Source organism: Thamnophis elegans, chromosome 1 (genome assembly GCF_009769535.1).
Source record: "Thamnophis elegans isolate rThaEle1 chromosome 1, rThaEle1.pri, whole genome shotgun sequence".
Taxonomy (NCBI): domain Eukaryota; kingdom Metazoa; phylum Chordata; class Lepidosauria; order Squamata; family Colubridae; genus Thamnophis; species Thamnophis elegans.
The window spans coordinates 26,846,963-26,952,724 of record NC_045541.1 but is presented as its reverse complement, the minus strand read 5'-3'; the positions used below and the strand labels follow the sequence as shown (position 1 = coordinate 26,952,724).

Genomic DNA, 105,762 nt, shown 5'->3' with positions numbered 1-105,762 from the left:
CCGCTTAGAGAGGCCTGAAGGCCTATGAAGCGGTATATAAGTCTACTGCTACTACTGCTACTGCTATTAATACTACATATTAAACTAAATGTATACTAACAAGATAGTATTTTGAAATGTCAAACCAGACTGGGGGGGAGAATCTGTTAATTTTTATGCTCAAAATTTAGTGTCGCTTAACTTTAAACATTGCAGGAAAAAAGATTACAAATCCAAGAAAGAAATAAAAAAGGAAGAATTATATGATATAATATTTAGGAAAATTTTAAATGTTCTAAAGTAACGACTTACATTCTTCAGATGGACATGAATGAGAAAAATTGGGGAAGGAAGTAAATACAACTTCATACTTCTGAGTTTAGGAACTTCTCAGGATTATGAAGTTAATCCTGAGAAGGATGGTTGTATCCACCAAGTCTCTTTCCAGTCTAGCGTAGACTACAAGTGTCTTAAGCCAATAATTTCCTGTTTGTTTTTCCCCCGTCTTTCCATTAATTCTGGAATAAATTTGCTGAACATCCTTATACCGGAGGAAAACCAAATTAACTATTTTATCTGTTCATCCAAGTACAGAAATTATTTATACAAATAATCGCAAGATCTCCTCGAAGCTACACCTCCTAGAAACATAGAAACGCTTTTACCTCTCTGCCCTTTTCGCAGCGATCACGTATTTCCGCTTTGTGCAGAAACTTAAGCCATCCCCCCAAACAAAGGAAACAAAGTCCCGTGCCTTCGGTTCCTATCTAAAAAACAGCACAGGGAACATTTCCTCCCCAGGACCAGGTCCATTACTCCGGGACCTCTACAAACAGAAAAGAACCGAAGCTGTTAGGATCTCAATTTGGACACGTCTATCCGGGAGGGAAAAAAAGTTTTAAAGTAAAGAAGTTCGGTTTCGGTGGATTGTTATGTAATGCTATTACCTTTATTTCCCCGGACTTTTAAAGAAATAAATCAGGCAACGGGCAGCAGTATGGTTTTACTTACACATAAAATGTACAGTAACAGAATAACAGAGTTGAAAGGACCTTGGAGTCAAATAGTCCAACCCACCCCCACCCCCCGCCCGAGCAGGCGACCCTAGTACACCATTTTTGACCATTCAGTAAGGGAGTAAATACTTTCCATGGTCTCACAGGTTTGATTCGATTCTACTCGGTCGATCCGACTCAATCCCTAGAAAATCCTTCCATTTAAATGTGAATCATCTGCATACGATTATGCTCGTAAACTTATCTAAACATCAAGCAATACTGAACCTGCGGCAACTGCTGTTCTAGGGTTTTTAAACGCCTTCTGTGTCAAGTCATTTTCGACTCCCAGCGACCACACAGACGCAATGCCTTAAGCAACTCTTTATTTTTTCCCGGTTGCCCTAAGATTATTTGTTTTAAGATTATGAAATTATTTCCTGCTCGCTTCACCAAGGCTTGCCTTGCCTTTCCACGTTCTTTGGGTTTTTTTCCTGTGCGTTTTATGCACACGGCATAAAAGTACAGCGGAGCTTGTCTGAAGGGGAAAAAAAGTCTTGCTCCTATGTGGGTAGGTAATAGGCGGCTTTCTCTACCTTCGCTAGAAATGGATGACACTTGTTCCTTTGGCACGGGGAAAGTTTAGAGGAGAAAGTTTCCCATCGGAAAGGTTCTTACACTAAAGTCCCTGCTAGTTGGCTGTTTAGCAACAGGTTGCTATGTAAGAAGGGAGAAGTGCTCTGCTTCATCCCTAAAAGCTTCTGGTCCTGCTTCCTTTTAAAGTTTCCATTCAGCCGTAATCAATGCCTAACAGGATCGCGTTCATTAAAGGAAGAAGAACTTGGTCACCGCGAGAAAAGTGCCGCAGGGTGTGTGTGTTGTGTGTATTCAGCACCTTTCCACGCGTATTAAAGTCTGCTCTAGGGGCAAGTTCTTCAACTCCTTGCACAAGCACGCGGGGACTGCAGCTCTCGGTTTTCCCAATCTCTGTAATGACATTTCTCTTCAGTTACCGGACTTTTTGTTAAATACACACTGGTCTCGGCTTAAGTCTTTTGAAGATGAACATTTAACAGGTGTCAGCATTTTCCCGCAGGAAGAACTAAGATATTAAAAAAAAACCCCAACCTTATTCTGTTTTTGCACACACACATCCCTCAGCAATGCCCCTTTCCTCAATGAAAACATAGAAGGAAAAATCAAAGGATGGAGGGACCTCAAGGGATCTTCTAGAGTAGTCCTTATACCATATATGTTTTTATAATTTTATATTTATTATTTCTCTTGTCATGTTATGTTTATATTAGAGATGGATAGACCTTCTGATAGCGGTATGCAATGTAATTTCATTTTAATGTACGTCGAGTGACAATAAAGTTATTCTAAGTTCTAAGTCTATTCCAGCCAAAGAGCCACCCGTTCCACTTTGGATGGAGCACCCAACCACAGGCCTGAGGAGAGGGGGGTGCAGCTGGTACTTTGGTTCCCCGGGGCTCATGGAGCTCAAAGGGGGCCCATGAAGGGGAAAATGTTTAATTTTTTTAATTTTTAAAAGAAAAAACAATATTGATATATACTTCATACCCTATACTTTGTGTGTATAGCAAAACCGCCTGCAGCCTTGTTTGACATAACCTTTATTGAATTGGAAACTCAGTGAACAGTTATTTATGTCATTTATTGCATTTTAATTCCATGACTTATTTATTTAAGTTTGCAAGTTTAGTCTCATTTCGTTTATGAATATAGTTTCATTTCATTTCAGTGTATGAATGGGGATGAAATGTCATCTCAAAAACCTGGATCTCAAAAAACGCTGTGCTTTGTGTATATTATTATTAGAATTATAGAGGCTGAAAAATAGTTTGCAAATTAGATAAACAGTTTGAATAAGGGTATTATTAAATTGTATAAAATGTGATTAACAGTGAAAAATTATGATTAAGTAATTTGATAAATGCTTGAAAGATCATGATTGATACTAGAAGTGCATATTGAAATATTGAATAATGAAAAAAGAAAGGATTGAGTCTTTGAATATTAGAATGATAGGGGAAGAGGAAAAAAAGGGGGGGCTAAAATAGAGGTAGAAATCAGAGGAGGGAAATAGGAAAAACAGATGTTAAGATTGAAGGAAATGATATTAAGTTACTCTTTTATAAAATGTTAGAAGGTTGCTTTTACAATGTTAAATGTATAAGCCATTATATTCTTGCCTAAAATGTGTAATAAGTACTGGGCATTTGCTAAACACAAAATGTGTTCAGTAAGCAGGACAAGATAATCTTTGTTATTACAGGCACCTACGTACAAGTTAGATGGGAAGCCATCTGCTCAGACAAAAGGCACCAGAAAAACCAAATAAGAGATCGGGGCCTCTCAAGAAAATGTCAGCTTGACCCTTTACAGTATGGGATGATGAAAGAAATGATGTAAATGAATGACCAGGAAGGGTTGGGACTTTCTGAGGAATAGAGTGTATAAAATGTATTGTTTGAATGCTGTTCTTTGCTTTCCTTGTACTCAATGTACTTGGGAGGAGACTTGGAGGCCACCTTTGCAAACACTTTTTATTTTTCTGTAAATAAACCTTTTTGAATTGTGAACCAGACTTGTCTCTGTGTTGTGAGGATTTAATAATTGGGTTTTTATCTCACAAGATGATACAATATACGGTAGAACTATGAGAAGATTTAGAATTACGTGTTAGTAAAACTAAAAATGAAAATAAAATGCAATTACTAGGAATAATACTGGTATTGAAGTGTATGACACCCAGGAATCAAAACCATTCACGCAAGGGGATGTTTAAAAATAATTTAAAAAAAAACTTTTAAGAAAAAATATGCTGTATATTGTAAATGTATAATGATGGCATTATTGATTTATCTGTCCATGTGTAGATGAAGGGTGGGGGCATACTAGTCTTGTTCCAGCACTTAATAATCCTCTTGGCGGCCCTGCCCAACTACGCCACCCACCACTTTCCAACCAGCTCTTCCAGCTGACCCGCTGGGGATGAAGGTCCCGTCAAACGAGACAAAAACGGGCAGCTTTTATCAACGCGGCCGCCAGCAGCCACCTCTCTCTCCCTCTCTCCACCCGAGGGAGACGAGGGCGTCTCGGGCGGGCAAAGCAATGAGGGAAGCCAGCAGGCAAGGCCGCCCAGCGCTGTGGCAGAAGGTGGAAGGGCAGAGAGCGAGAGAGAGACTACCGTAGGCGGCCGGGGTGCTGACTTTTTTCCCGGCTATCGCGAGAGGCGCCGCTAGGAGGGAAGGGAGGGGAAAGGCGAGAGAGAGAGGCAGGTGAGGGGAAGAAGCGCAGCCGGAGTCTGAGAAGGGTTTGCGCCGCCCGCAGCGGCTGCCTCGGTGGAGGGACGTCCTCGGCCGCCCTCATGGCGGGTGCGGGGGCTGGAGGGGGCGCCCAGGAGAAGCGGGCCACTGCGGCGCGCCTCAAAGCGGCCCTCGGCGCCGCCGCCGCCGCCGAGGAGAGCGAGGCTGCCGGAGAACTCCAAGCGCTCCTGGAGCGGGTCTTGGGTCCCCTGACGGGCAGCGGCGACGACGCCGAGGCGGTGTCCGAGGCGCTGGGGTGGTGCCGCTGCTTGCTGGCGGGCGGCGAGCCGTGGGACAGCTTCGTGCAGGCGGTGAGGGCCTACGACCCGGCCACGCTCTGCGGCCTGGTGTGGACGGCCAACTTCGTGGCCTACCGCTGCCGGACTTGTGGCATCTCGCCTTGCATGAGCCTTTGCGCCGAGTGCTTTCACCAGGGCGAGCACGCCGGGCACGACTACAACATGTTCCGCAGCCAGGCGGGGGGGGGCCTGCGACTGCGGCGACGGCAACGTAATGCGGGAAGCCGGGTGAGTATCGCGAGTGGAAACGTCCCTCTCCCCCCACCCACCCCCCACCCGCGTCTTGCGAATGGGAGGATCCCGGGAGGGGGGGGGACTCCAGCCAAGTGTGTGGGGTTTACACGAGCCCCGAATGCCTCCCTTCCTCCTCTCTCTCCCTTCCTTTTTCTCCCAAGTGTCTTTGAAGGAAGCACACGTGCAAAATAAATAAATAAATAATAATAACAACCGAGTATGACAGGGCTGTGATCCGGAGGAACAGGTGGATGTAAGCTTGGTACATAGAAGTAGCCACCTACTGCTTCATTGGGACTGTAGTAACTCATCTTTGTGGGCATCTGCTTTTAGGATTCGTTCTCCTAGTAGATAAGACAGGGTACTTTCGTGCCCATCTAGTACAGGTAGACTTCAGTGGAGGCCAAAGATTCTGTTGCTAAGTGAAACATTTGTTAAGTGAATTTTGCTCTCATTTTACGAACTTTCTTGTCACAGTTGTTAAGGGAATCACTGCAGTTGTTATATTAGTAACACAGTTGTTAAGTGAATCTGGTTTTCCCATTGACTTTTATTTATTTATTTATTTACTTACTTACTTACTTACTTACTTATTTTGTCACTCATGTACAAGATAACAGGAATACGAATAAATATGAATAAGAACACAGGAAATGGGTACAAATAAATGGGAATAGAAGGACAGGGACGTTAGGCACAATAGTGTGCTTATGTACGCTCCTACTCACCTCTTAGGAATGCGGTGAGATCAACAGTACAGTTCAAGGTTAAAGCTGACAGTGGGGGATTGAGAACTTTGCTTTTCAGAAGGTCACAATTACCCCGGGACACTACAATGGTCATAAATGTAAATTGGTTCCCAAGTGTCTGAATTTTGATCACATGACCACGGGGATGTTGCAATGGCTGTAAGGGTGAAAAATGGTCATAAGTCACTTTTTTCAGTGCTGTTGTAACTCTGAATGGTCACTAAGTGAACTGTTGTAAGTCAAGGACTACCTGTACTTTTGTGTCCATTTACTATGTGTTGAATCAGGGATAGGCCCCTTGAAAAGGAGCACAACCATGTGTTCTCTGTAACATTATAAATATTACTCCCATCAGAATCTGATATATTGTGGCATATTTTTTGTAGGCATGATGAAGCGGGTTTAGAAGCCACAATAAATTTGTCTTTAAAGAAAACTTAACTCTTTACATTTGTTACAAAAACTGACTTACATTTGTTCCACAAACTACATTTGTTTGTGAGTTACAATCCTTACTTCAGCAAAAATTATTCTTAGAAAACATCAGTTCTTGTACATGGAAGTTAGGTACCAATATTTCTGTCAGCCAAATTCAAACTTTTGGGACATTTTTCTTGGTCCCTGGAGGCCTATAAGATTTTGCTGTTAAAAACTTTGTTTTTATCCATAAAAACAAAAGCACAAACATGATAGAAGGCAGAATAATGTGGCTCCATATTTCCTGATTTATGCCTTTATGTATGAGATTGCAAAATATACTATTAATAAAGTTCTCTCTTACTTTTTTTATTCTGTGTTTTTCCTGAAGTTAAAAAACATTGGCTGGACTGGCTACACCATGCTAGTGTATTAATTCATGGTTCTGTATAGTATATAAACCAGCAATTGTAGGGTTAAATATTTTATGTGAATTTGTTCAGTAATATCCTTCTTGCTAGCTACAAATCAGCAAGTTATAGAAGTTTCCATATAGTTTTTTATGTTTCCCCCAAAATGCCCATGACTATTACCCCATATACTCTTAACACCGATAAGAGATTAATTATAATTATGTCTTTAGTCTTTCCATATGAATGTTTATATTATTAGGAGGCTTTATAAAGTTATCAATAGAAGGTCTATGATAGGGCTCATTTTTGACATTTGAGAAATAGAGAAATCCCACCTACCAAATAACTCTTGTCTATAGTAGGAAATAGAGGAGACATGGGGCACACAGGCTATTGCACTGAAAACTTGTTTCTAATTTCTGTCCAGGCTTTGTCCCTAAATCCTGGAACAAAATAATATCCAAGCAAATTACCAAAACAAATTCCTCTCCAACCTGCTTTTATTTTGTTGCAAAACAAAATGGTATATATGTTTATCATACTTCTTGAAATGTATGTTGACTTCTGAATATGAATGATAGTGATGGGAGAAGGACCTTTGAAACATAGTTTAACTCAGGGGTAGTCAACTTTTTTATACCTACCTCCCACTTTTGTATCTCTTAGTACAAAAAGTTAGTAGTAAAAGTAGTAAACTTAGTTAGTAGTAAAATTTTCTAACCGCCCACTGGTTCCACAATAATGGTAATTTTATGAAAACCTAATGAAAATGTTTTTAAATATTGCTATGAAATTTGTTTAAAAAGTCAATTAAATTAAAAGGAAAGTGCTTCAGTATCGGACAAAACCCCTACCGCCCACCATGAAAGCTGGAACACCCACTAGTGGGCGGTAGGGACCAGGTTGACTACCACTGGTTTAACTAATACAGTATAAAGAGTAATAGAGGGCCAATGGGATAAATTGAAGGATGTACTTGAAAAAGGTTAGAAAATATAGATTACCTTAAAGAATGGAGGAAATAGTTAAAATAGTGAGTTGGGAACAAGAAAGTAGCCTGAGAGAACAGCTTTATAAGAGACTTTATAAAATGATGCAGAGAACTGCAATGAAAGAGATGACACATGGGGCACATTTCCTTTTTGAAAGTAAATAATGCACCCAAATGTTGGGTAGATCTGTTGCAGGTGATGCTGGGATAATAGTAGATGCAAAGTTGCTATGAGGGCATATTTTCAGTTCAGTACTTTTTTGGCAGGATGAGATGATTGAATGCTGCCAAACTTTCCTATCACAGAGAAAGCATGTGATAGAGTCATCCTATCCTCTGCCTCCATGTCAGTAGTTTGATACATGAACTCTGAAGTACGCCAGTATGTAAACAAGTCTCAAGTGTTGACTACTCAGTGTGACAGACCATGCCCATTGTTATTAGTATGAATTTGGAGAGAGAAAGCAAAGATATCTGTGGGCCCTAGTCATTTTTATTTTCATGCACAAGCAGTTGCACATGACAGTAGACAAGCTGTTTATTTAAAACACTATTACATCTTATAATTTAGTGGTAATATAATAGTAGTCTTCAGATTTGTGGAAAAGCTTCACATCTTACTGTAAGTCATAAAGTGATTGCTTATAGTTTTGAATATTATAGGAACCCAGCAGTGGTGGGTTTCAAATTTTTTTAGAACCTCTTCTGTAGGTGTGGCCTACTTTGTGGGAGTGGCTTGCTGGCCATGTGACCGGGTGGGAGTGGCTTGCTGGCCATGTAACCGAGTGGGAGTGGCTTGGCAGTCATGTGACTGGGTAGGTGTGGCCAACAGCATAGTAGATTTGTGGAACCTCTTCTATAGAAGAGGTTAGAACTGAGATTGTAAGTAATAATTATGTTTATGACGTATTTCCAGTTAAAGTAAGTGAAATATATTGTAGCTTGTTATCTGACAACAATATCTGAAGAATCATGGAAGTTACAGCAGTATGATGAATCAATAAATATTTTGTCCTGTATTTTAGCACTTTGGGAAAACAAACTAAAAATTCTACTTGAAGACATTTTTCATATTTAGGAAAAGTTGCCACACAAAAATAAAAATTTGCTCAATGAGTGTCTCTGTGTATGTGTGCATGCTGTGCACCCACCCCCAAACCCATATTACATTTTCTCTCACTGCCCATAGTACAAATGTCTTTCCAAAGTTTTGGTCAAAAAGTCAGATACGATGTGGAGTGAGGTAGTGTTCTATAGATCATTGGCATTGACATATACGGTGATGATACCTTACTTTTGTTGTTCAGGGAAACTTTTTGAATGGGGTATTATTGAGTCAGGAAAATGAAAGTGGTAATGAAATTATTTTTCCATGTCTCTTTAAAGAAACAGGTTTATTCCACTGCTGATATTTATGAGAGTTAATAATTTCTTGGACATAATTAACTCAGCAAGTGTTGACTGCTATGCAATAGTTCTTTCTAATGTCTTACAAGGTGTTTTTTTTTTTTTTTACATTTTGGAAATGGGACTGGTTATTCCACTCCACTGACTGGAATTATTCCTAAGCAAGAATGTAAATAGTGAAGTGATGGTGTGGTAAAGATGAAAAACCAAACTTTCTTTTTGGAGACATGGGGATTCTGGAAAAGATTATGAAAGATTACAAAGTTGAATACTTTTTTACATGAAAATAAAATTTTATTGCATTCTAAAGTTATTGCATACCGTGTTTTCCCGAAAATAAGACAGAGTGTTATTTTCTTTTGATCCCTGAAATAAGCACTTGGCCTTATTTTTGGGGAGGTCTTATTTTTTAGGTGCAATAGGTGGCAAGTGTGGTCACTTCATGGCTGCTGCTGTGTTGCAATATTTTTGGGGAGGGCTTATTTTCTGGGAGAGCTTATTTTAGTGCATGTGCTCAAAAGCCTGATTGGGCTTATTATCTGGGGAGGTCTTATTTTGGGGAAAACAGAGTACTAATTTACACCAGCGATATTCTATGCCAATAAAGCTCCTTATTTGCTCTTTATGTCTGGAAAAAGAACATATACTAAACGTAAAATAAGTTTTGCTTTAAATTCTAAAATTGTACTCCAAAATGTTCTGTTTCCAAAACTTCAGGTAGAATCTGCCCACCTGTTTTGCTTAGGCTGGAAATGCTTCCTCTCAGGATGTTATGGGAAAGTGATCAGAAGCAGTCATTCTTTTTTATACTTTGTAGCTCAGAAATTCACTGTGTCAAACGCCTTATGGCAGCTCACAATCCAGGAAGTAGGATTTTCAGGAATTCAAAGGAGGTGGGTTTATTGCAATGAGCAAAGGGATGAGATTATAGAATCTTGAAAACTGTGTGTAGTGAGTGTAGCTAGTGAGTATATTAGGGCGATGCTTTTTATTGCCTTCTAACAACCTTGATTTAATGGGAAGAATGCTACTTGCTTATCTAAAACCACAAAAATGTCCATCTGCCCTTGTTTTGCTGTATTTTAGAAGCATACATTTCATTCTCAGGTCACAGAATTCCATCACAGCTGCCTCTCAAGGTTAAGATGGTTCTTCTGCTAATATTTTGGAAGGCAGTGACATTTACTTTTTTTCCATTGAGCTTTTAGCTGAAATATATTGTGGAAGGAAGGGCTGAAGAGAAGCAGGGTAGGGGTGCATGCACATGGCCCCATTCTTCAACTTTGAGCTTTATTATCTGCAATGCTTAATTACTGTGCACATTTGTAATCTTAGGTGCTTTTTAAGATCAACAGGGGATAACATGAAATGGAGAGACACATAGTCTTCAACTTACAGCTGTTTGGTTTACGACAGCTTCCTAAAATGTAAATTACGACCTAAATTTGAACTTATGACTGACACTCCATCCCCACAGTCATGTGATTGCAATTTGGGTACTTGGTAATGGGCTTGAATTTATGATCAGTTGCATCATCCCATGGCCATATAATCGCATAATCATTTGTGAATCCCCCCACCCCCAGTTTCCATCAGTAAATGCCACTGGTTAAGCTGGATTGACATTCACAGTGGTGTGACTCTACTTACAACCATGGTAAAAATGATCATAAAATAAGATCCATTTATGTAATGACTTGACTTATGAGTGCAATGACTCATAAGTCTGGGCCCAATTGTGATTGCCAGTTGAGTAAAATTTGTAGCATTTGTGAAAGAGAGGACAAACTCTGTTAGCGTTATCACCTACGCACCTAAAGAGAATGGTACAAGAAGTAGAGAACCAATCTATGTCCTCTCCTTACAAAGGGGAAGCTCATATGGTTTGCTTGCCATCTGCCTGTTTGGGAACCTACATGAACTCAAAAGTCGATTCAGGTAATGCCCATTTGGAGGGGGATGAATTTGAGGTGTTTGTAATTTGTGTACAAGATAGACAGGAAGGCTTGTAAGCTTTTTCCAGGTTTATTTGGGAAGTCATTATTGTGACATGAGCAGCTACATAAATGAAATAATGATGTGTACATACAGTACATATGATTTGTTCCTGGTAACTGCTCTTAATTTACTTACTTTGCAGACATGTCACATCCAGCAAACCTCTATCATTCAACACCATTTCCTCCTATTCAGCTTCCTGTAGTTAATATTGTTATGTCTGTTTGCTCCATAAATCACTGAGGGTACAAACTATTATCCCTGTGAAAATGTCATTCAATTCATTGGGATACTTTGGGATCATGCCAAAGGCTGGACTGAGTTCTGCTAAGATTGCTAAAAGTTGGCTCCCAACTCTTTCTCACATCCTTATACTGGTAGGAATTTTAGATTTCTCATTTGATTCATCAAAATAATTTCCTTTTTGTTTTTTGTTGTGGAGGGGCAAAAATCAAATAAGAACAATTCTTTGATAACAGTATTGAGACAGCTTTGGTTGCACTTGTGAATGCCCTGTGTTGGGTTCGAAGTGAGAGTAATGCTCTCCTTGATTTCTCAGCAATGTTTAATACATCAACCATGATGTCCTTTTGGAGCAGACAAGCAGTTAGGAATGAGGAAGCACTCACTTGTAATGGTTCTCCTCCTTCCTCTTGGATCAGCTCCAGTTTATGTTGTGTTGGTCTAGTTCTAGACGTTTGTTTTGTGTGGTGTTGCAGAGCTCTCTTCTTCTTTTTTGAACGCACATGAAGTTTCTAGGAGAGGTCACACAGGGTACAGAACATCAATTGCCAATTGCATGTCTCTGCACTGCTAAATAAAATGCCAACGTTTGATGTGGGCCTTATGTTCTACATTTTTTTTTCTGTTAATCTGTTTGATATAAAATATTTTTTGGAGAAAAGAAAAGCTAATGAAGTAAAACTAATTTTTATCTTGCTTGAGAAAATGGGTTAGTCTTCTTTCAGGAAGTAATTCCTTATTTGAAGCCACGGCACAGAAAAACACCTGTTCAGTGTTTGAATAATACCATTGAATTAGAAAGCGATCACTAGCTTTTCCTGGTGTGCTAGTATTTAAAAATGACTTTTCTATGATTTCATGCCAGTACAGAGATTGGCTTAAGTGTGGCATTAAAGTCCAGTGAATAATGATAGAATTAAAAGGGGCCATTGAAGCCATGGAGACCAATCCCCTTGCTCAGTGTAGAAAACGTACATACATACATATATACATACATACCCTGTTTCCCCAAAAATAAGACCTCCCTGGATAATAAGGCCAATTGGGCTTTTGAGCACAAGCCTTTCCCTGAAAATAAGCCCTCCCCAAAAATATTGCAACACAACTGCAGCCATGAGGTGACCACACTCGCCTTCTCCTGCAGCTCCAAAATAATAAGACTTCCCCGAAAATAAGGCAAAGTGCTTATTTCGGGGGTTAAAAGAAATAAGACCCTGTCGGGAAACACAGTACATACATACATACATACATCAATTATTTTTAGTTTAACCTGGCTAGAATCATTTTTGGAGTCAGACAGAAAATAGATACATTTGTTAATTGTGATAATTTAATTTTGAATAACTTTATTTACAGGTTCTGCAAAAGGCATCGAATAAAATCAAGCTCAGAAGTTCCATCTGTTCCAAAAGATTTGTTGATAATGTCAGAACTAGTTCTTCCGCAATTCATCTTCTGTCTTATTCAGTACTTAAGAGAAGGTTATAATGAGCCAGGTAAACCTAATATCAATATTTGTGCCTAATATCAATATTTTATGTCAGAAGTAAAAATTTTAACACTAGTAATAAATTGAATTGTGTTTTATTTGATTTGTATGGGTTGAAGTTTATATTCCTTTTTATTTTCAGGATCATTGAAAATATTGATATAGTCACTAACTGTTAACACCAACCTGATGGCTTCAAGTATCAATATTTTCTAGAAAAGTTTAGTTTCAAGTAATTTGTGATTTGCAAATGAATGGTGTTTTGCCAAAGTTTGAAGGAAATATGTATATTTTATGTTTTAAATGAATTTAATGTTGCAACATTCTGTAGACTCCCTTGAAGCAATTTCTCTTTCTGTCCTGTTTAAGCAACTCTTAATGTTTTTCTAAAGAACTGGAAGGAAAAAAGTGAATTCCATGTTTTTCAGATAGAAGAGAAGATGAGTTTGTATTCTCTGTTGTTTCGAAGAGTAATTCTAAAAAAACACATCACAACCAGTACACAGTGCCCTTCTTAATACAATTTGAATAGCAAGAGCCAAGCTATTATAAACACCAGATTACATTCAAGATAATGAATGGAGTGATGAGTGAAAGAAGGAAAAATACTTGGATAATTGAAAATTTCAAAAACTAAGAAAATGAGTCCTGCTGGGGTGCAAAAGTTATAAGAATAACCATAATCTTACACTAAACATAGGAGGAAAGCAAGTCAATTACTTAGTTAAAATAGTTTATTATTCTGTCACAATTTTCTTGGAACTTCTGTGTGAATACTGCATATCAGTATTACTTCAACTCAAATTCCTTGTGGCTTCTGTAAATGGCTTCCAGTAGATGATATGTGGACAAAACAGACTATTGAGATATCTCAGAAGTTGGAGGATAAATTCTCCAATGTTATTTTTTTGGCTTTGCCTTTTCAGAAAGGTCTGAACTAAGAAGGATATATGAATGATGAATGGTGGAAAACCACCAAGGTCCAAGGAACTAATAAGATCATTTTGCCTAACTATTCTTTGATATCAGACATCGACAAGATGAGCAAAATTAATTCTTTGTAGGAATCCAGCTTGTCCTACATCAAAATAATCTCTGTTATGCAAAACCACTTTGAGTGAAGTCACCAGTTCTAGTCACATAAAGACATTATGAAGTGTGGTTCAATTTCATTAGGGACATGCTGATCTTTGTACATTCCCGGGCTGAAATCCAGTTGCCATTTTATTCCTACCTCCCAATGCATACCAGCAGTCCATTGGCAAGAGCTATTTTACCATTTTGGCTCTGCTTCTTTATGCTTGCTAAACAGTTGGCCAGAACCTGCTCATCAACTCAGCCCTGCCTCCTTTGCCCATTAACTGTCAGCTTTGAAAGTTCACTTGCTGCTTCAGCCATGCATAGCCCAATAGAAACTGATTCGCTGAAGCATACAAGTGTTAAAAAAAATGGCAACATCTGTACTAATATTCAGAAAACTGACAGTAGTGACTGTGGTTACCAACTTAGATTGTGCATGCTTTGCTAAGAGGAACTGTGATCTTATACTGGTTACCCAAAAAGAAACATTTGAATATTAAATATATACCTAAAAATGAAATCTCATTAGGCTGGTAACTTACAAACCTTTTTACAGTAAGAGATTTCTTTTGAGGAAATTCTTGTTATTATGGTATAGGGTGCATGTACAGTCCAAGTTATGATTGTAAGAATGGTGTGTTCTATTTGGCAAAATAGAAGCCAATCTGTAGTTTTTAAGCAATTAAAACCATTTAACCAATTTTGTGCAAAATTCTTGCTTGGCTTCTTTCAGTTCTTGATTTGCCATCAGAAAAAGAACTTCACAAAGTTCTTCAGATGTTGGAACCCCACATTTCATTTCTGGAAGATCTGACAAAAATGGGAGGAGCAATGCGTTCAGTCCTTACTCAGGTTTTGACCAATCCGCAGTACTATAAAAGTCTTAGTTCTGGTGAGTTGTTGTTTTATTTTGCTTGAAGGAGCATTCATCATTAAACATGTTTTTATGCTTTAGGATCAGGATATCTGCTAAAAGAGAATATATGCTACATATTGCTTCTGTTCTTTTTCTTAGAGTAAATTGTTCCCCTATAACACTATATTGTTCTTCCTTTTGCTCAAACTAACAAGTTCAGGTTTAAAGGTCCATTAAGATAGAAGTAAAAGTAGTGATCTAGTTTCATACATTGCACAACTAAGCCATAAAGTTATTTCTTTTGTTTTGGCTTAAGAGTGTCAATGATCCACACATTGTGACTCTTAGACCAAGGCTTAGTGTGTAAAGTAATCTATTGTACTTTATTCAAGAAAGGATAAGCAAATCATGCCTTAATGCAATGTGAGAATGCAGCCAGCGAGCTAAGAACATGACAAGTACATATTAAGGGATGGAAATACAGAATCAACAGTGCCTCCCCTGAGGCAGTTCATTTTTACTCAGTTGAGCAGCAAGTGACAGGTTGCATGAAATCAATTTGATATTTTTACATATATGTCAGCCAACAATGACAATTCCGATTATATGTTTTTAAAAGGACTATCCTTAGAGTCCATCATGACAGGAGAATTTCGGTATTTCGCAAGCTTAGTTAGAACTTCCTCTTACATTTTATATGATTTATATAGTCTTTCCTGATTGTAAGAATGTTCTTTAACAGCATTCTTAGGGTTGGAAAAAAATAGCATTCCCAAAACCAAATTAAACAATTTTAAATAGAATTTGCATATTGATTTTAATTTCAAGAACCAAGTTTATAGTCTCCATTTTGGAATAATATCATGCAGAAATGTTCAACCTTTGATAAATTTGAAAAAATCACAATAATGGATGAGCTGTAGTCTGGTAGCTGGTTTTTAGTTCTGGTGTATTCACATGTCAGAGAGATCTTGACTCACTATGGCTGAATATGCTATCTACAGAGGAATAAAAATGTCTTGCTAACTAAGCATTGCAATGCTGGAAAATATAATATTTATGAATGGAAAGCATTATTTGAAGATAATGCACCAATCCCATCCCATAATTTCTGTAAAGTACTTGTGGACCATTTATTATAATGTCTGTTAGCCATTTTTTCTTTAGCCTATACCATCCTGTAAAGATGGGTCCTTTGAGTGAACTTGTATTTTTGAAATATATTTAAGGTGGTGGAGAAAATACATGTTCAAAGAAAAGCCATGAAAAATACCTTATAGCTTTGAAAGGTTCTGGACTGACATTTACTGAAGATAAGCTTGCATGTGGAATGCAGGATCAAGCAGCTGGAGCTAGCGCTTCAGTAGTTCAAGGTTTGTGTAAAAATACTTTTAATTGTAACTGTAAGAATTCCCATCTTTGATATGTTAACATATAGAACTTCTAAAGTGGCTTATGAAACGTACCTGAAACAGCACAAAGGCAGGGAGAAAAAAGTGTGTCAGAATCCTTATTCAATTTTTAAAATTGGGGAATATCTTCATTCTTAAATACCAATTTAAATTATGGGAAATATTAGGACCCCTTTCCAATAAGTTTAGAAAATACAGGATTTTGGATTACGAATCGTTATTGTGCTAAGATGACATTTCAATAGTACCGACATTTGTCTTCCATTCTAGAGATAGTAACAAATCATGGGTATCACTTAAAGATTTAGCATTTTCTAGCTAGATTTTAATTTCAGATTCTAAAGAGTTAATGTAGGTTTGTATGGAAGAAGAACTGTAGGTTTGTTTTTAAAATATTTTTCCAGTTTCATATGAATTACAAAGGATATTTTAATTTTTAATTTCACAAGGTTTTGCAGGTTCTACACCAGCTTCAGGGCAAGGTGACTCTTCAGATGAGGTGAGACTTTCAGAATAAAATAAAGTGTAATCTTGTGTGATGGAAATTAAGATACCATGAGCCTCATCGTATTTGTCTTTGCTAACGAATTTATTTAATAGGATTATTTATGCTGAAAATGCCTCCAGTAAGAAAATTGTTATTACTACTCTTGTTGAATTAATTTTGTCAACATTAGGAATCATAGTGTAGATCATGGTTGTCAAATTTTTTGATTTGCTCTTGGCTTTATTGAGTGAAGAATTGTCTTGGGCCACATAAATAATATATGATGTAGTTAATAAACATAAATTACAAACTTCCCTTATTTTTATAATTTTTATTATCTTATGGGGCCACATGCCTAGCTATTCAGAGCCACGGCTTGTATACCTCTGATGTTAAAAGTAACTTCTGAAAATAAGCTAGCTTAATATCATGTATGTTTACTTCTGTAAAACAGGTTTAATCAGTGTTGCTGAGAAAATGATACGCAAACTTCTAAATCTTTGTGATTTACTACATTTTGTCTACATTTGACATTTGTATTGTAAATCAGATTTATCTTGATATATGCAGTAAAGATAGGAGAGAAAAATGAAACCTGGCATAAATAAGTATTCAGTTTTCTAAACCAGGAATTTTTAGAACAAGAAAAAACCTTTAAGAAGAGATTGGACAACTATTTTTCTGATATGCTAAAAGATTTCCTGCTTGAATATGAGATTGGATTAGAAGACTTCCCAGGTCCTTCCAACTCTGTTATTCTGAATAGTTATTGGATTGGCTTCTTTCTGATTTCCTCTTTATCTATCTATCTATCTATCTATCTATCTATCTATCTATCTATCTATCTATCTATCTATCATCTATCTATATCTATCTATCTATCTATCTATCTATCTATCTATCTATCTATCTATCTATCTATCTATCATCCATCTATCTATCTATCTATCTATCTATCTATCTATCTATCTATCTATCTATCTATCTATCTGTAGTACAGAAATAAAAGGAGAAACATTGGGAAAGGGACTGCTGAAGCTTCAGTCTCTGTAGTTGTGGCCTGGAACTAGGCTTCTGGCTCAGGGTCAAGAAAGATTTAGCTGATGTAGTTTCTACATATGGAAGCAAACGGTGCCGCACGTTGCAACTATGTACAGAGATCACCTTATTTTATGTTTACATGAATGGTTAAGGACTTTTTAAACATACATAAATGGAGAGGGTTAGTATAATAAGCTGTATCCAGAATTAAAAATAAGACTGAAGGAAAAAGAAAAAAATAGCATCTTAAATATCAGATTTTATAATTTTATAAAATATTTTTCTATTATATGTTCCTACTTAATGTTATCTAAACTGAGAATAATATTATTTCAATGGAGAATCCACTCAATAAATGGATAATGTTAAGTTCTGAAAAGAGAGCCAAGATTTGGTTTTTTTTTTTAACTTTTCTAAGTATTTGTTTTCTTTTTTGCCTTTTTACTTTTCTAAGCCATAAGGCAGGATTCCACCTTATGAAAGGTCTTTAAATTTAAATATCTTCTTTCAGGCCTCTGTCTCTTGTCCAGGACAGAATATTTACTTCTATTTTCACTTATCTTGTTCTAGTCCTGAAGCTATTTGTCTTTCAAAGGTTTTATTTCTTATATCTTAATTATATAATAATAGTTAAACCATATATGCTTGAGAGCTAGCGTGTTCATTTTTTAACATAAATTAGTCCTCTTTTTGACCCTGTCAAAGAGCTAAATGAATACTTCTAAATCCTTGAGTAAAACTGAATGACTTTTAATTATGCTTGTACCATTGCAGCATTTTTGGAAATTTTCTCAGAGTCCATAAAAAATAGTTGCAGCTGCTATTCAGGCCTCTCAGAAACTATTTATATGAGTTACAACCAACAGTATTTTCCAAGGTGGTACTGTATACAGGCTCAGATATCCTATGTACTGCCTCTGAGATTGTTCTTTAAGCTCTAGTGTTGCATCCCATCCATCGTAGGAGCTTCTCAAGCAACCCTAATTTGTGGTGCTATTTTCCAAAACTAAGTAGATTTGTTGAAATGTCTATATGGCATGGGCGTGGGAAAATTGGGCAATTGACACTTAGTTGTCCCACAGTCTTAGGGGCAATAAAAGAAGTCAGTCCAGAGGAAGACTGGAGCCCTAATCAATATGGAGCAAGGGATTAGATTTAATTCTAACATCCATGACACCCTCATTTTTGTTTAAATAAATTACTTGATAAGAGGCTCCTAGGGTTGCATCTGCTTTATTTAACACCTTTTCTTAAAAAGAAATACTGAATACTTTGATCTCTTTAACTAAGGCAATATTGTATCTATCCATACACATTTTATGCCTTCCTTCAGGTCTTCCACTTTTCAGTATCTCAAGGTAAATTAAAATTAATATAATGAGAGCCAGTTGGGTCTAGTGGTTAAGGCATCAGATTAGAAACCAGGAGACTAAGTTTCAGTCCTGCCTTAAGCATACAAGCTGGCTGGGTGATTTGAGGTCAGTTTCTCTTTTTGAGCCCAACCTACTCAAAGGGTTGTTAGGAAAATAGGAAGAGGGGGAGTATTAGTTATGTTCCCTGCTTTATTTATTTAAAAGTGATGATGATGATGATGATGATGATGATGATGATGATGATGGAGAGATTAGACAGAGAGACATTCTTGACTTGATATCACGTTTAGGATGATGCTTGAATATGGATGGCTGATTTATATCACAAGAGAAAAAAATAATAAGAAAATGAAAGCCATGACTATAACATTGATTCACTATTGTATTGACATCCTATGAACATTGAGAATGCAATGTTTTTCAAGCAATTCTTTGATAGTGTTCTCCATTAGGGCACTTTTTTCAGAGTTTTGTATGGTAGCCATTTGTCTATCTCTGTAGAAGCAGTGTTTAAGATAAAATGTATTCCACCATTTTTCTCTTTTTGAAGATCAGCAATAATTTAAGCCATACTGAAGTTAGTTTATGCGCATCCCTTTGTAAGCAAGGTCTTTGCACAAAACTAAGACAGCATTTTGAACCAAACCTGAATGAATCAGAGAAGTATAATGCGCTATTAATCTTATTACACCTCAGTTTGCTGATTTGTTTCTCAACTGCTAATTGTAGTGGAGAAAAAGGAGGGCGATCAGAGTGATATAGGTGGCATATAAATTCAATTCAATTTAATTCAATAAATATAACAAACAGTTAGATATTTTAAATATGACCAAGGTCACAGCCTAGTTCATTTCATTTCCTATTGCTATCAGACCCAAATTAACCATTCCTGCCCCAGATAAGGCTACCCTACAATCTCATCTCAACATATAGAAGCCTCCTCACAACCTCCATTATTCCAGATCTGTTCTTTTTTCCTTTCCTTTTTCAAGTCAGGGGATTTTATCATATTCCTCTTAGCTTTTTTTCAAATTTGGTGGGTTTTTTTGCTGTTCTTTTAGAAATAGTTTGATATGGCAAAAATTCAGTCAACAAAACGTTTCCTATTTTATTGTTGGGATTGCTAAATTTCTGCAGGTCTGTTTATTATAAACAGTGAAACTAGTAAAAAAGCTATCTCTTCTTGGAAAATCACAATTCATACCCTCAAGTTCAGTTTTAGAACATGACTTTTTCTGATGCTATTTCAAGGTAGTTTTCAGCTATCGTTGAAGAAGTAAATGTTTCTAATCTCAGTAAACATTTTCAGGACCTTACCAGACTGAATTTATAGAAGAAACAAAATGAGGTATTTAGGCCCACAACAAGTTAGAAAATATTAGTTGAATAACAGGCTCTATTACACCCTAGCAGTACAGTATTGCTTATATTGTTATAATGCAGTGTATTGTGGGTTATTTTAATCTTTTTAATTAATGTACTATATTTCTAAAACATTGGACACAAAGAAATATCTGAAGTAAAAGTATACAATGTGAGGACCAGGAGTTGCATGCAAAACTTGAAAGCCTTGGATGTACACTCCCCACCCCCGCCAGGATTAATTTGGAAATTGCCACATCATTATAATTTTTAATATGACACAGGAGAGAAAAAAATTCTCCCCAGTGGGGCTGGACAGAATAGGGGACCCAAGGATATTGTTTATGGTGTTGAAAAATGCTTTTCTTAAGGGTTCCAGAGTAGGTAAAAAAGGATATAAGAAATTAATGTTTAACACCAATATACATGGATTATTTAATTTTGCAACTTTAGGATATAGGTCACTAAATTCTTTATTAATAAATGTTTGTATGATAAACAGAGAACTTTAAAATCCATATTCTTAGAGATTTTGTATATAAATGTAAATCCATACAGATACGATTTTAAATATTTAAAAATCAATTCTCTCTGATTTTTCTGCTCAGATGAAATTAAACGTAGGCTATTTAGTTCCAGGAAAATAATAAATCTGATGCCTTTATTTTCTTATGATATTGGTATATTTCAACTTTTGCTCCTATTTTTATATATCAGGAGTTTTTTTGCTCCTATTTTTATATATCAGTAATATCGATATTATATATAGTATATCAGCAGCCCACACCCTTTGGACATCATGGACCGGTTCCAAGGAGAGAGGTTTTTCCAGAGACCAGAGGGAGTGTGTTTTCGTGTACTGTCTGCATTCCATAGATGGGCATTCGTTTGTTCAAGGGGCCCAGTTTCTGGCACGCTGTGGCCCGATGCTGGTCAATAGACCAGGGGTTGGGGATCCCTGTAGTGTATCATATGAGAGAATCAGGGAGGAGGTGGTTTCAAGCAGTTACTGAAAACCTTACATTTCTAAAGTTAATGATTCTGCCTTTGATATTTATGTACTGAATTTATTTAAATGAATGTCAGTAGGTTTCTTTGAATAATTAGATTTTCCATCAATCTTCATGACAATGATTATTGTCATGAAGGGAAGATAATTACTTAATTGGATTTTAATTCAGCAGAATGCCATTATACTATTTCAATAGGTTGTCATTATATACAGTGGATATAAAATGCCTACGCACCCCATTTAAAATGCCAGATTTATTAGATGTAAAAAAATCAAACCAAGATAAATCACAACCTGACATTTTAACAGGAGTGTATAGACTTTTAATATCCATTGTACACTTCCAATTTGTTAATGGAAGAAATGTATTGCACTATATAATAATTAGGTATTGGAAAATGCTTCAGATATGAGAAAATACTTCAGATTCTTCTAACAGTACTTAAACTTTGAATGTTTCCAGTTGTTTTCTAATAATTGAGATCTTTTGCAAGTGTTTCTAATTGAGTGTGTTATAACCAAACAGTATTTCCTTTTAGACAAATATTCTTATGATTTTAGTAACTCTTATATAATACCCCTTATATTATTTCTCCATTTAATGGCAAATTCCTCATTGATTATGCTTTCCAATCTTAGCTTAGAGTTTTAGTAGTTCTTTAAAGACAGTTTATGTGGGGTAAGATCCCCAATTGATATAACCATAACAGAAGGACATCTAAACAGAAGGATATTTAAAAGAGACTATAAGAAGTTTTTTTTGATAAAGAATATACTTTTATGACCTATTTTCAATAAATAACATACTAATATTTAGCTTGAAACACTGGAAGTGTTTCTGAATAACTTAGGGCAGTAAAGTAATGTTCCTAGGGGGAGTCTATTTTCATGTCTCACCCAGCACAGTATAATAAATCTGATGTTAGATTTTTCTATTCATCCGTTTTCAATCTCTTTATCTTAGGAAGACCAGGATGGTAACCAAGGTGTGGGAAAGTGCAAGAGAGTAAAACTAAGTACCACCACCAAAGGTATATACAGTAAATTGTTTGTTGGATACTTTATAGTTTATAACCATGTTTTACTCTACTGGTAGTTTTGAGCTTCCATGGATGAAGGTGAGTGTGCTTTCAAGATCTGTAATGTATATGATATTATAGAAGCAAAAGTAAGTGCATATATGTGTGTGTGTTTGTATGTATGTGTAAACAGACAGACACAGACAGTCAGTCAGTCCGGTTATATATAGCCTGGGTTCAAGACCTGAAGTTTGCACAATGGGGTGAGCTTCCATTACTTGCCCCAGCTCCTGCGTACCTAGTGGCTTGAAAACATGCAAATGAGAATGGATAAATAGGTACCACTTGGGTGGAAAGTAACAGTGTTCCATGTGCCTTTGGCATGTAGCCATGCTGGCACATGACCAAGTAAGTAAGTAAATCTTTATTACGGTCAAAGATCAGAAATACACATTAGTTTTTACACTATGTTAAAAAATACTGACATTAAGATATAATTAAAAGATATTGACGTTAAAAAAGGAAAATAACATATGTTGTCAGATTGTTCAGGTCACTCCCTGGTTTACCTGGGTGCAACGCTGTTAAGTATAGGAGTAAATACAATGGTCCAAAGACTGTTAGAGATATGTCCAGATAATTGGTACAAGATGATAATTATACTTCTGTAGCCAATTTTTTTCTTATGGACATTGCAGCAGCACAGAACTTTGCAACTGCATACGTGGTAACCAGGTTAGTGTCCTGGAGGAGAAAGCCTAGATAAAAATTGTCTGCCCTACCTGGCAATCTCTCTAATAAGGGGAGAATATGTGCACATGACCAAGGAAATTGTCTTTGGACAACACTGGCTCCCTTGGCCAAGGATCAGAGAAGAGCACCATGCATGGTTAACAAGGAAACCTTTACCTTTATTTTACTTATTCATACACACACCCCTATACACACACTTTTGCCTCTATAGTATTTTACATATGAGCAATTTAGACTGACTAGAAGATTTAGTGTTCCTTATTTTATAGTTCTATGCATTTTCGAATCCCAAGAGGAAAAATGGCTTAGGCCATAGTTGGATAAGCAGCTGTCCATTAGCTGAATGTAACTTTTCTGTCCTATTGTATGCCCTCCATGACATCACTAAAATTCATCTTTTTTTTAAACAGAACTTTTTTTTTTCTTCCTTCGAATGTTACATCAGAAAACTGACTTTAAAACCCCCATATCTGGGAGGGGAGAACCATTAAAATTACTTTTTTGCCCCTCCACACTGTCTGCAGTCTGAAAAGAATTTTAAACTGCAGCCATCATTGGAAAAAGTTGTCTTTTGCTAGATTGCCTTAACAATTCTGTTCCATGCCTCCCAGACTCCTGCAGTCAATTGGCACACCAAGCTATTGCAAGAAATCATAGATCTGTCTATGTTTTTATGATCCACATATCATTCAGAACAGGAAATCTTCAACCTGAGACTATATGTGCCTCAGCATTCGTTCCCCTGCTGTTAAAATTTACAAATTATCCATTTTGTTTATTACTTAATTCTTGATAAAACAGAAATTCTACATCTTGAATAGGTATAATGTGCTTGTTTTAAGTTTGGCTATTCACTTCGGAAGGAAAAGTGAATAAAAGAGATAAATAGTTTCCTTTTGTCCAGTACATGTTATTGTATTGCCACTACACCTGTTAACACTGTCAGAGACCTTCCCACCCATCCCCCAAAGAAATACCTTACAGCTACGAAAACTCTTTCAATCCAGACCTTTCTCTTCCATTCTGACAATGAACAGAAACTTCTGGGGAGAGGAAAATATCAAGATGGTCCTCATGACTGTAATTGAAACTCTGCCTCTTGTACATTGTGAGCAATGTTGAGACTTATGTAAGAGAGGCGGGGTTTCAGTTATGAAGTTCCAACTGCGATCTTGACTTTTTTGACAGCCCTCTTCCCCCTTACAGATGCAGCTGTGTAGTACGTATTCAATGATTGAGTAGAGTCAGGAGCATTGGGCAGCCATATGAAATCTTCTAAAATATGGACTTTTCAAGAGATCTTGGTGTCTGTCTCAAAAATATCCAGATAAATTTTGTAATCTGTTCTCCATGAACCCTTCCATCTAGCTTTTATTCTCATTTTTCTACAGATCAGTCCATCATGGATGTTTTGAAGCATAAATGTTTTCTAGAAGAATTATTATTTTGGACAATAAAATACGAATTTCCTCAGAAAATGGTAACTTTCTTGCTCAACATGCTTCCAGATCAAGATTATAAGGTATTAGCATATTTCTTCTTTCTTTTGTCCTGACAATTTTACAGTGATTTGTGAAATCATTTGTAGTAGTCTAAGGCTGTTGTTAGAGGCAAATGTCCAACAATTTAACACAATATTCAGGATACTAAGAGAAAATAGTATAGAAAATAATATGGACTAAATTGCAGTAGTTTAAAATATCAAGATAGTGTTGAAAGAAGTCAGAAATGTTTTGAACAATGTTATGAGTTGGCTGGAAGTAAAAATATAATATCTCACTGGTAGATCTCTATTTCTATTTCCATTAAATATAATTATGAACCTCTTGATTTATTCAACCACTTCTACCAAAAATATCTTCTTTCAGGCCAGCTCTTGGAAGAATTAAAAAATAGTGTCATTCTCCCTGTAACCAGAAATATAGAATTTAACAGAGGACTAGCTGTGCAACCAAATACTATTGTACATCAGGAAGATTACAAATTAAGCAAATTAACCCAAATGTTTTGATGTAAAAATGAGCTTATTGGAAAAGATGGAATATGGGAAGCCTAAAGAAAGATAGTATCATACAGAATTTGTATAAAATCAGTACACTCAGCCTGATTTAACCAGTTACAGTATGCATCTCTTTGAGAAGAATTGTTTGGTTTGAAAACTTGTTTAAAATGTATTGTAGATAAGATGACCTAAGAGAAATTAACATGGGCCTCCTGGTTGGATGAATTGGGCAAGGCCCTCTTTGTGCCTCTTATTCTTCTAGAGCAGTAGTCTGCTTGTTTTATTAAATGTGAACCATAAATGAAAGTCCTCCTCCTTTTGGAAGGCTGATCGTTGCTTTGCCCAGTCAAGCCAACTGCTCCATTTCTGACATCATAAAAGAACCCTCCTTGTTATTGAATGATAAAAGCTTGATGAGTTTTTGCTAGTTATATGTGAGAGATTTTGGGGAAACAAGATAAGAATATTGTTTAATCAGACATGGCATGGGTTCTTTATAATGCATTAAGCTATGAAAAGAATGATTTACGTTTTCTGTGCTCGACTTCCATAATTAACGGGACTATAACTCTTAATACTCTAAATTCTAGGAATACTTACATTCACACATATATATATACAAAATTGTACGGACTTTGTCATTTTTTGGTAGCATTTAAAATGTAAGGCTGTACTCTCAATTGAAATAAGTGTGAAGAAAATTGCTGTATAGAAGTATCTTTATATGAGACTGCTTAACAATGTAACCTATTTTAATGTGTGTTTTAATTGATTATGTCATTAAGCTGGTGTTGATTCTTAGCAATAATATGGAGAGATCTTACTTAGAATAATTAATTAAAAATAAAGTAAAGTTGTTGCTTAGTAATTTCACATCTACTTTTTTGGCTCTTTAAAAAAAACATAATGCATTGTAATTTATTGGACCAGGAGCTATCTATTGGAAGTTCTGCTAGTCAGTTAACTGAACTCATTGAATTGTATTACTTCTTGTTTATTTGTAAAGCATATTTTATCTTTCTGCTCATTGTACAGTCCCACTACATTAATGTAATATAGGTGCCAAAATTTTAGGTGACAAAATATACCTAAAAATTGAGTTCAAATTACACATGGTTGGGCTTCTGGGAGAAATAATTTGGAGAGAGACTGAACAATTATATTCTCTATTATCTCTCCATTTTATCTAATTTAGTTTGATCAGAGGCTATTTTAAACCAATACTTGTGCATCCTGACACTTCATTACAGTTAATAAATTTAAACTTAATCTATATAAGATTAATGTTCTCTTGTTTTATCTATTTAATTTGTATTTACTGTATAAATTTGCCACAATTCCAAATGATCTTGGCTAGTGTAAAGCAAAAATGCAAAACAAAACAGAAAAAATAAAAAGGACACAAAGCTTATTTAAAAGGTAATTTAAGAAGATAAGAAGACAGGCACCCTTAATAATCAGTCAGCTCAGGCTAAAGTCTAAATGGAATAAAACTGATTTGTTTATGGAATATTAACAAAGTGGAGTCTGAGTATACTTATGAGTGAAAACACGCTGCTGTTTTGCCCACATCCAATATCCTTCCCAAAGAAGGGGGACTTTGAGCAGGACTCCTCTGGCTAATGATTGAATGAGTATATTTAGCTGGCAAGCATTGTCTGTTACAACCTTGTCTACGTTTTGTATGTTTCAGAAGCTTTGGCAACCAAATTAATTACTTTAATTTAGATGTAATTCTATGTTGGCATATTTTCCAGCTATGAGTTTGCTACATTTTGTGCTGCTAGTAACTCGTAAACCATCTTCAAAGACAGGACAATATACTGCATTTCATGTTTCAGCAAGTTTGGATGGGTGATGATCAAGATATGAATTACAAAAGCCAGGGCATTCTGGTCCACGTAGGGTCACAACTGGCATAGCAGCCAAAAGTGGGAAAGAGTCCTGGCCACTTTCTCCACCTGTTGGTGAGCAGATGTTGTGAATCCCAGTCAAGAACTGCTTCATTTAGGGATAACACAACCCTGTCTTTGTGATTACCAGGTCTACTATTATGTGCTCAGATGCTTATCAGCAGCTAGCAACTATCTCTTGGTAGGATTTAATCAAACTTATTTTGCCTCATCCAGATTCCTACAGCCTTCAGACTGATTCAAGACTTTCTTGATATTTCTGATTGGCGTGTCCTTATCCCAGACTGATGGCTGATTCTTTACAGTGATTTCATGTCGATGTTAAATGACATGAGGGAGAGCCCTGAGCCTTATGGAACTCAACATTGGATCTCCCATAGGCTTGAAAGTTCCCTTCCATATTCATCAGTCAAAACACTCAGATACAACCCCCCTCCCCCTATCAACAGAGACCCCAACTCCCAACCCTTTAAGGTGATCCAGAATTATTCCATAGTATATAGTATTGAATGCTGCCAAGAGATCTAATAGAACCAAGCAGGGTATATTCTTCCAGACTGTCTAATGCTGTTTTTGTGCCTGAATTCTGACTGAGTCTTCTAGGATGTTCTGTAACTTGTTCCATACCATCTTCTCAACAGCCTTTCCTTAAAAAGGCAAATGTTTCCTAGGGGGCAAGCATGATCCTTTCCTATAAAGAAGTGTTAATAACCTCCCAGATCTTCCCAAAGAGTGAATGCCTTTCTGAAAATCTTGCCAAGAAAAGTACAGTTTAGTCCAGATAGTTACTAGGAGTCAACATTGACAAAGGCAAAAAGGAAAAAACAACAGCAAAGCAGAAATAAACAGACAGACCCTGAACAAAACTGCAATCTACAAATTGCAATCTACAAATGTAATTAAGTGCAGAGGAGGAAGAGGTTTTTCTGCCTTGCAGGACTTTCTGTTACTGAGTAGTTAATGCTCCTTCACTGAGTGGCGATTAAAATATTCTTTGGGGAAAGGTTATATTTCTGTAAACAATTAGAATTGCAATTTGCAATGTGAGATTTGAGGGTCACTAGAAGAGCTTCCAGGGACACAGTGGCTCAGTGCCTAAGACACTAAGCTTATCAATCAGAAGGTCGGCAGTTCAGCAGTTTGAATCCCTAGCGTCACGTAACGGAGTGACGTAAGCTCCTGTTACTTGTCCCAGCTTCTGCCAACCTAGCAGTTTGAAAGCATGTAAAAATGCAAGTAGAAAAATAGGAACCACCTTTGGTGGAAAGATAATGCCTTCGACATTTAGTCATACTGGCCACATGACCATGGAGACGTCTTCGGACAGCGCTGGCTCTTCGGCTTTGAAACTGAGATGAGCACCGCCCCCTAGAGTCGGGAATGACTAGTACATATGTGCGAGGAGAACCTTTACCTTTAGAAGAGCTTCCACTGCGAACATCACTTTTAATTAGTTTAGGCAGGTTAAGAACCTTTCTGGACAAAGAATTTTGTTACTGGTATCCACTCTTTGGTAATCTTCTAACTAGATTACTGCAGTGGAGCTGTTCTTCAAAATGGTGCTAAAACTGAAGAAATTGAATCTGGAAAGAGGCTGGATATTTCAGCAAGGCAGCAATCTAAAACATTCCTTCAAGTCATTCATGAAGATCTTCCAGGAAAGAGAAGTAAAGGTTTTGGAAAAAGCCTCATAGTCCCCAGACTTGGAGCTTATTGAAGATTTATGTGGAGATCTCAAATACACAATGCATGTAAAGAGACCTAAGAATATTTTTGAGTAGAAGAATTCTGCAAAAAAGACTTGGGGGTGGGGGGGATAAACTCTAAGTGCAACAATAGACAGATTCTTAGCTGGCTATAGGAAAATTTGGAAATGTTTATTTCGCCAAAGGAGCTGCTACAAAATGCATATTAAAAGAGTTTCCAAATTAATACCTGTCATATTAATTATTTTCAATTTGTAATGAACCGCAAGCAAATAGTGAGCATGTACTGAAATTTGCAGAAATACGTTGCGTTTGATCTTATACTTTAGACAGTAAGGTTCCCACAAAGCAATCAAAATCAAAGGGTCAATGGGACTAAAGAGTTCATTTTATTACTACTACTTTTCATAATTCCGTCAATTAAATTAGTATTTAATTATTTTGATACATGTGTAATAAGTATAGGGAGGGGGATCAGTGAATAGTTGGAAAATTCGTGAAGGGATCAGTGAGATGAAGAGTTTGAGACTCCAAATATTGTAGTTGTGTCGTGTTTAGCTAAAAATTATCTGCAACATATATATAGAAACACTATATAAAGTATTTTTTAAATTTTATATTCTCCATACTAATATAATGGACAATTTGGCTCCCAATTTTGAGCAGTGATTTTTTTCCCACTTGTCCCTTACTTTTTAACAAATATATTTGACATTTTTAAAATTTATTTTTATTCATTAAATTTATATGCTTCTCATCTCACTATCAAGCAATATATTGTCTTTCTCTGACCACATGACCATGAGAGAATTAGATATCAAAGCTTCCTTTCCATGTAACAGGGTGGCCTTTGAGGTGAAGTTGACCCCTTTTCTTATGACTTTTTGAAAAGCTTGTCAGACCTGACTATTTTGAAGGTAGGAATTGAAGGATAGAATGAATTATAATGTGGTCTTCATTGAGAAATTGTGTTGTGGATATTGTATTTTGAGTTGTTATTGTTTTTATTATTGATGTTTGATTTTTATAAACCTCTCAAAATCAGCCAGATTGGTGTAAAATAATTGAAGCAATACATACAGTGCATACGTACTGTGACATATATGAAAAGAGCAAATTGTAGCACTAATATTTGTTTTATACATTACAGATTGCTTTTACTAAAACATTTGTGCAGCATTATGCTTTTATTATGAAAACACTGAAGAAAAGCCATGAATCTGATACCATGTCTAACAGAATCGTACACATTAGCGTCCAGCTATTCAGCAATGAGGAATTAGCACGCCAAGTGACAGAAGAATGCCAACTGCTTGATATTATGGTTACTGTCCTTCTATATATGATGGAGAGTTGCCTTATTAAAAGTGAGTTACAAGGTAAGTGTGTATCTTGCTTTATGATAATTTTTCTCATTTGAACAATGCTGTTCTAAATTGTTGGATTTTACTTCTAGTAAGTCCGTGCTAGGTGGAATTAAGGAAATAGAAATCCATCACTTGTTGAGGTCATCATGTTACTTTCAGAATATTTAAGAGACTTGGATACTGTTCTGTTCTAACATTTATACTTTCAATCAAATGGGTTCTGCCCCATGTGAAATGATCCAACTTCTCTAGTTAAACCTTTTAAGCAAGTAAAAAGGATTCTTTTCTAGTCCACTGCACAAATACATGGAGGCACAGCTTATTATCCCATTTCCTTTCTAAATCTTAAGCACCTGGTTACTCTGGTTTCTGTGAATAGGTTTCCCAAATAGCCTGGTAGTAGCTTTGCATCACCAAATTACGAAGATTTCCTTTGATGGGAAGGGATTTTCTTCTGTCGGAAGTCTGTTATGAGCTGCATAGGATTAAAAAAGATTATGGCTAAGTATGGCTGTAATCCAACCTCATTCTTTTTCATCATATACCTATAGCCCATGCCTTTTCACACCTGATGAAGTTGCAATACCAGAAGCAGAAGCACGTTTTACTGAAGTATTATCAATAGCAACTTCTGTCTCAGCATTGTCCACTTCACACTGTTTCAGATAGAAATATAGAAGGCCTATGGACTTTTTCAGATGTTGCTTTCAGCTATCTACCTCTTAGTATCACCAATCCTAATATAGCTTTTGGGGACCATTTCAAACATTCCTCTGATTGCTAGTATTTATTGGAGATGTCTGAATATTGGCCATCATCAAGCAAGGATAAGTCAAGTTTGGCCATCATTGAGCAAGGATAAGTCAGGTTTGGCCACGAACCCCTATGGATTACTCCCTCTTCTCCCATTTGAAGTAATGTTGGAAAAGATGCTATTCAATCCATCCCATTCATTGATTGGTTCAAAGAGAATTTGCTATTGGTGTACTATCAATACTAAAGTAGAATAACAGCATATTTTCTGTCTCCCTAGATATCCTTAATATATATCCCTTTATCTAACTATTGCATCTTTAACACATTGTTAACATTTGCTTTTACTTTTAGATGAGGAAAACAGTTTACATGTAGTTGTGAACTGTGGAGAAGCACTGTTAAAAAACAATACTTACTGGCCACTTGTCAGTGACTTTATTAATATCCTTTCACATCAAAGTGTGGCTAAGAAATTTTTAGAAGATCACAAGCTACTGGTAACATGGATGAACTTTGTGTCATTTTTTCAAGGTATGTGATATTTTCATTTCATTTCAAACACATTATTTTTGAATAGAGAAACGGTTTTACAGAACATTTTCAAACGTATATGGAGGGAGTTTATAATGATTATTTTTCAAAAGCTGTTACAAATATTGTAATTAATTGAAATTAATTAATTAATGAAGTTAATTGGCTTCTACAATTAGAACAGTATTCCAACTGTTGTAAGATCAGTTTGCATTGAACATGGGCTGTAAAAGGATTAAGCTTCAAATTTTTATTTTCTGCTGGCCATTTTCCTTGCTTTTAATGCTTATTCTCCACATATGTTTGACAACTAACTTTGTTGTTTAATGCATGCTTGAAACAGTTTTTTATAAATAGCTAGCAGCAAATTTATTGAACAGTGTGAAACATGCATTGTTATTCATAGCTAAAGTATACAATGTTGTCTCAATCTTTTAAGGCATGAATTTAAATAAAAGAGAACTTAATGAACATGTTGAGTTTGAATCCCAGACGTACTATGCTGCTTTTGCTGCCGAACTTGAGGCCTGTGCTCAACCAATGTGGGGCTTACTTTCACACTGCAAAATCAGGGTAAGTTGAGCTATGGTTCCCCCCTCCCTCTTGTGGATCTTTATGATTGGGGATGCAGTTGGGTCAAATCAAACATCAACCTGTGTTAAGTACTGAATCTTGTGATCTGTTGGGCCAATACACTATGTTATTCCAGTTGGCCTAAATATCTGATCAGAAAGAGCCATTCAGCCATAAGACACAACTATAAGAAATGCAAGCCAAGAAAAAAGAGAATATATATATTCTCTATATTCTCTAAAGAGAATATATATGTGTGAAGAACAAGTTTGCAGTTTTCCTGGAAAATGGATAACTGTTTCTTATTTTTCCTGAAATCTGTAACACTTTCTTGCTTTCTTCCTTGATTCTCCAATATTGGCATTGGGCTTTCCTTTAAATGCAAATCCTCTTTTTGTTCATGGAAGGAATTAAGAGAAGCAGATTGAGATTGAGATTGAGAGTTTATTTATATGCCGCCCTTTTCCCTGGGGGGACTCAGGGCGGCTTACAACTCGAAGCGGGGGGGGGGGAAACAAACATTTAACACGTAAAACAATACATAATTAAAAGCACAACATTCATACCATTCGGGTGGGTTACAGTCTTTAGCCCCAGGCCTGACGGGATAGCCAGATTTTAAGGGCTGTGCGGAAAGTCTGGAGGGTGGTGAGGGTACGAATCTCCACGGGGAGATCGTTCCATAGGGTCGGAGCTGCCACTGAGAAGGCTCTCCTCCGCGTAGTGTCCCCCCCACAACTTTTCATGCAAAGTCCCTCTCCCTATCTACAGTAGTGTAAAGAAGGTCCTTTTGGGGGCAACCTTTCCAACCACTGTTAAGTGAGAAGTAATAGCAAAAAAAACCCCACCTCTCTGTTTAATCTTCCCATGAGTGGAGCTCTGTAAATCCAAGGCACATTAGGGAAAACAAAAAAGAAACATGGAAGATGTAGCCCTCCTGCGTTTACCTTACTACGTCTTTGAAATGCTACAAGTCTTTGTTTTTTTCAGTCTGTGCAACATTTGTAATTCACTTCAGGAGACGCAAGAGTACACACGAAATGTTGTTAGATACTGCCTAGAAGCACTTCAGGATTGGTTTGATGCAATCAACTTTGTAGATGAGGTGGGTATATCCTGTATATTTAATTTGATATTTGAACGTCGTATCATACCATATAATATCATATAATTTTGGAATTACATGTAATGATGTTTTTCCCCTTTAGCCTACATTTCTTGCTTACCAGTTCACCTTTAATATTTTTTTGGCGCAATTCAGAATTTTCTGCCCTCACAAATATTTGAAGGTATAAATTCTTTGGGATGTGCTGAAATTGAGATGAGTTTTATCCTTGATATTCAATTAAAAATATAGACAATCAATATTTAGGTAAATCAGTAATATGGTTGTAATTAGAGTTGGTGGATTGCCTGTGAGGGAGCAGTTACACATTGCAAGCCATAGATCCTTTTGGAAGATGTTGTGACTTCTATTGCATGATTTGTAAAGGATCTTTGTTAATGAAATGACAAATACACTCGCAAAGCTCCCCCCCCAATTCTTACATGGCATTTATCCTTACTTGCCCACTATCAGATTTTCCCTTCAAATTCATTTTTATGTTACCAAGTACTTCAAAGACACATTTTATGAATTGAATGTTTCAGAAAACATCGATAAGGGGGGGACTCAGTTATCTTGATTTTCAGGGCAAAATTGAGTTCTGACTATGAATGTTTCCTCAAGTCCAGAAAACTATTGTCATAATCCCCAAGTTGAATTTCTTACTAATAGTCTAATGTCCTTTTTTTGCAGCCTACTCCTAATCAGGTTACGTTTCATCTCCCATTGCATCGCTACTATGCTATGTTTTTGAGTAAGGTAGGTAAATCATTTTTGCAGAGTAAAATTGGACATTCTACAAGTAGATTACATGAGGATAAAATATGCACTTACTTTATTTATAGGCTGTTAAATGTCAAGAGCTAGATTTAGATTCTCTTCTTCCAGACCAGGAGATGTTGATGAAACTAATGGTTCATCCACTTCAAATTCAGGTAAATGTTTTCTTATCTCAGCATACTATTATGTAAACTTTTGAGAGGTGCCAAATAGTGATCACTGATGAAATTTTATAGACAGAGTATTCAATTTGCCTAGGATTTACTGGAAGCAATTGATTTATATGAATGAAGGCGAATACATGTGTCCCAGCATAATGTTACAGGATCCAATCTGGATTGGTCATTGGGACCAGAGTTTTAGTCTTCCAAGCTTTCAGATTCGTAATGGAGCCCATCCTCAAGGAACTTCTCTCTAGCAGAGTGTGAGCTGTTCTATGTGGGGTACTACAACAGCCACTATAAATACCCCACACAGAACAGCTCACACTCCTTGGAAAACTAAATTGTTTAGTCTAAATTGCAATTGTTTTATAGCTGAATGTATGACTCTAGCTGTCCAACTTGAATGTATTTATCAAACTCTTGTCACTATGTCAAAGCATTTTGATTTTATTATGTTTCAATTTATATTTGTGTTCCTAAGGAGCACAGTAAAGAAAGACAAATTGCTAGATAATGGTAGTTTACAAGAAACAAAAGCAAGAGAAAACTTTCAAAGGAAATTAAATACAAGAAAAATAGGCAAGGTACTATCAGGACTACCATTTTATTTTATTGAATGTTTAAATTTATTCTAGGAGCTGAAGATGGCAATCATTGCACTAAAGCATAAAAAAGAAACTTAGATATGTTGCTACTTTCTTGAGATAGCATACATATGTGGTCCTAAAAAGAACAAATATTTTCATAGGTTTCAATCCTGATGGAGATCTGCTGCAAAAACTGTATAACTCAATATAAGAATGTATTTTCAGAAAATAAAAAAAACACACACAGTCAATAGATCACATGCTTATCTACAATTATAAAATATAATAATGTGGAAATTGTTTTCCTTTTCCCTCACATTTTGTAGGCAAGCCTTTCTGAAATTCATAGTAATATGTGGGTAAGGAACGGCCTGCAGATTAAAGGACAAGCCATGACATATGTGCAGTCTCACTTCTGTAATTCTATGATTGATCCTGACATTTATCTATTACAGGTAGGTCAACACTCTCTTTGACTCCATTGTTTAGTGTTAGTACATAATTGAATATGATAACTAACATATGTGTATGTGTGCTTTTTCTCCGAAGGTTTGTGCTTCTCGACTTGACCCCGATTATTTTATTTCCTCAGTTTTTGAAAGGTAAGATGCTATTATTTTGTATAAAAAAATAATCTACAAGTAGTCCTCATCTTACAACAGTTCATTTAGTGACCATTCAAATTTACAACGGCATTGAAAAAAGTGGCTTATGACCATTTTTCACACGACCATTGCAGCTTCCCCATGGTCACATGATCAAAATTTGGAGGCTTGGCAATGGACTCATAGTTATGATGGTTGCAGTGTCCCGGGGGGGGGTCATGTGATCAACTTTTGTGACCTCCTGACAAGCAAAGTCAATGGGGAAGCCAGCCACTTAATAATTGTGCTACTAACTGCAATGATTCACTTAACAACTATGGTTAGAAAGGTCATAAAATGAGACAAAATTAACTTAAAATGTCTCATGTAACAACATAAATTTTGGGCGCTATTGTGGTTGTAAGTCAAGGACTACCTGTATTTATTCTGCTTGTATACCAATAAACAAAAAAAAAGCCAATTTCCAACAAATGTACATCCAGTTAATATGTCCACAGTACACATTTTTAAAATTGCAAACTGTATAGATGTGAGGAAAAGAGAGAAACTAGACAAATTTGAAACATTCAAAATAGAGCCGCTCCCTAAACTTTACAACTACATTAAACCATCAAGTTGGCAGCTGAGTTGCAGTGGATATAAAGATTCCCATCACTGTGTTAGCATCACATGGTTCACGGTTAAAAAAAATGTTCTTAATTTTTTCTTCTAATCACTACCTCTCACAGAACTCTAGAGTTCCAGTGGAGAAATGCTGATTTACAGAAATAATTTCCCATTAAACCTTTCAAAAGAAAATAATTCATCTAGAGGCCTATTTAGAAAGGATATTTCTATAATACTGAAAATAATTATAACAATTTGGAAAGCTGTTTCCATTGAAAACACAACAAATGGGAACATCTCTGTCAGCCTTTCCACTATTTGGAAACATGACCCAGTGAACTAATCCTGCTTTACTCTTAAGGCTACCTTAACAGAATCTTGCAAGTCTGAAAGTACAAATCTTCCACTGACTCTTTTTACAGTTTCATAAGTTAGGGAGGATACTTAGGGAGTTTCTTTATCTGCCTGTTATACACCTGTGCCCACTCTATGGGCACAGGTTGTTCTCTATGCAACACCCCTCCCCCCCAGTCTATCACTTCTCATACACCTGTACATCTGCTGACATTCTTTTTCAGCCTTCTATTAAGGCGTCACCCTGTACTTAACTCCTACTTATTTTCAAACTTATGTAATCAGAAATCAGCTCATTCATTTTGGCAGCGGTTTGGAATTTGTTTACCAGATTAATTCTGGGATAACACAAAAATAATGTATCCAGGAATTTCCATTGTATGGAACTTTCCACAGTCAAAACAACAACCAATCCCATTCTCAAGAAGAAATTTCTTAAGTCAGAAACTTGTGTCATTGCATAATCTATGGTTGTAGCCATCTCATAAACATTCCTTCCAAATCCTCCCCTCACTAGAGTTTGGTAAGAGCTGAATGTTGGATCTTTATGCCTCTATAGGGTCTTCTGGATGTCAATCTTTGTCATTGATTCTTTCTCCCATATAGACTCTGTAGGTTGTTTAAAACCTAGTGGAGTTGACTACATTCCTACATAGGTTCGACATAGAGATATTTCTCACCACAATTGGGATGGGAAACTCTCACTAAGTCACTAAGATGGAAAATCACATGACTATGATGGACTTATATAATTTTCCATTTGGTCATTATGTAAATTACCATGTTAAATGAAATACTATGTTCCCACAATTTGCAATTTTATTTCCACATTCTCCATTAACTCTGCTTTCACAAGCTGATTAGGAATCATGCAAATGGCAATTACATGACTGTTGTAAATGTGCACTGGTTGTGAAATGCCCAAATGATGATTACATAACTAGGATGCTTTGACAGACATAAATGCAAAGATTTGTCACACTTCTTTTAACCACTGTAGTAATTTTGAGCAGTAACTAAACAAGACGGTGAGTAAGCGACAACTACCAGTATCTCAGACTTGGATGCCTCAAAACATCAAATGGTCAGAAAGTGTCTCTTAGTTTGGGAGAAAGAACGTATCCCAATGCACATGTTATTTTGACTGATAAGTTTCTTTAGCAATATAGCCAACTTCTTCTAGGCTGTTTTTTTTCTTGCTCAGCATACCTTTATAGAAGTTCCTCTCAAATTTCTTGCTCTTAGCAATGACAAAAAGCTAAAGAAAGATAATCGGCAAGAGTTTAGTTACTTGATTTTCTTGCCTTCATAGATGTTAGGATTATTTAGCCCATGCTTGCCCTATTCATAGCAAATTGGAAGAAGCCTTCAAGGTATGTCAGCCAAGTTCCATTTTCTGTAGAGTACAATGGCGGAAAATACAAGATAGGTCCAAGACATTTTAGAAAAAGGATAGCATAAAATGGATGCTGACCTTACAAATTAAGCTAATAATGTTGTTTGGGGCCTAATTCTTTATATAATGTCTAGAATATGTTATATGATAGCACGAGGGTATGATGGCAGGATTTTTTACAGCTTCATAACCCTCTCACGTTGTTAGTAAGAATAGATTTTTGGGTCTCATGAATTCAAAGGTTTCTTCAAACCCTTGCATTCTTACATTTCTGAATTTGTCTTTGTTTTCCTTTTTATCCCTATAGGTTCAAAGTGGTCGATCTCTTAACAATGGCTTCCCAACATCAGAATACAGTGCTAGATTCGGAGCATGAGAGGTCAATGTTAGAAGGCGCTTTAACCTTTCTTGTCATTCTTTTAAGTCTACGTTTACATTTAGGTGAACTTGGAGTCTTTTCTTCTATGCTTTAGTTTTTAGCAGCTTATTTATGCAAGTGTCCGTAACACAGACCTTAATGAATTTTAAATTATGGGGTAGGGGCAGATAACGTATAGTAACAACAGGTACAATCTATTTGGTAACAATTTATTTTCTTATTTTTTGCAACCTGGTTAAATATACATTGTTATTTTTTACAAATGATTGCTATAGTAAAGGCATAGTTAAGGAAGCCAACATGTAATTCTTAATTTGAGTGGCCCATTGTTATGTTTCATGGGGCTAGTTCCCAGGTAAATATGTGCAGCATTATTGTTTTGATCCTTAATCTTTTATTACCTATTCTAGTTAAAGACTTACAAAACTGGGGAATTGTAGAAAATTGCCTTATTCAAGCTTGGGCCCCAATGGGGGAACACCACAATAGAGGTGGTTGATGGATGAACAACAGATCCTACCTCCCCCAAACTTGCCCTTGCCCCATTTTTCATTGGATCGTAGTGATTGGCTTGTTTTAATTTAGTTTGTTATTATATTTATCTTCATCTTTCACGATTGTAAACTGCCCAGAGTTAACATTGGATAAGATGGGTGGTCAATACATTTTTATAAATAAATACTGCATCAAATCAGTTGTTTCATTTAGTTCAATGTTTTCAACAGTCTGTTAGGGATAAAGGCAGAAGTATTTCTTGACTTTGCTTGGACATCCTGGAAAAACAATCTGGTTCTCCTTATTTAGTTTGTTTTGTTATTGATTGAGACCTTTGAAGTCTCCAGGATGCCTGCAACAAAATAGCCAACTTTTCTTTCATCTCTGGAAGAGAAGATGTTAGTTTATTTTCTAGCTAGGCAGATGAATACTACCTGTTACTCCTGCCGTGCACAACCAGATAGCCAGATCCAACATTTCTTTCTGATTTGGCAATGGAGGAGCAGTCTACTCTCTAAACTTTAGCTAGATTGTAGGGCTAAAGTTAACATTAGGATTATTCTATCCCAACTCCAAACTACCAAAAAAAAAAAAAAAAAAAAAAAGCTTTGGCTTTTCTTGTCCTACTTATTTCCATAGAAGGGTGAAATCTAATGTCAGTTGGAAAAATGATCAGTAATGGCAAAATGGTTAGCGTTTGCTCTTTACGTGAGCTTTTTATTTTTCCTTGTCTTTATTAAGGAAACAGTTAATTTCTGATGATTTAACAAAATTCAAGCTTATGTTGGACCAAATGATCAAATGCATTTGCATCAGACTATTCTTATACTGTATATGCCACTGCATTCATAAAAGGTCTTTTGAAGTATTGACTCATGCAGGGATTTATTGTTAATAAGTAAAAGTTAATTGTTTAGATAGTTCAATCAAATTTTTATTATGGTCATGGAACCAGCATAATGAAGATGGGATAGAAACTATTTTTTAAAAAACTAAAATATATAAAAAGTTAACACGACATTTAAAAATACTGTAATTGTACATGTGATCCGTTTATTTATATTACTACCATCTAAAACATATGAATCTTGGCCAATAACAAAGAATGAACACATATAAAAAGCATCATAACAAAAGGAACAATAAATATAGTAGCTGAGATAAATCTAATCATCACAATCAATATACCTATGATACAGACTCAACTTCAAAGTCCCAAGCTTGGTAACAGTTGCTTTTTAAATATCTATTTTTTTAAAAAAAAAACTGTGTGTGAGGGATTTTTTAAAAGTCAATAATTATATAATGTATTAACTATACAATGCCTTAATAACTTGAAATTAAAATCTGGAGAAAATTTCCCACTAAGTAGCTTCTCCCCTCCCCCCCCTTTTAAATGTTGGTATCAGCTTGAGGAGAATGTTAATTTACGATGCATTTTATATATGTGTTATCCAGAAATAAGCCTATATGATTCAATGGGACTCAATATCTAATAAAGGTCTCTTACATAGAACTGGGCTTGTAATATCATACACGTGTATTATACTTGGATTTCTTCAATATACTTTAGGCCATTTGAACAGGTGTATCACTTAGTTAAAAAGTTGCATAGTAAACACAAATCTTTTATTTTTAGTTTTTGAGTATACTAATTTCCCTATCAATTTTTCCTAGGAATGACAGATGATGAGATTTTAAGAGCCGAAATGGTAGCTCAGCTCTGCATGAATGACAGAACTCATAGTTCTCTACTAGACCTTATATCCTTGTTATATGAAATTATTTGATTTATGATTTCAGGCATTCCGTTGCATTTTGCTTTCATTTATTTTACAAATAAAATTTTTGAATGTGTGCTGGCTATATCAAGTTAATCCTTATTTGTGGCTAAGCTTTACATACAAAAACCACATTAATCTTGGATTAAAGTTTAAATGTTTGTTGTATTACCAGGTTGGCAAAATGCTATCAGCAAGGCAAGTCTTTCTAGTTTTGATGTAAGAAATCTATCACACTTTATCTTCGCTTCTTTTACAATTTGTTTCTAAAGAAGTGACACAAGATTTAAAACTTGTTTATATTTTGGCATTTAGATAAAGTGCCTTGACTTCGTTGGGCTTTGAATTCTGTGTAGGGGTAGAGGGGACCAGGACAAATAAGCATATATCTTATGTAATTGATAGTTTGAAGCATAAATCTGTTTAAAAGTTATGCAATATATACAAAGAACCAGAAGAGTGTAGTATACCATTATTCTTCTAGCTATGTAAATTTGGCTATTTAAAGATGTACTACAAATTTAACTCCTGTAATCCTCAAAAGACTAAAATGTAAAATTAGAATGGGATTCTAATTTAAATGATCTAATAGAGACCTCTTGTGGTGAAATTCAGTATTTTCACAAGGTCATGTTGATAGGTTTTTCCTCCTAAACACATAAATACAATGTTTACAGGCAAACCTTGCTGCAGAAAATATCTTCTTAATGATTGCTATTGTCTTAACCAAATGATAACATTCCAGAAAATCCTAATCCTAAAAGTGGCATTATTCCTGGAAGTTTAAGTTTTGAATCAATGCTGTCGGCTGTGGCTGATTTTAAAGCCCCTATATTTGAGGCAGGGGGTTCCATGCAGCAAGGAATGTATACACCTAAAGGTAGGATAAAATGTATTAATGTACTGTACATTTGCAACTTATTTCAAGCAATCTACAAAGTTCAGAAATAATTCTATTTCATTTTTAACACCAGTTATATAGTTTTAATTGTACAGTATGTTTGAATGATATGTGCTTTTGCTTTCTTAATCACTTGATTTAAAGAAACAGTATGGTTACTTTCAATGTATAAAAAACAATATAATGGATAATAATGCTCAGTTTTAATATTGGGGAAGAAAGGTTGTGATAGTGGAGATTGTGAGGAAAAACAAAAGTGCATTCTGTCACTGATCTATCTATATAGTACATACATAGCTATATATTAAATTATCATAATTATATATTTAATATAGTTACATTATGAATTTGTGCACATTATGAATTATAAAATTACGATAATGAAATATTCATAATATAATAGTAAATATGTTCTGATTCTTTCTAACAGCTGAGATCTGGGATGAAGAATTTGACCCAGTCATGGTAATTCTCCGAACAGTTTATCGCAGAGATGTACAGTCTGCAATGGATAGATATACTGCATTGTAAGTGGAATATGTTCTGTGTCATAAAAAGGAAGACCGTTATATAACAGAAATAGGAAGCTGTTAACTGGAATTTCTCTCTCTGTCTCTTTGTGTCTCTCTCTGTCTTTCTCTGTCTGTCTGTCTGTCTGTCTGTCTGTCTCTCCCCCTTTTTCCCTCTCTCCCTCTGAATTAATTAATTTTCTGTTTAGGTGCCTTACAGAAAAATTTAAGGAGGAAAAAAAAACAGCTTTCCTTTAATATAGGCTTACCAATTAAAACTAGCCATCTTCAAGCTAATGGCTGAATTTTTAATTTATCTTTTAACACTGGTTTGTTGGCAGTAGTACTCTGTTTATTCAGGAAAATAGACACTTTGCATCAGAAATAGTAACAATAATTGTGGTTTTCTATATTATGTTAGTGCCCAATCTAGGTGAATTGCATGCAAGCTGCTTCTAAATATAATGGGATATTTCTTGTGTTTAAACCAAGTACCAGAGAAATAATCTGCGAATATATGCAAGACTCAGTATTGCATATTGAATCAATTGTGGCTGGAATATAGTCAAGAGAAAATCCATTGGTGTGGATAAACTCTAAAATCTGATCAATATTTATATATAGTTTCAATTTAGCCAGGGAAAACCTGCTTTATTTACAGATTATGACAAGTTATCCCTTTCCTTATTAGGGTGTTACATAGCAGTTGTATGTATACTTCTTGTATACTGCAAAAATATTATGAAATGTATGGTTCTGAGCTAGATTTGGTCTATGTTCTTATTTCTTTAGTTTTTAGAAATGATATGTCAAAATGATGTATCACCTGCCATATTTCACAAATATATAACCTTTTCATTTTTTAGTGAATTGAATAATGTGTTCCTTCAAGTGAAGTAAAATCAGATTGGAAATCAACCTTTTGAGTTTCTTCTTTCCTCAAGTCTTCTATTCCTTTTTTCCTCCAACTATTGTATCCTTAGCTTAAAAAGTGGTCCAAATTCAAGTGTATAGTTCTTCACTTTTACAGGTAAAGAATATTCAGTGTAGAATTTCTGTCTTTTGCAGTTTAAAACAGAGTGGAAAAGTCCATGGAAATCCTTGGCCTCCTTACAAGAAACGAACACATTTGCACTCAAGCTATAAAGGACTCATGAAACTCTTGCATTGCAAAACTTTACACATTGTACTGTTCACTCTACTCTACAAGGTACTATTGGAAAGGCTGGGATAAAGAATTTGAAACTAAAATTTACTTTCAACATTGTTTTAAGTTTTGCGTGAATTTTTGTTTTTAGTACACACAATATAATGCAGTACAAAACTTTTACAGGTTTTCCTCTTTTTTATTGTATTTCCAAAAGAAAAACTGAACACAAGTACATATATTTAAGCTTACTAGTATGCATGTACTTTTTCAGTTAGCTCTTTTAAAAAAATAATAATATTATGATGAAAGGATTTTTCCAGTTGTGGCTGAGGTTTCTTGTAACATTCATTCATATATTCAGTTATTGAATTCTGAATGGGAAGCTTTTATTCCCCTGAATTCTAAATTGAAAAAGTTTATAGAGAGTAAAAAAAAGTGTTTCTTTTTTTTGTCATAGATTTTAATGGATCATCAAAATTTGTCAGAACATGTCCTTTGCATGGTTTTATATTTGATTGAATTGGGACTAGAGAATTCTTCTGAGCAGGAATCTGATGAAGAAGTAAGTGCTAATTAAAGCATTTTAGATAGAAAACAAATGAGCTTTGCATTGAAACGGTGCAGTATTGTGTGCTTTTTTCAGATTTCTAGCTGCTCCATACCATTTTTCTCCAATTTTCCTTTCTTTTTATATTCTGCCATATTTTCTGCCTACTGAGTGAGACCTCACTGAAACGTTGCCAAGACAATCTCAATCTTACACAGGAAAAGACCCGAATACAACAAGACCAGCATATATATATATACACACACACACACACACACACACAAAGATACATAGATACATATACATTCTCCTGTTACAGCCATTGTATTCTGTTTTCTTCTGCCACTTTTGTTGATTATCCCCATTCAAGTCAACCTATATTCCCTATAGATTCTATATGCTATATTACCAAATTATTATGGGATAATTTTTAATCATTCCTACAAAATTGTGCAATTTGCAAAGATTGGGGCTACCGCACCTGCTAATATCTTGTATGTATGTATGTATGATATAATTTTAGTTCTATTTCTGCAACATGAGAAATCTCCAATATATACTAGTATATGCCTTTGTGGTGTATTTTATTTTTAGAGATTTATATGTTTCTCTCGTTGATTAAAGATAGATGGATTTAAAGGGTGAAGGTGAGCTCAAAGGAAAAGTAATATAACATGTCAGCTAAAAATGAGTATTTTAACCAAACTAATCTTGTGCAAATTATTTCTTCTCCACTTACCAAGCATAGTATAGGAATAGCAGTAAATCACAAACCTCTTTGAAGGATTACAAAGAACATGCATTGCTGACCTTGGTATATGGAAGTATGAATTCCATAGGATTGCTATCTTAATTTTTTTGGGGGGGGGGTTCCATTTGTGTATAATAGTAGATTAGGATTTCTTTTAAAAAAATAGTGTATTGAACATATTACAGTAATCTGGAATATATAAAATGCTAAGATATAATATTCACGATAAGATAAAAGAAGAATCCATGATAGTAGCATGACTCTTGAATGTAGTAAAGTATCATGTGCCCAGGTTTTCTGAGTACTTTGTAAAGCGAGATGATACACATTAGGGTCATGTAATCCATTTGAGGACTTCACTTGGTTAGCAATCCCAAGAGAAGCATCTCCTGGACAATTCTCAAAACTTTTGAAATAGCCACGATTAAACTTTAGGTGACATAACCACTCCAAGAATGTCTCTCCAAATGTTTTGCACAGCATGAATAAGTATAAGTATAAATTCTGCTTGATCTTGAACATACTTCCCCCCCCCCCAAAAAAAAAACCCCGATATTGTTCTATATTTTAGTGCTATGGCTAAATAGTGAACTAGGTATTTTTTTACATGCTGAAATTGATATTAATTTTTATATATTTACTATTTGTGCTAATTGAATCCTACAATGTTGATAATCGGTTTCATGTGTTACGGTTGATATACTAGGATTCCATGGGGGGCCATGAACGTTGCCATGATAGCTGGTTTCCAGGGAATAATTTGGTGTCGAACATGCGTCACTTTATTAACTATGTGCGGGTGCGAGTACCAGAGACAGCACCAGAGGTGAAAAGAGAACCGCCTGCAAGTACAAGCTCTGATGGCTTAGCAGCTTCTCAGGTAAAGTTGTAACTTCCATTTTTTTTTTCTTACTGTGCATAGGTTTTAATCTTTTTATAGTGAATTCAAGTAAGGTTTGTTTAAAATATATCTTTCTCTGTTACTGTTTACATATCTGGTATTTAGCAGTATGAGTCTAAAGGATTTTTAATAGCCTCCTTTTTCCTCCAACTTATCAGAACCCAAGGCGCTCTAAAGGACTCCAGAGAGAGGTAGATTTGTGTGTATTTTGTAAACCTAATACAATGTTGCTTTAACTACGCTGGCCCTAACATTAAGGCACTTCCATATTTATTTCAAAACACTGAGACTCAATAGCACTTGAAATATTCTTATGATTGTATTAAAAGATATATAATTGTAATCCTTTAGTTTGGTCCTAAATTCTATATGCGAGCTGCCAAAATAATAAGTAACCTGTTAATGGAATATATGCCAACTTGCTTTGTTTGAATATGTGTGAATTTTTGCTGGAAGTATTGCTAATATTTAATATTTTTGCTGTTTACGTTTCCCCTTTTCCCAGTTAACTTAGACTTCCAGTACTCAAATAATTTGAGTTGAAAAATTATTCATGTTCATGAACATATTATTTTATTTAAATGCTTTATAACTAATTCATAATTGGATTGCTACCTCTCAGATGGAAAAATTATGAAGCTATAATCTATTTTTCTTATGTAAAATGAACATGCATTCTTATATTTTATTCTTATATTTTATTAGAATTGATATTTTGATTTAAAAAACTACTAAATGGAAAGTAGGTTTTCTACTTTAGTTTTTCAAGAGTGGCAATAAGCTCATATTATTATGATATACACCCTCTTGTGAAATATATCATGTAGGGTAGAGTTTGATTCTTCGGATCATCACTAGAATTTTTCTTAAGCATTCCAAATATTTTGGAGTATTAAATGTGCAGTTGTTAGTGATTGCTTTTTAAGGAAGAAAAAAATGTTATATGTTGCTATATGTTTATGTTAGACCATAAATTGATAAAAATGTTAAACAATTAAAGAAGTTCTAGAATCTTACTTTGGATTTAAAAATAATCATAAATAATTTAACATACATTCTGGTACTTATATAAGAATAAACTGAGTTTATTATTTCCCAAAAATTCAGTTTGGAATATATTAGTATTCCATTGTTAATTTGGCTTAACTCATGCTTTTTATATTGCAACCTGCTGAAGTGAACTAACTTTATATTACCAGCATATCTTCATTTGAAATCATGGTTTGAAGTTGTCTGATGAATCTCATTTTGTAGTATTTGTGCCTTGTTGTTCCATCCCAACTTCATTTCTTTGCTTAATCTTAGTTGATTATTTCATTCTGTTCTTTTCCAACTGTGAAGGAGAAGGACATCTAGGAAAAAATACCCTACAAGACAGTTTAAGAACTTCTCATTCATAGTTCTCAGACTTCTCTGTCCCTCTTTACTTGGCCCATCACCAACTCTTTTCTTTCCCAGATCCTTTCTCACAAGTCTTTCCCTCTTCCTTCACAACACTTCCTCTGTTTTACAGGGAGCAACACTGAACACTTACCTTGGTATTTACCTCTGTCTCATAAAAGATACATGTTAAAAGTACATATTTCCTACATAACAATAGCAATAGCACTTAGACTTATATATCGCTTCAGAGGGCTTTTACAGCATTGTAAAAGCGGTTTACAGAGTTAGCATATTGACCCCAACAATCTGGGTCTCATTTTACCCACTTTGCAAGGATGGAAGGCAGAGTCAACCTTAAACCGGTGAGACTCGAACTAAAAAACTGCTGGCAGCTGGCAGTCAGCAGAAGTAGCCTGCAATGCTGCATTCTAACCACTGCACAATCACGGCTCTTATGGTAAACTAAAGAAGCTGTTCAACAGATTGAATAATTTGTTTTAAAGCCTACCAAGTCAACACTAAATCCTGTTTCTGCTCCAATCCTTATATGCATTCAGTATCAAGTTACAGTAAATAATTGTACTTCTAGTTCCCAACTGCTAACATTTTAGTACTGAAAGAAAACTAGAAATAGCAGAAAAGATGTGTTGGGGAGCATTTATTACATTTATTTATATACCTCCTCCTCAAGATTCTGAGTGGTTTACAAATTTTATCTATCTGTCTATCTCCCCTGTGAAACATTGAACACAAACCTGTCCATGCTGTCAAATCTAGGTTTTTTAAAAAAGCTCATCCAAAAATAGTAGCTGATTTTACTACTCCAATTCAAAGGCTCCTTTAGAAGTTATTTAGCAGCTATGCAGTGGCTAGAGAACTTTGAAATACCTTTCCAGTCCTGTAATTCTGTATAATGACCCAAATGTTGAATAGGATTTTACTTTCTTCAATAAACCATGTTTAACAATGCACACAAATGCAGCAAAAAGTTTTACACAATCAAAGCTTAGCGTGTGAATTAAATCAGTTGAAATGTAGAAAGTTTGCTCCAAAAGGGGAAGATGGGATAAAGAGCACTTGATCCTTCGCCTGATTGCATTACCTGGTGTAGCAGTGGAGACTTATATACACTTTAGCCTTACATAACATGTCATTCATTTAGGTTGTATTTGCATATAATGCTTAGCTAAATTTTTGAAATTTAATTTTGTTAAGTGTTGTTTAACTAGCTATTATGGCTTGATTCACACACACTGCTAAACTGTTACAAGTTAATTTCCATTCTATGCTAAATCAAGCACAAGCATACCACATTATGGTTCAACATTATATATGAACATTATATGTAAAGGTATGGGTGTAATATTACATTATCACAGTATTTTTCAATTGCCAATTTCACAGCATTTAAGATTAAACTGAAATAACAAATAAGAATCCTTTTGGTGTTGCTGCTAAAATGTTTTACAAAAAGTGGTTTTGGCATCTAATGCAGTGTTTATGTTTTCCTTTCAAGAATTCAGGGACCGCACAAGTGTTCAGTTTGGTTGCAGAGCGTCGAAAGAAATTTCAGGAGATAATTAACCGCAATACTACTGAAGCCAGTCAGGCTGTTCGACCAAAGTCTTCAATGAAATGGTCTGCTCCTGGTGCAACTCCCCAATTAACAACAGCTATTTTAGAAATCAAAGAAAGCATATTGTCTTTGCTTATTAAGCTTCACCATAAACTGTCAGGCAAGCAGAACTCCTACTATCCTCCTTGGTTGGATGATATGGATACTTTAATTCATCATGAAAACCCAAAATATTGTCATGGCGATGGAATGACTGCCATAGAAAGGATTTTATTAAAAGCTGCTTTTCAAAGTAGATTAAACAAACACATCATTGAAGAAATATGTAGAAGAGTAACTCCAACAGTGCCACCCAAAAAGATTAGTCCAGCAGAGAAGAAAACTTTAGACAAAGAAGAAAGGTAATTTTTAAAAAATGGTGACAATAGAAGCATGGTATTATTTTATTCTCAAACTGTTAATGTTGCCTTATTTTGAAACATTGCCTTATTTTGCGTTTGAAAACATATTCTAAAAAAGTGGTTTGTGGGTAAAAGGTTGTGGGTAATACAAGATGAAACTCAAATACTTTGGCCACCTAATGAGAAGGAAGGACTCACTAGAGAAGAGTCTAATGCTGGGAAAGACTGAGGGCAAAAGAAGAAGGGACGGCAGAGAATGAGGTGGCTGGATGGAGTCACTGAAGCAGTAGGCGTGATCTTAAATGGACTCTGGGGGGTGGTAGAGGACAGGAAAGCTGGAAGAACGTTGTCCATGGGGTCGCGATGGGTCGGACATGACTTCTCAACTAACAACAACAATACAAGCCAGGTTCTAATTTAAATTTTATTTTATTTTATTATTTTATTTTATTAATTATTTTATTTTATTAATTATTTTATTTTATTTATTATTTTATTTTACTTATTATTTTATTTATTTATTATTATTTTATTTTATTTATTATTTTATTTTATTAATTTGTTATTTTATTATTATTTTATTTTATTATTATTTTATTATTTTATTATTTTATTATTTTATTATATTATTATTTTATTTTATTATATTTATATTTTATTTAATACAGTACATGAGTATTAATACAGGGGGATGTGCTAGAGGGAAGAGTTAAATGTGTAATCAGTTTGGAGTCATTGCGCAGCCACAAGAGACCTAAGTCCGACCTCTCATGAATTCCATTGGCCCTTATCTAGTTCCAAATTAGCTTGGACCATTATTTCTCAGATTCTTGAGTACAGCTGGTGAGAACAAACTCTTAGTGTTTCTCCTATTCCTAATTATTTGGGTCTGGCAGTTTTGTAGTTTTGATTGACAGAATAAGATATAATGAAGCTAAAGTAAAAGAAAGACAAGAAATTCACCTCTACAATATATTTCAGTTAAAAATTAAATCCTACGTCTGTTCCGATTGCTAACCACATGACCATCAAGTAAAATGCAAGGATATCTAAAGGCACATGAATATCAGCAGAGACTGGCTCTTGGCTGTCAAGACTTGTGGAGCTAAATGTCTACCAAATTGGAACAGAAATAAATACATGATGAATGTGAAGTTGCTCAGGGTGCAGTGAGGAACTAGATGAATCAGAAAAAGACACATCTGGTTAAAATAGGCAAAGTACAAGAGCTTTTTAAGATGGTTGCCTGTGTATATCAACATATGGTAATAAATTATGACTATACAAGTAATGGGGTTGTACTAAAACCATTTTGGCAATTTTTCAATTGACAGAGAAATATCGTGTGTGAATTGGCCTTGAAAAAATATACAGGTGGCTTTCATGTAGTGACCAGTTGTTCAGCAACTGTTTGAATTTTTAATGGAGTTAAACAAATGGTATTTATAATCAGTTACCATCCTTATAATATACTCATGCCCATGGTCACGTGATTGCCATTTGCAACTGTCTTTGCTAGCTTCTTACAAAGTCAGTGTGGAAGCCAGCAGGAAGTTACACAGGGCGACCATGTGATGGCAGATTTGCTTAATGACAACAGCAAGACGTGCTAGAATCTCTGTGGTGTGTTGTGTTGCTTAGTGATAGAGGTTTGTGTCACAGTTGCCACTGTTAAGCGAGAACCATCTGTAATTGAAGTTAAGTGAATTAAAGTTAAGGAAAAGAAGGCCACTAGACTGTGAATATGTATAGATTCATATCAAAACATACGTTGCTGCCAAAACAAGTCTAAAATCCAGTCTCCCAAAAGGTCTTTATTAAATCTAGGTAACTTTAAAATACAAATTGGTGTTTGAAGGAATAGTTTTTGTATATGTTTGTGCCTTTGAGTCAGTCTTAGCTTCCAGTGACTGCATAGACAAGGTCCTGTAGTTTTCTTGGCAAGGTTTTTCAGAGGTAGTTTGCCTTCATCATATAGTTGAGAGAAAGGTCCTGGCCCAAAGTCACCCAGCTGGTTTTCTTTTGAAGATAGGACTAGAAGTCGGAATCTCCCAGTTTCTATCCCAATGCCTTTAACCATTGTACATAAACATATTTTTATTTTATTTTTGCCTGCCAAGAGAAACAGCATAACAGGACAAAGTTTAGTTGCTCTCACTTAAGGTGAGCTTCTCAAAGATGTATTCGCCCATGCCATTCTGGGGCAGCCCCAGGCGCTTCAAGTTGATACAATGGTCCCCCATGAGTTTGATGGCCTTTACTTGTTCCTCCAGGAATTCATTCTCCAGAAAGTCAGAGAGATGAAGTAGAAAGGGTCTACTTTCTCCGTTGCCAGCAAAGCCTGGTTGACCTCCTTCTCCAGCTGTAGGGCATGCGCCAATGCATCCAAACTGTTGCCCCATTCGTCTTTCTCTGGCTTCTTGATATCTTGCAACACAATATGTCCTCTTCGCTTGTTTTGGTACTTCAGAAACTTGTTGGCATGCTCTTTCTCCTCCTGAGATTGCTCCTTCAAGAACTTGGCCAGATGACTTAAAGCTACATCATCACGGTCAAAGTGATGGGCCATGGACAAGTAGACATAGCTAGCATAGAGTTCGATGTTCACCAAGTGGTTTACAGCAGCCTCGCATTCAGCATGGTAGTCCTGACGGATTTGAGAAGTCATCATGAAGTGGTGAGGAAGAGAAGGTTGTTCCTGAAGTTCAGAAGGTCAACGGGTGTGCTAACCATTGTACAAATCTGGCTCTCAAAGGAATAGTTTCTGATTAATTATTTGTTTACCTGTCTTTAGAAAGAAGTATAGAAGAGAATTGAATGTGCATATCCAGTGAGAACATCTAAAGATCTGTTAAAGAGTTTCCCCTTTCTCGGGAGTGAGGGTCATATGGCTGAGGCAAGAGGTCTTCTTTGTGGGAGCCCTCGCTCTTCAGCCTAGAAGTCTGTGAAGCTTATTCCCTTGTAATTTTGAGACAGCTTAATTTCAATGAACCTTCAACTCTAAATAAATTTTATTGGTATTCATCTTAGAGAATTATTATTATTACTGTTGTTTTTCATCAATTGGATTTGTTTCTGTTGTAGCTTTTATAATGTTTATATGCCGTAAGCCTTTCAGAATATATACTGAGTTCAGTGAGCTATGAAACTAGTAAATCAATCAATTTTTATCCTTTGTCTAGCAGCTTTCAGATGTATCAGTTGTTGCTGTGTTCTTTATCAGCAGCTATATGAAGAATTTTCCGTTGTAATGTAATTGTTATTTCAACAGAATATTCCCCCCCCCCCCCGAAATGCCACAGAGAAGAGCAGAGGAATTTTGTTGTTGTTGATCTATTGACTAGGTTAGGCCTTCACACAGTTATGCATACTTTTTTTAAAAAAGTGTAAATGGTATTTGGAGGGGGGACAGTTAGAATATTTCATAAACATGACACAAAGATCTAGCATAGCAATTTGAAAATTCATCCCTATAGAATGTATCAAGCATCTGCAACTCTGAAAATATATTCCAAGTAAAAATGAGTGCATATGTAAGACGCACTCAACTTTTCATACAGAATAGAACCTAAATTCCAAGTAAAAATGAGTCCATATGTAACATGTATTTCAAATCTTTATAAAAAGTGCAATCTAAATTTGTATAAAGTATTTTAGTGATGTCATGCTATGATTGCAATGTAATGCAATAAGTAGAAGAGGACCCAGTACATGAAAACTAGTTTACTGGAGCAAATTAACAGATGTAAAGATTTGTTAGTAAAAGATGTTGTGACATCTCCTCTGCACTTCCACCCCCAGATATATAAAAATTAAAATGATAATAAACAATAAATAAGGGATGAATTGGAGAAGAGTCTTTATACCAGAACTCTTAAGTATAATCCTATTGGATCTTTTTGACAGAGGATTCAAGGAACAGTCAGGTATAAACAGTCATGTTGCTGTGTTGCTACCATTACGGAGATGTATACTGTACCATAAAATTATGTCCCTCTGCTAGCTAAGTTCCCAGGAGGGTTGAAAGAGATGTGAGTTTTTCTGAAATATTTGAATTGGAAAAACTTCAAATGCAGATGGGCATGTTTTAAGTAACCATATTTGTCCCAGGATTCATAATTTGAAAAGTTTATAGTCAATATTACTTAATGTGCAAGAATAAATCTAGCCTACTGTCTGTGATTTGAACGTTGCATTCAAAGTAACCAAAAGCTTTTATATGAGGAGAAAAAAAGATTTTAAAGAGAATACTGAAAACAGTAGTGTGGTAGAATAATATGCAATTGCCATGTATTTTATTTTGGTAAATACTCACCTGGAAGGTAAACATCATACTATTTCGGTATAGACACATTTGCGTGGATTGGAATTTTTTCTCTGAAAAATTGAGTTTCCAGGACACAGAACCGTATTTCTGTTCGGAGGCATGTTGTACAGACATTCTTAGAAGACCTATGTCAATAGAAAACAGGTTGTGGCAATGTTGTGTTCTAAATCTTTTGCAGTATGTAAAATCATCGCACAGATATAAATATCTAGCATGACTTGCTTTGTTTCACTGAATATGAATCACAATAAAGTTCTATCTGTCAGTGCTGCCCGCAACTGCCATCTATCAGCCGGGGAGTTGAGCAGCTCAGCTATTGCTGTTGACGCTAGAAGAAAAACCGGGCAAAAAGAGGCTGGATGACCTATTTTCTAGCTTATTCATCTTAGGCAAACTTGGCATCGCCTGCAGAATTTGTTGCTATAGGAACTAAGGCACAGAAAAGGATTTTGCTGGGTTGCTTTGTAATACTTTCAGTCTTTCTGCGTGGACCCCCTTGGGGCATTGCGGAAAATTACCGACTTGTACTGATTCTGTCAGTTTGGTTCTGTCTCCTTATTAAGGGTCTCTATTTACAGTTAGCCCGTTTAACAAAGGCACAGCGAAGAGAGATATCTTGGGAAAACATGAGTTTGCCTCATATTCTTGATATAAGTTTCCTTTGAGAGATTACAATTTACTTATGTGCTGTAAACGTATTTAGTCCCCTTCCTGTGTAATACATCTCAATAGCATTATTCCGTATATGTGGGCACTTTTTTTAAAAAAAAATTATATACGATGTGTTCTTGTTTTATTCAATGTTTTATTTTAACGTATTCTATATTGTTTTGAATTATACAACACACACTTAAATAGTTGGAAGGCGCTTTTTAGATAATTAAACCTATCCCTCTCAGAGCAAGAATCCAAAATTAAACAGTCACAATAGATCCCCATCCAGTCTCTATTTTACACATCCAGAGGAGGAGAGTCCACTATATTGTGTCTTTTAGGATGAGATAACTTCGACAGTTTAAGGAGTTAAATGAGAGAGGCATGTTTAGCTTACAAAAGAGAAGACTAAATGTAAATAGGATAGTGATCTATAAGGAGCAAGAAAAATCATATAAGGATCTAAAGTGACATAAACACTTTATTCTTGTTGGAATTGAGAGCAGGAGAAGGCTCAAAAGATTGAAATGAAAAGAAAAGAAGAAAGAGAGAGAGAAAGAAAGAAAAGATACGAGTAGTAATAGTAGTAAGAAAAATTATTGATGGTAATAGCTGTTAATGGAACAGCTTGAATAGTAGAGAAGTAGACACACAGATGCAACATCACAGGTAAAAATGTTGAGGAACATAGGTGTCATGACCAGCTCTTGTGGCATTCTACTTGACCGCTCACTCCAGTTTGATAAGATACCATTGATTACTGCACTTGAATGCAGCTTCAATCCATTTATATATTCGTCTAATTGTGTGTCATTCAGCAGGTATGCAAATAGCTTGCTAATCAAAATACCATGTATTGATATATCTTGATCTGTTAGTCCTTGAGCTAGTCTATTATTTGGAGCTAAGAATATTTATAATTTTCAAGATTTCCCAGAAGTAATGTAAAAGTAATAAGAATTGTTTCTTAACTCTAACCAGTGAATATTTCTTGTAATGATGAAGAATTTCCCATTCTCTGGTTCTGTTCTAGACTGCTTCTGTCCTAGCAGGCTAGAAGAGAAAAGAAAAGTTGAGACATTGAAGTGACTTTGGGACATAAATGACCTTCAGATTTAGGGTGGGGGTGGGTGGGGAGAATAAGAATTTCTTCTTATATCAATCTATAGATCTTATAAATAATGTCAACAATTACTTTGTAATTACTCCCCTTCTTTTTATTTCATTAGACGACAAAAGGCCAGGGAACGACAACAGAAGCTTTTGGCTGAATTTGCATCAAGGCAGAAAAGTTTTATGGAAACTGCTATGGATGTTGGTGAGATTTGTATTCTGTTTGCATTATTCATTGTTCATTGTTCTTGATTTTGGGAAATGAAGTTAAAGGGCAAATGAGGAAGAATAGAACCTCTTTTATATTGAACGGAACAAAATAGTATCTTCTCTTTAGATTCCATTTTAGAACATCTAGGTAAGAGTAACTATGGAAATAATTGTTTACATTGAAAATGAGGTTCCCTACATATAGTGAAGATGAATCTCTGCTCTAAATATAAGCTATCCCAGTAGTTTTGTTTTCATGTTAAACATACATTGAAAAAAGGAATAGGTCCTTGAGCTATATTTGTTGTAGTATTTGCATCTGAAGCAGACAAAGATACTTCAGATTTAGCGTGGGCACATTCATTATTGCTCAGCTATTCCTTATAAGTACCACACCTTTCCTGAGATTTGCATGATATTTGCATGATGGACTCAGGTAAATATATCTTTGAATTAGATAGGTGACAGGATGTGTGATAATGAATCACCACTCAGGTTACATTTCTGTAATGCTTAAAACTTGTATTTTCCTGAGTCTTTCATTGTTCCTGTGGATGCCCAGGTACAGTAACTGAAGTGGTTAGCTTTAAATGTGTACAGGCAGCCCTCATGACCACAACTGAGACCAACATTTCTGTTGTTAAATATGAAATTTTTAAAGTGAGTTTTGCCCCATTTTATGATTTTTCTTGCTACATTTGTTAAGTGAATCACTGCAATTCTTACAATTAGTAGCACAGTAATTAAGTGAATCTGTCTTCCCCATTGACTATGCTTGCCAGAAGGTTGCAAAATGCGATCACATGACTCTGGGACACTGCAACCGTCATAAATGTGAGTCAGTTGTCAAGTATCCGAATTTAAATCATGCGACCAAGGGGATGCCGCATAAGTGTCAAAAACGATCATAAGTCACTTTTTTCAGTGATAATGTAACTAAATGAACTGTTGTAAGTTAAGTTATAACAGCGGCTGGGACCACAATTTCTGCCACTAAGCAATGTAGTCATAAAGCATTATGTCCCATGACCACATGTCTTAGAGATGGCAATCCCTGCAGTTCCTGTCATTGCTGTCATTAAGTGAGGAGTGAGGGTCATTAAGTGAGCACCTCCTTGCAACTTCTTGCCAGCTTCCAACAACCAATGTCGGTAGGGAAGCCAATAGGAAGCTGCAAGTCACAGAGAGCTTGCAAACTGGCCAGCAGGCAAGTAAGTGGCTACTGCTGGGGGTGAGAGAGAATGAAGAGGTATGTAGGACAGAACAGGGCTAAGGTGGGTGCTGCTAGGTGGGGGAGGGTGTGCAAGGATATACAAGGGACTGACACGGTGTGGGCAAATGCAACAAGGCTCAGGGATAGTGGGCAGGTAGGGGAGATGTATCCAAGCAACTTGCTACCTTCCTTGCCAGCTTCCCTAGTGACTTTGATTTGGAGCAGTTAGCAGGGAAGGTTGCAAATCACAATCACATGACTGTGGGATACTGCAGCTTTTGTAATAGCAAGCCAATTGCCAAGATCTCAATCACAAGACCACAGGATGCTGGAACCATGACAACTTTGAGGATCAGTCATTATCATTACTCCTTCCTCATGGTCAAAACTTCAAATGGTTGTGAATGAGTGGTTGTTAATCAAGGATTACTAAATTTATGTACTTATTAATTTTACATCTTTCATTCATAGCTCATGATGGTGTACATGCACCATCCTGTTTTTCTACATCACAATAAATCTATAAGATTGGTTAACCTTGAGATTGTGATGGTCCAAAATCATCCAGTTGAGTTTCTATGGCAGAGGGTGGACTAAGAAAGCAAAACTAATCTAAAAAAATAATTAATAGGGCTGGCAATATACAGTTTCTTCTAATTTCTTCTAAATGTAAACAACAGCACAAGCAAAATATTAGCTACAGACTGGCAATTGCCCAAGTAACTGCATGTCTCACTAATATAAAGTAGAAGAGGGTATTGTAGATAAGCAAAGAAACTCAATATGTTGCTCACAGCCTGGTCAGGCGTTACATTGCTTCCTATTTCTCCAGACAGATTTTACCAATGTATGGAAATTAGTTGAATTTGCAGGTGGTTTCCAGTAGTATGTACCCACCAGAAGGCTTTGCAAGTCCTGATTTGACAATTCAGAGAAGAAGCATTTTGATTAAAGCTGTTTTTGAAGGTTCTTCCAGCATGACTTGAAGCCTAACTCAGGATCACTTTTGAAATATCCATTCATCCATCCATTCTGTGTGGCCAGTCATCTCACACATATGACTCAGGGTGACTAATAGAAAATAAAAACACCAGGATTAAAACACCATAAAACCATAAATAGCAAATATGGGAGCCAAAATAAAAGCAATCATCACGAAGGTATGGGCTTAGCCATAGAAGCTGAACTCCAAGCTTAGAAACAAAACCAAGTTTGTAAGCCCTCATAGGAAGGTAGTAGGGTCAGGACAAATCTAATATCCAGATGAATGATGCTCAGAAGACAAGTGCCCCAACAAAAAGGTTTTCCTCCATTGACCTACCAGATGACACTTCCTAGCAGATGTGTCTTCTATCAGATCTTAGAGTATGGGTAGATGCAACTTGTGAGATATGGTCCTGAAAGTAATTCAGTCCCATGCCGTGAACAGTTTTATACTCACTAGCAACATCTTGAATTTAACCCAAAAACATACTGGCAACGCATGCACTTGGTCACATGCATTATGGAGCAGTGGTTTTCGAAGACAGCTGTATGGTCTTTTTAGAAAATTTCAATACATTAATGTATATTAGAAACTGAAGCTCCTGGCTATAAAATTGAATCCCTTCTTTCTTACTCCAGGCTATAGGAGAATCTGGGGAGAAATGTGTCACCTGTTTTGGATGCTCAGTGTAACTGTATCCCCCAGACTCCTGAAGCATAAGGTTTCCTCTACTGAAATGTCTCCCAATTGAACAAATTAGAAAATACAAAGCGCTAATGATAATGTCCTAATGATGATGAGTGTGTGAATCAATATTTTGCAGTAACCCTGAGCATTGTCTTAAAGGGCATACAGTCCTCGACTTACAAGAATTCATTTAGTGACCATTAGAAATTACAGTGGCACTGAAAACAGTGACATGATATTTTTCACACTTCACAACTATTGCAGCATCCCCCTGGTCACAGGTTCAACATTGAAGTGCTTGGTAACTGACTCATATTTACAAAGGTTGCAATATTATGTGATCACCTTTTGCAAGCAGAAGGTGCTTTTGTCTGACAAGCAAAGTCAATGGAGAAGCCAGATTTACTTAATAATCATGTTACAAACAATTGCAGTGATTCACTTAACAACTGTCGTAAGAAAACTGTCATAAAATGGGAGCTAAATTCACCTAATAACTGTCTTAGCAACATAAATGTTTGGCTCCATTGTGGTCATAAGTCCAGACTCCCTGTATTGTTGCTTTCTTTCAAACTATTTGAAACGAAAGGTTTTCCTTGAATTATATTTCCCTTTAATTATTTTAATTGAATTGTTTAAATCCTTATATTTTAGCTAATTTAATTTAATTTTTAAATCAATTTACGTAATATATTTATTTTTAAGATTCTTTTAAGCTAATGCCAAACAGAAGTGGTTAGGAGAATAAAATTGGCATCGAAAGGTGGTGGACATGTCTTTTTCAAGACTTCCTGATATTGTTTTTTTGTAAATGCTATAGTAACTACAAATCACCCTAGATCTGTGGGTAGAGCAGGAAAAGTTTTGCCTATAACTTCAAAAACCACATCTGGTAAAAGCCAATAAAGCTGGATGAGGAGCCTTATTCAAAATACAATGATTTCTTTTGCTTTTCCTTGGTTACTTTAGCTCTTTGGATAGAAAATTGATGAATTTTTATTATCTCAAATTGTTATAAGGCAAAATAGCATATACTTATTATAATAATACTAATGATAATTCACAGCTGGCTAGTTTTTGCTTTGCTGCCATGAATTATGTCTGTAGAGATGCCTGATGGAACAGCTGTTCTAAGGGAAAAATTGCATCATTTTGCATAAAATTATGACCTTCAAATCTGTCTGATTTGATCACATGTGATATATTCAAAAAACTCGGTAAAATTAATGTGTGGAGTTTAGTTTTCTGAGAATTCGTGAAGAATATATCCTTTAAACTGTACTGTAGGTAGAATTGGTGTTTTTTTAATCTCTCATTAATACTGCATTGTTCGGCACACTCAATTTCTGAAGTAACGCTTTTTGAAGAGTGGAAGGTGAGAAAGAGAGAAGCCACACGGCACAGTTTGAGAACATAAATAGCTTGCACTGGTCTTCTGAGAATACACATGCTACGTTAGGCCAACCAATCATTAGCATGCTGATTCTGGGAATCATCTGGATACAGCAGTTCCATAAGGGCAGTGCTGCTTCCTGTTACACATTGTAAACTCTCTTTTCCTTTTGGAATATTAACTGTTTTCATTGTTTAAGTGTAGGAGATATGAAAGCAGAAAACATTTTAAGTATCAAAGTTGAGGATCAGAAAGGTCTAAGTTTGTTCCATTAATCAGGGGCTGTTTTTTTTTTTTAAGAGAGAGAGAGTTCTCTTGATCTCCAAAACTGCAATGATTAGTAACTATTCTGTATATTTATTTTTTTATTTATTAGAATACCAGGTAGACCAGTGATGATGTATTGTGTATCTGGTGCTATGCAGCCAAAGAAGAGTAACTCTGGATTACTCTTCTCAAAATAGATCATTGAAAACAATTAATTGTTGTTAAGATTAATGCTATGAATTTTGTCTTGGAGTTTCTTCAGCTTATTAAGTAAATGTACACATGATCTTAAGTTTAGCTGAACACTTAAAAGATATTGGGCATTCATAGTGTTAATTTAAATACAGGAGTTGTATGGCTTAATTTTTTTTAAATGCATAGTGTAAAATGAGAATCAGTTTGGGCTAGTAGTTAAGGCACCAGGGTTATGTTGCACTGATGGCTTTTGTTGAATGGAGTTTACAAAATTTTTCTTTTATCCTGCTGGCCTCAGCCATCCACCTTTGAAAGTTCTATTCCGCCAGTGTCAGTACTTCAGCTCTGCTGTTCAAATGACTTTTGTTATTTTGTCCTTTGGGAAGATCACACAGTGGGCTCTTGCAAACATTGCCAGACTTTTATTAAGCAGGCTTACTGTAGTTAGTCATTCTGTTTGTTAGTCACTGTTGTGGCCCAACAGTGGCTGGCTGAGCTGTTGGTGGAATCTGACAGTGATGAACACTATGGGACTCAGATGGAGTCTGAGGAAGACTCTGGGGGGTGTTCCGAGTCAGAGCAGGGACTAGAGAGGCCTGTTGGCCACCAGGTGGCGTCTGAGTCAGGGAGCAGTGAGGAAGAACAGAGGGAGGCTGTCCCTATGCATAGGGCTGTGAGGAGGAGGGAGCAGCTTTGGAAAAAGGGTCACAGAAGGAAATAGGAACAGGTGGCTACTGATTGGCCCCTCCTGGAGAGCGTATAGGTGGGGGAATGGGAGGGAAATTTTGCAGGAAACAACAATTTACTGATCCAGCCGTAGAGAAAAATTGGGAGAATTTCGTGAATTCAAGCCTTGTTTCATAAAGATAGCTTTCTGGGCTCCCAGCCACGAGGTTGCTTATCTCCTTCCTTAGGAGTCTGCGTCCGTATATATTGTAGAGGTTTGGGACAGAACAGTCACTCTGTGAGTACAAATCCTAAGGGCAGCAGATCCCCAAAGTCACTAATAATGAGTCAGAATTATTTAGTTGAACTTTTGAGGATCTTCTCCAAGGTCATACTATCCAGGCTGTATCAGACAGTAGGATTGTTAACCCAGTGAATAAGCAAATAAGATGAAACGAAGTCCATGTCACATTTGAATTGTATTTTTCAGCGTAGACATTTGCATTCAGTTTTCATTTTAGCAATTCCCATGCTGGAATCTCACAATGTTGTGGTTGACCAAACTGAGCTGTGATTGGTTGACCACTCAAGCTCTGTGATAGAACTTAATAAGTCTAATATGTTGCAAAACTCAATAAATAAATTTTGTAACATTGCAGAACTAAAATACATAACAGGCTCCTAGACTGTTCTTTGGCAGAAGAGGCTGCCTGTTACAATCAAAAAAATTTAAAGCATGGAGATTTTGTGTAACATTGGTAAAATCTGACCAGAGAAAGGCATCCTCCAGGGCAAAAGCAATAAACTTCACGTAATGGTTTGAATTACAATTAATTTCCCCTACTATTACATTATGAGACTGTTGTTTGCTTACAGTCTTATTTCTCCATTCCTTAGAATCACCAGATGCTGATAATGCTATGGAGATTGCGACAGCAGAAGAGCATGTTTCTGAAGCTATCTATGATTGTGTTATTTGTGGCCAAAGTGGCCCTTCTACGGAAGAGCGACCAACAGGATTAGTTGTTCTCTTACAAGCTTCTTCAGGTATGGCTTAAAAATCAAACTATTGTGGCACCAACAGATGAATGAGATGAGGAATGCATTTGTTTGAGAATGAGAGGCAAAGGATATACCTCTTTACATGCAGAGAGATACATTATCCAATTTCTCACTTATTAGAGAACAGAAACTTTAGGTTAAATAAAATATGCCAGTGTCTATTTTGAAGAGTACAACATGTACTAACTTTTCCATTGGGAAATTCCATTTTCCATTGGGAATGAAGTGAAAGGCATTACTATAAACTGTTTGTTAAAATAAAATGTAACTTTTCCTTGATAATAACATTTGCTTGATAATATAATGCCAATACAAGAATTTTTGATTGAACAGTGCCAGTTATTTAGTCAGTTCTGTGACTCTTTTAAGTCACTTAGCCTGCACAGAGAGGATGCACTTTAATTCTGTTTTCTAATACGCTGTAAATATCTTCTATCTTTCTCCCTCTCCTCCCTCCCTCCCTCCCTCCCACTCCCTCTTCCCTTCTCTCTCTCTCTCTCTCTCTCTCTCTTTCTTTCTCTAGTTTTGGGGCAGTGCCGTAATACTACTGAGCCTAAGAAGTTACCAACAACCGAAAAGGAACAAATATATCCTAATGATACTTGTGCAGCAATATATGAAACACGCCTTGCAACTTTACAACAATTCTTTAAAGATGTACGTAGATTTTTGTAGCAGTATAGTGGAAGACTATTCCATTTATTTTTCTTGTAATGAAGTGTATTTAGAACTAATGCTTATGTTATAAAGTTTTGTAAAGATGATTTTGTTGAAGGAAATCTTGTCACACTCCTTTCCTGATTTGGACTCAGTCTGCTTCATTATGTTCTGCTCATATACTGAGTCTATGTTGAGACAAGCCAGTTTGGAAAAAGGTAACTGTGGTCTTAAAGTTAGAGGAACAAACATAAATAACCTGCACCAACCTTCCTTTAATAGATGAATTATCCTTCTTTAATAGATGAAAATGCAAAAAAACTGCAAATGAGCAGGAAGCTCTAGTAATGAAAGTCAAGGAATATATTGAAAAAGAGTACAACTAAATATAAAGACTCAACTAATGGCAGCAATGCAACAAACAGCCTTGGAACTGGTTAGAACAGTATTGACATAGAATGGTGGATAACATCAGCTGTTGGGCTCTGCTGTCAACATTAAAGGAATCAGTTGTCAAGAAATATACAACAGATTTACACTTGATTGGGCAGCCATAAAGGCTATGAACTATAGAATTGGAGAAGGGTCTTCAGAATACAATTGATAGGCAGGAATATAAATAAATGGATCATAGAACAAAACAATCTAGAATTCTCACTTAAGACACAAATGAAAAACTCGTCTATTTTGGATATATTATGCAAAAGCCCAGCCCCTGGAAAAGTTCTATAATGTTTGGTCTAAAGCAACAGACTAAGAGTTCAAGTCCCACCTTGGCTGTAAAAGGCAGCTGTGTGACCATGGGCCAGTCAACTTTCTCTCAGCCCAAATCACCTCACTGGGTTTTTTATTTTGATGTGGGGAAAATAGGAGGAGGAAGGTATGTTGGATATGTTCACTAGGTTGAGTTATTTGTAAAAACAAAGGGGGCATATAAACAAACAAATAAGTAATCACCACCAACAGAATGCATGGACTCAGCTACAGCAGCAGTGAATACACCATTGAGAGATTTAAAATACTAGATTCAGAACAGATTATCTTGAATACTATGGAGAAACAATTCTAAGAGTCAGTATGTCAACATTTACTCAAACTACATTAATTATTTCTGTAATAGAATCTCTTGTGGAATTTCTTCAAAAACTTGAAACTAATCTATGCATTAATATTTATGGGCTCAAATAATGGTGCTTTCTAGAAGATTAGTCACTAAAATAATCATAGCGAGAAAAAATAAATCTATTTTGGTTACCAGAAAAATGTATACCTCTGAAATCCTTTGAATTGTCTGCTGAAATGCTCTGAACAGTAAAAATAAATAAATCCTGTTGCTAATTTCCTTAACAGTACATATAATTATAGTAGTACATATAATTAAAATTATTATGGAAGGTTTCAAGAGATAATTTTAATGAGTTACAAATTTGTTTTAAAAATGTTAAATGAAGGCTTTAGCGTGTGCTATATTCCGAATGCAACCGCTATTAGTCAGTGCATATCATATAATGTTTTCTAGGCTAATTTCTATAGTAATAACAACTCTTACAACCGTAACATGTCTGGGCTTCCTGTGAGGGCATTTATGAGGAGAATTGTTGCTGGATGCTGGGTCTAGGTTGTCGAATCTTTCTAGTCTAGCAGAAGGCAAGATTGTTGAGATTACCCAAGTGACACCAGAAATCGGCAATCATGAGCAGATAACTTTGTGATCAATTTATGAGTTGAATGGCTAGGAATCTGGATTCCATCAAGCTCACTCTCATAATGCAGTCTTTTATGGACATTAAGCTCAACCGAGCCATGTTTGTTAATCACTTTTTTAGATTTCTTTCTTTTTTATTGTACTGGAAAGATTAAGACCTTTCAGACTGGCAAAGTATGAAAAAGAAAAAGAGAAAAAAGGAAAATAAAGAAGTAATATCCCCCTTTAGCCTAGCAAAGACATATCTGTATTTATCAGCTGAAGGACCTTCTCCTTAGGAAGTAAATGTAATTTTAAAAGTTTTGGAAATATGCATTTTTTTTTAAATTGTGCAGCAAAAGGGTGCTTGGAATGTGGAATGTGGGTTTTGGAAATTAACAACCTAATTTGGAATTATAGCTTTGAATTATTAGGAAAAAAATTCCTTGGGAAATGGCAATTGTTTATGATCTTTCTATGATAAGGGAACCTTGTATGTTGGATACTAGAGGGAGCTAGAGGATAAAGAAAAGAACGCAGCAGAAATCTGTAACATAAGTTTTTTTGTCTAAAAAAGTCTTGATAAGATAAACAGATGTACAGAGTATGTTGTAATGAAGTTGCAGAACAAGAATTAGTTGCAACGGATAATTTTCAAATTATTTTGAAGGAAGACTTAAATGTGATAAGCAATGGGAAAGAAATGGAAAAAGATATGGGCACACAAATGGAACTAATGGATAACTTACTCCTTGAAAGAGATGCACAATCATTGAACCAGGAAAGTGGCTTGGATAACTTTTTCTTACTGGAAAAAAAGAGCTCTGTTATTTCTTGAAGAACTTTGTTAGAGACAAAAAAAGGAGAATCTTTACTTACTGGATATACAAAAGAAATCTGTTACACGCTCTGAAAGATTTCTGGCTTTAAAAAAAGAAATGAAAACTAGCTTTGGGACTCATTTTGAAGTTAAAATAAGATTCTTAAAACAAAGGGAAGGAATACAAGGTTGGCTTATTCGAACAAGGCTAAAAGAGTAAAATCATTCTATGTGGTTGCTTTGCTGAACTTTTGTTGACAGAATGATTGACAAAGTGATTACTGAAGAGATGAGTTATAGGGCTGAAGAAAAAATATGTTGTATTTAGAAATGGTGACAAGCTTTTAAAATTGTCTACTAGGCTAAAGGGAGATGTTACTTCTTTATTTTCCTTTTTTCTCTTTTTCATGTTGCTTTGTATTGCACTCTTATTTTTTGCAGTTTGTATTTGTTTTTATTATTTTCATTCATAATACACTTATTTAGTAACTTCAGCAGTGATTTTTAGATTTAACAGTGCCTATGCCACTCTTGCTCATTATTAAAAAATGTGAATATTTTAATGAATTTGTGTCCTATAATTTTAAAGTAATGATTAATCCACATGCATCATTTTAAATGTTATGCTTTACTTTTTAGAGTTCTTGTCTGCAATCAGTATCGATTGGCTGGGAAGGAGGTGTATATGTGCAAACATGTGGCCATACATTACACATAGATTGTCATAAATCCTATATGGAATCGCTACGGGTAAGATAAAATGAAAATTTTCATTTATAATCTTTTATTTATTAAATACATTATTACAAGTTTCCAGTAGATATTGGTGGAACCTCAATGAACTTATAGGAACTTTTAAAATACAAGAAAGGAAATCCACATTTATAAACATTCTACAGTACTTTATCCAATTTATAAACAATATAGATTTCCTAAAAGATTCAGTAGTAATGTTTTGTAATATGAAAGTAAAAAAATACTCTCCACTGTAATTTATCCTCCAATTAATATGGCTAATTGCATTTTTAAAACATTTCTAAAGCTATGTATATGAAACACAAATTGTATATGAAGTTCAATAGGATGGAAAATATTCTTATTCATGCAAATTGTAACTCATTAAAATTAAGAAGAATGTAATGCAGGATAATTTATTTAGCTTGTAACTTGTATAACTTTTGTATAGAAATAATTGCAAACAAACAAACATAGGTAATAAAGCTTAATGTATTGCTGGTTTATTTAGTCCTGATGGTATGCTCTGGGCAAGTAGAAGAATCAGAAGACAAGCTAAATTGTCTCAATGTTCTTTAAAGTTAAGATTTTTTTTAAAAAAAATATGCACAAAGTATGCTGCTTATACAAGTCTTGTCAGCCTACTTTTACCTCATTTTAACAGAGTAATTTACTATAGAGTGTGGGAATGCAGTAAGCATAGTATATCTTGATAATTAAGTTTCAGTCCTGAGTCCTGCATTCTTCAATATTTTTATTAATAAATTAAATGAAGATATGAGGCAATGTTTATTAAATTTCAAAGGCACACGACTTTGGGAAAGATACCTTATATATATCTGGCTTGCTGCTTTTTAAAAATTATATTGGTATAGTGGTTAATTCCAAGTTAATATGAGGCAGCAATGTGTTGAAAATGCTGTTTTAGGTTGCAACAACAGAAGAAGAATTTCCTAGACACACTTTATTATTTCTTTATTAGGCCCAGGGGTGGGTTGCTGCCAGCATTACTGCCCGTTCGGCGCACAATTTTTTTTTGCTATTAATCAGATTATTAATTGTCTATTTCAGATTTTTTAAATTTCAAAGTAAACCTATCATCTTTCAGCAGTCTTCATTTCTTTTACTTTTAATCCCCACTTCCTTTGGAATTGTTAGTTATAAATGTTTCCGAAATTCACTTATTTTGTTGTTTCTTTTAGAATGATCAGGTTCTCCAGGGTTTTGCTGTGGACAAGGGAGAATTTACTTGTCCGCTGTGTAGGCAGTTCGCCAACAGCGTCCTTCCATGTTACCCTGGCAACAATGTAGAACGAAACCTTTGTCAGTGTCATAGTACCAAGAATATGCAGGAGCTCATCAAGGAGGTGGAAGAACTTCAAGAGCAGCTGGGAACTTTCCCAGTAAGCATCATTGTAAGGCAGAAAGATGCTTGTTAATTTGTCTTTCCATCTTCTTTCTCTTTTTTCCCTCATAATTCATCACCTGTTTGGTAAAATTAAAAAAGTCGAACATTGTTTACCATTTTCTCCATTAAATGTAAACATTTCAGGAAAATTAATTTCAAAAAGATAAATTCAATTATATCACCTTTAAAATAAAGTTATGATTATCTCAGCATTTTGCTGTTGAATTTTAATATAAGTAAATATTGATTATTAAATCCATGCTTTCCAGGTCCTTTCTCTAGGACTAAATCATATTTCAAGAAATGTAATAGTGTAAAAATGACTACATTTATGACTGAAAGCTATTTAAAATCTTCTAGTTTAGAATATTTATCTTTATGGATTATTCATTTTATCATAACTTTTATTCGTAGTTTTATATTTTGAAGCTTTATAATGACATTTAAAAATATACTTTCATTTATAAGCTTTAGGCTCCAATTAATCCAAATCTACTGGAAATAAATTACAGTTACATATTTTTGAGCAGCTATTACAATACTGATTAATATGGTCTGACTTTTTAGTTTTTTCTATTCCTTTTTACTTCATACTGCTTAGTTTTTAAAACAATATAGCCTATTTTTATATTTAAGTGAAGTTTGTTTTATATTCTATCATTTGTACTGATTTCAAAAACAATAATATAATAAAAATATTAATATATATTTAATCTTAATGAAAGCCTAGCATGTTGAAAGTGTTTGTTTTAAAACATCTCTGTCAATGAACTGCAGCAAATACTTTATTGAATAGCTGAAAGTTTGTTGAACATCTCTATGTTAAGAACATCTCTATGTTAAGATGTAATGTAATGTTATATAGTTCTATTTAATATTTCATTGCCTTATATTTTCAGAACTCATTCTTTGTTTTTTCTGTTATTGCTGTTAGTTTTGCCAAATAAATTCAAGCTCTCTTTTCTTTAACAGTCAGAAACCAATTTAAGTAAAGAAATGGAGTCAGTGATGAAAGATATCAAAAATACTACCCAGAAAAAATACACTGACTACAGCAAGACTCCTGGATCACCAGACAATGATTTTCTTTTCATGTACTCAGTAGCCAGGTGGGTAAAACACTATTTGAAAGATTGCTTCAGTTGCCTTAATGACCAACCCTCAACCTACAAGTTTATGGAATGAGGAAATGTGGGTACAACAATGAATAAACGGGAGTTGATCTTACTAAGCATTTTCCACATAACCTTGGTAAATAAAAACTGAAAACCATTCAGAAGAATTTTATCAGACTGTGTCATGGGCACTCATTCTAATTTATCTTTAGCGATTGATTTTATCCTCATCAAATACTTCATGTAGTTTTTATGATTGTATTGATTTTTGTGAGTGACCCAGTATTCTGGTAAATAAAATGTTTTTAAAAGTTTTAAAATAAAATAAATATGTCTCAAAGGATTCTATTAAACAGCCCTTTGACTTTGGAAAATCTTCACTGGGTAGATACAGTTGCAGGGAAAATAGTATTGTCATCACAATTGCAGTTTGATAATGTTCAATTTTTACAATTACAAATTCTGATTTCCACTAATTCTTATAAAATAACCTGCCCCATGTGTTCAGAATGGATGCTTGGCTACTTTTTTGTAGCTTTTCCTGCCACAATGATTTTTTTTAATGTGACACTGCTAGCAGTGGTGGGTTCCACATAAATGCGTGCAGCGCGCGCATGGGTCTTACCTTCCAGCGACACCTCCGCGACGCTCCAGCTGCTCGGCGGAGCATTGCGCAGGCACTGTATGTGCCGTGCACGGAAGCGCCGAAGAGTTTAAGGACAGGTAAGGCGCTCAGGCAGGCGAGTGGGCCCTCCAGAGCACCATACCGGGTACCCAGTGCTCCGGGCAGGCACCGGTACACCCATACCAGGGCGTACCCTCTGCAACCCACCATTGACTGCTAGGTACTTTGAAAGTCAGTAGAATTACCTCAGGGCATACTTGCACATTGTCTGTGCATGATACATCAGAGTTATTAATGCATGTGAGTATTTCAGGAAGATAGTAACCTTTTCTTGAGTCTTCAAGAAGACAGTAAAGCTATGAAGAACTGTGGTTTTTCTAAGCTGATGAATGGCTGTATACTTTGACCTTTGTAAAAGTAATAAGAACTAAATTTAGTTTAAAGAGTTCTTTGTTATTGTTACTTATTGTACACCAGGATTTTTCTTAAAAGGTTTCAGAAAGTTCTTTTTTAGTGTTATTGGACTTTACAACTTTTAAAGGTCATATATTCCAACCATTTGCAACAAGAAAAAATGAATTCTACAAAACATGTGTTAACAGTGCTGGAATACCAAAAATGAGGTTGTAGTACTTTTAAGTACAGGATAGTTTTCATTATCTGAAAAATATACAGTATCAGTTTATAAGAATGCTTCTAGAAATGTAAAAAGTCCAATGGTTTGTTTACTTGGTGATCCTACTAAAAATGGTGGCTGGTCCCACACATTCAAAATCATTATATAGATGTCACGGATAGTTCTACTGCAGGGGTGTCAAACTCGTGGGCTGCAGGGCGGATGCGTCACACACTGGCCATGTTCATCCACATTTTAGTGAAGGGAAAAAAGTCACAATATGTCACATGACGACAACGTGGTGCCATGAAGTTTGATACTCCTGTTCTACTGTATTGAAAAAAAATCCAGAAATTATGCAAATATGTTGCTTTAGTTAAAGAAGAAAGCTTTTTATTTGGAAGATAAAATGACTGAAGAGGACAGAGAGCAAAATGGACCATCCCAAGCTCTGTGAGGAATCTAGTTAACGTCTAACAGCCATTTCACCACAGCAGAGGGAGTGACAGGAAGTGGGCCCACTCTTACTGGCTCAATTGAGAGAGTACAACCCTGTTTATTTTTATTTTGAAAAAGCTTTATTTTCCTTTCCCCTCCTCACTCATCTCTTTCTGTGCAGTCTTTTTCAAGGACAGGGGCCACCTTTTGTTATTTCTCAAGGATCAATAATGTCTTTCTTTTTTTATAGAACAGTGAGTTATCATTCCTGAAGAGATTTCAGGAAATAAATATTTTAATATTCATCTAGTGATCTAAGGTGTGATTTGCATTTTTTTCCTGTTGACTAATATGAAATCTGTGTCACAGCTTTGCTGTTAAGTTTTTAGAAATTCAGCGAGTGCTGCAAATTGCCTGAAGAGTGGAAAATTCCCTAGTCATGTGGCTGGCCTTATCAGCAGCAACCAGATGGAGCTCAGAGCCCAAACATTTTCACTGTTAAATTGCTTTTTCTCAATGTAAGGAGGATTAAAGCATTCCTTCAAAAAAAAATGGTGACATAAGCTGCAAACTTAGGAATATTATATTTGAAATGCTACTATTTTAGTAACGTGAATATGTTTTAACAAACATTTTGTACAAAAAGAGTTCTTTTCTGACATATGCCACTGGAATTTTTGCAAAATAGTTTATATTCAATGAAATCCTTCCAAGTGCTTTACATTATTTGGATTAGCTATGCTGTATCTCGGGGATGGGCAATCTGGTACCCAGCAAATGTTTCTCGATTTCAGTTACCATCTGCCACTGATTTCTACAACAACTGGAGGACTTAAAATTCCACATTTGTAGGGTACCAAATTGCTTTTATCCTGATAATAGCATTTAGCAATAGCGTTTAGACTTATATACCGCCCCATAGCACTTTACAGCACTCTGGACGGTTTACAGTGTCGAAGCATTATTTACATATTTTCCCAAACAATCTGGATCCTCATTTTACCAACCTTGGAAGAATGGAAGGCTGAGTCCAGTTTGAGCCTCATCGAACTCCAGCCTGTGGAGCAGAGTCTGCCTGCAATACTACATTCTGACCACTTTAACCACTGAGCCATCAGGGCTCTCTTTACTCTGATGCAGGGTAAAGCAGCAGTTTTGTAGTTGCCTTTTTAAACCCCCCCCCCCCCCCCCAATCAAGAGCTGTAGGAAGCTGGGCAGTCATTTAATGATATAAGTGGATGGTGAGATGATGATCTTTATGGCTGCACAAAAGAGAGACTGGAAGAATTTGTGCAGCTTCAGGAGAAAATTAACTTGCCTTGACAGTTTAGTATGCCATGCATACTCTGTCATGTTCTTGTTTCCTTTCATTTGGGGTGGGGTGGGGGAGTTTTACAAATCAATTGGACTATTTTTGTTAGAGCTTGTAAATAATTAAAATAAGGCTATTCCCCTTCTATTTATTCAGGACAAACTTAGAACTTGAACTGGTTCACCGGGGAGGCAACCTGTGCCTAGGGGGTGCAAGCACAGCTGGAAAGAGATCCTGTTTACGTATGTATCTCTAGATTCTATATAATTTAGCTAGTTTTATCTAAGTTATTCTTACTAGAGTCAACTTAAAATAATTCGAGCAACCTTTGTAGAGTTTGATTGTGTTTTTTATCCATTAGTTGTTTAATTGTTTAGACTTTTAGTTTCTTTGTCCTCAAGAAAGTGGTCTCTGTACAAGTCAAGAACATTGCTGAATATAAATTGCACATCAAATTTCCACCCCGAAATAATCCTTAATGGAAACACTCCTTGAATTACTGATCAAGAAAACGAGATGATTTTTGTTTGCCAGGTATTATTTGATCTCCAACCTGACTTTGAAATTGCTTTCTGTTGGATAAGGAGAGGACAGAACTCTAGCTGGCTGACTCATCAATACATGGATAAAAAACTTCCTTTAATTACCTACTTTTAAAAAATGTATCACTCTCAATCTCCCTTTTTAGCTTTTTCCTAACTGAACTTCACTTTTTTTGAAAGAGAAAAATCCACATTTTGATGCCTTGTCACAGTCACATGGCCCTGACAGTCATATTTATGTTTCCCTTAATATGATAGTTAAGAGAAACAAATTTCTCTTCAACAGAATTACATACATAAACATTGTGCTGAAGTTTGTTGGGAAAGGGTAGAAAAATCTTGCCACAGTATTGTTTATCTAATATTAGTCAACGTTTTGACTGATGAACCCAAGCAAATCAGAACCCTGAGAATTGAGTCCACCTTAAAGGACTTCTTTATTGAGTACATCATATCGGCACATGTTAAAGGAAAATCAACTCTAAATAGCTCCTATGGTTTCAGTATAATTAAAATAAAAAATAAACCCATCCCCAAGTGTCACAGGTCACGTTGGCCAATTAGGACAAGGCTAGCTCTCCAGGTAGTCCTTCCCCAACCTTATCCGTTACCGGCGGAGATGACCTTGGTTCTCACGAGAAAGCACTCTGTTGTGTCTAGTAAGCTATTCTAACCTCCTTCCCCTTCTGTGTGGCAACTGAGGAATAGTAAGATGGGTTCTTCCAGGTTCAATTCGATGTTGACTATATAATTTTAATAAACATACTAAGAGTCTAAAATGAAAATGAAAATTGTGGGAAAAGGGAAAGAGAGAAGTGAAGGACAAAGTGGAAAAAAGCATTAACTTTTCAGTTCAGTAGAAGGAACATATTACATTACAGCCTTTTTATTTCACATATACTAGACATTTTGCTAACAAAAAAAGTGTCTAATCAGTAAATCACAAAGTCACAATTTCTTTTTTTTTCTATCTTAAGTGCAAAATCCAGAAGTGATTTCCAGATAGTTAGATATATTCTTGTTGATTAAAGCCATTAATTTGACCATCTCTGCTTGTTCTATCATTCTTTCATTGTGGGAGTTAATGTTTCTTTTCATTTTTGCACATAAAACATTCCCGCTGTGGTCAACATATCTAACAACAAAGTTCCAATTGTTTTTAGGTTCTTTTTTCATTAACTCTAGAAGAATAGTCTTTTGTTTAATTTATATATTTATATTAAGAATTTTCTATATTAAAATATGAATCTTACCCTAGTTTTTCTTTACTTTGTCACAAGACCACCAACGTTAATAGAACATTCCTTCTACGGAGGAGCGGGCCTCCTCCGTATTCCATCCGCCAGTCAGTGCCGACTGGCGACCACCCGGAGGAGAGCCTTCTCAGTTGCTGCTCCGACGCTATGGAACAATCTCCCCGTGGAGATTCGTACCCTGACCACAGTCCAGGCCTTCCGTACAGCACTCAAGATCTGGCTAGCCCGTCAGGCCTGGGGATAAATTTTATTGCCCCTCCCGAATGCTGAGTGAATGTTGTGTTTTAGTACTTTTTAGTTATCTCACATTTTTTTTTCTCTGTAATTTGTCTTTCACCCCCTTTCCCTTACTATTGTAAGCCGCCCTGAGTCCCCTCAGGGAAAAGGGCGGCCTATAAATGCTAAATAAATACGAAATACGAAATATATGCCTACATTTCCAACAAACATTTGAAGTACCTTTATAAATCTTTGACAATTTATTAGGTGTTAAATATCAACTGTACATTTTATAGAAAAATTATTTTAAATTCTAGTTCAATGTAAATTTTAAACTCTTCATCCACCTGTGTTTCCATTGTTACAGCATTATGTCCAAAATTCTTTGCCCATTGAATCATGCATTGCTTTACATATTTGTCCTCCAAATTCAATTTCAATAACAGATTATAAACCTTGGTAATAACCTGTTTATAATTACCACATAATACAATTTCAAATTCGTTTTTTGCAAGGTCAAACCCATAACATTTTGGCTACTTTAATTCTTTCAGTTGTATGTATGTAAACCAATGATAGACACACCCTTCTAATTAACTCCAACTCTTTTTTATATTAAAGAGTAGTTCCACCTTGATTAAAAATTATTCTCTAACCACCAGCCTAGGTTTGCCATCATTTCTTTTCTGTAAAAACTTCCTGAGATGACACCCAAAGAGGTACCCAAAGAGGGAATCCTGTTTTATATTTATTCCATAACCTTAGGATGGCATGCCTAACAAAATGATTCTTAAAGTCAACATTCAACTTAACCTTGTCAACCATAAGTAGGTGTGCCATCCAAATCTTAATTCATGCCCCTCTAACCCCAGTAGTCTTTTGTTTTGGAGAATCACCCACTTTTTCATCCAGATGAAGTAGCAAGCATCAAAGTACAATTTCAAATCTTGTAACCTAAACCATCTCTTTCTTTGGCATCTTGCAATGATTTGTATCTAATTCTCTGTTTTTTCCCTTGACATATGAATTTAGAAATATCATTTTTGCCATTGTTTAAATGGGATGTCAGTTATCAATATTAGTAAAGTCTGAAATAAAAATACTATTTTTGGTAAAACATCTTAATTACAGAGATTTTACCAAATAGGTATAATTGCAAATTATCCCATTTTGATATGTCTTTTTCATTTCATATAGGTACAAAATTGTTTTGCAACAGTTTGAAGTTTAAAGATACTTATTAATTAATTTAATTAATGGGTTATAAATCAGCAGGCTGTAGCTCTCATATATTCACAATGAGTCCATAATGTGGACATTTTTCTTAGTTATTTTCGAAGACTACTGAGATTCATGAATGATTTACAATTATTTTAAACAAGTCCTCAGTTCCTGTAGTGTTTATACTAGCTGGCATTCTAAAGCTGATCATGGCATCATCTGCCCATTTCAGAGAAGCCATGTAGAAACCATATCCCACATTCTAATCACAAGCTATACTAGAATACTAGACTTTATTCTATGCTAGAATAAATTACCAATTTAACATGGTCTGGTATCACCTGGATCAGGTCAATAGTTGTCATGAAATCTTAAGCTAACCCCAATGTTTTAGTAGATTTTGCAGCGAGCAGGAAATAGAGGGGTTCTTTACAACTCTTTGATTCTATGACTTAATAGCCATCATTGACTTCAGCTAGCTCAGGAAGGAAGCTGTGTGACTTCCAAATATCCAGAGGTCCTAGGTGGGCCAAAATATGGAGTCAAAATTGGCCAACTGACTGATATAATACTTTGTCAGTGAGTATTGTATTTGTGGGGATTGTTTTGTTTTTCTTTAGAATCAAAGCAGAATCTTTAATTCTTTAAAGTTAAATATTTAAAACAGAAACATCTATAAAGGATCTCTTGGTTTTATTCTCGTTACCAAATTCTTCCCTGGTTTGAAATTCTGCAGTTTTTTAATAAATATATGAGGTAAGGTGACTACGGATCATGAGGAAAACTATAAATACAGAAACATTTTCATAATACTAGTAATTTATATTAACTTTGAGTCACAACTAGGAGAGATTATTTCTCTTTTTTGTCTGTACAAGGTCAAAACTTTGATCCAGGATTATATCATGGATAATATATTTTGCCAGTTCTTTTGATTGGAACAACTATTTTCACCGTCATTCTATCTTCCTGGGCTAAATTGCACCCTGGAAGGAAGATATATAATCAAGATTTGTGCTTAACCATATAACCCAGACTCCAGATTTATGCCATTTTGTGTATTTGGCAATCAGCCATCAGAGACTTATATAGGCCTTAAGTATTGGACCCAGTTTCCTGAAATGCAAAATCTATTAATTGTTTTGGATCTCACAAAGCATGAGAAAACATAGAATTTAACTAAAAAGCCATGTGTGCTCATTAACTGACATTTTAACGTAATGTGTTGTAATTCAGAATATAATTCATGTCATTCCTTGGCCATTGGTCATAGTGGCTATTGGCACTGGTCATTATAGTCCAAAATATCTGGAAAGGGCTGTAAAAGGAAGTCACATTTAAAATGCTTTATTGAAATAACATTAATAACATGATTAATGAATCTGAGGTATCTTAAACAGTTCTAATACTTCAGATGTAATAGTTCTAAAATTGATAATGTCTAATCTTTTTGCATCTCGATTAAAGGAAGGAGAACACAGACACATATTCAGCTTGTTGGTTTACCTAAATAACAGCATAATACTTTTGGTTCGTCAGCAATAAAAGAAATTGCTAAAACTTTGCAAAACGGCTACATATGTTAATATAGAATCTATTTTGCTTTTTTATTTTTTGTAGCCTGCCCTTCCATTGTATTGCTGCCCCCCAAACACCATCCAAAAGACCAAGCGTGGCCATTAGGTCAAAAATAGTATATGTCTTGGGCGGGGTGGGGGAGTAGGAGGTTTTGACACATCACTATCAACAGCAAATTTAGTTTTGTCCTGTCTCCATCTTTCACTTGAGGAATACAGCTCTCAGCATACTCCTCAAAATCAAGTGTAGCGCTTTGCTTGAGAAATACAGAAGACCTTCATACATGGAATCATGATAGCTCTTCAGTCACAGGGATGTTCTTTCTAAAGGGTGTCACACAACCACTCTATTACCATTGCATCCAAATTAGGCTAATTTCCTTGCATTGTTTTCTCATTTCCTACTTACTCAAGGCACAGCCTGCCCAGAGGTTTTTCAAAGATAATGCAGGATGTCATTGGGATTTAAAAAAAAACTAGCACTTTGCTAAAAAGTCTCTATAGTAACTGTTTACCTCTCAGTATACTTGACATAAGTAACTGAATGATTAGAAGCCCTAATTCTGATTTGGCAGATTCACCCCATCTTCTGCTAAGAGTTAAAAAGGTTTATAGTGCATTTATGTTTAGATCAATAAGAAGCACTACATGCAATTTATTGATATTTAGATGATGTTGTTCTCTAGTGCAATTAAAACTCTTGTACCTTTTTATTCCCCCACATCCCTCAGTCTTTCCTTGGATATTGATTAATGAAGTGTCTGTCTTGTGTCTGAACACAGTGTTCTGCGTCAATCATACAACTGCAACATTTGTTGATTAGATACAGAATATGATGTTCCAGGTGAAGTCTTCTAGCAGCAGGTGTCTTTGAAGATGTAGGAGCAAATAGGTCAAGTGTTGTTTTAGCAGATGTAAGAGGACAGCTGTGTGTTGGGAAGTAAAATTAGGAATGATTAATGCAACTACTGATGCTGAGACAGTATGAAAAGGACAGTGAGCTAAATGTCAGTCTGAATGGTTCTATATAAAGCTTAACCCTGGAGGCATAGTTGAGATTCGGAACACAGCATACCATATTTTCAGTATTCTCAGAGAAACAAGAAAAAGAGAAGACGTTGGTTCTGAAGGAGCAGAAGCACTACCTGGAGATATTTCTGGACTCATCTTTCTTTTTGAATGCTTAAATGGTGGCTGTGGCTAAGGAGTGTCCTTTATCAGCTTCAGCATCTTTCTTAGATCAACCAGATTTTTAATCATTGATACCAGAGGTGGTATTCAGCTGGTTCTGACCAGTTCTGGAGAACTGGTAGAGGAAATTTTGAGTAGTTTGGAGAACTGGTAAATACCACCTCTGACTGGCCCCACCCCCATCTATTCTCTGCCTCCCGAGTCCCAGTTGATCGAGAGAGAATGGGGATTTTACAGTATCCTTCCCCTGCCATGCCCACCAAACCACGCCCACAGAACCATAGTAAAAAAAATTGAATCCCACCACTGATTGATATAATCATATAAGCTGGTTTTGAATACATTTCAGCTTGATGGAAATTGTTGACAACCAATATTGACTGTGGAACTCTTTCTGTAGGTAAATTAAGGTAACATCCCTTTTGAGTCTAATGTTGCCCATGAAATAACCAGATGTCAGGCTTGACTTGAAGAAGACTTTATTTTTTGAGTTAGTATGGGTTTTACACTGTATTATATTTGTATATTTTAGGGTTTTACCTCTTTTGGGATTAATGTAATATTGGATAATAGCGAATAATTAAACTTTGTAGGAAGGATTGCAAAGTCAGAGTTGGTTTTTTTAAAATTTTGTCTGTCTAGCTACCTGATTAGAGCTTCATTTATAAGTATGAAAGAAGATGAAAGAATAAAAGAATAAATTAATTATATTTAAAGGATAAAAACAGTCTACAGAAGCCAAATTATAAACATTTAAATTTTAAAAAGAGTTTCCTTTTTGAAATTAAATAAATAAATAAAGTTTCTAATTTGTTCTCTGTTTTAATTTTGCTAAGTGGTGCCGCATCCATTTTTAAAAGTTTAAACATTGAAGTATGGAAAATCTATTTCTTGTTACATAAGACAGTGTGTTTAGGTTGGAGTCAAACAACTTTTTTCAACTTTTAAGCCTCCATAATTCCATTTTAATCACTTTTTGCAATCGCTCAAAGCTTATATTATTAGGTCAAAGCTGATAATAGGTAAAGCTGTGCTTGTCTCATGCTAATCTCAACTCCCTTGAAAAACATTGTAAAGTCTGTTGCCCAAAGCTACAATCCTTCAAGTAAGAGAGTGTTATTGAATTAGTTTTACATTAAGTAACATAATTAAGACCACCCTGTAAATACCACCATATGCATGAGCCCCAAAACCATATCAGCTCATCCTAAGTAACACCCTAATACTATTATTGTGCTGTTGCTGGTGTCTGAAATTCAAAGAGACCAAAATGTTGTTATTTCTGCCCTAGATAAAACTTGACATTAATTAAGCAGCATTGTCTTGTGTTGCATAAAATCTGCATGGATGCCCATTATCTAATCTTAATAGAAAAGGGATGGGAAGAAGAGAATTAAGAGTAAGAAGTGGATTATTTACAAGGATTCTGTTATATGTGACATTTAGAATTAATACTGACCAAAAATACTAGATCGTTTTTGCTCATTTATATGGTGTTATCTGGACTTCTTAATTGGATTTATTGGTCGCTATATTTATCATATTTGGATTTATTGGTCGCTATATTTATCATATTTGTCGCCGTTTTGTTCCACTTTGTAGAAATGCTATGGAGTTTTTCAAGGTACACCTTAACAGCTTTCAGGATTCTCCTAAAAACAATTTGTTCAGCGTCCATTTTAAGTTATAATTGGGCTGAATGAAAGCCCCTAGTATAGGTAAAGGATTCCCTGCAGATTTCTAGTCGTTGCTGCCTATATGGGGTAGTGCTCATCTCTGTTTTAAAGCCACTGAGCCAGTGCTGTACGAAAACATTTCACAGTCATGTGACCAGTATAACATCACAGAGTGCTGTACCTATTTATCTACTCACATTTGCATGCTTTCGCACTGCTTGGTTAGCAGGAGGTAAGGCATGGATGGAAGCTCATTCCGTCACATGGCACTCAGGTCTCCAACCTGGGCTGCCAGCTTTCTAGCTGACAAGCCTGGGGGGTGGGTGCAAGTTATATGTTAGTATAGATCAGGGGTGGGTTGCTGCCAGTGTTACTGCCAGTTCGCAACCTGCACGTAATGTGTGTCAAAGATCAAAGATCACTTAGCTTTCAATATCCTGTGGTATATTCATGTAAAATTAGCACAATTTAGCGACGTGGACACTGTTAAATTCCATCTAGCTGACTAGAAGTGCTAATGCTAATGGCTTAGTAAAAAGTATAGATGCTTTTTTTTAGAATTGCAAATTCAGTACTTTTAAAGAGAAAGAAGGCACATTTTTTGCCCTTTTTCTTTAGTACCATGTTCCCATTAGGGGGCAATGTTTGCCTTTTTTCCTCTCTTTGGTAAAAAAAATAATGAAATTACATATTGTATGAATCAGTGTTTTTTAAATTTTGATTATATTATATATTTTCTTTATAATGATAATTATATATATATGAATTCTAGGCGAAGCTAATTTGGTACTAATATTCTAATCTGAGCAGAATTTGCTATATATCACAAGCAGATGTCAGACCCGGTCTCACTTGCAACTTTTTTTTGGTGTCTTATGCTGCTTAGGAGTCATGTAAAACTGAATATAGGTTTATTCTGAACCAGTATGTAAGTGCATGAAGTCCAAAATTTGAAGTGCAACCATAAGATAACTGTCTGATGGAATTCTATGCATTTGTGTTTAAAAATCAGTGCCTTTGGGTTTTACGAGGTGTTCCACCAATAAGTAATTAAGGTTTCAACCTTAATATTAAGTTGCAGATAATTTTAAGAAAACGTAAATGCAATTTGTACAGGGAAATGAATGAATTTAATTTATGTGTGTGTATTCTTTATCTATAACAGTCTGGTTTTCTTCGGTAGTGGTATTGAGAGTAGCATATTTTACCTTGAAACAAATCAATATGTTGTGTGCAACAATGCAATGTTTGTTTGGAATAATAGCAATAGCACTTAGACTTATATATCACTTCACAGTGCTTTCCAGCCCTCCCTAAGCGATTTTACAGAGTCAGCCTATTGCCCCCAACAATCTGGGTCTTCATTTTACTGACCTTGAAAGGATGGAAGGCTGAGTCAACCTTGAGCCTGCTCAGATTCGACCTGCCAAATTGCAGGCAGGTGGCAGTTAGCAGAAGTGCTCTGTAGTACTACATTCTAACCACTGCGCTACCACCGCTCTCACAATTATTGCAGAAGTAGAAGTGACCCTGATCCTTATTCCCCTTTGTAATGAAAACAGATATCAATCAAATATATAAATGAGTTATATTGTAAGTTATTTGTACTAGCTATGGATGGTGTTGAGTGAACAAACAAGGTCTCATAAGAAGTTTCCAGTCATATGCTAGAATTTCTGTACCGTTCCTGCAAATCATAATATGTTAGCTTGTTAGAAAAAACAGAGACAAAAATTGCTGGGAATTTATGTCTATAAAATCGTAGTATCAAGTAGCCAGAGAAAAGATGCCTGAGTCTGTGGTTATGCCAAACTGTGCAATTGAACCAATACAGAGAGGCATATGTAATTGTTCCCCATCCGGTGACAGTTTCGTGACTGGAAAACTGAAGCAGGCTGTTTTCCAGAGATTTGAAGAACCTTTTAGAACAGGGGTCTCCAACCTTGGCAACTTTAAGCCTGGCAGACTTCAACTCCCAGAATTCCCCAGCCAGATGTGCTGACTGGAGAATTCTGGGAGTTGAAGTCTTCCAGGCTTAGAGTTGCCAAGGTTAGAGAGCCCTGCTTTTGAACTCTGTGGGAGGTGGCAACAAGGTTCTGTAGAAGAAAGAGCATCAGCAAAAACAGCAATCCTTCCCTTTTGCCTTTCACATGGATGGACTTCTAGGTCTAATACTCTCCCTTCCCTCCCCCCATAAAAATACTGTGTTATGTTCTACAGCTACAACCATTACCATTTCCAAAGGAGAGTTTTTTTTAGCCTGGGTGGGTGGGGTCATTGCTTATATAACCGTATACAAGCCAAAGAACAAAGGAATGAATGTTCACTAAACATCTCTTGACAGTTTGAATGGGAGCTCATTTTGTCCTAATTCACTGCTGCTGATTCAGAAAACAGGTGATAGCACTTAGTTCCAATGTCATCCATGCCTACAATTATTTGGCAAACCAAGAAGTTAATTACAGCCTTCAAGCTCTACATGAAGCAGCTGACTTCAGCAGGAGCTGGTTTTGGCCTCCCAAGTGTCTATGAATAATTGTCTATTTGTAGAAAATAAATTAATTCCTTCTGTGATTTATATTTATACGTGGCATTTTTAAGAGCCTCTACAAGTGATAGGGACACAAGGCTAGAAACCGGGATAATAAATAAAATAAAGAGAAAATAGAAATACATTTTTTGGATGGGACAAAAAAGTAAATAAATAGGAGCGCCTCTATACTGATACCAACTAAAAATACATTGCACTATTTTGAAAGAAACAATCTAGTAAAATGCATATGATCCCTTGGCTGGAATATATTAAAATTGAATCAAAATATACAGGTAGTCCTCAATTTACACCCACAATTGCGCCCAAAATTTATGTTGGTAAGAGAAATTTGTTAAGTGAGTTTTCTCCCATTTTACAACTTTTTTTTTGCCACATTTGTTAAGTGAATTACTGCAGTTGTTAAATTAGTAATACACTTAAGTGAAACGTCATTGAGTTGGCTTGTCAGAAGGTTGCAAAAAGTGATCACATGACCTCGGGATACTGCAACCGTCATAGATATGAACCAGTTGTCAAGCATCCGAATGTAAATCCTGTGACCATGGGAATGCTAATGGTCATGAGTGTGAAAAATGGTCCTGCCTCACTTTTTACAGTACCGTTGGAACTTTGAACTAAACAAACTGTTGTAAGCTGAGGACTGCCTGTGCATGGGAATATAAGGAAAAAAATTGATAATGGTTCATGGGATTCCCATCTATGTAGTAATTTTGTTTACATCTATATTTGAATGAGAAATAGAATAGAAATAGAAAGTATTGTTATTTCCCTGCGTTCATTTTGTGTAATTTTGTTCATTTTGCCTAGATCTGTAGATCCAAACAAAAAATAAACCTCAAATATCCTGTTTCATTTAGCTCCTCTTGGAATTCTTTATTCCGGACAGGGAATAAAATGGGGGCTTTGGTTGCATAAAAGTTACCAGATTATCTAGACTTGCCTGTGGGCACAGCTGGACTATATTCTAAATGTCAGAATAAATAGTAGTAAGGATTTTGGCTGATTTGTTTGCACATCCATCCATCGGTATGTAGCAAAAGCATGGATAATAATGATTTGGCTTTTTATGGATGTATAACTAAGTGCAGTACAAACATAGAATTTTTTAAAAGTGCCCTGACATTACAATCAATTATATCATAATGTAAACTAAGTGTGGAAACTGAAATGTCTGTGGCATGTATATTAACTTGGAATATATGAAGAATCAGATAAAAATGTATTGAGTGACTGATTTTGAAGCAACCTTGCAGGGGCCCCTTGAAAAAGAAGCATTTTTAATGTTTTTTAAACCTTCAGTGATTTGGTTCCAAATGTGATCTTGAATGAAGTTTATTCCAAAAAAACAAGTCAAGTGAGGAAAAAGCTCTTTGTTGGGAAGTGGCTGTTCCACAACGAGGTAGTAGCAAAAGACCCTGGACTGATAATAGTGTGCAGGGACGTGAGCCAAACAGCAGGTCTTTTAAATAATTATGTGTGTAATTCATCAACCCTGGTAATTTGTGTTAGTATCTTACTTGAATTTCCAACTAATGCAATGGTTAACAATAAAAAGGTGAAGGCAATGTAGCGAAGGTCAAAAATAAAGTGAATAGCAACATCAAGAATTACAATAAACTCTTGAGTAACCTAGCCCTAAGCTTGCTACATTAATTCAAGCACAAAAAGTAAAGCATGAACTAAAACTAAAAACCCAGTAGTGAGATTCTAATTCTTAAAGCTCCCCCCCCCCCCCCGGAGATAGCAAGAGTATTTTTCAATTTGGATTGGTATGTTCCTCACAAATTGGGTGGGGGGGATCTGTAACTGGCAACCTTGATACAGTTAGAGGAATGATGAGATGAGCAAAGTAAAGTACAATAATTTCTTTAGTCTTATTCAGTGTTCAGTTAAAGGTGATACAGCACATTCAGTCTCAAATCCTGCCTGGGCAGTTGGAGATCAATGCCAATGTCATGTCATCCAAGGCAATGACAGACAAATCACAAAGGTCTAGTATAAGACGCCATAGGACTACTCTCTGTGGGATAAGAGTTACACTAGTATCAAAGAAATAGTGAAATAGAATCATTAAAGAAAGGATGCCTTAGGAGCAGGGGTGGTCTTCTGCTGGTACTGGCGTTGCATGCGCAGTTGCCTGTAAATAGGTCATAAAAATGTCAAAAAAACATGCGGCGACTGGGGAACTGGTTTGGGGGCGTGGCGAGCCTGCTGTCCCTACTGGTTCGGCGACCCAGGCGCAATTTCCACTACCGATTCGCCCGAACCGGTGCGAACCAGTAGCAACCCACCTCTGCTTAGGAGGAACAAATGAAATGTGAATAAGAATGTTTTTAATTATTTTAAATAATTAAATTTAATGATGGAGTTATCCTTCAGCGAATTGTCCTGTGGCGAGTTGGCCACAGCAAATTGTCCCATTCTGAATCTCAAAGTCATTAGCAAAAACGTTGTAGCAGAATTTGATATGTAAAATCAAAGTGCCTAGAGGAAGATTATATAAAGAAAATACGAACCCAAGACTGAGTTCTAAGGAACTCTTGCTATTAATGGGAAAGATTGAGAAATGCAAGCATTCCATGAAACTGAGTATATTTTGTACAGCAATCTCCAACCTTTCCCGCTCGGCAGATTGGCGGAAGTGGCAGCAGGGGGAGGGGGAGGAGATGGTTTCATTTGTATGTGCACACCGCTTTCACAAATTCAGCTTTGTGCATGCTTGTACACCACTTCTGTAGTCTGGTTTCAAACAGGCTGCAGCCCAGCACCGGGCCATGAAGCGGGGGATGGAGACCCCCAATCTTGTAACTAGATCAGATTGAAACCCCTGAAGTGTTCACTTGTAGCACCAAAGAAATTCAGTTGTGGCAGTAGTAGTTCATCGTTTTATCTAGGATTGGAATTAATTTTTTTTTCGTAAATATATATTTTATTCATTTTCACATTCCATTTTACAATCACTTATATACAGGGTATTTGCTATAAGAAAAATAAAAAATAATAATAAAAAAATAAAAAAAATAAAAAAGAAAACACAACTCATCATTCACGACCCCACCTGACACTTCCATCCTCCATACACCCCATCTACCCCCTCCAACTTTCCTTTCCTCCCTCTAACGCTCCCCTCCTACTTCCCTTTCCCCTCAAACCTTCCTTCTCCCCTTACTCCCAACACACCCTCCTTACATTCCCCTTACTCCTTCCTTACTCCTCCCTCCTCTTTCCCTCTACCTCCCTCCTTGGTGTATTCCTTTATTCAAGTATTGTTTATTATAATCTGATAAAAAGTAAAATAAACCAAGGGAAAAAAAAATATAAAGAAAGAAAAGAGAAAAAAAAGGAAAAAAACAACAACCGTATATAAGTGCATTCTTGTTCTTATTGAGACTATATTAACACCCACCCACCCACCACCCCTAAATCCCCATCCCTACTCCTCCTGACTTCCCAGGGCCCACACCTGGCACTGCCTTCTATCTAAAGTATCTTATGTTCGTATGGATTAAAAATAAAAGTAATATATTAAGAGAAAAAAAAAAACAAAAAAAAGAAAAGAACAAAGAAAAAAAAAAGAAACTCTTTGTGTTAAGCTCAGCCCCCCATCTTTATCTATGCTTAAATAGTATAAGTCATTCTATCTATATTTTATTCTCGTCTCTTGCTTCTTTGTTATTTACCCCGACCTCCTGTAGACTCTCCCATTCCTCTTCCTTAACCTTGTATTCAGATAAACATTTATCCAAATTTGTATAGACATCAATATACAATCTAGCTCAAAAATAATCCCTTCTAGTAAAATTTAAGCAGCGTGGATCATTCCACATATTCAGATATTACTTTACAGAAGAATAATCAAACTTTCCCTTCTAATAGGATTTAAACAGCGTAAATAATCTTTCTTAACCTTAATTTCAAACAGTAATTCAAAATAATCTGACCAAACTTTCCCTTCTTAGTAAAATTTAAGCAGAGTGGAACAAGTATTACTTTAAAATGATCTCGACCAGCTTTCCTTTCTAATAGGATTTAAACAACGTAAATCATTCCGCATGCATTTTGCCCTCATCCCTTGCTTCTCTGGTATTTACCACTATCAAATTTATGCAGACATTAGTTTAAAATTTAGCTCAAAATAATTTCACCAAGCTTTCCCTTCTAATAAAAATTAAATAGCATAGATCATTCCACATATTCAAATAATACTTTCAACAAGAATCAGTTTACCTTCTGTTTTAAAATAATCTCATCCAGCTTTCCCTTCTAACAGAATTTAAACAACATAAATCATTCTGCATTCATTTTACATATATACATTCAGTATCACCCCACCAATATACGTAAATCATTCCGCATGCATTTTGCCCTCATCCCTTGCTTCTCTGATATTTACCACTATCAAATTTATGCAGACATTAGTTTAAAATTTAGCTCAAAATAATTTCACCAAGCTTTCCCTTCTAATAAAAATTAAATAGCATAGATCATTCCACATATTCAAATAATACTTTCAACAAGAATCAGTTTACCTTCTATTTTAAAATAATCTCTTCAAACTTTCCCTTCTAAGAAGATTTAAACAGCGTAAATCATTCTGCATGCATTTTACATATATACATTCAGTATCACCCCACCAATAAATTCCGCTTTTTCTATCGGAGAGAGGTCGCAAACCCCCATTCAATCCACAACTTTGGCGAATATTTTAGAATGTCTAAATCCTCGAACTCCGCTTTTCTGCTTCTCCGAGGGAGGGGGAGCTACCCCCTCCATCTTGCAGCCATGTGATCTGTTGCTTGCCTTCTCCTTCGGCTTGTCTCTCCTCTTTTCCAAGTGAATCAGGAAGTCCCGCCTTCAAAGTCTTGTAATAGAAATCTCGAGCCTCCGAAACAGAATTGAGACGAAGTCTTTGATTCTCAAATGTGACCGTAATGCCGGCTGGGGCCTCCCATCTATATTGAATCTGTTGATTTCTAAGCTCTTTAGTTAAAAAAGCATAGTCTCTTCTTGCTCTCAACATCTGGAAAGGTATTTCTTTGAAGACAATCAAGTCCTGGCCATCAACTCTCAAACTATTATTGTAAAATTTTTGCATGATCGCGTTTCTGGATTCTTTTGTGGAGAAATATATAATTATGTCCCTCGGGAGCTGTCGCTGTTCCGCTACCAACGAATTCTGGCGATAGATTTTCCGAATCTGCCAATCAAAGTTAAGTCCCGGGCTTCCCACCGCATAGCTGAGGGCTTCAACAAAGGTCTGTTTCAGATTCTCTCGCTCCTTTTCGCGGAATCCTCTGACTCTTATTGCGAATGCCTTCTTATTAAAGTTTATCATAACGAGCTGTTCTTGAGTGTCTCTAATTTTTTGTTGTAATATTTGAATATTAGTAGTCAGATTAGAATTAGCCTCCTCCAAGCTTTCCAATTTATTCTCTATTTCAGCGGTATAATCTGACAGGGCAGACACGGCTGCAAACGTATTCGCCTTCATTTGGTCAATTTTAGACTTTAAATCACCATATAGCTCCAATACAAATTCCTTAATTTCTTGTTTAAAATCATTAAACATTTGAAAAAAAAATTCCTGTGTTAAGAATTCTCCAGTAGAGGGCGTAGGAGACAAGGGCTGCGATTCCAGTGTAAATTCTTTAAGTTCATTCATAGATTCTTTAGGCACATTTGTAGAGAGACGCTTCGGTTTTGACCTGGGTGCCATTATAAATAAACAAATAAACAGTGCTTTCGCTCCCCTCTGTTTCCAAAAAAAACAAAAAAAATTATTTTGTTAAGGAGCGGTCTGCAGGAAGGTAAAACCGGCTACGTACATCCCCTATCAGTCACCAACGGAGAGAAATCGCCATTTTGAAGTCCGTTTAAACAAAGAAGCCTCTAAGACAAATGGTGCTGGTATTTAAGATAGTAATAAAAGCATAAATCTCACAGGAGTGGGACCCGCCCGTATTAATCCTAGCTTCAAACAACTTTGCTTTGTCCTGGGGGGGGGGGCTCGCCTGTCTGGGGCTGCAAAAAAAAGCAGCTGAGTAGAACTGGCTGGAGATAAAAGCTCCGCTCACGCTGGATCTAATCTCTGTCCACAGCCAAAAAAAAGAGAAAGGCTGTGAATTACGAATAGACCCTAGCACACAGAGCTACTCCCTGCCCCTTTATAGCCAAAAAGGGGTGATATCTATGATCTTATTTAGATATACAGACCAGATCTCTGAGAGGAGCTCGGTTGAGCCCTCCTCGGCGACAGGCTCCGCCCCCCCAGAAGTCTATTGGAATTAATTTTTTGAGTCTAGTTCCAGCCAACAATCAGGGTTTAAGGAAGTTGTTTTAAGCAAACATAAAAAACGCTGAATAAACCTTTTCAAAGGGATATAAAATGGAGAAATTTCATCCCAAAAAACCCCTTCATTTCTCTTTCTATAGATCAGCTATTTCATGTTTTGGCCATGCACATGAGACTCTACAGCATTGATTCTGCTTACAATCCATGGAAGAAACTGACACGGTTGATACAGGATGAAGAATTGGAGTAAGTAGACAGACATTTTTAATATTCACCTTGTTTTAATCAAGGAAAGATACATAATCCTGTTTTACAATCCTGTTTAGGATAAACAACCACAACCTCAAGTATTGCATGCAGTTTCTGAACTGGTGTCCAAAATCCCATCAACATGTCATTATTGAAAAATTTGTTTTGCATTTTCTTGGTCTTGGGTGCAGGATGCTTAAAACAGTAGTATAATCCCTAAAGTAGCCTTCCAGACTTCAAAAAATCCTTATATCAAACAATATCAGGCCTACCCAGTTAGCAATAGTGTTTGTATTCCTTGATTAATTGAAGCAGATTATGTACACCCATAGAAAAGCATTGGCCAAATGTGTGATGAGCTTTATTTAAAGAGTGTCTGTGGCTTGTTCAAAAGCTTTTTTCAAAAACTTGAATTAGCAAAAATATAGGAAATCCTTGGAATTTAGAACTCATGTTCTCATTCTTCAGACAAATGGCTGGTCTCTTGCATAACCACATAATGGTGACTATGGTAGGTGTGGCTAGTCACATAATGCACATTTACCCGAAAGAAAATTGGGCAGATGCTTCCCTCACCCCATCTAAATCCCCATGGTGTGCCTACTATTCGCCCCTTTCCTTTTTCTTTTTTTCCTGAGTAGATGAGCATTCTTCTCAATAATTCCTTGAACTTTAGCCTCTGTGACTAAGAACATCTATGGGAATCATATGAGACTCAAGCCCATTAAATGAAGATGCCCTTATGTGGCATGGCCCTTGAATGGCACCATACCATTCCCTTTTTTAACTTAAGAGTTGGCACCATTTCCCTCAGAAAATCAGAAAAGGCATGGACTTTAGCATGTAGGAAACATTTGGCAGTTGGCTTGAACTTATTTATTATTTCTTTCATATTTCTTTATTTCCCACATTTTTATAAATAATTCAAAATGGCAAATGCAGACAATACTCCTTTAATCTCCAAGGACTTGGGCTGAGAGAAAGAGTGACTATCCCAAAGTTACTCAGTCAGCTTTCATGCCTAATGCTAGAACTTGCAGATTCCTGGCTTCCAGCCTGGTGCCTTCACCACTAAATCAAACTGGCTCTTATTAGCTCAGTGTAGCCATAGTTTATTTATATAGGTTGCATTTGGAAATCTGAGTCAGCAATGTGGAAACCCGCCTTTTTTGTTCAGCCATGATTCCCATCAATGTTGTCAATTTCTCTGAATTTGGAATCTATCAGCTCTTAAACCAACTTGGCAAATTTTCATTCAAAATAAAATAATTGTGGTCTTTTCCCCTGAAAAACATTAGGGCTTTCCCCTCACTAACTATTTCTATGGGTGTAATGCAAAGCTATATTTATCAACTTGTCCCACAGGCATTGAAGGGATTAGTAGAGTAGATATTCTATACTGCAAACAGACTTTTAAAGGACAGCTTCCATATCACGATGAAGAAATTGCTTAAGCTTTTAATAAATAGTGTAGATTTAAGGCTTAATTTACTCTGATGCTTGACATAAACTAAAGAAGCTTATCTAAACTGGCATTTTCTAGAATTTTACTTTCACTTCTAGTGAAGGAACTAAATGCATCATTTGTTTTTGTGAAGATCAAGTTCTGTTTGATTTATGAAAGTTTAGTAGCCTGTTAAAATATACCTGAAAGAGAAATGAATGTTGCCAATTATTGAGAAGATTGAATACATGTAAAAATATAACTTGGGTTATTTTTATTTGCAGTACTATAATACCCATTTTAATGTGCTTATCAATCCCTATTTAGTATAACTATTTTATAACATTTGTGTTCACATTTACATAATTATCCACAATTTTTTTAAGTTCAGGAAGTTAGAATGCCAATTGGAGTTTCATATAACCATGAATTGAATTTTTTATAGAATGTTTTTAGGGCAAGTTTGGTGAATCAGCAGGAAAGCCATTTTATAAGCTAAGCAAAGCTTTGCTTGTACAATTTGCTTCATGTATTCGTTTTGCTTCGATTTGCTTCACATGTTGGTTTTTCTATTTGCCCAATTTTCATTCTATAATAACCCCCCTCAAAGTGCTTATATTGTGCTTTTGTTCTGAATCTGCATTCATCCATTGCCAATTCATTCTTTTGATCCTTTCTTGTTTTATCTTAAATATTCAAACTTAGTTTTGTTTCTTCAAATGTCACAAATAGGATTAAATAATCAAGGTGAAATAAATTCCATTTCAGTCCAAATATTTCCAATTTTACTTTTAAATGATGATGTTCTATTTGATACTTAGAGTCAGATAGCAATGGGTCAAGAAATGTATTTAAATCTGGAGAAAATTGATGTGGATTTTAACTGCATATATTTTTGTCAGGATGTCCAGTGAGGATCAGCCAGAGGTTCCAGTGCTTTATAAGGACGTCCCATCTCTTTTGCTCATCCAGATTTTAACCATGCCTCAGCCACTGCGCAAAGGTACATTACCAAAGTTACATAAATAATAGATAGAGGGCAGTAAGTTCTCTCTATCTCTCTTGCGATTTTTGAGAATTGCAGCAAATCAATCTTATTTGCTTGGTATGCTTTAGGAATGAGGTATGCTCTAGAAGTGGGCAGCAGGCAGAATTTTTGTTGTGAATTTTTGGCAGCCATATCTGGAAGTCTTGTCTTCTTAGCTTTATCAAATAACGATGGAGGGAGACCATGAGGCCCCAAAATTCCTTTAAATTCTTTGAGTTGCAGGAGCATGGGAAAGGTTTTTCCTCTTTGATCTTCCTTCATTTGTTTGCTGAAGAAACGTATTGAATATTTCACATTGAATTGTGATTGTTGGAGAGTGGAGAGGGATGAATATTTTTATTATGCAAACTAGCATTTTTGGCACAGAGTACAGTGGAAACTGCTACAATACAGTATTTATAATAGTTGTTGCATGCACCTATATTCAAGCATTTTATTGGAGCCTGAAGGAAGCAGGGATTCTTTATTACTGCATATTTTGAAAGCTTTTAATGTTATGATTTTGAAAAGGTTGATCTAATTTCTTTTGCACAACTATTACAGGATACATTCTGTAATTTTGTTACAGTATAAATGAACATTTCACTTTTTATAGGGTCAATTGACATGCTGTTGGCTTCACTCTTGTGATTTTTTTAATACCTCAGCTGAGTTCTTTTAAATCAGCTGTGCAAGAATTATTTTTCTCTATGAATAAATGAAAATAATGAAAATGAAAGTAAGACTTGTCCAAGGTTAAAAAATAAAGCCTTAAGGAGGCAGATAATGGATACTGTAAGAGCTCATCAGAATTCTGATTTTTTTTAAAATAATAATTTTTTTTTACCAATATTTAAAAATCTGTTCAGTGTAGAGGAGCTTCTTCGGGGGTTTTTTAACTTGGAAAGTTTAGTCATTGGTTTGCAGTTCTCATGAATTCTAAAAATACATGAAAGGCAGCAGGTAAACCATTTTTAGGGCTGTCTAGAATGAGCAGTTAAGAGTAAGGCTAATGAAAGATTTTCTCTGAGCACCTGCAGAGTAGAGGAATCTGGTTTGGGATTATGGGAGAAACATAATCCTAAATTCCCTTCCCTCCATCCAGTTCCATTCATAAGTGCATCTCCTTGCAATTACTGTAGCTTTGTCTCTGTACACACACAGAGAGAGAGAGAGAGAGAGAGGGAGAGGGAGAGGGAGAGAGATATGCAGAGAGTCATACACTCATACATTTAGCATACATGTGCATAGACAGGCTCACACTGGAAGTGTAAGTAGCATCCTTTTTAATCTAGCTCTTAGTTAGAACTGTTCATGGCAATGAATCTTTTGATTCTTACTACCTTCTAATGTATGGTGTATTCAGCTGCCTGTAAACTAAACAGGTCGATGAGGTAAAAATAGTTACATGATAGGAAGAAAACCTCAAATTGGACAATTTGAGAAATAAGGTTGTGTGGAAGCTTGTTTCTAAGTTCTACATTTCGGTAGGAGATGTAGAACTTTGGAAAAAGAACTCTAGAATACAGTATTGAAGGCATGGGTGGAGAACATCTACTCCTGATGATGCCTAACTACAACTCCATTTGTTTTGACCACATGGCCGAGGATTAATGATATCAGGACTATAGCTAGTTTAGCAGAGATCAGCATTATGCCATGGGCTATTTGTGAAAGGAAGGCCAACCCTATTTAATTTAAATTATGAGAAACATAGAATAGAATAGTGATAACCATAAAGTGTGCTGTAACGTCATTCAGTATTAGCAAGCATCCTTTTTCAGTTCTGGTTAGTGTTTCAAGAAATATGTTAAATTTAAAAACATTCAAAACAATCTGGATTTTGTGAATATCTAGAAGACAAATTCTGAAACATGGTGGTTAGTTTTCTTGGATTATCATGGAATTATATCTATAATTATATCTTTCTGCACATTACTAAACTTAGGTGTTTCTGAGGGATAGACAACAAAAAAAAACTACACATTTTTCCATAGATCTATTATCATTGAAATAACTCTAATTAAGCAGTCTATTCATTGTGCTGCCTATTATGAGAACTCTTGGTCTAGTTTACCATTCTTGATTATTAAGGACAAGATCTCATTATTATGATCAGATAATTAATATTTTAGATTAGTTTATTTAAAAGGCAATGATATCTTTCTTTAACATGGTTTTGAATTATTCAGACAGCGCCAGAACCATTGCCTCATTCAGTTTACTCACATGATTTGCAGATTAAACAAAGATAAAGAGTAGCAAGAAAACATACTCAAATTCATAACACGAACAGTGATAAAACATTGATTTAAAGCAGCAAGCTTAAAATTAGAACGGTTGTCTCAGCAGTATAATTGTCTTGATGTTTGATTACCCATCTGGGAAAAATATTTGCAGATTTATAGACTGTACGAATTAGGGACCATATTTTAATACATAAAAATGTGAGGCCTGAGAATGTCTAATGATATTTTTGTATTGTTACAGAACACTTTGTCTGTATCATAAAAGTGCTTTTCACATTGTTGTACATACAAGCTCTAGTTGCACTTTCTGTGAAATGCAGCCCTGAGGACAAGATGACTTGGATGAATTCAGAAGCTCTGAAAACGGTTGGTTTATTTAATAAAAATCTGAAGAAAGCTGCTAAGGAGGTAGTTGTATCTTAGTTAAGCGCCAGTCGAATGTTTTTGTTGGAATGTAGCTGTAGGAGTTTGCAGTACTTTACACTTTTCAGTCTGTCTTGATTAGTCTTGGGAGTATTAGGGTTGAATGAAAAGCAGAATCCCATCTCAAATATCTTGCAACTTGTGCCCCATGATCCATGTCTCTGCTGAAGCATGGACCTGTAAAGACTACAATGCCTTCCTTGTTCACACACAAGAGAAGAATTGCAGTTAGAAACATGGATGTAGGTCTGTTAGTTTCTGAGATAGGAAAACAGAAGGCTGCGCCACTGTGGCAATGCTGAGAAACAGTGATGTTCAGAAGCAATAAATCACATAATGTTTCATTGCACAACTATTAATGCAACACCACAGCATTGCTGCCATTTTTATTTTAAAATGTACACATTATAGGAGTCAATATTCAATCAGTCAGTCAGTCAATTAATCAATTTCTTTAACCTCTCATCTCAACCAAGGGGCTCTTGGTATACACATTTAACACATATTCCTTGACCTCTTTACCCACCATAAATGAGTAAATTCTGCAAATGTAATTGGAATGGAGCTACTATAGCTGGGTACTGGAGACAGGCCAGCACTTTAGTCTTTCACATGATTTGTTCAATCGATAATCTGTTGTTCTTAGTGGAAAATAAACGGGGTAGATTTTTATTTATCTGATCATGTATTAAAATAATTGCTGTCTAGAATTAAATAGATTATTGTGTGAAAGTATGGTGCATGGTGTAGATGATTTTTTTTTAATCGTTCCATCGCTAAGTCATGTCTGACTCTTTGTGATCCCATGGACATAGCACACCATCCCCCCACCCCTTGCCCTCCACTGCCCCCCCGCCTGCTCCCGCCTCCACTTATTTGGCCAAACTGTGATTGCAGTACAGAAATGTCCTCCCCAGCCCCCCTCCCCCAAATTAAGGGACAGATAGATTAACATTTCTGAAATACTTTTAAGAACTCATCTATGATAGTTTAAAAGATATATTTAAACATTATTACATTGTTGTTACATTGTTTTAAAAAAGCAATTTTATATCCAGAAAGCCCTTTAAAGCCTTTTTAACTTTGAGGTTCTTTGTCTCGATGATGACTAAGATGCATTGGGGGATTAGCTGTTGACTGAACAGTCTGCCTCATTGGGCAGAAATAAAAGTAGGTGATAAGTATTGAAGCCTTTTGAAATAAACCAAAGTAGCTATATTACTTGTTTTGTCCTGGCCATTGTGCTACTGTTAGAATTTTTAACAAAAATTGGACTTTGAATTTTTGCAAGATGCCTGTTTGCTCCCACAAGGGTTCTATCCATAGCAGCATAACATCAGTAACTATATACATTGCATACAGAAAGTATTCAGGAGTGGCTTAGGGACAACTCTGTGAATGTCCTCGAGTGGCCCAGCCAGAGTCCTGGCTTGAACCCTATTGAACATCTCTGGAGGGACCTGAAAATGGCTGTCCACTGACAGTCGCCCTCCAAACTGACAGAGCTTGAGGAGATTTGCAAGGAAGAATGGCAGAAAATTCCCCAATCTAGGTGTGCAAAGCTTGTCAAGTCATACCCAAAAAGACTCAAGCTGTAATTGTTGCCAAAGGTGCTTCAACAAAGTACTGAGTTAAGGGTCTGAATACTTATGCCAATGTGCTATCTCAGTTTTTTTTCTTTTCAATACATTTACAGATATTTCTAAGATTCTGTTGTCATTATGGGGTGCTGAGTTAATGACCCCCCCCCCAAAATGAATTTCAACCACTGTAGAATCAGGCTGCGACATAACAAAATTGACAAAAGTGAAGGGGGTCTATATACTTTCTGAATGCCCTGTATATACCTGAACTATATTCCTTGTTTGTCACTCCCAACCAAATTGGCTTCAAACCATGCTTCCAGAAGGGAATTCTGAGTAAGATAGATTGTGTTTTCCCCCCTCTATAGACCATTCCTGAATATTGAAACTCACCACAAAGTATGAGTGATTAGTTAGTGTATGGCAACCCATTTCCTCCTATGGGATTCTTGTGTGAACACAATCATTTTTTCTCACATGTTTGGATTCATAAACATTGACAAATAAATGTTGCAGACATGCCATGTCAGACTTTTACTCACACTTGGCTTTTGAAATACCCAAGGGCTGGAGAGCCATAACCTTTCAAAAATACCACCCTAATGTAATACATAGGTGAATGGAAATAGAGGGTTCAAGCTTTTTTCTTGTTTATTATTAAGTGTCTGTCCTCCTGTTTTTACATGGATGCAGATGACTGCTCCAACGTCCCAAAAGCTCAACCATCCGTTGTTATGTGTCTGGTACTTTCACTCCATCCATCCTGACTTTAGTCAATTGGAGCTATCTGTAATACTTTTCAGTAAGTTAGTAAGCTGTAGAATACGTTATGAACCTTGGTTGTACGGTAAGAACAGTAACACAGTTTGAATATATTTTGGCCAGTCTCCCTCAAGCAATAGCAGTAGCAATAGCAGTAGACTTATATACCGCTTCATAGGCCTTTCAGGCCTCTCTAAGCGGTTTACAGAGAGTCAGCATATTGCCCCCAACAATCTGGGTCCTCATTTTACCCACCTCGGAAGGATGGAAGGCTGAGTCAACCTTGAGCCGGTGGGATTTGAACCGCTGACCTGCTGATCTAGCAGTAGCCTGCAGTGCTGCATTTAACCACTGCGCCAGCAGAGTGAAAGTCTAGTTTTATCCCAAGCCTACTGGTGCTACACAGCTCTGTGTAAGGTGGGCTCCTTAATTTTGACACTATTTTCCAGGTCGTCATGCTTCTTACCATCCAGGAAGTACATGCAGATGTTCTGACCTACAATCAGAATGTTGCTTCCCAATGAAATAAAAAAAAAATCCACGTTTGAATGTTGGTTTTAAGTACATTATTCTTTTTTTGTGCATTTGAATAAACAAGCCTCTATTAACTGGTCTGTAAGACATCCTGCTGTAGAAAATTAGGATGTACGGCCCTCCTACCCACCCCAATTTATTATCCAGTCTAGAGCATTATGACTGCTTTGATGTATAAACACTTGATTTCTCTGGTAGGGCCCATTTTTATATATGCAGAAGATTTGTATTCCCTACAGAAGGGAATACTAGAACCTTTCTTGGTGGGATTATTTATTAATGCAATGAAATGTTTATCTTGGTTTGAGACTCCCGTGTGGGAATGACTGCATTTATTTATTTTTCCTCATTTGATGGTGAATTTCTTCTTAATTACAGAACGTGATCAATGCAAAAAAATCTTGTCAGGTGTTACTCAGCCATGTGATCAGTGAACTTTTCAAAGGGAAGGTTTATGAACAAGAACAAGAGGAAACTGAAGATATGGTATAGTCTATGTATATGTTTAGTCAAGCTTTTTTAGCACCAACTATATCTCGTTATGAAATTGCATGCAGGGTGTTGGTGTTGGTTATCAGTTCAACAGCTAAATCGTTAGAGTAAAGTCACCTGTTTTGTGTGTTCCTTTTAATTTAGGATAGCTCCAGTACTTGGTGCTCACACTCCATAGAGACTTACTTACAGCAATTCTGCCTGCCTTTCCTCAGGATAACCAGCCTTCTTCAGCATCACCTCTTTGGAGGGGAGCTACCCAGCTGCCAGGTATTATGAAATTTTATTTCCTTTGGAATATATATCATCTAGCTCTTTCCCTTTTGATTGTTTTGTTTCTTTAATAGGAAGATGAAGAATTTACTGTTCTTGCCAATTGCCTGGGTTTGCTACCATCTTCTTTTCAATCGTCGGAGTTTCCTAGTGCCTCTTGCCTTGACTGGTCTGTGTCAGCATTTGACATTATATCCCAGTGGTGTTCAGAATTGGTCTCATTTGCTGACAAGCATCCAACCCAAGTCAAGGTAAGTAAACAATTTTTCAGATTTTCATCAGGAGAAGCCTTGGTAGCATCTTTTCTGACAGCGTCACACTTTGTCAGACATTTGAGATACCGAAACTCATGAAAGCTCATGGCTTTTAATAAAGTGTGTTAATCAGAAAAGGCGCTACTAGACTCCTCCTGATATTTTACCACCATAGATTGGCAGGGCTCTCCTTTTACAGAGCCCACAGTGGGAAACATCAGGATTTAATGTAATACTTATCCAGTGGGTTAATGTAGTACTAGTTACATGTATAGTGAATGACCTTTTCTTTTAACAAGTCAATTTTTGTTCTGAATGTGCTGCAGTGTCACACTTGTTTTCAACTACGGTTATTTCATTGAGGATTACACACAATAGATGCTTAAAGCAAAAGAGAAAAAACAAGTTAACATAAAGTATTTTTGGGGAAGAAAAAGTCACCTTTTTTACAAAATATAGATCTACAAACCACAAAGAGATTTAAATTGGGTTGAGTGAAAAGACAAAGCAAAGGGAATCTGAATTTCCCTGAAGGTAATGGTTCTGCGAAGAGCCCCTTGGGTGTTTCTGAAAACTCAAAGCAGGGACTGAGCTGGAAGATGTGTTTGGCCTCAAATGACCTGGTCATCCAGATGGTCATTCCAATCTGGGTCATTTCTTCCTTTATCTATAGAAACATACTTGAACATGTTTTATCTTGACAAAGTCAGATGCCAACTTACTTTCACAAGGAAACAGTTATATATTCAGAGCACATAAAGATACTATTTAACTTTCGTTTGTTTGTTTGTTTGTTTGTTTTTAATTCTTTTTTTCCAGGTCTTACTTATAGAAAAACCTACCTGGGATTTACCACACCTTCTACAATTGCCTGAAAATTATAATACTGTTTTTCAGTACTATCACAGAAAGAGTTGTTTCATCTGTTCCAAAGTTCCCAAAGATCCTGCAGTTTGTTTAGTTTGTGGTGCTTTTGTGTGTTTGAAAGGACTGTGCTGCAAACGGCAGAGCTTCTGTGAATGTGTCTTGGTAAGAGACTTGTAAAGTTACTATTCTGCTGCCAAACAATATTTTAGAAAGGGAAAATACTTTCAATACTTATCATTAGATGAATCGCTTCTTTCAATGAAACAATTGTTGGAAAAATTTTAAAAAAATATTTTTTCGGTAAATCTGATTCCCAATTGCTAAAAGACAGTTCATTGGAATCAGTTTCTCTTTTAATGCTAAATTATCTATAACATGCATGCTTGCCTTTGATAATAAGGCAGATTTTGACTCACAAATATGTTCACAGTTTAAGTCAGAAGAGCTTCTACAGATGCAGAAAAGGCAAGGATAAGATTGTTCTGAGATAATGCAGTTTTATTCATTAAAACAAAATATTTTCCCCTTTGTTGTAATTGCACTAACAATAAATGTCATATCTCTTTTTTTCATGCTCTGTAATAAAACTTCAGCACTCACAAAATTGTGGAGCTGGAACGGGCATCTTTCTTTTGATCAATGCATCTGTAATCATCATAATTCGTGGTCATCGGTTTTGCCTTTGGGGCTCTGTTTACCTGGACGCTCATGGTGAAGAGGACAGAGATCTCAGGTAATTTTTTAAAACACGGTTAATAGGCATTTGAGCCTGTATTGGCAAACTTTTGTTTTTAAACAGTTCTCTAGTAACAGTTTGGGTCTATTTCTAGATGAAAAGATATTTGTATGTGTAAACATCACATCTTCTGGGTAGCACATGGGTGGGATTCTGTTGTGGCTGGTGGAAAAGGAGGTGTGGGCCTAAGTGAAATTGTGCAATAAACAACCAACTTGAGACAATAAGTGATAACGCAAGATAACTTGGGTTTCCTTAGTTCCAGACAGTCATAGTTGGAGGGTAATGTTTAAAGTAGCCAATTATCTTGCATCAGCCTTGCTATTTTTCTGATTTTTTTTTTCTTTACAGGCGTGGCAAACCACTCTATATATGTAAGGAAAGATACAATATGCTGGAACAGCAGTGGGTATCACATACTTTTGATCACATCAATAAACGATGGGGGCCACATTACAATGGTTTATAGGTCGCTAACTGACATCCCCTTTATTATATTTGCCCCTTGATTAGCTTTTGCTTTAAGGGAATGGGAACCCAGGCCTTTTCTTCTCTGGGAAAGCATGAAGCCAGGTCGTGAAATGAAGCCCTATATTAATTGGGTGCTGGTAATTTATAAACACAAAAGAATAATTTCTCCTGATTTGATACGGAATCTAAATTAATTTTATAGTTGTTGCTTTCTAATCCACTAATAAACAAGCACAAATTGTACTTTAAAGATGCCACCAAATGGCCATTGAGTGTTTTATTTTTCCCTGATTGGGGTGGTTTGATTGTGCTGATGAAATTGTATATCTGTTGACACCTGCTAAACATGTGGCTCCTTTTTTCTTTCTCTTTTCTTTGTGTTTTAAGATTTTGCTCAATATGCATTTGTAAGTATGTAAGAGTTGTAACACTTTCAATTTGTGGAATTGTATAGAAATGTCTAAAAGATTTTTAGAAAATATTTCGCTTATTGCCAGAGAGCTATTGAAATAGTTTCAGGCATTGCTGAAAACCTTATTCATTCTCAGGAATTTCATAGATATACTCCAGAGATTAGTGAAATAGCTGTAAAATAAGTAGTTTACCACTCTGAATATAATACAACGTGTACACAATGTTGTGTTTGACATTTCAGTTAATTTAATTACAAAGAAATCCCAAGGCATCTATTCAACTGCCCCTGTGCATGCAACAAAGGGTCCACGTGGTCAGACACTGGCCCAGCCACAAGCCTGCCCTTCCTCTCATTTCCATTAGCTGACTTTTTCAGGTTGGTAGGGTTGTGGTGCAGGAGAAGACGGCTTGATGAGTATTTGCCAATGGGCTGTTCTTTGGAAACTTAATTGAGTTTCAAGCAGCTTGGGGTAAGGAATTGAGTTGCAAGATAGCCGTGCTCAAATGGTTCCTATTTCTCACCATTCCCCCTTTGCATCTCAAGTAAAGATGCTTTGATCTTGAAGGCAGTGGGGCAATCAAGGCTTCAGAGCAAGGCCAAGTTTGACAGAGTCGTCCCCCTCTCCCTTTCACCCTCCTAGTCTTTGACTCCCAGATTACACAGAGGAGTCAGTGTATGTAACTGGTTGCACACATTGATTTAAGCACAGATTGGGAGGATGTGAGCAGGCCTTTGTGTTGTAGAAATTAAGACCCTCAGGGCGTTTTGGTTTTGAGGAATTTGAAATCAGCCAGAATGGGCATCCTTGACAAAAATGAAACACACAGGCAGGCAGTACTTTTCAGTGCTGATATTTCGCTGCCAAAATGCTTTTCTTTTTTTCTTGCAGAGTTGACAATTTCAAACAATGCTGTCAGGCTTTTGTGACATTTACATATTTTAAACATTTTTTTTTCCTGGAGGGGGGGCATTTACCTGGAAACTATTTTTTAAAAAGCGTTCTCATTATAAAGCCTTGCATTTGATTGAAAGCTGCTTTCTCTTCAGCTATAGAAAAGCACATGGGCCAGGCTGTGGGATTATTTGTATAAGGATCTTCTAAGCCCTTTCGGTTTTTAGAAAAATAGAACACTTGGCAATATATTTTATAGAAAATTGTGTAGACAAAGACATGAACACAAATATTGGGAGGATTTCTATTAGTCTGTATATTGTTCCATCATTACTGGAAAAAATATTTTTTTGTCTAAAACATGATTTCATTTGTCAATGCATCCAAAATTCTCCTGGTTCTCCTCTGTTCTTTTTGCATTGCTTACCAATGAGAACCAAGCCATTTTATGAGGATAAGATGAAATATCCTGGGCATCTCATGGCATAACAATGACAGGGCTTCTCCTCTGTATAATTTGAAACTTCACAAGAGATAATGTTTTCAGAAAATGACTCAAACGTGTTATTTAAAATGGAATGTTTTCGATTGTGTATATGGCTGTGAAGTAAAATTATTCGCCTTAACTTTTAAACCTTGGTATTTCACAATGTTCATTTTGATACTAGTGCATTAAGTCACTGGTCATTTTAAAGACAAAAAGACAAGACATGTGTTTGGAAATCCTACTTGAAATATGCCTGCATGCTGCTGAAACAGAAGTTGGATTCCTCCCGTAACTTCTTAAAAATCTGCTTTATTAAACTTACTTGGAGAGCATAACAGGTCCAAGCTAGATCGGCGTGTGTGTGCTGCTGCTTCTGCTGCTGCTGCTATTATTCCTCCAGCGTCCTGGTGAGATAACTTGTATGAATGGAAATCTAAGTACAGTACATTACTGTAGAAACAGAATCGACATGTGAAACTAAAACTACCATAATCAATATTGTAAAATATGTTAATAAAAGTCTACTGTCATTATCTGTGAGTAAAGGCTCCTCTTTTTCTCCTTTTCTTTTCCTTTTTTTTTTTTTTGCATGATAGATTGAAGCGATTCACAGGTTGATCAATTTTAAGATAGTTCCGGCCACATTTCTGGTTTTTTTCTCCATTTTCATATTATGAATTGTAATAAATAAGAGTTGTGTCCATTTGTACCTCAGGGATACAAATTCATTTTATATTATAAGATGAAACAAATGAAGAAAACACTTAAATACTATATCACATACAGCAGGAGTCACAAACCCTCAGTCTGCGGCCTAGTGCTGGGCCACAACCTCTTTGGAACAGGCCGTGGGTGAGTTCATGCATGTGCGCAGCTGCATTTGTAAAAGGGGTACGCATCCGCGAAACCATCCCCCCCCCCCATCTCCAGTGGCCTCCTAAGCCGGGAAGGTTGAATAATGCAAATATACAGTATCATAAAGCAGGATATAACAAATAATATGCACATCTTATGTGAAGATGTCAATGCAGCCCATCTGTGGCTCGTATTCCTCACCTAACCTCAGTTTTCCCTTGGCAGATATTCACACCACTCTAGAAAAGCTAGGATGTTAATGGTGTCTTGCAAACTGGCAAACTACCCATCATTTGGAGGGTCTGCAGCACTCTGCCACCACCAGGATACCATTCCCAGTATTAATGGATTTATAATAGACTTTTTCATGGAGTTTTCTAGTATAATATAGGCTGGAAATTCAGTAATATTGAATAATGATGAATAACTTTCAATTAACTTTTAACAGAACAATGATAAGTCCCTTTTACATTTTCCCCCTTACTTTCCCAAAGATTCTTGAGGGGAATAATTTTGATCCAATGAACAGAGCGAAATGGAAATTCTTTAGGCAAAGAAAAGTTGAATATTTTTATTCTTTTCCTAGAAATGTATGCTGTTACAATTTGGGTGCGGTGGGAGGTGGCATTAGAAGTCAGGCAGATGGAATTTTTTTGCGGCATAAAAACTTCAAGTCAGGTGTGATGGTGCAGCCTGAAAGCTCACTCAATATTTACAATTTGGTTTTTGTTCCTAATAGGAGTGTATTCTTCAACTACACTAGCTCTTAGCTGAGTAGTTTATCTTAAGATATAAAACTTATACAACTATGGTTTTTTAAAAAAAATCTTAATGGAGCAATTGTTGAGTATATTCAGAGCTCAGATTGTAGGTTTTGGCAGGGGGAGGAGCTAAACAATAAGCTGAGAGAACAGACCCTGTCAAAACGTACGGAGCAAATACACGCCTTCTGTTTCTAGGCGAAGGTGGCGCCTCACCCTGTAGAGCTTGTCATTTTTGCTGAGACATAATGCAGTTTCTTGGTTCTAATGAAGGATGCTATACGAACCCCTCCAAATGAGATCCATTCAATAAAATGTAATTCGTATATAAGCCATGTTTTAGTGCAAGATGTGAAGCCTTTCTCTAAGGATAGATTTTGATTTCCCCCCCTCCCCAATTGTCTCCTCCCTCCCCCTCCTTCCAATTTTAGGTCACCTCAGCCCTTCCCTTCAGGTGGAGTAAAGGCTAATATATAATCAATGCAGCCTTCTCTTCCTTGAACACTCTGTGGCTAAGTAGGAGCCCCATCGGTCCCTAAAGCTGACGTTATGACCAATGTCTCAATGTTGAAGGTGAACTATCGGCACTTTGCCGAGGGTCAGCATTTTCTAGGTTGAGATTTGTGTGCCTGTGTGCCTGTGCATGTATTTAAACTGAATGCACGCATTGCCTTGTGCTGTTGACCGAAAAGAAATCAACATTGCAGGGTAGCCTCACTTTGCAGGTCAGATGGAAAATTGAGGCAGTCAGGCGACCTGCACTGCATTGCAGCACGCTTACGGTATTCCAGGCAAGTCCGCGAGGTTGCTCTGGGAAGTTTGAATAAGTTGCAGGTTGCCATGAGCTGCAGAAAAATGACACGCAGAAAGCATTTTAATGTTATTAATAGTGAAGCAAATTCCTAGGTTAAAAATGCAGCTGGGGGGGAGAGGTCTCCCTGGGATCCTATTAGCGTTATTTTCTATTCCACATGCATTTGGGTGTATTTCTCCCCCTTCGACCTTCAGCTCCACATTGTACATTGCAATTTACTGCAGGGCAGGCGTACTTTCATTCACAAAGCCCAACTTGCTCCTGGAATGTTACAGTTTCAAATATGAAAGCCTGGTTGTCATAGCAACTATAAATGAGTGCGAGCTGTCCCAATTTAGAAGATTGGCCTTTTTAAGCTTTCTTGGGCTGTCTGTGTGTGTGTGTGTATATGTGTGCTTATTAGAGCTGGTTACTTCACACAAGCCACACAAACCTTACCCAGATCCCTCTATAGCCACCAGTCAGCTGTGGATATTGGGTTAATTTAATTTAAATAATTTTATTTAATACAATTTCATTCCCATTACTCTTGTCATTCTTTATTTGGAATACATTCCTAAATCATTTCGGAGGTATGAAATCCAACCCATCCACCCATAGTAGGCTATTCATATCTTTGGAGGCTGTGTATGCTGTGTTGCAAGCTATGGAATTTGTTTTGAATATGTAAAGGGAGAAAAAAAACCTGATTTAGCATTTGAACTTCTAAGCAACCAACCCCCCCAAAAAGGAAAGCAACAAAACTTTCAATAAAGCTGTTCCTCAACCGCCTTGGCCTGGGATCAGGTCACAAAAGGTAGGAAATAAAATCACTTTATAGCTCCTATTTCAGCAAGGCCAAAAATAAGAATCTGCACACATACTAGATTCACAAAGAACCATTGTCCATAGCTGGTAGTTGGTGCCTCACATTCATGTAGATACGTCATTCATATCCCCCTAAGTAATAGCAATAGCATTTAGACTTATATACCACTTTACAGCTCTCTCTAAGCTGTTTACAGAGTCAGCCTCTTGCCTCCAACAATCTGGGTCCTCACTTTACCCACCTCGGAAGAATGGAAGGCTGAGTCAACCTTGAGCCTGGTGCCAAATTGCAGGCAATCAGTGGTATCTGCACTCTAACCACTGTGCCACTGTGGCTCATAATGAAGAGAGCCAGGTTAATGAAGTGATGAAGGCACTAGGCTACAATCTGGGAGACCGGGAGTTCTAGTCCTGCCTTAGGCAAAAAGACAGCTGGGTGACCTTGGGCCAGTCCCTTTCTCACTGCCCTAGAAAGCTGGCAAGGGCAAACCACTTTCAAAATCCTGTCCCCCCAAAATTACAGGGATTGGTCCAAACAATTTCCAGGAGTCAAAAACTGACCCAAAGGAAGAAACAAAAAGGGAGGGGGGGGGAATATGCTATTTTTGTTTAGTTTACCATCAGATCATAATTGGCTAGTGAGTTAAAACCAAAGAATGGAATCTCTCGACTTCAGAAACTATTATTTGGATCCAAAGGCTGGCTATCTGTGGTATAAAGTAAAGCAAATGTATTTGTTTTATGCATCCTAGAGCAAATTAGCCACATAACAATATAACTATATAAATATATATATTAGTTGCCAACACTTATTTTTCTACTTCTAATATTTCCAGCTAAAGATCAGGAGACCTGTCATGTGTGAAAGTTACTAATTACAATCTGTTACAATCATTAAAAATTATAATTCCCCCATTCCATTGTTTCTCCTTTTTATGACCCATGGTCCCTTTATTTGGGGTAGGGACGGGACGACTGAGTAGAGCCAAGTGAATGAGAGCCATAATTCCATCAAATCCAGAAAAGAAAAGAATTAAGAATTTGCTTTGACATGCTGCCCATTCTTAACATTGTGTGATGGAGAGGGAAGACACAGTGTCTTTCAATCTGTGTCCCATTCAATATTGATTTTGTACTGGTTTGCTACATAAAACGCAATAAATAGCTTGACAACCGGGAAAAGTGTTTGATCACAATGTACAGTGACAAGAAGAATGGAAATAAAATTGTTACTGAGAAATCTGGCTCGGCGGAGAGTGTTGGCAATTTTCCAAGACAAAGGAACAGCAAGCAGGCAGGGGCAGAAATCAAAGCAAATAAGAAAATTGTCTTTCACAAAGTCACCACAAAGAAGTTACCATGGCAGCTCTTAGTCTTCTGCATTTTGGGGACAGCTCCACTCAAATGAATAGAATTCATCACTCTTCCCCCCCCCTCTCTCCTTTTCAATTGATTTTAATATAGAGTCTAGAAAATGTTGCCTAGTTTATTCTGAAGTAAATCAGACTTCAAAAAGTGCAGGCACTCCTCAACTTACAACAGTTCCTTTAGTGACTGTTTGAAGTTACCCTGAAAAATGACTGATGACTGCTTACAACTATTGCAGCATTGCCATAGCCACGTGATCAAAATTCAGATGCTTGGCAACTGCCAAATATTTATGACTCTTGCAGTGTCTCGGGGTCGTGTGATCAACTTCTGCAACCTCCTAACAAGCAAAGTCAGATTCATTCAACAACCGAGTTACTAACTTAACAACTTCAGTGGTCCACTTAACAACTGTGACAAAGGCCAGATCTTGGGTTCAGTTCTCAAATAATTCTGAAAAAGTTAGAATGGATCGGTTTCTGAGCTAAATCTAAATGCCTTTGGTAGCAGATTTTAGCAATATTTGGAGTACTGGCCAGCCTTATAGTAAATGGAAATTAATGTAGGTAAATTCCCAAAGCGTTATAAGGTAAGAAAATCTGGAGAACTTTAGCAGCAGAGTATATCACATTTCAAAGAGCTGGGAAAACTGAAGTAGGTTATCTTGGATCACTGGAATCATATTGATGGATCTTGAAGTTGTTGCCTTATCTAACCGCTCTAAGGGGGAAACTATCAGAAAAAGCTGGGGTCCAAGCTAGATATGCTCAATCGAACCTTTCTAAACCTGGGAGAAATTCAGAGTTTTCAAAGTTGCAAGGACCAGCCACATTAAATGCCGAAACTTTTATTTACTAACCAAAAAATTAGAAATTGAGAATCTGCTATTTGTATGGCTAAACTACACTTTAACCGTATGAATCAGATTTTAGAAGACATACTCTTAACAGTTTGTAAATGTGCCAGAAAAAAAAATCTGTTTTATTTGACTTGCACCTTTGCCAAATGTAGACAATAGAAGAAAATGTCATTAGCTAAAAGTTCAAGAATACAGTGCTTAAAAGGGATCTGTGAAAGATTGCTCCAGAACTCAAACCCTGGGAACATATAACAGAAACTGGGGACAAGG

The 105,762-nt window shown here is 36.1% G+C and overlaps 1 protein-coding gene and 1 pseudogene across 1 annotated transcript; one reads left to right on the top strand and one right to left on the bottom strand.

Moving 5' to 3' along the window:
* Positions 1–3,973: 3,973 nt before the first annotated feature.
* On the top strand, positions 3,974–100,561 carry UBR3 (ubiquitin protein ligase E3 component n-recognin 3). Its single transcript, XM_032210208.1, is given in 40 exon segments — positions 3,974–4,785; positions 4,787–4,833; positions 12,414–12,553; positions 14,360–14,518; positions 15,712–15,855; positions 16,344–16,393; positions 22,134–22,200; positions 24,333–24,463; positions 29,713–29,941; positions 31,037–31,216; positions 31,656–31,789; positions 32,808–32,894; positions 33,588–33,653; positions 33,740–33,829; positions 34,752–34,880; positions 34,975–35,027; positions 37,694–37,827; positions 39,938–40,023; positions 40,780–40,921; positions 41,373–41,469; positions 42,520–42,661; positions 43,059–43,163; positions 44,606–44,779; positions 47,700–48,160; positions 54,371–54,459; positions 60,768–60,917; positions 61,456–61,589; positions 64,733–64,843; positions 66,031–66,231; positions 67,209–67,345; positions 70,499–70,584; positions 87,011–87,116; positions 89,466–89,566; positions 92,081–92,205; positions 95,520–95,627; positions 95,778–95,903; positions 95,981–96,157; positions 96,980–97,189; positions 97,621–97,760; positions 98,115–100,561. Coding segments are annotated over 40 exon segments (5,583 nt in total). The 5' UTR covers positions 3,974–4,368; the 3' UTR covers positions 98,233–100,561.
* LOC116503656 lies at positions 50,305–50,828 on the bottom strand (annotated as a pseudogene).
* Positions 100,562–105,762: the final 5,201 nt, after the last annotated feature.